This window comes from Lactuca virosa, chromosome 4 (genome assembly GCF_052849685.1).
Source record: "Lactuca virosa cultivar CGN04683 chromosome 4, Lactuca_virosa_CGN04683_v6, whole genome shotgun sequence".
In the NCBI taxonomy this organism is placed as follows: domain Eukaryota; kingdom Viridiplantae; phylum Streptophyta; class Magnoliopsida; order Asterales; family Asteraceae; genus Lactuca; species Lactuca virosa.
In genome coordinates this window covers 169,852,691-169,996,869 of record NC_136429.1, presented here as the reverse complement: position 1 = coordinate 169,996,869, position 144,179 = coordinate 169,852,691, and the positions used below count along the sequence as shown (strand labels likewise).

Below are 144,179 nucleotides of genomic sequence, written 5' to 3'. Positions count from 1 at the left end.
GATTCATTCAGGATTTCTCCAAGATTGCGGTACCTTTGACTCGCTTGACCAAGAAGAATGTGACATTTCGGTGGGGCCCGGATCAATAGTTGGCTTTCGAGACCTTGAGACAGAGGTTAGTTGAGGCCCCGATTTTAGCACTACCCGATGGGTTGGATGATATGGTGGTGTATTATGATGCGTCTATCACAGGGTTAGGTGTTGTTTTGATGCAGAGGGGGCATGTGATCGCGTATGCCTCACGCCATCTGAAGCCTCATGAGGCGAACTACCCCACTCATGACCTGGAATTGGGGGCAGTGGTGTTTGCCATAAAAATCTGGACGCATTACTTGTACGGAGTTTGGTGCACCATCTTTACTGACCACAAAATTTTGAAGTATTTGATGGACCAGCAGAACCTTAACATGCGACATAGGTGATGGTTGGATGTACTGAAAGATTACGATTGCGAGATCTTGTACCATCTAGGGAATGCCAACGTGGTGGCCGATGCTTTGAGCCGCAAGACGGCAAGTGCTCCGATCGGAAACGTTTGTTTTAGGATGATAGTGATCTCTCCATTGTTGGATATGATCAAGGAGGCTCAGGTGGAGGGTTTGAAGAAAGAGAACTGGAAGATAGAGCGGATTTGGGGTCAGATTCCCTTGTTTGTTCAGGATAGTCGAGGTCTTCTGACACAGTGTGGCCGGGTGTGGGTACCGGTATCCGGGGGTGTGAGGCAAAATATCTTGGAGGAGGCACACAAATCCAAGTTCTCTATTCACCCGGGGACCACGAAGATGTATAGGGATCTGAGGTTGAGTTACTAGTGGCCCTACATGAAGCGGGAGATTGCATGGTTCGTGGAGCGTGCTTGACCTGCAGGAAGGTCAAGGCCAAACATCAGAGGCCTCATGGCAAGGTTCAGCCGCTACACATTCCTATGTGGAAATGGGAAGAGATCACCATGAACTTCATCACGAAGTTACCAAGGACGGCGAGGGGTGTGGATGCCAAATGGGTTAGTATGGACAGGTTAAAGAAGAGTGCTCATTTTAATCCGATCTCCGAGAACATCTCTGCTGAGAAATTAGCAAATATTTATGTACGAGATGTGGTGGTCAGGCACGGGGTGCCAGTGTCGGTGGTCTCTGTCACACCCCCAAACCGGAACGGCGGAAACGTTTGGGGGCGGATGACTTCATGTACAGTATCACAACAATTGCATAATAATAATCAAAGTACAATAACCATGCATTGATAAAGTATAAGTTTTTACATGTGTTCAAATGATTGTATATTGACACCAAAATGTATAACAAAAGTTAAAAGACATGAGTTTATAATGCTTTGTCTTCTCAAAAACTAGTGGATGTACCTGTTTACCGATTTGCTGAGAATACAAGTAGTTTTGAAAAGAGTGTCAACAATTAAGTTGGTGAGTTCATAAGCATGTTTGTAACTGAAATCTGATATTTGTTCCTTGTAAATGTAAGTATGTTTTTTCCCAGAAAATCCTATATTTTTTGTTGTAATATGTTGTACTCAAATCATATAAATGTTTTTGTACTCTGAGATAGTAAAATGTAGTTTTAGTTCACATAAAACCATGAAAAGTATGTTTTCTCTATACTGGAATAGTGTTATGTACTTGTGTTTGTATGAAAACGGTGTAATTGTAAATATCTGATTTTACCAGCTGTACTTGTAAAATAGTGCATTATAGTTTTATTATTAAATAAAACTATGTGAAGTTGTTTACTTATTCATACATTAATCGTATTGTTCAATACCAAATTGTGAGTTATCATAACCATGTTTGATGACCTAAGATGGCCTGAACATGACGTTCTTAAGGCGTCACAATCGGTACGCCATTTGTCACCTCAGGCCTGGCGGCCTTGCTGTTTCAAGCAACTCAGGTGCGGGGTTGCCAGTCCCGTATAGATCTATACACAAGTGTCACGCTCTCCTTCCAGGAGACTCTGGTTATAATTTTAGGACTTGGTTGGTACTTAGATAAGTACGTGAAGTGTGTCTCACAAATGCTATATCGATGATTATGTGTAAAATAATGAAAAGTTACTTAGTAATAGATAAACTGTAAGTATATCTCATAAACTACATTCAATATAGTTTATATGTTTGTTATCCATAAGTTATTCTGAATATGTAAAGTAGTATATATGATCCATAAACTATACCTATTATAGTTTATATGTTTGTTTTCCATATTGTAATCTGACTATGAATAGAAACATGTAAGTTCCATAAACGATACCTATTATATTTTATATGTTTGTGTTTTATTGAAAAGTAAACCTTTGTATTGTTAATATTTCGATAAGTTTAAATTGATTTTAAACTTATATAAATATAATATTGAAAACATTTGGATATTAACATAAACTTTCTTGTGTTATACTTGTAGTTTCCCCCCCCCCCCTTAAAATAGTGAAAAGACTTTTAAAAATATAGGGGTATGAACTCACTTGATAAAGGTGGTGATTTGGACAACACTTCGCTTCTAGAAATGAATTTCCTTGACGAAACCGGTAGTTTTTGTTGAAAACCGGGCTTTGCGAGGGCCGAGTTTCAAGCTGAAAATACTCTTTTCTCAGAGACTTTGGGTGCTTCGGGGCTTTCTTCGGGTGTTAGGCAGGTTCCCGAGGCTTCGAGGGTTGTAGAATGGCTTAAGAAGGTGTAAAGTGTGAAAAAGTGTGTAAAGTAGCAACCAAAACCGGGAAGATTCGCACCCCTTATATAGTGGTCTGAGGTCTCGCAGCCAGGGACACGCGTCGGACCCTCAGAGGTGATACGTGGCACGCTTCGTACGTGCCACGGCTTGGAAAACGTGTCGGATCTCGGAGGCGGCCCGCTTCGGATGTGTCACAGCTAGTGACACGTGTCGGTCATGCGAAGGTGTAGGGCGACGTGGCTGATTCCGGTCCTAGCATATGCGAAGGACTTCAGATTTTGTGCCCCGAAATTCAAATATTCATAACTTTCGTATACGAGCTCCGTTTTTGACATTCTTTATATCCACACGTAGGTGAGACCGTACTCTACGCCTTTCGTTTAGACTCCGTTGGCTAATTTTTGACATTATTTTTAATATTATATTTTTAACAGGCCGGGACAGGAAAAGTCCGTTAAAAATTCATAACTTCTTCATCTAAAATCCGTTTTCGTCTGTCTCTTTACCGTTGAGCTACTATTGACGAGATCTTCGATTCTCGTTTAGGTTGTGTCGGCTAAAAATCGCTCAATCTATAATTCATTTGTCTCTTTACTGTTGTGTTGATTCTTAGAAAAATCATAACTTCCTCATACGAAGTCAGATTTGGATGTTTTTTATGCACACTCTCGTTTTAACGTATGCTACAACTTTTATTTAGATTGTTAATGCTAAAATGTATTTTATCGTAAATTCTCTTTTTACGTCACACAGCGTCGTGCCGGTTCTGTCGCGAAACTTCGATAGGTCATAACATCTTCGTTATAACTCGGATTTCAACGTTCTTTATATCTTCAGAATCCTTGTCACGACCACTACAAGTTTCTTCATAGATATCGAGTTTATCTAACATTTTATTTTTTACGATCATTTTTATCTTAATTTATTACATGTTTATAAATAATTAAATGCACATAATATTCAAATAATTTCTCTTTATTACTTTAAAACTAGTTACAATGGTTGACCTAGACTATTACATTGACTTGAAATATCGGGTTGTTACATTATCCTCCCATTAGAGGGAATTTCGGAATTTCGTCCCGAAATTGTTTCTAAAGTGGTACTCATGAACTAGGGAAAAGATGTGGATACTTTTGTTTCATCCGATCTTCCCGTTCCCAAGTGAATTCAGGTCCTCGCTTGGCATTCCAGCGAACCTTCACTATTGGTATATGACTTTGTTTTGTTCTTTTTATTTCCCTATCTGTGATTTCCACTGGTTCTTCTACGAAGTGTAGACTCTTGTTTAACTCAATTTCGTCAAGTGGAATTACAAGAGTCTCGTCAGACAGACACTTCTTGAGATTAGAGATGTGAAAAGTGGGATGAATGTTATTGAGTTCATGTGGTAGTTTGAGTTTGTAAGCAACCGGACCAATTCTAGCAATAATCTCGAATGGTCCAATGTACCTAGGATTTAGTTTTCCACTTTTGCCGAAACGTATCATTCCATTCCAGGGTGAGACCTTTAATAAGACGCGGTCACCAACCTGGAATTCCAAGGGTTTTCGTCGTTTGTCCGCATAACTCTTATGTCTGTCTCTAGAAGCTTTCAATCGTTCCCAAATTTTTACGATCTTTTCTCTGGTTTCTCGAATGATCTTGGGACCGGTTAGAGTGCTATAAGGTATTTGGTTCTTGGCTAGTTGCGTATCACCCACTTCAGCCCAACATAGAGGAGATCTGCACTTGCGGCCATAGAGGGCTTCAAATAGAGGAAGTTTGATGCTAGTGTGATAGTTATTGTTGTACGAGAATTCGACGAGCGGTAAATAGGTATCCCAAGCTTTACTAAAATCTATTACACAAGTTCTCAACATGTCTTCCAGCGTCTGAATGGTTCTCTCGCTTTGCCCATCAGTCTGGGGATGGTACAATGTACTCATGTCGAGTTTGGTTCCCAAGGACTTTTGCAGTGATTGCCAAAACCGCGAGGTAAATCTACTATATCTGTCAGAGATAATGGATATTGGCACACCATGCAATTGTACTATCTCTTTAATGTATGTCCTTGTTAACTTCTCCATCTTATCAGTTTCTTTTATTGGCAGGAAGTGTGCGGATTTGGTTAATCTGTCGACGATTACCCAAATCGTGTCATGACCACCCGTTGTCTTGGGAAACTTGGTTATGAAATCCATAGTTATCCGCTCCCACTTCCATTTGGGTATTTCTGGTTGTTGTAGGAAACCCGAAGGCTTCTGGCATTCTACCTCGACTTTTGCGGAAGTCAGGCACTTGCCTACATAGGTAGCAATTTCTGATTTCATGTTTGGCCATCAATAAAGTATCTTGAGGTCCAGGTACATCTTGTCTGAAACAGGATGAACGGAGTATCGAGTCTTGTGTGCTTCGTTCATGACAACGTCTCTGTACTCACCGAACTTTGCTGTCCAGATATGATTCATGAGATAACGGACTCCGTCACCCCTGACTTCTAAGTTTTTATCCCTTCCTCTTAAGGCTTCCCCCGCCACATTCTCGGGTTTCAAGGCTTCCAGCTGAGCCTCTTTGATCTGCGTAGACATGTGTGAATGGATGGTCATAGTTAATAACTTTACTCGGCTGCCCGAGTAATTTTTTCGACTAAGGGCATCTGCTACTACATTGGCATTTCCTGGATGATAGCGAATCTCGCATTCGTAATCGTTGATTAGGTTTACCCATCGTTGTTGCCTCATGTTAAGTTCTTTTTTATCGAATATGTGTTGGAGGAATTTTTGGTTCGTGAAGACGGAGCATTTTGTACCATAAAGGTAATGCCTCCAGATCTTTAGAGCAAAAACCACTGCTCCCAGTTCGAGGTCGTGCGTGGTATAGTTAACTTCGTGGTTCTTAAGCTGTCTCGAGGCATAGAATATGACCTTTCCTCGTTGCATAAGAACGCAGCCTAGCCCTTGCTTAGACGCATCGCAGTAAACAACAAAATCTTCCGTCCCTTCAGGGAGGGACAAGATCGGGGCGCTACACAGGGATTTCTTTAATGTTTGGAAAGAAGTATCTTGTTTCTCTTCCCATTTGAAGGTTACACCCTTTTGAGTCAAAGTGGTGAGTGGCTTTGCAATCTAGGAGAAGTTTTGAATGAACCTTCTGTAATAGCCAGTGAGGCCTAGAACTTGACGAATTTTTGTTTGATTTATTGGGGTCGCCCAGTTTTCGATAGCTTTGATTTTGGAGGGATGCACATGTATCCCTTCCTCGCTGACCATGTGACCTAGGAGATCCACCTTTCGAATCTAGAATTCGCACTTCAAGAACTTCGCATACAACTTCTCTGCCCTTAATGTTTCCAGGACTTATCGTAAGTGTTGGTTGTGCTCTTCCTTACTTCGGGAATAGACTAGTATATCGTCGATGAAAACTATTACGAATTTGTCTAAGTAAGGTCGACACACACTGGTCATCAGGTCCATGAACACTGTGGGTGCATTCGTTAAACCGAAGGGCATCACTACAAATTCATAGTGATCGTAGCGAGTTCAGAATTTGCTCTTAGGAATATCTTCCTCCTGGACTCATAGCTGATGGTATCCTGATCTTAGGTCGATCTTTGAGAAGAAACTTGCCTTGTAATTGGTCGAAGAGGTCATCGGTTCGAGGTAAAGGGTATCGGTTTTTGATAGTGATTTTATTTAATTCCTAGTAGTCTATGCACATGCGGAACGATCCATCCTTCTTCTTCACGAACAAGATTGGTGCTCCCCAAGGCGAGAAGCTTGGTCTGATGAATCCTTTGCTTAACAGTTCGTTTAGTTGACTGGATAGTTCCTGCATTTCTGCCGGTGATAAACGGTACATGGATTTGGCTACGGGGGTAGCTCCAGGAATCAAGTCGATTCTGAACTCGACTTGGCGTTCAGGAGGAACTCCTGGGAGATCTTCGGGGAATATATCGGGAAAGTTACAAAATTCGGGAATATCCTTGATATCTTTTACCTCTTCTTTCTTATCTACCACGTGAGCTAAGAAGGCACAGTATTCTTTGCGAAGATACTTTTGAGCCTTGACGCAAGAAATGATTTGAAGGTTCATGCCGGGTTTATCGCCATAAATGACGAGGGTTTCTCTACTTATCAGATTAAGACGAATAGCTTTTTTGTAACATAGGATATCAGCACGGTGAGGACTTAACCAATCCATGTTGATGATAACGTCGAAGATTTTTATTGAGACCGGCATAAGGTCAATTTGGAAGGAATAGTTGTTTAGAGTGAGGATACATCCTATGTATATGTCGTTAGTGCTCTCAGTCTTTCCGTTTTCCATTTCTATGGTAAATGTGTCTTTTAGTGATTAAGGATTTTGTTTAAGTAGGTGTTTAAATTTATGGGTCACGAAACTTTTCTCCGCACCACTATCGAAAAGAATGCATGCATATGGATTGTTGAGGAGAAACGTACCGGTAACCACAGTAGGATCTGCTATTGCTTCTTCCTGACCTATTGCCAATACTCTTCCCACACCACCATCATTATATGCTTTAGGACAATCTATCTTGAAGTGTCCTATTTCACCACACCCGTAACATGCCTGGCTTAGTCCAATGTCGGGGACTTGGGTGATTGGTTGTGTCGGCGCCTTAAAGAAACGGGCGGTGTGCCGCTTCCTGTTGCAGTTTATGCAATGCATTTCCCGACAAACTCCCATGTGATGGAAGTTACACTTCTTACACTTAGGAAGGGTTCCAGCATATCGATTCGGGGGTGCTGGAGTAGCAGAAACAGCGGTAGGAATGGAAGCAGGAACAGTAGCAGCGTGGACTGCCACAGTTTGTTGCTTTCTTTGCAGGCTTTTGAGATGACTTGCCCTTCCTTTTATTCCATAACTTCTTTTTATTGCCACCTTCTTTGGGTTATTCAGGAATGGTTGTCATGAAGCCTTGGCGAACTCCATGATCCATGGGCGTTTGTGCCAGATGCTTGGTACTGTCGAAAGTAAGTGGGATTGCAGCTATTGCGTTTCCTTGGATCTGAGGAGATAGTCCCCATATGTACCTTCCCACTTTCTTACTTTCCGGTGTGACCATCCCGGGACACAATATGACCAGGTCACTAAATCTGGCAGTGTATGCTGCAATGTCGTAGTCCTTCATCGTCAGAACCCAGAGCTCTTGCTCTAGCTTTTGCACTTCACCCCTCGGGCAGTATTCTGCCAGCATCAGAATCTTTAGGTCTTCCCAGTTCATGGCGTTGGCTATTGGGAGAGTCAACGATTTGACACAGCCGTTCAACCAAGAGAGGGCTCTATCCATGAATGTGCATGCTACAAGATTGACTTTGCTAGCTTCGGGGCATGCACAGATTTCAAACACTGATTCTGTCTTTTCGAACCAGCGTGTTAGAGCAATGACACCTCCGGTGCCATCAAAATACTTTGGTTTGGCATTCGTGAAATCTTTGTAGGAACACTCCCTTGGGTGTCTGTGGATTTCTCTGTGGTTAAAAGTGTTGGCACCATTACCCGCCCCAATGGCACCACTTGCGTTGATTTGTTTCATGGCGGCTGCCACGACGGCTGTTACTGCTTCTTGGAAAACAACGGAGTCAAACTGTGGAGGTGGTGGCGGTGGTGGAGTTAGTGGTGTGTTGTTAAAATGCATGTTTGATTTACGTGGCGGCATCTTTCTGAATAAGGTTTAAAGAGGAATTGATGGTAAGTCCTCTATAGTGGTTATGAGTCAGACGATATTAAACAAGATATATCTTAGTTCTAAACGCATCATATCCTGACTTTTGTAGTGTTCTATCATCGATTTACAATAGAAGTCTACTAAATAAGTAAACAATCGCAATTTCAATTTATGAAATTTATAGCAACACTTCTAATGAATTTGTATAGTGTGACTCATATTGGGTCCTCCTATAATCACATAGTGTTTACAAGTTGTATATAACCAAGATCGAATAGAACTTTGAATAAGTGATCCTACTCTAAGACCACAACCAATCAAGGAATAGGAAGTAAAGCGAAATCACAAATTCTAAGTCTATAAAATCTTAGTTATATACAACCCTAACGTATACACTTAAAAATTATAGATCTACCAGTAAGGGTCCTTTGTTTTCACATGATTGATTCTGGTAAGAAGGCCCTTCTCGACTATTAGTTTATATAACTATCGAGGCGTAAATATTGTTGTTCTAGTGCTATTGTACCATAAAATACTCCTATAGTATTTTAACTTTATGTTTGGTTCTAGAGTTCCTCTTTTATATAGAGTTGGTAAGTTTTAGACTTGTTGTAACACTATAAGCACTCCCAAACACATGTTGGTCATATCTCAAATAAATATAGTTGATCAGGCTATATTTATCCCATATATGATTACATAACTGTCTAGGTTTGATTGTAGTGTTCAACATCTAACTACTTCTGTTTTGTCCTTCTTGTGATATTGTCCTAGTATGTAAACATGTATGTATAATTTTATAAAAATATTGTTATATTTTAAAAGTATAACTCTTGGTCCGAGTGCTTTAGCCCCATTGTATTTATAGTTGTATATCTTTTATGGTTTGATATACTTAGTTCACTATAAACAATGCTCTGATACCAATCTGTCACACCCCCAAAGCAGAACGGCGGGAACGTTCGGGGGCGGATGACTTCATGTACAGTATCACAACATTTGCATAATAGTAATCAAAGTACAACAAACATGCTTTGATAAGTTTTAGATATGTGTTCAAATCATTGTATATTGACACCAAAATGTATAACAAAAGTTAAAAGACATGACTCTATAATACTCCGTCTTCTCAAAAACTCGTGGATGTACCTGTTTACCGATTTCCTGAGAATACAAGTAGTTTTGAAAAGAGTGTCAACAATTAAGTTGGTGAGTTCATAAGCATGTTTGTAACTGAAATATGATATTTGTTCCTTGTAAATGTAAGTATGTTTTTCCTAGAAAATCCTATATTTTCTGTTGTAATATGTTGCACTCAAATCATATTAATATTTTTGTACTTTGAGATAGTAAAATGTAGTTTTCATTCACATAAAACCATGAAAAGTATGTTTTATCTATACTGGAATAGTGTTTTGTACTTGTGTTTGTATGAAAACGGTGTAATTGTAAATATCTGATTTTACCAGCTGTACTTGTAAAATATTGCATTATAGTTTTATTATTAAATCGAACTATGTGAAGTTGTTTACTTATTCATACACTAATCGTATTGTTCAATACCAAATTGTGAGTTATCATAACCATGCTTGATGACCTAAGATGGACTGGACACGACGTTCTTCAGACGTCGCAATCGGTACAACATTTGTCACCTCAGGCCTGCCGGCCTAGCTGTTGCAAGCAGCTCATGTGCGGGATTGTCAGTCCCGTATAGATCTATGCACAAGTGTCACACTCTCCTTCAAGGAGACTCTGGTTATAATTTCAGGACTTGGTTGGTACTTAGATAAGTACGTGAAGTGTGTCTCACAAATGCTATATTAATGATTATGTGTAAAATAATGAAAAATTACTTTGTAATAGATATACTGTAAGTATATCTCATAAACTACATTCAATATAGTTTATATGTTTGTTATCCATAAGTTATTCTCAATATGTAAAGTAGTATATATGATCCATAAACTATACCTATTATAGTTTATATGTTTGTTTTCCGAATTGTATTCTGACTTTTAATAGTAACATGTAAGTTCCACAAACTATACCTATTATAGTTTATATGTTTGTGTTTTATTGAAAAGTAAACCTTTGTATTGTTAATAATTCGATAAGTTTAAATTGATTTTAAACTTATATAAATATAATATTGAAAACATTTGGATATTAACATAAACTTTCTTGTGTTATACTTGTAGTTTCCCCCATTAAAATATTGAAAAGACTTGTAAAAATATAGGGGTATGAACTCACTTGATAAAGGTGGTGATTTGGACAGCACTTCGCTTCTAGAAATGATTTTCCTTGATGAAACCGGGAGTTTTTGTTGAAAACCAGGCTTTGCGAGGGCCGAGTTTCATACCGAAAAGACTATTTTCTCGGGGACTTCGGGAGCTTCGGGGCTTTCTTCGGGTCTTAGGGAGGTTCCCGAGGCTTCGGGGGTTGTAGAATGGCTTAAGAAGGTATAAAGTGTGAAAAAATGTGTAAAGTAGCAACCAAAACCGGGAAGATTCACACCCCTTATATAGTGGTTCGAGGTCTCGCAGCCAGGGACATGCGTCAGACCCTAGGTGATACGGGGCTCGCTTCGGATGTGCCACGGCTTGGAACACGCGTCGGATCTCGGAGGTGTCTTGCTTCGGACGTGTCACGGCTAGTGACACGCAGCGATCATGCGAAGGTGTAGGGCGACGTGGTTGATTCCAGACCTAACATAGGTGAAGGGCTTCAGATTTTGTGCCCCGAACTTCAAAAATTCATAAATTTTGCATACGAGATCCTTTTCGACGTTCTTTGTATCAACGTGTAGGTGAGACCGTACTCTACGATTTTCGATTAGACTCCATCGGCTAATTTTAACTTTATTTTTAATATTATATTTTTAACAGGCCGGGACAGGAAAAGTCCATTAAAAATTCATAACATCTTCATCCGACATCCTCTTTCGTTTGTCTTTTTACTGTTGAGCTACTATTGACGAGAACTTCGATTCTCGTTTAGGTTATGTCGGCTAAAAAGCGCTCGATCTATAATTCGAATTTCGGGTTGTACACTGTTGTGCCGATTCTTAGAAAAATAATAACTTCCTCATACGAAGTCAGATTTGGATGTTCTTTTTATGCACGCTCTCGGTTTAATGTATGATACAACTTTTATTTAGATTGTTAAGGCTAAAATGTCTTTTATCGTAAATTCACTTTTTACGTCACACATCGTCGTGTCGGTTCTGTCGCGAAACTTCGATATGTCATAACTTCTTCGTTATAACTCGGATTTCAGCGTTCTTTATATCTACGAAATCTTTGTCACGACCACTACAAGTTCCTTCATAGATATCGAGTTTATCTAACATTTTATTTTTGATGGTCATTTTTATCTTAATTTATTACATCTTTATAAATAATTAAATGCACATAATATTCAAATAATTTCTCTTTATTACTTTAAAACTAGTTACAATGGTTGACCTAGACTATTACATTGACTTGAAATATCAGGTTGTTACAGTCTATGACCGGGATTTCCGTTTTACATCGAGGTTTTGGAGGAAGTTCCACGAAGAGTTGGGCACTTAGTTACATTTGAGCACTGCTTACCACCCCCAGACGGATGGCCAGAGCGAGAGAATGATCTAGACACTCGAGGATATACTTCGGGCATGCATGCTGGATTTCAGAGGGAGTTGGGATACATACCTCCCACTAGCAGAGTTTTCATATAACAATAGTTATCATGCTAGTATCGACCGAACCTCGTTAGAGATGTTGTATGGTCGGAGGTGTAGGACCCCAGTTTGTTGGGGTGAAGTTGGGTACCGAGTCATGGGAAGCACCGAGGTGGTGCTCAAGACTACCGATCTGATCCAGTAAGTGTGCGACAGACTGCGAGTCACGAAGAACCGTCAGAAAAGTTATGCTGATCGGCGTCACTCGGATCTCGATTTCCAGGTTGGAGACTTCGTTTTGCTGAAAGTGTCACTATGGAAGGGTGTCATTAGGTTTCGGAAGAGGGGCAAGTTAGGGCCCCGATATATTGGTCCGTTTAGGATTTCTTCCCGGGTAGGCAAGGTGGCTTACCGTTTGGATCTGTCGGATGAGCTTAGCCAGATTCACCACTCCTTCCATGTGTCTCAGCTTCGGAAGTGTGTCATAGACGAGGTCGCGATTATTTCTTTGGATGACGTTCTGTAACGCTCTGTTCAGAATTGACTCCTAGTTTGAGGCTGTGGCTCGAAGATCGGTCATTGCAAGGATTATGGCTCTTGGGAAGGTAATATCTAGGCCTATTTGGGTGCGGGTGATGTATTAGAAGAGATCCGGGTGTTCGTTCGTGTTTTCGAAGCCTAGAGGTATTTCGGTAAAGTGGCAGTTCGGGCTTTTGTGGAAAATGGATTTTTGTTCATAAGGTCTTAAGAAACGTTTGAGTTGTTATAAGTGTAGGGCTTCTCGTCACCTTTTCGTGGATATATGGATCGTCGGAATCAGGTTTATAACGAAGAAGTTATGGACTTCGGAAGTTTCGTGGTTTTCAGGCTTAGCCGAGTACACTGGCGTACACAAAGTGTACGCGGGGCGTACTAGCAAAGAAGGTACTACGATGGGTGTACCTTGGAGTATGTTGGGCATACTGAACAAGAGGGTCGCGAATGTTCCCCGGAGTATGTAAGGCCATGTGAGGTAGCCCATGGCATTCCTAGGTAAAGACCATGTGGGGTAGCCCATGGCATCCTTGCAGGTTTGTGTATGCATGGCTTATATGGTATGTGTAGCTTTATAGCTAATATGATATGTGTTATGTGGATTGTGTCGGGTATGCTCTGGGAAACTCACTAAGTTTCGTGCTTACAGGTTTTTTTTATGGTTTCAGGTATCATCGTTCTGGAAAGGAAGGGCTCGGATGATCGCAGTGCACACACCTATGATTTCCGCAATGATGATTTTGGGATAAACTCTGATAAATGTTTTACTTCTGGATGACTTGAATTGTCTGAGATAAATGATATCTATGTTTTAGCTATACTAAAAATGAATTTTTTACCCTCGATTTGGGTCGTTACAAGTTGGTATCAGAGCCTTGGTTTGAGGGATTCGGACATACTTTCGGGCATGTCTGAACTCAGACTGAGGATCTGTAAAGCTTTCAAAAGAAAAAAGTTTTAAGTAAAGAATTTCTAAGACAAGAAAGGGTGTAGTGCATGCGATCAGTCGAGCTCGAGTAAGTTTCCCCAAAATACCCACATTTGTTATCTATTATGATTTGATTATTAATCTGTGAATCACATGCTAGTTAGGGCTAGGGGAGATGCCTGTATATGTTGTATGAGCTGGTAGACTTGCATGTTAGTGCTGAGTAGTCAGCAATAGGTTAGCCTGATATGTGGTGCTTGTAGCCATGAGGATATTGGATGTCATGCTAGAATGAGAATGATAATTGGTATTTGTAACTGAAATGTGTATGTTTTGAAAATTGTATACAGTTAGGATCTTATGGCCTTTGAATAGCGGATTTGACTTTATTTCCTGTGGTCTTAGGGTAGAGTCTATTATTTGACAGTCTATTGGATCCTGTTCTGTGTATAATTTGCATGCATAAGGCAGCCGGCATCGAGGATTGATGTGGACAACATGGGTTGTGGTTTATGGGCTGAATGTTCTATGATAGTTCGTGGGTTGGGGATTACCCTATGGTAAGCCCAGGATGAGATTAGTGACATGAGTCACCTGATTGCGAATTGTATGTATAGGTAGAATTGTTTGTTTGGATTGTGTGGTTAGTTTTTCTTTGTCCGAATGTTGCTTGCTTGGTGCTTTGTGGGACTTCTAGCAATGCGAGCTAGCTACTAAGTGAATATGCTATGTCACATGTGGCACAGGTTGGATAATCTCAGAGTGATGGATTTGGCCCTATTGCGCAGCTCTTGTTTGAGTCTAACCGTTCTAGGATTGAGTCTTTTACTTGAAGGATTATCTGATCTCTTCTACATATGGCTATATTCATAAGGTAGCTAGTTGACATTACTGGCGAATCTTTCATCACTTGAGGACTGGGTAGGTTGGGAACCTAGGGGGAGCCTAGGAGGTGCTTTGGTGGATATTGTGCTGTTGTTTAGTAGACATTTGGTACATCATGGGAGTAGGTGATTTAGAGGATTCGGGATGATTCCGGAGGAAAGTAAGGATAGGTGTGGAAGGTAGTATTGGGCCCGTACTACTGAACGCACAGGATCCATACTTGAATCGGGAAAAGTATTGGAGAATCTAAGAAGCCTGGGAAGGAGAATTCTTGGTTATGATTGGACTGTGGGGATAGCTGCTATGCAGAATGAGGATGAGTACGCAAGGGAAGGACCAGGGTTTGGTCCCGGCTCCGGTGGTCATCCAGTTAGCGGAATGATTGCCATGATTTCGAGTTCGCCTTGGATCTCTTGTATCAGGCGGCAAGGGTTGATTGTGAGATTTATTGTGCTTTGGGATTTGAAACTATGTCTGGGAATAGTTTATAGCCGGTTTAGAGCAGAGGTTGCTCCAGCTTCTGTAGTTCAGCCGTTGATGTTTGAGCTGGCGAGTGTGTCAGGGTGCAAGACCCTGAATGATATGGATCTCAGAGCTGAGCACGGAAGATTGATTAGGAGTACCTTAAGGAGAGAGGTTCATGTCAGTTGAACTTATTAGAGGGTCTTGGGCGGAGACCCAAGAGTTTGGACCAGGATTTGAGAGGCCAGCAGGGTCGGATCCAATGCAACACTTCCAGAAAATGCACGACGGAGTTTCGTTCCAAGGGTTTGGATTGTCATTGGAATCAAAATGAAGTGTTTCATCATGTTCTCAGGGTGGTCTAGGTGACCCAGGAGGAGGTGGTCAGGATCCCTCCATATGTGTGTGGATATGCTATCTTCGGCCACTTCCGGTGGACATCGGGTATTTGTATCACTTGGGAATTGTGATAAGGCGGATCTCGGGTCGGTTTTCTGCTGTTTTCTGGGTTAGCAAGGGTTGTCAGATGCCATTCAGCATGTCGAGGAATCTTTGAGAGATCTTCACATGGATGTATCTCATGGAGTGGATTCCGCGTGCACCGTGATTGCTCCGAGTCGTTGTCGGAATCTGTTCAGTGATTTGGGTTGCTACAGGTGTAACAGGTTTGGTCACGTTTTCAGGGATTGCCCATAGGGAGCAAGTCGTTATATGTTGTGTTTAGGTGGACGATAAGGAGGTCGACTGTTTGACGATCAGGGAGGAGCGGTGAGTGCACCTGCTCCAGTCAATTTCAGAGTTGGTTCAAGGGCTTGAACGAGGGAGTTATGACTAGTTTTCAGTAGCCATAATATTTATGTTTGGAAGAGCCATCGGGATTGCCGAGGGAAGATAGAGAGTTGTCACTGAGGATTTGGTTAGACTATCCGTTCGTTGGACTCCGAGGTCTGAGCGTGATAGCGCCTTTGAGCATTTAAAGTAATTGATGTTGTTGGGATACAAGAAGTGTTAGCTGAATTTCAGGAAGTGTGTTGTTTGGACAGGGATATTTTTGGCGTGCTAGCTTTGGTAAGCACCGGCCGTCAGCAAGGTGAACATTGGAACGTAACGAGGATCGGGAATCCTTCAATTTTCGTGTGCCGAGCGGACTTAGTTGAATCTAAGTGGGGGAGAACCGTCCAGGTATCCAGGTTAGAAGCAAGGGTGAAAGTGATGTAAGACTACGGGGGAGCCGTAGCATTCACTAATGGTCAGTTAGGGTATAGTGTTGTAAGACTGCGGGGGAGCCGTAGCATTCACTAGCAGTAGATAGTGTTGTAAGACTACGGGGATGCCGTAGCGTTCACGGATTCTTTCTAATGATACAGACCAGGGTAGGCTAGTTCGCAAGGTTGTGGGGGAGCCACAGCTTAGTCAGCATCAGGACCAGGGGTGATTGACCGATCAGTTATCCGGGGGCGAGCCCGGATGGTTATGGGAATTCAGGATGGAATCGGTAGAGACTGTCGAGCCAAGGGTTGGATCTTGAGATACAGGATCATGTGGATGATTAGTGCATGTCTCAGTAGGGCTACGGCTGGGTAGCCCTGATTTTGGATCTCATAAGAACACGGTGGTTGGACCGGGTGCGAGACTGGTAGCTCAGGGAATCGACTAGGGTATTTATTAATCGGTCGAGTAAAGGAGCGGGAAGTCTTGGTACATTATGCAAATGCCGATTCGAGGATCTCTGGATAGAAGCAGAGTAATAATTCAGATTTGGATAGGGACCCGAATCGGAATTCGTGCAAGATTTTGTTTCAGTGAGATGGGTTGTGGGGCATCTATACGGTAAGGGCATCGAGGGCAGAATTTTAGGGTGATTAACGGGTTGGTTTGATGGTAGTTTAAGCCATTGTGATGTGTCTCGGGTGGCTCTATCTGTAATGGAGTCACGTCATGTCGGGAACAGGAAACGGTAGCTCGAAGTAGACCGGGTATGATTTAAGACTACAGTTATTCTGGTTGTATTCACCTTTTTGCGTCGGATTCAGTGGTGACAGGTTGTCAGCCTATCACGATCGGATGGATCAAACGGATTGAAGGAGTAGGTGTCTGGTGTTCCGGACAGTTGGCAAACAGGTTGGGACCAGGGAGGTCCCCGGTTGTCCTTCAGGAAAGCAGCCATGTAGCAGCAACGGGAGTAGGAACGACTTCAGCGATATGGGGTCTGTGTGTGGAATTGCTGGTTATTCGGTAGTTGCAGTTGATCGGTGAAGGGAGCCTCAAGGTATTGCGAGTGGGAAGTATTCTATCTTGACTATTTCTTCTGAAATTATTTCGATGATGATTCGATGTGTGCAGTCTGTCAGGGAGACAGACCATCTTGAGGCCTCATATTTCAGATGGAGCAGATGTGATCAGGTTGCAAGGAATTCGTTCATCTCCGGGTTCTAGAACACTATGAGTATTGATTTCAGTTGCTTTGGGTAGGCTACGGTATTCACGGGTTTGTGGCGGTGGTGCTCAGGTTGTCTGGTATGTCGGGGATGGTGATGCATGATTTCGAGGACGAAATCTAATTTAAGTGGGGGAGAGTTGTAACGCTCTGTTCCGAATTGACTCCTAGTCTGAGGTTGTGGCTCGAAGGTCAGTCATTGTAAGGATTATGGCTCTTGGGAAGGTAAGATCTAGGCCCATTTGGGTGCGGGTGATGTATTAGAAAGGATCCGGGTGTTCGGTTCGTGTTTTAGAAGCTTAGGGGTATTTCGGTAAAGTGGCAGTTCGGGCTTTTGTGGAAAATGGATTTTTGTTCGGAAGGTCTTAAGAAAGGTTTGAGTTATTAGAAATGTAGGGCTTCTCGTCACCTTTCCGTGGATATAAGGATCGTCGGAATCAGGCTTATAACGAAGAAGTTATGGCCTTCGGAAGTTTCGTGGTTTTCAGGCTTAGCCGAGTACACGGGGCGTACACAAAGTGTATGCGGGGAGTACTAGCGAAGAAGGTAGTACGCTGGGCGTACGTTGGAGTACGTTGGGTGTACCTTGGAGTACACTGGGCGTACTGACCAGGAGGGTCGCGAATGTTCCTCGGAGTACGATGGGCGTACCATATGTACGCTGATCGTACTCCATTCAGATCAGAACCCTATTTTAGGGTCTTGGACCCTATTTAATATGCTTATCTCATAACCTAACCCTAATATCTTCAGCCTCCACCCCTCTAAACCCTATAAATCTTCATATATCATCCATGGTGGCATTTTGAGCTTATGGAGTCCATTTTTGGGGTGTTTGATCCATTTTCAAGAAGAAGGAGTTTGATGCAAGGATGGGAGTCAAGAAGGAGCTTATGGATTTGGCTTTTAGGACTCATTCTCAGCTTGATGATGGTATAAAGCTTTGAACTTGACCATTCATCTCTTAGATCTACCATTTTTGGGTTTTAGTTCCTTTTTGGTCCCAAGGATGAAGCTTTATGGTTCAAATTCGATTCTTAGACTTGGGGTTGCCACCCTTGATGCTATTTGAGTCCCTAAGACAGAAATTTGTCATCTTGAATGCCTTAATGGGTTCAAGCATGAGTTAGGGTGACTTTTATGGAAGTATAATGCCATTTTTGGAGTTTGGGTTTGTTTGGGGCATGCAAAGTCACCAAGTCAGTGACTTTATGGGTTTAGACGTTATATATAGCTCAGATCTGTGTTTTGAACTTGTTGGATTAAGTATTAAGCACTTAATGGATTTTGTGCATTAGTTGTTTGTACGTTGGGCGTACTATGTAGTACGTTGCGCGTACAGCCCATTTGCCCAGTAAGCTAAGCGTACAGAAAAGGTACGTTGGGCGTACGCTCTCAGGAGGATTTGGGCCTTAGTGGACTTCGGACCTTTGGGCCCTAATTGTTTTGGGCCTGGATTTGCTGATTATTAGTCCTTAATGTATCTTTGGGCCGATATGGGAATGGTTGGGCCTATTGGGCCTCGTAGCCCATTATAGATATGGATTTCACATTTGTGGGCCTCGGTTTGGACCAATTCTTGGATTAGGTTGTTGTGGGCCTTCGTGGGCCAATTGGAGTCAGGATTATTGACTAAGGAGAATATTGGGCTTTAGTATAGGGTCCATTAGAAAGATCCGGGCCCAATTTGGAAAATTGGGCCATTGATGGTTTTATGGACATTATAATGATGGGCTTTTGTTTTGGGTTTGGGCCTTAGTTTTGGATCATATTGGGCCGGGGGTAAAATGGTCATTTTACCCCATGCATGGATTAAGGATTATTGTATGGGACCAAATTGCTAATTGGGTATATTGTTTGGTAGTGACAGATCGGGAAGCTAGCGGGGCAACAGATAAGGAATTCATGCGGGAAGCTTTTGCAGTGCGAGGTGAGTTTTCTCACCATACCAATAGGTCTAAGGCACCAAGGCCAACCCATTTTATGTTATGTGGTACACTAGCTGTAGTAGAGATATATGGTATGATAGTTAGCTTTATGCTAAGTGGTATTCTAGTGATTATATGATATGTGTTATGCTAGTTGTCTTTGTGATACTTGCATGGAACACCCCTGGGGGAGCCCGTGGCATTGGATGTAAGACCATGTGGGGTAGCCCATAACATTTCTAGGTAAAGACCATGTGGGGTATCCCATGGCATTGGATGTAAGAACATGTGTGGTAGCCCATGGCATTCGTAGGTAAAGACCATGTGGGGTAGCCCATGTCATTGGATGTAAGGCCATGTGAGGTAGCCCATGGCATTCCTAAGTAAAGACCATGTGGGGTAGCCCATGGCATCCTTGCAGGTTTGTGTATGCATGGCTTATGTGGTATGTGTAGCTTTATAGCTAATATGATATGTGTTATGTGGATTGTGTGGGGTATGCTCTGGGAAACTCACTAAGATTCATGCTTACAGGTTTGTTTATGGTTTCAGGTATCATCGTTCTGGAAAGGAAGGGCTCGAATTGATCGCAGTGCACACACCTATGATTTCCGCAATGAACGATTTTGGTATAAACTCTGATAAATGTTTTACTTCTGGATGACTTGAATTGTTTGAGATAAATTGTATCAATGTTTTAGCTTTACTAAAAATGAAATTTTACCCTTGATTTGGGTCGTTACACGTTCAGGTGGATAAGAGCTTGAACTACATTGACAGGCCCGTTGTGGTCTTGGATAAGAAAAATAAGGTTCTCCGTAACAAAGAGGTGAAGCTAGTGAAGGTACAATGGCAGCACCAGAAGGGCTCGGATTGCACATGGGAGTCGGGGGAGTAGATGAGAGAGCATTACCCAGATTTGTTTGCATCAACAGACTTCGAGGACAAAGTCTAGTTCAAGTGGGATAGATTTGTAACGCTTGATTCAGGTATCATGTATTTCTTAACACTTTAGGGTGATGGGCTAAAACTCGAAGAGTTAGGGAGCTCCAACTCGTCGTGTAGGAATCTATTCGGGAATAAGGGTCTACTCGACGAGTTGGAAGGCCCTAACTCGACGAGTAGACGCTGGAAAGGAAAACCCTAATTTTTAGGGTTTGCATCCTATTTAAAGACCTTAAGCCTCAGTGTTAGCCTCCTTTACCTCCCCCTTTGTCCAGAGAAACCCTAGATCGTGCTTTTCCTACCATTTTGAGTATGTGAGAGCTTAAGGAGTTCCTTTTTGGTGTTTATGTGAAGAAGCTTGAAGTGGTTGGTGCATAGCTGAAGGGAGAGGATGTAGATCCGGTGTTTACTCTGTTGTGGCAACCAATTTAGGGTATAAAGTCGATACCTTGGCCTTTTATTGCTTAGATATTCTCCTATGAAAGTTTATGGCCATTATTAACCTAGTTTGGGACCATTCTTGGATTTGAGCATGTTATGAAGATATGGCTTCAGATCTGGACATCTCACGGCCTTTGCGGACTTAAAGTTGCCCACTTTATCAAGTCTTGGACCTCCTTCATGCTGTAAGTCCCTTGATAAGGTTTCTTTGATTGTTTTAGCCCTTTGATGCCTTGCATGGATGTAAGGCTAGCAACTTTACGTGGTATCATAACCCTAAGGGACCGGATCTGTAGTTTGGGGCTTTAAATTCGACTGGAAGGGGTTGAATATGTTAAGAATGGGAAAAATTGACGAGTTGCCCTAAAAACTCGATGAGTTGGACCAGGTTTTCCCGCCTTCTGGTTACTGAGCGAACTCGGCGAGTCGATGAGATAACTCGACAAGTTGGTTAGGGTTTTTCCTGGTTTTCTGAACATTGAAGGAACTCGACGAGTTGCTAGATGCACTCGACGAGTTGGGTGAACATGGAATATTGACCTTGACTTTGACCATGGTTGAATAAGTTTGAATTTAAGGGTATTTTTGGTATTTCGGGATTTTGACAAAGTTAGTCACATGGTGGTTGTAGGCAGTTCATTTGGAGTTGTGAGTTGGGATTGGATATTTACCGGTTCAGCATTTCTTGAGAGGTGTGTCTCCTCACCATACCAATAGGTCGAAGGCACTAAGGCCGGCCCATTACATGATATGTGGATTGTTAGCTGATTATGTGTTATGTTGATATGACATTTGCATAGAAGACCCCCGGGGGATTCCAGTGGTAGTAGATTAAGAGCATGATGGGGGTTCCCATGGCATATGGTATAAGACCTTGGAGGGCTTCCATGGCATCCTAGTATATATGCATGTTTTGCTTGTATGATATTTCTTTGGTTAGCTAAGACCATGTGGGGGTTCCCATGGCAGATAGTGAAGACCATGCGGGGGTTCCCATGGCAGTTAGTGAATACCATGTGGGAGTTCCCATGGCCGTTAGTGAAGACCATGTGGGCGTTCCCATGGTAGTTAGTGAAGACCATGTGGGGGTTCCCATGGAAGATAGTTAAGACAATATGGGGGTTCCAATGGCACTCGGTATAAGACCTTGGAGGGTTTTCATGGCATCCTTATATGTTTGTATGCATGGATTATGTGGTTTATGTAGCTGATATAACTAATATGGATTATGTGATTATGTGGATTGTGTGGGGTATGCTTTGGGGAACTCACTAAGCATTAGCTTACAGTTTACAATTTGTTGGTTGTTTTAGGTACTTCAGAACCTAAGGGCAAGGGCCCGGCTTGATGGCGCGACATTCACTCTCTGGCATTTCATTTGGGACACTCTGATATTATGAATAAAATGTTTGATTTTGTGGATTTTGAAAACAATTGTGATTGGTATTTCATGTTTGTTGGAAATGATTTTGTTATTTTAAAAATGAAAATTTTTATTGGAAATTTGGGTCGTTACACGAACGAACCCCTCCGACCCCGAATTATCTCGCTCATAACTAGAAAAACATAATCACTGACCATTCACTGATGCTAATAACATTTCACTCGAAAACGAAGGCGACTCCCAGCACGAGTCTCAACCATTGATGCCAAAACAACGCGTACCTCACCTGCTGCTAAACAAAAATTACCATATTTGATCTATCCGAGATCTCTGGATTCCATGTTGACCTTCCATTAAACTGGGATGAAGAATCTTTGATCTTTTACTTAAACTGACAACCGTACACATGGTCGCACAACGAGACTCCATCCAAGACTGTAACTGATAAAGGCTACCATAGCCTACGTGTCACATGGATCCAACCTGCTGATAATTGAACTTCCCTATTCCTAACTTGATCTAACGCCCCAACCGTGCTAGTCACTACCAGGTCCCACCCTCATGAGTCATACATTTACTGATTCACGATACACTGTGACACTATTTAATCCACTTGAACGTTAAGATCATTGAACACACTGATCTTGCCAATATTCCATCACTGGCCTGGGAACTCACAACTGATACCACATGCCCTGAGCATGACCTCAAACGTCTGAATGATCTGCACCCGAAGGACGACATAACCAAACGGGCCTCGCCCTCAATCGGAAGCTATCCTAGACTAATCACCGCTACAACTCTAACAACCCTCATGCGTGAACACATAGCGGCTAAATAACAATAACGAGCCTAACTCAACCCGAACGACGGCTGTGATCCCCTCACAGTCTTAACACCATTCCTGCAACATCCAAACTCTTCTTAGCGGTTACTACGGGACAGCCCGTAGTCTTGCCAGACATCTACTATAGCCATGGGCCCAACTCATGAACTTACGAACTATCCACAATACCGAGCCAAAATCAACATGGTCCGAAAACCTAACCTACTAACCCCCCCCCCCAAACAGGCGTTCGGATCGTGTTTCGGACCCTAAAGCCTTCATTAGACAACCCTCAACCTGAACCTAGTCACGAACCCATAATGTGTCGCTACTGATGTTTCACGTCCTCGGACAAGATAACCTAAATCCTCAACATTTTCCTCCCTCATTACAACCGAACATTGAACATTATTTCTTGCATAAACCCCGACTCAGACCACAGCCAGAACTGGCTCTCCATTTTTCCTAGAATATGAAATTCAACATTAATTCACACTTCGAAATATTCTCATCGATTCTCCCCCACTTGGATCCAACTACACTCTGCCAACCCTATAACCAATGGATTTTCAAAGCATTCCACAACTGCAATAATCCACCACCACCATCCTGATCCTACAAGAATTAAGATTCCATGACCAAACAAACTGGAGTACACACACCCCAAAACCAGGTTAAACACTTCGCTACTCTTTCCGAAAAACAACCTCAACTGATGACAAGAGAACGAATAAACTCAGTATCAGAACATATAGTTTACCAATCCATCGAATCACTTGCTACTGGGAAAAACCCATGCGAACATGCATCTACACCTAGAAGTTGATAGATCACAAAATCCCATACCCTACTAACAATAGCGACTCACCCTATACTCGCGTTCTGGCCAATCCCTTATACATCTCAATGAACTATAAAAGATATAAAAGTACATACCAATTATTGTTATGGGCTCAGACACCTAATCCAAGAGTCTCCCACTTGGATAATTCTAATAACTATTATTGCAAGTACGACTCCAAAATCCCGACTAGCAATCGTAGCTCTTAAAAGTCGCTGTCAAACTTTGACCTAGTCAATGACACGTCAATTAGATAAGGGATCATATATTTCTCCATTCTAGATATCATATGGACATGAGACATGGATTATAATCATTCTCTCTGTCCATTTTTTGTCTCCCGATTTCCGATTTATGACAACTGGCTAATTGAACAAATCCAATCAGTCCAGGCTTGGCCAAGCGCTTCGGTTTGTCATCACTAAATCATCGAGGGGCCCACAAATATCGCTTTATCCCTCTAAGGGTAAAAGGAATGGACAAACTTCGACTCATATGCTTGCTATATTTACTCATCAAATCACACACAACAGTGAGTTTTATAACACCAAGTTACTGGTGCGTTTACGCATTATCAATGTGAAACCGATTTGTAAGCTACAACTCGCACATGTCTGTTTTAAGAATATTAGATATTATCGTCTCACAATCACTCGTGATAAAACCCATGAAGTGATTCAGATGAGCGTGGGTTTAGTCCAATACTCGAATCTTATTCCAAGAGTACTCATGAACACTGCAGCAAACTTGTGCTATGTCTAAAATACCTAGACAATCTACAGACCCATTCATGACAGTCTAGCTTCAATACCTACTTACAAAGTATGATCGGCTGTGGATGATTTGAATAACCTTGTTATTCGGGAAGTCAAAACATGCAAAGTGAAACACAAGAATAATCGAATCCAATATGGTCTCAAAACTTTTGAATATAAATAAAACACCTTTTATTTAATCACAATATTGATTACACATTATTCATTGTATAATGTTTCGATTAATCAACTTAATACTTGAATTAAAACAATAGTTATGCCATGCTCCAAGCATGCACACTACGTTTACCTATGGTCCTCTCTTTGTGAAATAGATCAATAGACAACATTTCAATGATGCTTCCAAATCCTTATCGTAAATGTAAGAATACCAAATTCTTGCCATTTGCTAAAATCTGTTAGATTCTAAACTTATATGCAATGATCCTCTTGTAATGACTATGCACAAAAGTCATAGAGACTTGGCAACAGACATTACAAAGTATTCCAATGGAGAGCAATTCCATGGAAACGAAGTCTCACATTCAAAGTAAATTCCTTTGAACATCCTTCTTGCATTAAGTTTTCTAATATTACAAAGATTTAAAGAGTAACTTCCACTCATGGAAACATTTCCATATTCCCATTTTGACTATCACTTCTGAACAAGAGTTGTCTCTTTTCATAAAATGTCAATATGGTCCTTCCAAAACTTACAATATACTTCCAACTGTCCATAAGCAACCAATCTTTGGTAAACCTAAGATTGTCGTCGACAATTACTTAACCATTTTAGTCATCTCTCGTTTAGTCCTTTGTCCTCTTAATGCCTTAGGCATTTGGAAAATTAGAAAAGATTAATATTATAGCATATGGAATCAATCCTATATCTGAAGCATATGGGATACGATACATAATGACATGTCCATATATAGAATTTCCAGTCTCTTGCTATAACATGTCCATATATAGAATTTCACATAAAGACATGATACTTTACCAGTCTCTTGCTATAACATGTCCATATATAGAATTTCCTTATGTCGAATCTTTTCAACATAATATTCATATATATCGTTGACTAAATTTGATTAAAATCTCAATCTAAGCTTTTAGATTTGAAATGAAGTATGAATTCCTCTCCCTTAATTATACCAAAACAACTTTTCAAACCCTGCGAATTGAAACTTTTGTTTTCTATAATTAACATTGCTAACTCGCAACACTTAACATAATAATTATGCTCCCACTAGCATAATAATTACATTCTTATTAGCATAAAACTTATGCTCACACTAGCTTTGACGTGTACCCAGAAATCAGCTGGACTTCTAGAAATCAATACTTATGGATTTTTTTACCAAAGTTCAGATTTCTGATACAAGATGCTTCGATAAGACTTTTATCTAGGCTCCTCAAACTTATACACCTTTCCTTAGATAGCTCACATGTGTGTCTAAAAAATTTTAGAACTTACAACAATAAGTCTCAAATTTTTAGACCTTTTCCCATTTCTCACAATTCGAACTATGAAGAGGGATGCCGTAATCATAATCGAATTTGAGAATGCAAATATCACAATTGCTAACTATTTAAAATCTACTTAGTGAAAGCGTTTCCTCACAATCATTTTCATGAATTGGAGAGAAACCTTATGACACTTAGATTTTATGGTGTATGTGTTTCTATCCATGTCAATTTGTCATAACCATAATCACAAGACAAGGTTAGTGACAAATCCAAACTCATATGGACTGAACCTGTTCAATCTTAATTTCTTGCCACCTGGCATCTCAAGGGCCTACCATTGCTTCCAAGTTGTTATGCAAACAGTTGAGAACTCATAGAACTCACATGCATAATCAACTTTAACTGGAATGGGCACAGAAACAAGAATATGCCAACACGATAGGTTACAAACCTCAAGTCGTGTGCTAGTAATTAACAGTAGGTTTATTCTTGATTAGTTCTTGAATCTTTTCAAGATCTTTAAGACTACCACTAACCTCTTGACATATAAGACTCTCTTTGTCAAGAAACATTACTTGACAAAAAAATATTCAAGAGTTAGTGCGGTCTCTTATCAAGACAAAACACTTCACACAATTGGTCTTAGTTGGTCTTTGTCTTATGCAAGACACCACAACTTACCAATTTCAAATGTATAGGAGTAAGAAACATTATACTCTACATTTGATAAGTGTTATAAACCTTCCTTAAGACCATATCACTGAAGTTACAATCTTGGAGTATGACTCTAAGACCTGATTTTGGAACGAAGTATGATTTATCTTCTTGATTTATTCATTTCAACAATTCACGATTCCTCTTCTTAGCCATACAAATACACTAAGATGTCCTTTAGAGGATCAATTTATAAGTGTTTAGTTACTTGGTATTTTAATTATACTTTTAATGAGAATTAATGTCCTATCCTACACGTTCGGCTAACGACGCTCCACCAGTCAAGGAAGCGGTGGTTGAGAGTGGACACCCATTAAACCACCATTTTATAGGCAGTAACCTTATACCCCATTATAGACCGGCTTCGTGAATGAGGCATACTAATGGTAAGACTGAATTTTTAACTTATACATATATAATTATTAAACTTTTAGTTTTATATAGTATAACAGTGTATTTTAAAATTTTAAAATACAAGATGGTTTAATCTATTAATAAATTATACTCTTAGTTTAATTAATCTTAAACCATGTCATTATGGAATTATTAATTCTCTTTTAATTAAACATTTTAATTAATTTAACAAACTCCATAAAGTGCAATTTGAAATATTCAAATACTTCAAGGTTCTAAATATAAAAATTTAGACTTAAATACTATTTAATTAATTTTTTTAATTTATGAACCCAAGAGTTACACCTTTTTAATTACAAGATTTTTTTTAATTTGAGACTTTTCAAATACCAAAACTTGAGGGCAAGTTTTGTAACTCTTGAAAAACCTTTGATTTCCATAACTTATGAGTTTAATGTGGTTTTTATGGAAAACCTTTTCATGTTCCATAACTTGAGGACAAGTTATGGAGGACTTTAAAGAACATTTAGATCAATATATTAACAAATAAAAAAATTATCATATGATTTTCATGTTCTAAATTAACTCATAAGGCAAGACAATTCATATCAACAATTTACAAGAAATTAACCTATCATATAAACTAATACAAATCTTGAAATTTTGACAATTATCTTTTAATTGGACAAGGATAATCACAACCATATATGAAAAAATAGATTTTATGATATAAAACAGTTTTTGATCATACAACTCGTCGAGCCCAACTATCGACTCGTCGATTTCAAGGCACAATTCATCCTACTCGTCGAGTCCAAGCATGTACTCGTCGAGTAGGTGCTGTCAGAACAGTTTTTCAGCTTTGGAAAAATAAGTCATGAATCAAATATAACAAAAAACAATCATAGGCTCTGATACCACTGTTGGGTTTTAGTATACTACAACATCCTATGGTGCACATACAACTCTAATTGCTTTGGATCTATGTTTTCTTTAATTATGTAACGCCGGTGCTTTAGGGCTAAGCATTAGTAGATGATGTAATAGTCTCGGTCAACTATTGTAACTCTTTTTGGAAGTAATAAAGATGAAATATTTGAGTATTATGTGAATTATGGGCTTATATATTTGTTTATAAAGAAATAATAAAAATAAGCGTCAAAAGTTAAGTTTTGAATAAACCTGATATCGATACATGAAGTGATAATGGTCGTGACAAGGATTCCGGACATATAAAGAACGCCGAAATCCGAGTTATAACGAAGGAGTTATGACATGTCGAAATTTCGCAACAGAACCGGCACGGCACCGGGAGACGTAAATAGTGAATTTACGATAGAGCAACTTTTAGCCTTAGCGATCTAAACGAAAGTTGTAGAATACGTTAAACCGAGGACGTGCATAAAAAGAACGCCCAAATATGACTTCGTATGAGGAAGTTATGATTTTTCGAAGTTTCGGCTTAACAGTATGCAGCCTGGAGTTCGAGTATTAGATTGAGCGGTTATTAGCCGACACAACCTAAACGAGAATCGAAGAAATCGTTAATAGTAGCGTAACGATACAAAGACAGACGAAGACGGACTAGGTTTCGTCGAAAGAAAGTAAATTAATAGAAGCGAAGCGCTATCTGAGTTCGGAATCACCACCTTAACAAGTGAGTGCATAGTTACTTTCATCTTACACATAGATATGAAGTATTTTATATAAATTACATGCTATGTGTGCATATTGTCTGAATAGTTGCCGTCTATGCTGGATGAAAGATTTTATACATGTTTTAAATGATTTAAACTGTATATGTATTTTATATCTACAAAATGTGTTGGGTGAAACATGGGTAGATATAATAGTTGGGTGATGAAATAAAATGATGAGAGGCCTTGATGTTTTAAAATGATCCAGTCATCTAGAGGAGTATAGATGACAACCACAAACTATTCTAGACAGTCTAGTGGAACGCTAGCAGGCTCGTAACCTCTAGGTGTTTATTTGAACTTAGTGTTCACCAGCAGTATTCCATCCCCCACATGGTTGCCTTATTTGACATAAATTGCTGAGGAATCCCCGAAGCAGTGTTGTCACCCCGATGAAAGTCCTTAAACTACGTCCCTTGTGTTAGATGTTTTAGGGACGTAAAGTGAGGATAACGGGAACGGGTAATCGGGTTTGTTTGGTTTGATAAAGTTAATAAACTTATTTATTGTGGGTTGAAAACCCTATGTGCTCACCAGGCTCCCAAGCCTGACCCACTCAGTTTCTTGTATTACAGGTAGTGACACTCGAGCATAGATGTGATGTTTAGATGAGGATTACAGATTATAGGCCTATAGATATGAATAAATGTTGTAAGGCTTATATTTTACTGTTTATGCTTTTGATCTGTATCGAACATGACATCCCGAGGTTTTGAATGAAATACATTTCTTCAGAAATGCTTTGATAAAGCTTTATCATATTTTATTTTGGGAACAAATTCCGCAACACTTTTATTTAAAATGTTACTCTGATTTTCAAACAAAGCATAAACAAAATCGGTCTTTTCTGGCCGTGAAAATGGGAATGTCGCAGTTGGTATCAGAGCATTAGTTTAAGCGAACTAGGAATTTGTAGGATTTGTAGACATAAACTTAGAATGCTAAGCGATGATTGTGAGATGAGTGTCTAGTATATTTTAGTCACAAGCACTAGTTTATTTTAGGAAAGATGCCTAAAATGCTATTATGTGCTATATGCTATTATTTGTTCGGATCTATGGTCTGTTGCTGACCGGATCTGGAAACCTTATGTGTTCAGGATTCTAAACGTACAACTACGGTATTTAAACTAACATGTAAACGTTTCGGAGAGATAAGGATGATTTAAACGTCTATCCTAAATAAATATCTAAATTCACCCTATTCAGTATATAGATCAAAATGGCGAGAACCCGCAGTGGAGCCGGGAATGCAAATGGGAACATGAATCAACCACCAGTGATTGAACAAATACATGTTGTAGCAGATGCTCCTGAGCCAATTATAAAGGTCGGAGTATAAGCCATGATACAGGCTATGTTGGCTGAACAACGGGAAGAGATGAGGCAGATGTTGCATGAAAATAGGGACGAACCTACTGTTGGATTAATGTCTAAGTCCATAACTATAATTGGTAAGACTTGACCCGACCCGGCATGGTCCATTTGTTGGCTGAACAACGGGATTTAACCACCAGTGATTGAACAAATACATGTTGTAGCAGATGCTCCTGAGCCAATTATAAAGGTCGGAGTACAAGCCATGATACAGGCTATGTTGGCTGAACAACGGGAAGAGATGAGGCAGATGTTGCATGAAAATAGGGACGAACCTACTGTTGGATTAATGTCTAAGTCCATAACTATAATTGGTAAGACTTGACCCGACCCGGCATGGTCCATTTGGGTTGCATGGCATCATGCATTTGGATAGACTATAATGAGAGAAATAACACTTAAGGTTGGTTAATATATTATAAGTTCTAATATATTAATAAGGTTATTTAATTAGTATTGATCAAGAATTAATTTGGAATTAATTAAGTGATCAAAAGGAGACTATTTAAATATATGGGTTGATTGTGTAAATCATTCATTGTTATATATGTGGGCTTGTGATCCAAGATTCCTTATGTTGGACTAAGTCCATGGGGTGACCCATGGATACTCCATGGAGGTTAAAATCCATGGAGCATAAAGAATGGGTAAAGTTATGAGTTACATGGTGTAACCCTAATAGCCACCATATAAAAGAATCCCATGGCTCAAGAAATCGTGCACTAATGTGTGAGTGTGAGGGCTAGACGATTTCAAGGAGTGTTCAAGTTTCTCTCAAGTTATTCCAAGTGTATTTGGTGTTGTGTGAACCATTTGAGGTGTCACACTTGGGGCACTAGGCACTCAAGCTTCATGAAGACATTCTACATCAAATAGGTATGTATTCTATCTTGTTATATTTATTATTTTGTATGCTAGATTAGGATAATAACTTGGATGTTCATAATTGTATGTATAATAGAGAAAACATAGATCCAAGGTATTTAGGGTTGCATGTACACTTAGGAGTGTTAGAATGCTCATAACCCAACAGTGGTATCAGAGCCTAGGCTTGTTTTCTTGTTATACTTGCAAAAGTAGCTGAAAAATCGAGTTGGATGCATATATTCGATTGTTTTGGCTGGAATTGGACTAGGAACATTACCCTAAGATATTTTTGGACTTATAAACTTGTTTTTGATGTGGTAATGTTCATGCTAATCCAATTTCTAAGATAATTGTCATAATTTCAAGATTTGTATTAGTTTGTATGTTCATGCTAATTTCTTGAAGATTGATGATTTGAATTATCTTGTTCTTATGAGGTTCTTAGATTAATAGAAAAGTTGTGTAAAATAGTTGTTTTCAATCCATTTTAATCTAAGAGTTGATTCCAAAGTGTGTTTTTGTAACTTGTCCTCAAGTTATATGAAAAGTCACATTTAAGAATCATAAAACTCATAAAAGTTGGCAAAGGTTACAAATGAAGAGTCTAGTTCTAATTAAATGGTTTTATGACTCCATAACTTGTCCTCAAGTTATGGAGGTTCAAGAGTCTCTTCATTAAATTAAAAAAAAAATGTAACCTTAATTAGTTCCATAAGTTACAATAAAAAAAAGTTATTTTTTTTATTAATTAGTTTAAAGTCTTCCATAACTTGTCCTCAAGTTATGGAACTTGAAGAGTTTTTTTTTTTTTTTTTTTTTTTTTTTTTTTTTTTTAATTAAAACTACTTTAAACTCATAAGTTATGGAATTAATTAGTTTTGAATAGTTTCAAAACTTGCCCTCAAGTTTTGGAATTTGAAAAGTTTTCACTTATGAATATTTTAATTCCCAGTTAGCCCTTATAATTTTAAAAGTTAAAATTCAACCCTTATACTTTATAATATTATAAGTTAATAATATTTATATATATGTATAAGAGTAAAGTCAGTCTTACCGTTAGTAGGCCTCATTCACGAATCCGGTCTATAAGTGGGGTATAAGGTTACTGCCTATAAAATGGCAGTTTAATGGGTGTCCACTCTCACCCACCGCTTCCTTGACTGGTGGAGGGTCGTTAGCCGAACGGGTAGGACAAGGACTATAATTATCCTTTCATTAAAAGTATTAATGATAAATACTAAGTAACTAAACTCTTATTAATACCCAATCTTAGTTACTTAGGAAAATGTGAATTTGGTGCTAACCCATGAAATTACACTTTGCACTTTGCTTAAGTCGTTAGTGGAGCGTGTGTGGTTAACCGGCACACTAACCTGGACTTAACAAGGTAGGCAAAGGGTAACTTAATATTTATCATAGTATCGGTGGAGCGTGTGTGGTTAACCGGCACACTGATTAAGGGGTAAATATTAAGGGTACCAAGTATATTTGCATGGTTATTCACACCTTGTTTTGTGATCCTCAGCATCCCAGTCACAAAACCTGAAGGGCACACTCGAGATTGAAACATGCCTTTGAACAGTTCAATGAATCTCAAAGATCTAGGACTTTCAAATCCAAATAAAACCTAATAAATTATTTCATTTTTCATGGTGGAAATTGGTGAATCGTCATTCACCTACCTTCAAATATTTTATAGCTTGGATTACGGCATCCCTCTTCTAAGTTATAAAATAGTTTGTTGGGTCCTAGCCTTAATATTTCATATTGGGTGTCATATTAAGGACTTTAAATCAACTATCTTGAATATCTCCCAAAAAGATGTCTGGTCTAGACATTTATGATCTTCCCAAACCTCTTGAAACAAGCTTTCCTAAATGAAGATGATGTCCCATGGATATCATACTTCTTTCACCTCCTCCAATTATTCTCCCTAACCCACAAGTTCCTAAAAAGTTTAAGGTCACTCAAGCCCTATTGGCAAGGCAAGGTATAGGTGTGATCACATCTTAGAGATGTAGTCACATATTGACAAGCCGGGAGAGTTGGGTGTCAAAGTCTTGAGAAAGTTGGTGGCTCAACTACTTTCTAAGTCACATAGTGAGTTCTTTTGGGAATCCTATGAAACAGACTAAGACAAGACCCTTAATGATCTTATCTATTTGCTAAGATCAACTTCCTAAAACGCTATGGACATTGACAATGATGACATTGGATATCCAGTAAAGCTCTCTCTTCCCAATGGAAAGGGATTGGCCATAGTCAACTCGGTTGACCCAATGGTAAAGAGAGAGGCGAAGTCTGAGATAGTCCCATTATCAAGGGTCCATAGGTAACTATTGCCAAAGGAAGGGGCATTGGTTACGAAGCTGCCAAATTTACCTAAGGATGTTAAAGTCAATAAGTTTGGCTCTACTTCAGGTAAAGTCCATTGTCTAACTCTATTAAGTACATGCTGATTCTGATCGCGAAGATGGATTTCAATCGCATGGTTTGGTGATCAGAATTTTCGGCTATTACTTAAGAGTTATGATATTTATATTGCTTAGGAATAGATAACAACAAGGTTTTCATATGGATTGTAAGGATAAGTTTTTCCGCAAAGTTTTAAAATAAAAGAAAAAGGTTTTGATTTTATTTATTTTAAGTATCCTTACAATGGCATTTGTGAAAAGTTGTTGCTTATAAGATTCCATTGATAGCAATATTGGAAAAATGGATTTGATTCTTTCGGTTGTGGTAGTGTCTAATATTACCAAATAAGGAAAGATTCTCATCACCCAAGGTTCAATTGGACTAAAACTTGGAATCATGCAAATTGTATAGTATGATGAATGAGAACTTTCAGCTTGGAAAATTAAGACTAATTCCTTATGTGAATAAGGAAAGGACTAAGGGATCGAGTACACATTCTTGTGCACTGGTCAAGTCCACCACAAAAGATCAAGAAGACTATTCGTCATGATTTACTTAAGTTCAGTAAATATGGTTATACTTATAAGTTTAAGTATAAGTCTGTAGCATTGGAGAAGTTTCAATGTGAGACAGAATGAATAAGAAGAATCAAAGTATGGCAGAAAGATAAAAGTTTCTCAAATCTGAAAAGATGGGAGAGTACTTTAGTATCATGTTTATGATCATCTTAATGATTAAGATACCATATCACAATTGGTCCTCTAAAGTCATCTCTTATGACTAAGAAGAGGAGTCATGAATTGTTGAAATGGTTAAATCAAAAAGATGAGTCATACTTCGTTCCAAAACAATTCTTAGAGTCATACTCCAAGATTGTAACTTGAGTGACATATCTTAAAGAGGGTTTGTTAACACTAGGCAAATGTAAGAGTAAAAGGTTATCTACTCTTGTACATTTGAAATTGGTAAGTTGTGATGTTTTGGATAAAACAGAGACCAACTTAGGCCAATTGTGTAAAGTGTTAGTCTTGATAAAGAATCTGCACTATCTCTTGAATATTTGACAAGGGAGTCTTATATGTCAAGAGGACAGTGGGAGTCTTAAAGCTCTTGAAAGTTTCAAGAGTTAATCAAGAATAAAACCTAAAGTCCTTCATTAGCACACGACTTGAGGTTTATAACCTATCGTGTTGAAATTTTTGTGCCTATTCAAGTTGGCTTTGCATAGGAGTTCTGAGAGTTCTCAATTGGTTGCACAACTACTTGGAAGCAATGGCAGACACCTGAGCTGCCAAATGGCAAGAATTTAAGATTGCACAAGTTTAATCAATATGAGTTTGGATTTGTCACTAACCTTGTCTTGTGATTATGGTTTTGACAAATTCACATGGATAAGAACACATACACTATTAAATCTAAGTGTCATAAGGTTTCTCTCCGATTCATGAAAATGATGGTGAGGAAACACTTTCACTAAGTAGATTTTAGCTAGATAGCAATTGTGATATTTGCATTCTCAAAGTCGTTAGTGGAGCGTGTGTGGTTTACCGGTACACTAACATGGACTTGTGAGAAGTGGCAAAGGTCTAAACAATTGAGACTATGATTACGACATCCCTTTTCATAGTTTTAAAATTGTTTAGACACACATGTGAGCTATCTAAGAGAGGTGTATGATTTTGATAAAGTTTTATCAAAACAATCTACTATCAGAAATCTGAACTTTGGTAAGAAAGTCAGCTGATTTCTGAGTACATGTGAAAGCTAGTGGGAGCATAAGTGTTATGCTAATAATCATCATGTTAGTGGGAGCATGATAATTATGACAAAGGTTGCAAGTTAGCAATGTTAATTATAGAAAACAAAAGTTTCAATTCATGAGGTTGCAGGGGTTGAAAAAGTTGTTTTGCTATAATTAAGGGAGAGGAAATTATACTTCATTTCAATTCTAAAAGCTTAGATTGAGATTTTAATCGTATTTAATCAAGGATATATATATGATTTCATGTTGGAATGGCTCAACATAAGGAAATTCTATATATGGGTCCATTATTTGCGTTCTAAAATTCGATTATGATTACGGCATCCCTTTTCATAATCTGAATTTTGAGAACTTGGCAAATTGAAATGGAAATATTATAGCAAAAGACTGGTTTAGTCTTTATTCACGTTCTAAAATTCGATTATGATTACGGCATCCCTTTTCATAATCTGAATTTTGAGAACTTGGCAAATTGAAATGGAAATATTATAGCAAAAGACTGGTTTAGTCTTTATGTGCGACATCATGAATCGTGTCCCATATGCTTCGGATATAGGATCGATTACATGTGCTATATTCATCCTTTCTAAAATTTTCCAAATGCCTGGGGCATTATGAAGGGAAAAGGTCTAGAATTGGATATGACTAAAATGATTAAGCAATTGTCGAGGACAATCTAAGGTTTACCAAAGATTGGTTGCTCAAGGACAGTTGGAAGTATAATGTTAATTCTGGAAGGACCATATTGACATAATCTGTAAGGAGGCAACTCTTGTTCAGAAGTGATAGTCAAAATGGAATATGGAAATGTTTCAAAGTTAGAAATTATTCAATCTGTGTGAGATTAGGAAACTTAATGAAAGAATGATGTTTCCAAGGAGCTGATCTCATTTGGAATGCTCTGTAATGATTGTTGTCAAGTCTTTCTGACTTTGTGCATAATCATTAAGAGGATCAATGCATATAAGTTTAGAATCTAACAGATTTCAGTAAATGACATGAATTTGGAATTCTTGCATTTGCAGTAAGGATTTGGGACTGTGAAAAGAGGATCATTGGAGTGATGTTCAATTGATCTATTTTACAAAGTAAAGATCATAGACAAACATAGTATGCATACTTGGTGTATGGCATGACTAGTGTTTAGAAAACATAGTGTACATGCTTGGAGCATGGGACAACTATTGTTTTAAATTCAAGTATAAAGTTGATAAAACCGAAACAATGAATAATGAGTAATCAGTATGGTGATAAATAAAAGTGTTTATTTATATTCATAGGGTTTGATACCATATTTGATTCATTTATTCTTGTGTTTCACTTTGCATGTTTTGACTTCCAGAATAACTAAGTCGCTCTTCCTGAATGATTAAGTTATTCAAACCATCCACAGTCGGTCATATGTTGGAAGTAGATATGAATCAAGACTGTCATGGGTTGGTTTGTAGAGGTCCAAGTTGGTGGACAAAGTGATGCTACAACACTCATGAGTGCCCATAAGTTCTGAGTATTGGATTCAACCCGCGCTCATTTGAATCACTTCATGGATTTTATCACGAGTGATGATGAGACGATAATATCTTATATTCTTCAAACCTAGAGATATGAGTTGTTACTATGAGTTGGTTATACATTGATTGCACGAAAACGCGTTGGTAACTCGATGTTATAAAACGTGCCTTTGTGTATGATTCAACAAGTAGTAGAACAAGCCATATGAGTCGAAGTTTATCCATTCCTTTTACCTTAGGGATAAAAGCGATATCTGTGGGCCCCTCGATGATTTAAAGATGATACATGTGAGTGCTTGGCCAAGCCAGGACTGATTTGATTTGTTCAATCAGTCAGTCATCATGAATCGGAAATCAGGAAACAACAAATAGACAGAGAGAATGATTGATAATCCATGTCTCAGTCCATATGATATCTAGAATGGAGGAATATATGATCCCTTATCTAATGGACAAGTCATTGACAAAGGTCAGAGTTCATCGACAAGGTCAGAGTTCGACAGAAGCTTTTGAGAGGTACGATTGTTGATCGGTTCCTGAAGTCATACGCAATAATAGTTTTAGACTTATCCAAGTGGGAGACTGTTGGATTAATGTCTAAGTCCATAACTATAATTGTTAAGACTTGAACCGACCCTGCATGGTCCATTTGGGTTGCATGGCATCATGCATTTGGATAGACTATAATGAGAGAAATAACACTTAAGGTTGGTTAATATATTATAAGTTCTATTATATTAATAAGGTTATTTAATTAGTATTGATCAAGAATTAATTTGGAATTAATTAAGTGATCAAAAGGAGACTAATTAAATATATGGGTTGATTGTGTAAATCATTCATTCTTATATATGTGGGCTTGTGATCCAAGATTCCTTATGTTGGACTAAGTCCATGGGGTGACCCATGGATACTCCATGGAGGTTAAAATCCATGGAGCATAAGGAATGGGTAAAGTTATGAGTTACATGGTGTAACCCTAATAGCCACCATATAAAAGAATCCCATGGCTCAAGAAATCGTGCACTAATGTGTGAGTGTGAGGGCTAGACGATTTCAAGGAGTGTTCAAGTTTCTCTCAAGTTATTCCAAGTGTATTTGGTGTTGTGTGAACCATTTGAGGTGTCACACTTGGGGCACTAGGCACTCAAGCTTCATGAAGACATTCTACATCAAAGAGGTATGTATTCTATCTTGTTATATTTATTATTTTGTATGCTAGATTAGGATAATACCTTGGATGTTCATAATTGTATGTATAATAGAGAAAACATAGATCCAAGGTATTTAGGGTTGCATGTACACTTAGGAGTGTTAGAATGCTCATAACCCAACAGCTACAATGCCAGTTGAACAGCCCGATTTGAACGATGGGCAGTCAGAAGGAGGGAACTACAGTTGGACCGTTGGTCAAGCCAACCCACCAATAGTTCGAGAAAACAACCAGGATGACAGAGTCGAGAGGAATGGATGCAAGTACAAGGATTTTCTGACTTGCAAGCCATCGACTTTCACTGGAAAGGAAGATCCGATCGGAGTCATGGATTAGATCTCGGAGATGGAGTTAGCTTTCATGATGTGTGGTTGCAGAGGCAAGTTGCAAACCACCTTTGCAGTACGTCAGTTCTAAGGAGGCGCTGTGCGCTGGTGGAATGCCCTAGGGAAGACTCTGAGCCCCTACAACTGACATGGTAGAGTTTTTGGTGCAGTTCAAATGCAAGTACTTCTCAGCCCAAAACCTGCTCGAGCTAGAGAACCAATTCCTGACCTTTAAGAAAGGAAGCATGTCAATTGATGAATACACCAACAACTTCACAGAGAAGATGGAGTTCGCCTTGCGCCTTGTTCCGGATGAGCTGACGAAAATCGACAAGTACGCAAAGGGACTTCCGTGGGAGTACGCAATGCCAGTGCGTTAGGCACCTACTCTGGAGGCAGCTATCTGGGCTACCAAGTCTGTGGAGGAGATAATTAAGGGAAGAGCTGCCAGCAAGGTTGAGGTTGGCGAGAATAGGAAGTTTGAAGGGTCTGCAAAGCCCAACAATAAGAAAATCAAGTCTAGTTCAAGAAAGTTTGGAGGAGGAAATGAAGCGAAGTGGTGCGAGAAGTGCAAGAAGAAGCACTTCGAGAAATGTAGCGACGAGGTGACCTGATTCAAGTGTGGGAAGACCGGGCATTACACCAATGAGTGCACCGCCAACAAAAGGGTGTGCTATGGATGTAACCAGGAAGGGCACATTGCGAAGGATTGCCTGAAGAAGAACGAGGCGACAAGGCCCAATGTCCCACCGAAGCCAAAGGTGAGAGCCTTCCATATGACGCTCAAGGCTGCGAAGGAGGCAGCAGATGTCGCTTCAGGTACCTTTCTTGTAAATGGTTTGCCTGCCAGTATACTATTTGATTCGGGAGTGAACTACTCCTTTGGATCGCATAAATTTGGTAGGAAACTAGCATTACCTATAGAAAAACGTGATAATTCCCTAGTTGTGGAAGTTGCCAGTGGCAAGTTCGTACCTGTTAGTGACCGTATTAAGAACATCGTCATCGACTTAAACGAAAATGAATTCCACGAAGAGTTGTTACACATAGAGTTGAACGGTTTTGACATCTTTCTGGTAATGTATTGGCTTAGTGCCAACGATGCCGAGATACTTTGCAGAAAGAAGATAGTAAGAGTAAACCCACCCGGAAAAGAGTCATTTATGGTGTACGGGGACAAACGCAGAGTGAATTCTGAAATCATCTCCCTGATGAAAGCCAGGAAATGTTTATCCAAGGGATTCACATCATATTTGGCATTCGTGATTGATGCAAAGAAGGAGAAAAATGAGGTGCAGAGTATACCAGTGGTGTGTAATTATCCGGAAGTCTTTCCCGAAGATCTTCCCGGATTACCACCTGATAGACAAGTAGAGTTCCGAATATACTTGTTACCAGGGAAAACACCAATAGCAAAAGCACTGTACCGACTAGCACCGGCGGAGATGAAGGAGCTCATGATGCAACTTCAGGAGTTGTTGGACAACAGTTTTATTAGACCTAGTTCATCACCTTGGGAGCTCCGGTGTTATTCGTGAAAAAGAAGGACGGAAGCATGAGAATGTGTATAGACTACAGAGAGCTGAACAAGGCAACGGTGAAGAACAAGTATCCATTGCCAATGATTGATGACCTATTCGATCATCTGCAAGGTTCGAGCTATTTCTCAAAGACCGACCTTAGGTCAGGATATCATCAGCTAAAGGTAAGAGAGTAGGATATTGAGAAGACTGCATTCAGAACAAGATATGGACACTACGAGTTCTTGGTTATGTCATTTGGACTAACCAATGCTCTAGCAGTGTTCATGGATTTGATGAACAAGTTTTGTAAAGCATTCCTCGATAAATCCGTGATAGTATTCATAGATGACATTCTGATTTACTCGAAAAGTCAAGAGGAGCATGGCAGACACTTGCGGGAAGTGTTAGAAGTATTGAAGAAGGAGAACTTGTATGCAAAGTTCTCCAAATGTTATTTTTGGATCCGAGAAGTCCAATTCTTGGGTCATGTGGTTAACCAAGAAGGGATAATGGTTGACCCAGCAAAGATCGAAGCTGTGATGAAGTGGGAACGACCGAAAAGTCCCATGGAGATTCGAAGCGTTCTGGGATTAGTCGGATATTACCGAAGATTTATCCAAGGCTTTTCTTCGATAGCTGCTCCATTGAAAGCTTTGACCAACAAAGGAGCTACGTATACATGGAGTGAGAAGCACGAAGAAGCATTTGAGAAGCTGAAGAAGAAGTTGTGTGAATAACCGATTCTTTCTCTACCCGATGGCGTTGAAGACTTCGCAGTGTATAGCGATGCGTCGGGAGTCGGGTTAGGATGTGTTCTAACTCAAAGAGAAAAGGTGATAGCATACACATCTTGACAATTGAAAGAGCATGAAAAGATCTACTCCACTCATGATCTGGAGTTGGCAGCGGTAGTATTTTCCTTAAAGATACATTATATCTATGCCACGAAGTGCAAACTTTTCACTGATCATAAGAGTCTCCAGTATCTCTTTAATCGGAAGGAATTGAATATGAGGCAACGACCCTGGCTAGAATTACTCAAGGACTACGACTGCGAGATACTTTACCACCCCGGTAAAGCGAATATCATCGCCGATGCTCTAAGTCGAAATGTCAATCTTGAAAGGAAAAGGCCAAGAGCGTTGAAGATAGAAGTTGTCTCGACAATTGTGGAAAGTATCAGGAAAGCTCAAGAAGAAGCTTCAGAGAAGAATGACCGAAAGGAAGAACGTTTGGGCAAAACGTTAGTGTTCGGTACAAACACTCAAGGACTGAAGGTATTCCACGATCGGATTTGGGTACCTAAGACGGGAGGAATAAGAGATCTTATGATGGAAGAAGCACACAAGACCATGTACTCGATTCATCCGGTAGCAGTAAAATGTATAGGGACCTAAAACCCTACTACTGGTGGCCGACGATGAATCTCGATGTTGCGAAGTATGTGGCCGAGTGTGTGACATGTGCGAGAGTTAAGGCGCAACATCAGAAACCGTATGGGAGTTTAGAACCTTTACCTGTACCCATGGGTAAATGGGAAGACATCACCATGGATTTTGTGACTAAACTGCCCAGGACGAAGAACGGTCATGATATGATTTGGGTGGTCGTGGATCGTTTCACTAAGAGTGCACACTTCAAAGTAGCCAACGAGAGGTGGTCTATGGATAAGCTTGTCACAACTAGCATTTTAGCTAGGAAATTATATTTCTGTGTAACCATTCAACTATTGTAAATCATATACTCTAAGTAAATCTCACTCAATGCTCATTTAGATTCATCAATTATGTTCATCAAAGAGTCTGAAGCCCTAAGAAACATGGTTTAAGTCCATATTGGACTAGGATTTCCTTATTGGGCCTAATGGACCAATAAGCATCCAATTCAACCATTTTGGGCTTGAAAACCCTATTTGGGGTCTAATTGGACCCACTTCCATAAAACTTAGCTTTTTGGGCCATTTTTGGGTCCAAAATAAATTAGCTTACCCTTAATGGGCCTGATTGGGCCATTAATGAATTAATTTGCCCTAATGGGCCATAAACTCCCTTTTCTTTCAAAATGGGCCGTGAGCTATCTAATGAGCCCAATGGGCCGAAAATTTCATGTTTAGGTTCCAAAAATCCTAACTAAATATTATTGGGCTCAAACTATTCCATTCCCACTCTTTGGCCTAAAGATCTCGGCCCAACATCAATTAAACAAAAAACATGTAATAAGAGTTGACATAGGAGGTGCCACCTCCATATTGTTCAACATATATCAATGCAAGGACTCTCATACTTCCATGCAAGTCACTTCACCAACTCTCTCCCCTATCTTCTTCTACGTTCGGCCGAGAGCCAAACACACACACACACACACACTCTTTCAAACACTTCCTCAATCACTCTCAAGCATTCTTCTTCTTCTTCCTCCAAAATCTCAAAATTTTACTTGTGTTCAAGAGGATTCTCACAAGAATATCCTCATTTCTTGGTAAGTTTTCACATATCCAAGCTATATAACTCCTTTCTCATGTTAGATCACTTCTCCTAAATATTTTGGTGATCATACTCTTAGAAAACCTCCATAAGCTCGAGAAATACAACAAAGGTGTGTTAGGACCAAAAATCTCTTCCCCTTCTTCTTCAAAAACCAAAACATCAAGCAAAGGTGAGTTCAAACCCTCTTGTTTTCGGTTTTTACATGATTTTTGGGGGATAATACAAGTAAAATGTGTAGATCTATGTGTTATATGTATGTCTTGTGTGATTTCTTACTTTATTTTGTAAAAATGTGTTAGATCTTAGTAAATCTCGACATCTTAAATAACATTGAGTTAAGATCCATGAACTAAGACACCTTATACATCATATTATCAAGTTAAAAGTGTTATATGTTTAAGATATAAAAATCTAAGGCAAAAACTTTGTTAAGGGTCAAAATTGTCAAGAAAACAAAAGATAAAGGTAAAAGTCGACATTTATATTTTTATAAGGATCAAACAGGTCCTACTTGTATAAAAATGGATTTTTATGATAAACATGCTTTCCAAAGGGCTAAAAATGCAATTTTTAGCTTAATGGGCCAAATATTTGGGCCTCACAGTTTTGGGCACAAACTTGCGAAAAAATCGAGGTTTTGGGATTAAAAATGTTTTTTTTTTTGAAAGAGCTTGGGATTAAAAATGTTATTTGACCAAAGATTGAATCATAAATGTAAATAAACCAAATTTAGGGGTAAAAATACATTTATTTCTAAATTGGACCAAAAATGCAACTTTTATCAAAATTGGGCCGAAAGTGTCAATTTTTCAAAACAAAGGGCTGAAAATGTAACTTTCTGCAAAACTGGACCATAAATGTAAAAATATAAATTTTTTGGATTAAATCCGTGAATTTCTAAACATTTGGGACGAAATTACAAATTTTTATAAATTATGGACTAAAGTGTTATTTTTACAAAACTTTGGGCCTTATTTGAAAATTTGAGGCTTATTGGTCAAGAACGTCGTTTTTACAAAAAAGGACTTTTTATATTCAATTCGGTAAACCTCGAACTAAAACAATCAACGAAAGAATGAGAAATAAACGGAGTACATCGATAACAATTTTATTGGGCCTAATATTCACGTACGTGGCCAATGGGCCTTAAGGGCCCATTGAAGTGCATATTGAGCCCAATATTTTCCATGACATGTTTTTTGGGCCTTTACGGTCCATTTACATGCCTATTGGGCCCAAATTACTCACTTACATGTTATTGGGCCTTTGTGACCCATTTACATGCTAATTGTGCTTGGACTGAAATTTACATGTATAGTAGATTGAAATTATACCTTTACATAACTATTGAACTTTCTATACTTATATATGTACCTTTGGATTTGATAACATACAACATACATGTAAACATTAAACATAGTACGAAAGGTTGAGAATCTAGCGAGGCGTGTCGATTGGCGCCTTTGAGTGTACAATCGTAGCTTGTAGTTATAATCAGAGTCTCCTGGAGGGAGAGCGAGAGTTTTGTGTATAGATCTATACGGGGTGACCCTCCACACCTTAGTTGTTCACTACAGCTAGACTAGGCCAGTCTAGGGCGACAAAACCTTGAGCAAATACCGGCATTTGGAAAAATGCCAAGACAGGCAACGTAGTCATTATCATGTATGGTTATAACGACTCATATAGAGATTCGATCCCAAATTTAACTTTTCGAAGATTAACCCTTCGATTGTGTCAATACAAAACAACTTATTAAACGATACAAGAACCACGACATTATAACAAGTCAGAAAATATCGGATTTTATGGGGAAATACAAATGTTCAATTATCACTTACTTTTGTTCAAGAGGATTCTCACAAGAATGTCATCATTTCTTGGTAAGTTTTTACATATCCAAGTTATATAACTCCTTTCTCATGTTAGATCACTTCTCCTAAACATTTTGGTGATCATACTCTTAGAAAACCTCCATACGCTCGAGATCTACAACAAAGGTGTGTTAGGACCAAAAATCTCTTGCACTTCTTCTTCAAAAACCAAAACATCAAGCAAAGGTGAGTTCATACCCCCTTGTTTTTGGTTTTTACATGATTTTTGGGGGAGAATACAAGTAAAATGTGTAGATCTATGTGTTATATGCATGTCTTGTGTGATTTCTTAGTTTATTTTGTAAAAATATGTTAGATCTTAGTAAATCTCGACATCTTAAATAACATTGAGTTAAGATCCATGAACTAAGACACCTTATACATCATATTATCAAGTTAAAAGTGTTATATGTTTAAGATATAAAAATCTAAGGCAAAAACTTTGTTAAGGGTCAAAATTGTCAAGAAAACAAAAGATAAAGGTAAAAGTCGACATTTATATTTTTATAAGGATCAAACAGGTCCTACTTGTATAAAAATGGATTTTTATGATAAACATGCTTTCCAAAGGGCCAAAAATGCAATTTTTAGCTTAATGGGCCAAATATTTGGGCCTCACAGTTTTGGGCACAAACTTGCGAAAAAATCGAGGTTTTGTGATTAAAAATGTTTTTTTTTTGAAAGAGCTTGGGATTAAAAATGTTATTTGACCAAAGATTGAATCATAAATGTAAATAAACCAAATTTAGGGGTAAAAATACATTTATTTCTAAATTGGACCAAAAATGCAACTTTTATCAAAATTGGGCCGAAAGTGTCAATTTTTCAAAACAAAGGGCTGAAAATGTAACTTTCTGCAAAACTGGACCATAAATGTAAAAATATAAATTTTTTGGATTAAATCCGTGAATTTCTAAACATTTGGGACGAAATTACAAATTTTTATAAATTATGGACTAAAGTGTTATTTTTACAAAACTTTGGGCCTTATTTGAAAATTTGAGGCTTATTGGTCAAGAACGTCGTTTTTACAAAAAAGGACTTTTTATATTCAATTCGGTAAACCTCGAACTAAAACAATCAACGAAAGAATGAGAAATAAACGGAGTACATCGATAACAATTTTATTGGGCCTAATATTCACGTACGTGGCCAATGGGCCTTAAGGGCCCATTGAAGTGCATATTGAGCCCAATATTTTCCATGACATGTTTTTTGGGCCTTTACGGTCCATTTACATGCCTATTGGGCCCAAATTACTCACTTACATGTTATTGGGCCTTTGTGACCCATTTACATGCTAATTGTGCTTGGACTGAAATTTACATGTATAGTAGATTGAAATTATACCTTTACATAACTATTGAACTTTGTATACTTATATATGTACCTTTGGATTTGATAACATACAACATACATGTAAACATTAAACATAGTACGAAATGTTGAGAATCTAGCGAGGCGTGTCGATTGGCGCCTTTGAGTGTACAATCGTAGCTTGTAGTTATAATCAGAGTCTCCTGGAGGGAGAGCGAGAGTTTTGTGTATAGATCTATACGGGGTGACCCTCCACACCTTAGTTGTTCACTACAGCTAGACTAGGCCAGTCTAGGGCGACAAAACCTTGAGCAAATACCGGCATTTGGAAAAATGCCAAGACAGGCAACCTAGTCATTATCATGTATGGTTATAACGACTCATATAGAGATTCAATCCCAAATTTAACTTTTCGAAGATTAACCCTTCGATTGTGTCAATACAAAACAACTTATTAAACGATACAAGAACCACGACATTATAACAAGTCAGAAAATATCGGATTTTATGGGGAAATACAAATGTTCAATTATCACTTACTTTTGTTCAAGAGGATTCTCACAAGAATGTCATCATTTCTTGATAAATTTTTACATATCCAAGTTATATAACTCCTTTCTCATGTTAGATCACTTCTCCTAAACATTTTGGTGATCATACTCTTAGAAAACCTCCATACGCTCGAGATCTACAACAAAGGTGTGTTAGGACCAAAAATCTCTTGCACTTCTTCTTCAAAAACCAAAACATCAAGCAAAGGTGAGTTCATACCCCCTTGTTTTTGGTTTTTACATGATTTTTGGGGGAGAATACAAGTAAAATGTGTAGATCTATGTGTTATATGCATGTCTTGTGTGATTTCTTACTTTATTTTGTAAAATGTGTTAGATCTTAGTAAATCTCGACATCTTAAATAACATTGAGTTAAGATCCATGAACTAAGACACCTTATACATCATATTATCATGTTAAAAGTGTTATATGTTTAAGATATAAAAATCTAAGGCAAAAACTTTGTTAAGGGTCAAAATTGTCAAGAAAACAAAAGATAAAGGTAAAAGTCGACATTTATATTTTTATAAGGATCAAACAGGTCCTACTTGTATAAAAATGGATTTTTATGATAAACATGCTTTCCAAAGGGCCAAAAATGCAATTTTTAGCTTAATGGGCCAAATATTTGGGCCTCACAGTTTTGGGCACAAACTTGCGAAAAAATCGAGGTTTTAGGATTAAAAATGTTTTTTTTTTGAAAGAGCTTGGGATTAAAAATGTTATTTGACCAAAGATTGAATCATAAATGTAAATAAACCAAATTTAGGGGTAAAAATACATTTATTTCTAAATTGGACCAAAAATGCAACTTTTATCAAAATTGGGCCGAAAGTGTCAATTTTTCAAAACAAAGGGCTGAAAATGTAACTTTCTGCAAAACTGGACCATAAATGTAAAAATATAAATTTTTTGGATTAAATCCGTGAATTTCTAAACATTTGGGACGAAATTACAAATTTTTATAAATTATGGACTAAAGTGTTATTTTTACAAAACTTTGGGCCTTATTTGAAAATTTGAGGCTTATTGGTCAAGAACGTCGTTTTTACAAAAAAGGACTTTTTATATTCAATTCGGTAAACCTCGAACTAAAACAATCAACGAAAGAATGAGAAATAAACGGAGTACATCGATAACAATTTTATTTGGCCTAATATTCACGTACGTGGCCCATTGAAGTGTATATTGAGCCCAATATTTTCCGTGACATGTTTGTTGGGCCTTTGCGGTCCATTTACATGCCTATTGGGCCCAAATTACCCACTTACATGTTATTGGGCCTTTGTGACCCATTTACATGCTAATTGGGCTTGGACTGAAACTTACATGTATAGTAGATTGAAATTATACCTTTACATAACTATTGAACTTTGTATACTTATATATGTACCTTTGGATTTGCTAACATACAACATACATGTAAACATTAAACATAGTACGAAAGGTTCAGAATCTAGCGAGACGTGTCGGTTGGCGCCTTTGAGTGTACAATCGTAGCTTGTAGTTATAATCAGAGTCTCGTGGAGGGAGAGTGAGAGTTTTGTGTATATATCTATACGGGGTGACCCCCCACACCTTAGCTGTTCGCTACAGCTAGACTAGGCCAGTCTAGGGCGACAAAACCTTGAGCAAATACCGGCATTTGGAAAAATGCCAAGACAGGCAACCTAGTCATTATCATGTATGGTTATAACGGCTCATATAGAGATTCAATCCCAAATTTAACTTTTCGAAGATTAACCCTTCGATTGTGTCAATACAAAACAACTTATTAAACGATACAAGAACCACGACATTATAACAAGTCAGAAAATATCGGATTTTGTGGGGAAATACAAATGTTCAATTATCACTTACTTTTGTTCAAGAGGATTCTCACAAGAATGTCATCATTTCTTGGTAAGTTTTTACATATCCAAGTTATATAACTCCTTTCTCATGTTAGATCACTTCTCCTAAACATTTTGGTGATCATACTCTTAGAAAACCTCCATACGCTCGAGATCTACAACAAAGGTGTGTTAGGACCAAAAATCTCTTCCACTTCTTCTTCAAAAACCAAAACATCAAGCAAAGGTGAGTTCATACCCCCTTGATTTTGGTTTTTACATGATTTTTGGGGGAGAATACAAGTAAAATGTGTAGATCTATGTGTTATATGCATGTCTTGTGTGATTTCTTAGTTTATTTTGTAAAAATGTGTTAGATCTTAGTAAATCTCGACATCTTAAATAACATTGAGTTAAGATCCATGAACTAAGACACCTTATACATCATATTATCAAGTTAAAAGTGTTATATGTGTAAGATATAAAAATCTAAGGCAAAAACTTTGTTAAGGGTCAAAATTGTCAAGAAAACAAAAGATAAAGGTAAAAAGCGACATTTATATTTTTATAAGGATCAAACAGGTCCTATTTGTATAAAAATGGATTTTTATGATAAACATGCTTTCCAAAGGGCCAAAAATGCATTTTTTAGCTTAATGGGCCAAATATTTGGGCCTCACAGTTTTGGGCCCAAACTTGCGAAAAAATGGAGGTTTTGGGATTAAAAATGTTTTTTTTTGAAAGAGCTTGGGATTAAAAATGTTATTTGACCAAAGTTTGAATCATAAATGTAAATAAACCAAATTTAGGGGTGAAAATAACATTTATTTCTAAATTGGACCAAAAATGCAATTTTTATCAAAATTGGGCCGAATGTGTCAATTTTTCAAAACAAAGGGCTGAAAATGTAACTTTCTGCAAAACTGGCCCATAAATGTAAAAATATAAATTTTTGGATTAAATCCGTGAATTTCTAAACATTTGGGACGAAATTACATTTTTTTATAAATTATGGACTAAAGTGTTATTTTTACAAAACTTTGGGCCTTAATTGAAATTTTGAGGCTTATTGGTCAAGAACGTCGTTTTTACAAAAAAAGACTTTTTTATATTCAATTCGGTAAACCTCGAACTAAAACAATCAACGAAATAATGAGAAATGAACGAAGTACATCGATAACAATTTTATTGGGCCTAATATTCACGTACGTGGCCAATGGGCCTTAAGGGCCCATTGAAGTGTATATTGAGCCCAATATTTTCCATGACATGTTTGTTGGGCCTTTGCGGTCCATTTACATGCCTACTGGGCCCAAATTACCCACTTACATGTTATTGGGCCTTTGTGACCCATTTACATGCTAATTGGGCTTGGACTGAAATTTACATGTGTAGTAGATTGAAATTATACATTTACCTAACTATTGAACTTTGTATACTTATATATGTACCTTTGGATTTGATAACATACAACATACATGTAAACATTAAACATAGTATGAAAGGTTGAGAATCTAGTGAGATGTGTCGGTTGGCACCTTTGAGTGTACAATCGTAGCTTGTAGTTATAATCAGAGTCTCCTGGAGGGAGAGCGAGAGTTTTGTGTATAGATCTATACGGGGTGACCCTCCACACCTTAGTTGTTCACTACAGCTAGACTAGGCCAGTCTAGGGCGACAAAACCTTGAGCAAATACCGGCATTTGGAAAAATGCCAAGACAGGCAACCTAGTTAATATCATGTATGGTTATAACAACTCATATAGAGATTCAATACCAAATTTAACTTTTCGAAGATTAACCCTTCGATTGTGTCGATACAAAACAACTTATTAAACGATACAAGAACCACGACATTATAACAAGTCAGAAAATATCGGATTTTGTGGGGAAATACAAATGTTCAATTATCACTTACTTGTGTTCAAGAGGATTCTCACAAGAATATCATCATTTCTTGGTAAGTTTTTACATATCCAAGCTATATAACTCCTTTCTCATGTTACATCACTTCTCTTAAACATTTTGGTGATCATACTCTTAGAAAACCTCCATAAGCTCGAGATCTACAACAAAGGTGTGTTAGGACCAAAAATCTCTTCCACTTCTTCTTCAAAAACCGAAACATCAAGCAAAGGTGAGTTCATACCCCCTTGTTTTCGGTTTTTACATGATTTTTGGGGGAGAATACAAGTAAAATGTGTAGATCTATGTGTTATATGCATGTCTTGTGTGATTTCTTAGTTTATTTTGTAAAAATGTGTTAGATCTTAGTAAATATCGACATCTTAAATAACATTGAGTTAAGATCCATGAACTAAGACACCTTATACATCATATTATCAAGTTAAAATTGTTATATGTGTAAGATATAAAAATCTAAGGCAAAAACTTTGTTAAGGGTCAAAATTTTCAAGAAAACAAAAGATAAAGGTAAAAATCGACATTTATATTTTTATAAGGATCAAACAGGTCCTACTTGTATAAAAATGGATTTTTATGGTAAACATGCTTTCCAAAGGGCCAAAAAAGCAATTTTTAGCTTAATGGGCCAAATATTTGGGCCTCACAGTTTTGGGCCCAAACTTGCGAAAAAATGGAGGTTTTGGGATTAAAAATGTTTTTTTTTGAAAGAGCTTGGGATTAAAAATGTTATTTGACCAAAGTTTGAATTATAAATGTAAATAAACCAAATTTAGGGGTGAAAATAACATTTATTTCTAAATTGGACCAAAAATGCAATTTTTATCAAAATTGGGTCGAAAGTGTCAATTTTTCAAAACAAAGGGCTGGAAATGTAACTTTCTCTAAAACTGGACCATAAATGTAAAAATATAAATTTTTGGATTAAATCCGTGAATTTCTAAACATTTGGGACGAAATTTCAATTTTTTATAAATTATGGACTAAAGTGTTATTTTTATAAAACTTTGGGCCTTAATTGAAATTTTGAGGCTTATTGGTCAAGAACGTCGTTTTTACAAAAAAGGACTTTTTATATTCAATTATGTAAACTTCGAACTAAAACAATCAACGACATAATGAGAAATGAATGAAGTACATCGATAACAATTTTATTGGGCCTAATATTCACGTACGTGGCCAATGGGCCTTAAGGGCCCATTGAAGTGTATATTGAGCCCAATATTTTCCATGACATGTTTGTTGGGCCTTTGCGGTCCATTTACATGCCTATTGGGCCCAAATTACCTACTTACATGTTATTGGGCCTTTGTGACCCATTTACATGCTAATTGGGCTTGGACTGAAATTTACATGTGTAGTATATTGAAATTATACCTTTACATAACTATTGAACTTTGTATACTTATATATGTACCTTTGGATTTGATAACATATACATGTAAACATTAAGCATAGTACGGAAGGTTGAGAATCTAGTGAGACGTGTCGGTTGGCACCTTTGAGTGTACAATCGTAGCTTGTAGTTATAATTAGAGTCTCCTGGAAGGAGAGCGAGAGTTTTGTGTATAGATCTATACGGGGTGACCCCCCACACCTTAGTTGTTCGCTACAGCTAGACTAGGCCAGTCTAGGGCGACAAAACCTTGAGCAAATACCGACATTTGGAAAAATGCCAAGACAGGCAACCTAGTCATTATCATGTATGGTTATAACGGCTCATATAGAGATTCAATACCAAATTTAACTTTTCGAAGATTAACCCTTCGATTGTGTCAATACAAAAGAACTTATTAAACGATACAAGAACCACGACATTATAACAACTCAGAAAATATCGGATTTTCTGGGGAAATACAAATGTTCAATTATCACTTACTTACAATACAAAGAAATCTAAAGTACTTTTATATACGTCACCACTGTGAAATTCACACATGCATTTATACTTCATTTCCACATCATTTTCAAACATTTTACAGAAAATATCGGATTTTCTGTGTTTTTACGAAAGATACAAAGACTTTTGCTCAAACATACTTATGAACTCACCAACATTATATATGTTGACCGTTTTCAAAATAACTTGTATTCACAGGTAATCGTTAGGCTGGAAGATTTCAAGTATGTATGGTTTCATTTTATGTAACATCACTCATCGTACTTTTAATAGTTTGAACCTATGTATTTATAACAATGTACTTGATGTGAACAATGATGGTTGTTATATGTAATGATGGTAATTAATGTGTTACGTTTCATGAGTATTCATTGTAATGATAATTCAATTGTTAGTCACACGGGCCCCCGGACGTTTCCGCCGTTTGGTTCGGGGATGTGACAGGTTGGTATCAGAGCAATGTTTATAGTGAAGTAGCATATCTAACCATACATGATATGCAACTATAAACACAATGGGACTAAATAACTCTGAACAAAAATAAAAATTTCACACTTATGTGCGCATACTAGGATAATAATCTAACAACATCTAATAAAAACTTTTGGAGGAAATTGAACACTATGATTAAACCTGGGCAGTTATGTAGTCATATTAGGGATAAATATAGCCTGATCAACTATATTTATTCAGAATATGATCAACATGTGATCGGGAGTAATCATAGCGCGAAATGAACCCAAAAGCCTACCTCACTCTCCAATAACTCTAGGGAACCCAAAACTTGAATAACTAAAAACATACTATAGGGATAATCAAAACGTGATTTATTTACGCACTCTCGTGCAATCAGTATGGCTAGTTTCCACCACCCTGGAGATCCCTACTTTCCCAATCAGGGAAATAATAGATGGCTAGAGGAATCCGACGAGGAACCTGAAGAGCACCCTGAGGAAGAAGAAATTGAAGAGGAACCTGCGGAACCCGTGGCAGACGACGGTGAAGAGGAGTCGGGCGACGAAAGAGATGATGATTCGGACGTAGAGTCCGAAGTCATCCACCCACCATACCCACTGAGGGTGTCGGCTCACCGAATGGGCCCGGGTGGCCCTACACCTCCCTGGGGTATCGAAATTTGGAGGTGGAGCAGGAAACAGGGACAACGACCCCCGTTTGGCATGACACGTGAGTTCTATGACTTGAGGGAGGGAGGACCGGTTGATCGGGCACTTCCGGTCGTGGTGAGGCGATTGAGGGATACTGGCGATCTGGCCCAGAGCACCGCCGATCAGATGCACCATATGCGGACTAGGGTTGAGGGGCAGGATCAGCAGGAAGAATGCTGACAATGGGTCAGTGAGAAGCAGTATAGGACCCAGCAGTTGTCACTGGTACGTTCCTACTTAACAATTCATATGCATGCATATTATTTGATGGTGGGGCGGAGCGAAGCTTCGTTAGTAATAAATTCAAATACTTGCTAAATCAACAACCCCAGAAGCTCAACGCAGCCTTTACGGTGGATCCATGAACTAAGACACCTTATACATCATATTATCAAGTTAAAAGTGTTATATGTTTAAGATATAAAAATCTAAGGCAAAAACTTTGTTAAGGGTCAAAATTGTCAAGAAAACAAAAGATAAGGGTAAAAAACGACATTTATGTTTTTATAACGATCAAACAGGTCTTACTTGTATAAAAAATGGATTTTTATGATAAACATGCTTTCCAAATGGCCAAAAATGCATTTTTTTAGCTTAATGGGCCAAATATTTGGGCCTCACGGTTTTGGGCCCAAACTTGCAAAAAAATGGTGGTTTTGGGAATAAAAATGTTATTTGACCAAAGTTTGAATCATAAATGTAAATAAACCAAATTTAGGGGTGAAAATAACATTTATTTCTAAATTGGACCAAAAATGCAATTTTTATCAAAATTGGGCCGAAAGTGTCAATTTTTCAAAACAAAGGGCTAAAAATGTAACTTTCTGCAAACCTGGACCATAAATGTAAAAATATAAATTTTTGGATTAAATCCGTGAATTTCTAAACATTTGGGACGAAATTACAAATTTTTATAAATTATGGACTAAAGTGTTATTTTTACAAAACTTTGGGCCTTAATTGAAAATTTGAGGCTTATTGGTCAAGAACGTCATTTTTACAAAAGTGGACTTTTTATATTCAATTCGGTAAACCTCGAACTAAAACAATCAACGAAATAATGAGAAATGAAGGAAGTACATCGATAACAATTTTATTGGGCCTAATATTCACGTACGTGGCCAATGGGCCTTAAGAGCCCATTGAAGTGTATGTTGAGCCCAATATTTTCCATGACATGTTTATTGGGCCTTGCGACCAACTTACATGTTGATTTGGGCCTGAGTTAGGGGTCACATGTTTGTTGGGCCTTTGCGGTCCATTTACATGCTTATTGGGCCCAAATTACCCACTTACATGTTATTGGGCCTTTGTGACCCATTTACATGCTAATTGGGCTTGGACTGAAATTTACATGTGTAGTAGATTGAAATTATACCTTTACATAACTATTGAACTTCGTATACTTATATATGTACCTTTGGATTTGATAACATATACATGTAAACATTAAACATAGTACGAAAGGTTGAGAATCTAGTGAGACGTGTCGGTTGGCACCTTTGAGTGTACAATCGTAGCTTGTAGTTATAATCAGAGTCTCCTGGAGGAAGAGCGAGAGTTTTGTGTATAGATCTATACGGGGTGACTCCCCACGCCTTAGTTGTTCGCTACAGCTAGACTAGGCCAGTCTAGGGCGACAAAACCTTGAGCAAATACCGACATTTGGAAAAATGCCAAGACAGGCAACCTAGTCATTATCATGTATGGTTATAACGGCTCATATAGAGATTCAATACCAAATTTAACTTTTCGAAGATTAACCCTTCGATTGTGTCAATACAAAAGAACTTATTAAACGATACAAGAACCACGACATTATAACAACTCAGAAAATATCGGATTTTCTGGGGAAATACAAATGTTCAATTATCACTTACTTACAATACAAAGAAATCTAAAGTACTTTTATATACGTCACCACTGTGAAATTCACACATGCATTTATACTTCATTTCCACATCATTTTCAAACATTTTACAGAAAATATCGGATTTTCTGGGTTTTTACGAAAGATACAAAGACTTTTGCTCAAACATACTTATGAACTCACCAACATTATATATGTTGACCGTTTTCAAAATAACTTGTATTCACAGGTAATCGTTAAGCTGGAAGATTTCAAGTATGTATGGTTTCATTTTATGTAACATCACTCATCGTACTTTTAATAGTTTGAACCTATGTATTTATAACAATGTACTTGATGTGAACAATGATGGTTGTTATATGTAATGATGGTAATGAATGTGTTACGTTTCATGAGTATTTATTGTAATGATAATTCAATTGTTAGTCACACGAGCCCCGGACGTTTCCGCCGTCTGGTTCGGGGCGTGACAAAGCTCGCAAATGCTTACGTGAAGGAGGTAGTAAGACTTCATGGTGTCCTCTTACGATTGTATCGGATCGTGATAGTCGTTTCACGTCAAGATTCTGGAGAAGTCTACAAGAGGAATTGGGTACGAAGTTGTGTTTGAGTACAGCTTACCATCCGCAGATTGATGGCCAGAGCGAAAGAACGATTCAAACACTAGAAGATATGCTGAGAGCATGTACCCTGGAGTTCTAAGGGAACTGGGACGAGCACTTACCTCTGGTAGAATTTTCATACAACAATAGTTTCCACTCGAGCATAAAGATGGGACCTTATCAAGCTTTGTATGGACAGAAGTGTCGTACACCATCTTGTTGGCTTGAGGCTGGAGAAAAATAGTTTATGGGACCCGAGATAGTTCATGAGACTGCTGAAAAGTTAAAAGTAATCAGGGAGAGGATGTTAGCAGCTCAGGATCGTCAAAAGAGCTATGCTGATAAGAAGAGACGACCGATGACATTCGAAGTTGGAGATTCCGTTTTGCTTATAAGATTTGGGAAACGAGGAAAGTTGAGTCCAAGGTTTATTGGACCGTTCAAAGTTCTTCAGAGAATTGGGAACCAAGCTTACAAGCTCGAATTACCAAAAGAACTAGATGGTATTCATAACACCTTCCATGTGTGTTATCTGAGGAAGTTCACGGGAGAAGTTCCCGACATAATTCCAATCTCAGAGTTAAGAATGGATGAGAATAAGAGGCTAATCGAAGAGCCCGAGGCAATTGTTGACCGTAAGACTAAGAAGTTACGACGCAAGACGGTCGATTTAGTGCTAGTCCGTTGGAAACATTCGAATGGGCTTAATCTCACCTGGGAAACAGAGAGTGACATGATGAGTCGCTATCCGCATCTGTTTGCTGATGCATGATTCCGGGACGGAATCATCCTAAGGGGGAGAGAATTGTTGTAACATCCCGTTTAAAATAGAATAACTAATGATGAACCCGGAACCCCGAGAAGTAATTTTAATATTATTATTTTATATTATTATAGCCCAAAATCAAATAATAATTAGAAAGGTGTTGGTTTCGGGAAGTCAAATGACAAGAATTGAATCTGCGGGGGTTAAAGTGTAATTTTGAGATTTATTTTGAAAAGAATTTCAGAAGTCAGGGTGTGCTTGGTAAAATATGGACTTATGATGAAAGGATTTTGGATGGCTGGGGTTAAAAGGGTAAAATATGGGCTGACTTTGAAAGAAAAGGTGAATGGAGGGACCATTTGTGACATTATGGCAATATGTTTCATTGTCGGCTATATATATAAAGCTAACGAAACCCTAACCCTAACTAACCCTCTACAGCCGTCACCCTCCTTATACCTCCCATACCCCAGCCGCCACCACCATGTGAGAATCCCTCAACAGCCGTTGCATCATCCGAAGCCGGTCACCACCTTTTGTCGTTCGCTGCCCCGTTGTCGAGGCCACAAACCACCAGAGGAGCGCCGGAATATCCAGCGCTATCGCTCCAGGCCGCCAATGAGGCTGTGAACCACGGAGATCGACGAACTCTGCTGCCGCTGAGCGGTCAATGTGCAGTGGTCTTCCCCACTTCTTTCTGCCGCTGGACGGTCGCCATATTCATCACTCCGGGCGGCTGTTGCGGCTGGCGTCATCCGCTGACTGCCTTGCGCCACCACGGTAGTGGCTGAGATCGGGATGCACTTCAGTGCGGAGCTCTCGGCGAGTACGTGTTCGTGTGGACATGTGTGCTTGGAAAAGACTCAAGGAACTCGCCACCACCGGCAGGTGGTGGCTGTCGTCACAACCGCTCCTGTTGCCGCCTTTCCGTGTCGCTGCCGCCACCAGGTGGGTGGCTGGAGTTGCTTTGTGAGCAGATAGGGTGTGTGTGTTTTGGGTTTGGTCGGAAAACGTAAAGAAAGGCTACCACCACCGTGAGGTGGTGGCTGCCACCATGTGCCACCGCCGGCCACCACTAGGGTGGCTGTGTGTATAATTTTATTGTTGTATGTGTAGCTTAGTGTGTGTTATTGTGATTGCATTGTAAACTGTAACAAAATGGAATAATGAAAAGAAAAACCCCAAAACCACCACCGTAGGGTGGTGGTTGCCGCCTCCTGCCGTCACCGGCCGCTGTGTTGGGTGACGGTGTGTCATGTTTGGTTTGTGACTCGTTTGGATGTTGGACAAAGAGACTACTAAACCCTAATGGGCCTAATAGAACCCCAATGGGCCCAATGAAGCCCTAAGTGACCTAAAAGCCCAACCAAATTGATTAATGGGCTAATATTGGGTAGAAAACCCTAATTAGGGTTTGGAAAACCCTAATGGCTTAAAACCTTAATTTTGGGAATTGATTGGGACGCGCGGGAATTATTTAATAAAGTTAAAATATTAATTAATAATCAATTGGAAAATTAACCTAAGTCAATATCGGACTTAATGGATTAAGTCCTTAATGGGTTAAGTAAGAAACACTTAACCCTAATCATCATTTCATGTGAAAACACTAATTTTGGGATTGTGGGCTTGGACTTATCGGGACCCATATTTGGGCCTTTGGAATGGAATTGTGTATTAAGCCCAAGCACACCATATGACTTATTTAGTAAAGTGAGGGATTTAATTGATTAAGTCCTTAATGGGTTAAGTGAGAAACACTTAACCCTAATTGTCATTTTATGTGAAACCCTAATTTCACATGGGCCTTGAGTTGGGCCTTCCTAGTGGGTTTTGGTGATTGGACTACTGATGGGTTGTCCAAGAACAAGTGAATGGACCAAAATAAGTAGATGGGCTTTAGGATAAGGCCCATGTGAGGACTTGGGCCCAATTCGGAGGATTGGGCCATAATTGAGACTTTATGATTATGTGATAATGGGCCATGGGAATTGGATTGGAATAATCAAATGGACCTTAAGGAAGACCATGTAGAGGTCTGGGCCCAATTTGGAAAATTGGGCCATATGTTGGGCTTTGGCCCATTATTTGACTTTTGGGCTTTTGTAGTGTGAGTTGGACCTTGGGCTTGAACCCAATTATTAATTGGGGTATTGTTTGATGTTGACAGTTCGGGAATCTGTCAACCAGCAGCTGGAGTTGTATCTGCGGGACTTCAGCAGTGCCAGGTGAGTTATCCCCACTATACTTAAGGGTCTAAGGCACCAAGGCCGGTCCTTTGGATTGTTATAAGGTTATGTTATGCTAGTATGATCTGTTAGATCGGTATCCTAGAGGGTAGGATAATATTATACGATATGTGGTATGATCTGTTAGATCGGCATCCTGGTAGATGGGATGGTGTTATGTGCTATGTGGTATGATCCGTTAGATCAAGGATTGTCTATAGACTGTTATGTGATTTTTGTTATATGTGCATATGTTGTTTGGCGGTTGAGGCTTATATGCTTTGTGCGGAAGCCAATAGACCTGGGCATTCCAACCTGTTGGTTGTGGGCCGTGAGTATTCCATCCTGAGGATGATTGGACTCATAGTATGTGGGCATTCCAACCTGTTGGTTGTGGGCCTGGGGTATTCCAACCTGATGGTTGATTGGACCCATAGTGTGTTGGCAATCCAACCTGTTGGTTGTGGGCCTAGGGTATTCCAACCTGATAGTTGATCGGACCCGTAGTGTGTTGGCATTCCAACCTGTTGATTGAGGGCCTGGGGTATTCCAACCCGATGGTTGACTGGACCCATAGTATGCTGTTTATGATTATATGTGTATTGTTGTGGGTATGGGTATTTTGGGAGAACTCACTAAGCTTTTTGGCTTACAGTTTCAGTTTATTGTTTCAGGTACATCAGGGGATTGTGGCAAGGCAAAGGGGTGATCGTACAACTCCTCACTTTTGATGACTTTGTTTCTAGGATACTCTGATATGCTACTTTTTGAAAACAATTTTTGTAATGGTTAATGGCTTTGGAAATGTTTTAAAAGTTTTAAATTGGCTTGAATTTTTTATGGGTGTTACAATTGTAACGCCCGTGTTTTAGGGCTAAGCATTAGTAGATGATGTAATAGTCTAGGTCAACTATTGTAACTCCTTTTGGAAGTAATAAAGATGAAATATTTGAGTATTATGTGAATTATGTGCTTATATATTTGTTTATAAAGAAATAATAAAAATAAGTGTCAAAATTTAAGTTTTGAATAAACCCGTTATCGATACATGAAGTGATAGTGGTCGTGACAAGGATTTCGGACATATAAAGAACGCCGAAATCCGAGTTATAACGAAGGAGTTATGACCTGTCGGAGTTTCGCGACAGAATTGACACGTCACCGGGAGACGTAAATAGTGAATTTACGATAGAGCGACTTTTAGCATTAGCGATCTAAATGAAAGTTGTAGAATACGTTAAACCGAGAGCGTACATAAAAATAACGCCCAAATCTGACTTCGTATGAGGACGTTATGATTTTTCGAAGTTTTGGCTTAGCAGTATGCAGCCTGGAGTTCGAGTATTAGATAGAGTAGTTATTAGTCGACACAACCTAAACTAGAATCGAAGATCTCATTAATAGTATCGTAACGATAAAAAGATAGACGAAAACGGACGTCGGATGAAGAAAATTATTAATTTTTAACGGACCAATCATGTCCCGGCCTGTTAAAAATAAAACTTTAAGAATAAAGTCAAAATTAGCCGACGGAGTCTAAACCAAAGTTATAGAGTACGATCCCACCTACACGTGGAGTTATGTTTTTTTTAAGTTGAGACTCGTATATGCGAAGCTGATGACGTGGCCGCATCACAGTCGTCCCTTGTTGCCCCCGCTTCGCTTCGAATGGGTGACATGTCGCACCTTCGACGCCCAGCGTCCGAGGATGCCCCGCGTCTGAACTTGGTTACGCCCAACGAACACCTCTTCCACGGACCAGAGCAAGCTACGTCCCCCCAGCCCTTATCCGACGCGTGTTGTACGGAGCGAGGACTACGCCCTGCATAGGGCCTCGGTACGCCCAGCGTAGGACCGCAAATCGGCCTATAAATAGGTTGCGAAGGTAGCCTCTTTTCTTCACCAATTTACTCTCCATTTCTCTCTCTACTTTCTCTCACTACCCCCTAACCCCCTCCTAAGCCTAGGTAAACCCCCTAGCACCCGAAGGAAGCCCTGAGGCTCCCGAAGCCCTAAGAAAAAGAGCCTTTCGGTTCGGAAACGCTGCCCGAGTGAAGCCCGGTTTTTTTATAAAAACCGGCTGTAAGTGAGCTACGCCTACACCATTTTAAATATAGCTTTTATTTAAATATAATATCATTATTATGAACCTATAAATAAGATTTATCAGTGATTCAAAGTCGTTATACTGATTGATCTACTTACGGGAATGATGTCCAGGCTGTGATTTAGTGAGGTGTTTAAAGTGGGATTTCCAAATAGTATACTTCGTATACCAAACGGACCCTACCTCCGATATGATCCTACCTGGTTGTTCCTTACTTGATAGATCATGAAGTAGACTCTGGTTAATGATGAATCTAGAGTAATAATTAGTCGCAACGAATATTAGACTAAAATCTAATGGTAATGATACTAGGTTTCGTTGAAAGAAAGTAAATTAATAGAAGCGAAGCGCTGTCTGAGTTCGGAATCACCACCTTAACAAGTATGTGCATAGTTACTTTCATCTTACACATAGATATGAAGTATTTTATATAAATTATGTGCTATGTGTGCATATTGTCTGAATACTTGCCGTCTATGCTGGATGAAATATTTTATACATGTTTTAAATGATTTAAACTGTATATGTATTTTATATCTACAAAATGTGTTGGGTAAAACACGGGTAGATATAATAGTTGGGTGTGATGAAATAAAATGATGATATGTCTCGATGTTTTAAGATGATCCAGTCATCTAGCGGAGTATAGATGACAACCACGATCTATTCTAGACCGTCTAGTGGAACGCTAGCAGGCTCGTAACCTGTAGGTGTTTCTTTGAACTTAGTGTTCACCAGTAGTACTCCATCCCCCACATGGTTGCCTTATTTGACATAAATTGTTGAGGAATCACATAAGCAGTGTTGTCACCCCGATGAAAGTCGTTAAACTAGGTCCCTTGTGTTAGATGTTTTAGGGACGTAAAGTGGAGATAACGGGAACGAGTAATCGGGTTTGTTTGGTTTGATAAAGTTAATAAACTTATTTATTGTGGGTTGAAAACCCTATGTGCTCACCAGGCTCCCAAGCCTGACCCACTCAGTTTCTTGTATTACAGGTAGTGACACTCGAGCATAGATGTGATGTTTGGATGAGGGATTACGGATTATAGGCCTGTAGATATGAATAAATGTTGTCAGGCTTATATTGTACTGTTTATGCTTTTGATCTGTATCGAACATGATATCCCGAGGTTTTTAATGAAATACATTTCTTCAGAAATGCTTTGATAAATCATTAACATATTTTATTTTGGGAACAAATTCCGCAACACTTTTATTTAAAATGTTACTCCGATTTTCAAACAAAGCATAAACAAAATCGGTCTTTTATGGCCGTGAAAATGGGGATGTCACAAATTATACATGCAATATTTTTTCCAAAGCATGAAACCTACAACTAGCATACAATTGACATAAACAACATAAAAATGAGTTATAGGATTACCCCTTTGTTGTAGCTTGTAGATTTGGCCATTAAGAACTTAGCACCCCAAATGTGATGCCTCAAACCGTTTACAACACACCTTGGACAAAGGAGCACTTGAGAGAGAGCTTCTATGCACACAAAATCAGTTATGGAACTCCAAGAACACTAGGGTCACCGATTTTAGCTATGGGGTGTTCTATATATAGTCTAAGAGCCATGGTAAAACCCTAATCCATACCCTTGGGCTTATTATCCATGATCCATGATTCAAGTGGGCTAACTCTTTATGGATTCATCCATAAACTTAGTCCATCATATATCATAAGCCCAAACTATATATATATATATATATATATATATATATATATATATATATATATATATATATATAACTAATTTACAGAATTAGTCCCTATTAATTTAATTAGTCTCTTTTGATCACTAAATTAATTCCAAATTAATTCTTGATCAATACTAATTAAATTATATGATTTCATATTAATATATTAGAGCTTATAATATATTAATAAATCATAACTAACCTCTTCTCAAAAGTCCATCCTATCAAATTGTCCTGGTGATAGGCAACCCGAAATAGACCATGCTACTCTTAGGTCAAGTACATACCAATTATAGTTATGGGCTTAGACACCTAATCCAACAAAAGAAACTCTGATTCTTAGGTAGAAACTTAACTAAACCGAAAATAATGTCTCGCACACACAATCACATGATTATAAGCATATATAATAAAAGCATGAAGGAAGTGAATATGATACATACCTGCAACAACATCTGATGAAACTCGACTCTCCTTGACTTGCAGCTGAAATGCTCGGCTCCTCACCATTAGAGCGTCCAACCTGTCCTCGTGACCATGGATAATCCTCAGAGTAGCTGGAGCAGGTGCCCTCACCACTACACTCGTCAACCTCGGACAATCGGCGTTCTTGTGGCCCACCTGGTTGTAGTGAAAACAACTCGGACTCGAATCCTGAGGACAATCCCTACTAAAACGACCAGCCTGACCGCAACTGAAGCATCCCATTCCTTTCTCACAACAGCTCCCCTCTTGAGTCCTCCTACATTTGGCACAACTGCCCCGACCCTGATGGCCTCCCGATCGCAAATCCTGATTCTTAGGCCTCTCCTCCTTTCCCACTGCGGTCTGAACCTGCTCCGTCTCGCGCTCCGTCTGAAGTTGCAGCTCAATCTCCTACTCCCAGGATCTGGCAATCATATCATCCAAAGTCTTGAAGCTCTACAGGCTCACAAACTCCCGAATATCATCGTGCAACATATAATGGTACCTCGTCGTCTTCATCTCCTCATCCATATTTTACTGCAGAACCAGCAAATCCCTCTCCCTGAACTTGGCGGTGATGTCCACCACGGTCTTCATCGTCTGGAGAAAGTCTTAACACTTCCTCGTGAAATATTGCACCTCAATGGCTGGTGAAAACTCTACCCTAAATCTCATCACAAAATATGTCCAAGACAAGGTCGCCACAGCCTCAGATCCCAAGGAGTGACCAACCTCCTCCCACCAGCTACAGGCTCAATCCCTCAGAGGGCAAGATGCAAATCCCACCTTCGTGTTGGGTTTTATTTCAAAAATAGTTTCGTAAAATAGAAAAATATGGCAATGGAAGACTTAAAATTTTGAACATAACATAACATTTTATACCCACCAAGGATCTCCTTGCAAGTTATAGAAAGATTAAACACCAACCATAGAAAGGATGAAGAAATAACAACCTTTGTTGTTCTTTGGATCCTCTTGGGAGGCTTGGAAGTTGATGAAGAATGTGGAACCTTTGAGACACCAACAGTGACTCAACTTGATGTAGATGCTAGTCCATAAACTCTTAAACCCTTAACTTTTAATTCATAACCAATATGAACTTAAAGAGGGCATGTAAAAGAAAGTAATCTCTAAGTCTTCAAAGCAAAACTAGAGAGAATGAGATAAGAAGAACAATTTTCGGCCATTAAGCATTAAGCATGTAAGAATGAGTGCAAGCCTCATCTTTTATATGCATAAAGTCGTTTTATGGACCATAAGTCCTTAACACTTTAAGACAATCATTTCTCCTAAAGCCTACTTGTCTCCCCATGCTTTGAACACATGCCATAATTTCCTTTAAAATAATCAAAAGCACATAACATGCTTCCTATAAGAATGTTTCAGATTTTATATATAAAAGAAGTCAAACTTTTATAAAAAAACTCACAAGCCTTTTATAAGTTATAAAGTTTGATTTTTGGCTAAAAGACAAAAGTCTTTCTAGTCCAAAATAATGTACATGACTTATAAATGATACCATATGATATATTATGTTACTCGCTAACAAAAATTATTATTTTCATGAAATAAATAATTTCCAATTTAATTATAAGGGTTTTATTGAATATTTATTAAAATCAATTTCTAATAAATAATCAATTATATCAAGTTGTTGCTAGTGTGACCCATTAGTATCATATGTTAATTACCAATATCACTTTAATATGACTCTTGAGCATACTAGACCTTTCCATTCGATCATTTAGGGCAAAAACTAGTCTATCGAGAATTCTGCATGTCAGCAATCCACCATATACTCCTAATAGGGTCCTTCTTCCCAAAGAACTTTGGGGATCTACAAGCCTTGAACTTCCGAAAAGATAGAGTTCAAGGCCCACTCTCACCAATAGAAATCTCTGCATGAAAACCCCAAGCCACTCATATAGTAGCTCAATGATCCCCTCCTTCATGGTACCAAACATCACAGGAGTCGCATTCAAAATACCGCGAGCAATATCAGACAAAACGATCTCGTGAATCCTCTCATCAATCAGCTCAACACCAGAGCCTGAACCTAAACCATAACCTCCTCCATAAGTGCTCATCACCATTCTGAAAAGCAACCACAAAAATTATTAGAACATACCCAAATAATTCTTCATTCTACATGATTTCTAGAATCTCCATGACCTTCCTTGATTCGAGTACAGATCATGTGCTTTAAGTAGTACGGGCCTAATACTATCTTCCACACATACATATACTTTCGTTATGAATCATCTCGGATAATGTGAGTCACCTTATCATATTGATATTCCCCATTCCAGCTAAACAGCGCACAACTCACACTAAAGCACTTCTTAGGCTATCCTAGTATCCTCCACTTAACCCTTCCATCAGTTGCTGAAAAACTCCAACTAATGTCAGCTAACTACTTGATGAATACAGTTACATGCGGCAAAACTTAAATAATCTTCCGATTTAAAGACTCAACCCTACAAAGGTTGGACTTAGAAAATATATGTGCATTAGGACCAAATCAATCACTCTAAGATTATTTAATCTTCACAACATGTAACTTAACATATTCATTTAATAGTTAACTCACATCATTATATGTCCTACATAGCATAAAACAAGTAGCATTCGAACAGTAGAACTCTACAGACCACAAAACATCAAAAGGCATCCTTCCTAATAGGCTTTCTAGCATGCAACGTTGAAGATATCCTTATGCTAACTTCTAGCATGCAAAGCATATAACATAACTGATGGGTTTTGAGCAATACATCAATCCTATCGTGTACATGTAAACCCTAATGCTTGGATCTAGTTTTTCTAATTGTACATGCAATAACCTTCCAAGACTTGTAAACCCTAAATCTAGCATACCAATTTCGAATACAGCATATGAAATTAGGGTTTAAATCTTACATTGATTGTTATGTAGCAATAACAATCACAAACCTTCTTGATCTTGAATTCTGAAAGCCTAGTGCCCCAAGTGTTGCACCTCTAATGGACTCAAAAACACCACTAGAAATAAGGATGAACAAGAAAGAGAGAGAGAGAGAGAAAAAAGAGGCACAAAAACGTCCAAGATCTTCTAAGAATGTTTAGCTTCATTTTTGGGAGCCTTAAGGGTCCTTATATAGTTGAGGCTTCTAGGGTTATTAACTTGGAAACCCTAATCCAGTTGCTTAGTCCTTAAGCAGCCCAAATATCCTTCAAGAAGGCCCCTTGGATGATTTCTATATGCACTCTCATATAGAATTCGTCCATTGCTTTCTTATGGATCCTAAGCCCAACGTTTTAACTATCTTATAATTACAGTATCAGTCCCCTTTATTTAATTAATCTCTTTTGACCACAAAACTAATTCTAAATTAATTCTCGATCAATATTAATTAAACAATATGATTTCTCTTTTAATATATTATTCACATAATATATTAATAAATCATAATTAATCCTCTTTCTCCTTAATTCATCCTATCAGTTGCTATGGTGAAGCAACCCAAAAGGACCATGCTCATAATCGGGTCAAGTACATACCAAAATAGTTATGGGCTTAGACACCTAATCCAACAGTTTCCCACTTGGATAAGTCTAATAACTATTTTGCAAGTACGACTTCAGAACCTGATTACCAATCGTAGCTTTCAAAAGCCGTTGTCAACTCTGATCTTATCAGTAACGCGTCCTTTAGATAATGGATCATATATTCCTCCATTCTCAAGATATCGAATAGAAATAATACATGGACTTTAATCTTTCTCTCAGTCTAAGTGTTGTTTCCCGATTTCCGATTTATGACGACTGACTAATTGAACAAATCAAATCAGTCATGGCTTGGCCAAGTGCTTTAGGGTGTCATCAATAAATCATCGAGGGGCCCACGTATATCGCTTTTATCCCTCTTAGGGTAAAAGGAACGGATAAACTTCGACTCAAATGCTCGCTTGTACTTACTAGTCAAATCACACACAACAATATGTTTTATAACACCAAGTTACTGGTGCGTTTACATATTATCAATGTGCAACCGACTTGTAAATTACAACTCACATGTCTCGGTTTCAAGAATATAAGATATTATTGTCTCAATAATCACCCGTGATAAAATCCATGAAGTGATTCAAGTGAGCGTGGGTTTAATCCAATACTTTAATCTTATTACAGGAGCACTCATGAATTCTGCAGCAAACTTGTGCTATGTCTAAACACCTTAGACAATCTACAGACGGATTCATGATACTGTTACCTCATACCTACTTCCAACATATGACTGACTGTGGATGTTTGAATAACCTAGTTATTCTGGAAGTCAAAACATGCAAAGTGAAACACAAGAATAATAATAATCATATATGGTCCCAAACTCTTGAGTATAAATAAAACACCTTTTATTTAATCACCATATTGATTACTCATTATTCATTGTATAATGTTTTGGATAATCAACTTATTACTTGAATTATAACTACAGTTGTCCCATGCTCCAAGCATGCACACTATGTTTACTTATGGTCCATACTTTGTGAAATATATCAATTGAACACATTTCCAACGATACTCATTTCACAACTCCTAATCCTTATCATAAGTGTAAGAATACCAAATTCTTTCCACTATTAGAATATGTTAGATTCTAACATTTTATGCAACAATCCTTTCGTAATGTCACAGCACCAAAGCCACCAAGACTTTGCCAATGATATTACAAAGTGCTCAATTGGAGATAGTTACAAGGCAATTCCATAGATATGAAGTCTCACATTCAAAGTACATTCCTTTGAACATCCTTCTTGCATAAAAGTTTCTAATCTAGACATAGATTCTTGATATCCAACTCCCTTTTATGAAAACATTTCCATATTTTCCATATGACAACTCATTCTAAATAGAGTCCTATATATCCTAATAATTTCAATATGGTTCATCCATTACTATACTTCCAACTTCCCACAAGGAGCAACCCTTAGCGATCCTTCGATTGTCCTCGATAGTTGTTTAATTATTTTAGTCATTTCCGATTCTAGTCCTTTTTCCCTCTTAATGCCCCAGACATTTAGAACATTTAGAACGGTCGAATATTACAGCATATGCAATCAATGCTATACAAGAAGCGTATGGGAGACGATTCATGAAAAACGTGATACTTTACCAGTTTCTTGCTATAATATTGTCATATACAGAATTCCCTTATGTTGAATATTTTCAACATAACATCCATATATAGCAAAACAACTTTTCAACCTCTGCAACTTTGCGAGATGAAACTTTTGTTTTCTATAATTAATATTTCTAACTCGCAATACTTAACATAATAATCATGCTCCCACTGACATGATCATTATATCCTTACCAGCATAAAACTTATGCTCCCACTCGCTTTGACATGTATCCAGAAAACAGCTGAACTTCTAGAAAATAATAATACTTATTGAATTTCTTAACGAAAGTTCATATTTCTGATACGAGATGCTTTGATGGGCCTTTATCTAAGCTTCTCAAACTCATACACCTTTCCTTAGATAGCTTATATGTGTGTCTAAACAATTTCAACACTTATAGCAATAAGTCTTAAATGTTTAAACTAATTGCGAAATCTCACAATTCGAACGATGAAGAGGGATGTCGTATTCATAATCGAATTTGAGAATGCAAATATCACAATTTCTATCTTCTTAAAATCTCTCTTAGTGAAATCGTTTCCTCACAATCATTTTCATGAAAATGGAGAGAAACCTTATGACACTTAGATTTAATGGTGTATGTGTTCCTATCCATGTGAATTTGTCATAACCATAATCACAAGACAATTTTTGTGACAAATCCAACTCATATGGATAGAACTAGTTCATCCTTAATTTCTTTCCATCAAGGGTCCCACAATTGCTTCCATGTCTTTGAGCAGCTCACCCCTACCTATCAATGTACTTTCCATTGATAAGGGTGCCTTGCCTCTATGCAATCAATTGAGAACTCACATGCATAGTTTACTTAAATTGGAATGGCATAGAAACAAAATTATGTCAACACGATAGGTTGCAAACCTCAAGTCGTGTGCTAGTGATTAATAATACGTCTACTCTTGATTAATTCTTGAAACTTTTTCAAGATCATTAAGACTCCCACTGACCTCTTGACATATAAGATTCTCTTGTCAAGAAACATTCTTTGACAAAAAAAATATTCAAGGGTTAGTGCGGGTTCCTATCAAGACAAACACTTTACACAATCGGTCATAGTTGGTCTTTGTCTTATCCAAGATATCACAACTTACCAATTTTAAATGTGCAGAAATAAGAAAACTTTTCCTATTCCATATTTGATAAGTGTTATAAACCTACTTAAGGCTATGTCACTCAAGTCACAATCTTGGAGTATGACTCTAAGACTCGATATTGTAACGAAGTATGATTCACCTTTTGATTTAACCATTTTAACAATTCATGATTCCTCTACTTAGCCATACTAGTGCACTAAGTTGTCCTTGGAGGATCAATTGTGATATGATTTCATAATCATTCAGACGATCATAAAACATGATACAAAAGTACGCTCCCTTCTTCTCAGATTGGAGAAACCTTTTATCTTTCTGCCTTACTGATTCTTCTTATTCGTTCTGCCATACATTGAAACTTTTCAATGATTCAGAATTACACTTAATCTTGTAAGTATAACCATATTTACTAAACTTTTAGCAAAACATGACGAATAGTCTCATTGTTTTTTGTGGTGGACTTGACCAGTGCACAACATTGTGTACCAGACCCTCCAGTCTTTCACTTGACTCACATTCTTATGTGAACAAGGAATTGGTCTTAATTTTCCAAATACGAAGGTTTTCATTCATCACACAATACAAGTTGTATGATTCCAAGTTTCTGTCCAATTGAGACTTGGGCGATGAGAATCTTTCCTTATTTGGTAATTTCTGACACTACCACAAATAACATAACTAAGAATCACATCCATTTCAATATTGCTAATTATAGAAACAAAACAAACATCAATTTTCACAAATAACATTGCAAGAATAAATAAATAAGACAAAACTCAAAATTTCATTTATTTATAAAACGCGGAAAAACTTGTCCTTACAAGGCAATTCAAATGAAAACTATGTTATTACATATTCCTAAGCAATCTATCATAACTCTCTTAGTGGCAGCGCAAAAATCCGATCATCAAACCATGCGATCGAAATCCATTTCTTCATGATCAGACTCAGCTCACTTTTCCTTTAAGCTTCCTTTCTTTTCTTCAATCCTACAAAACATCAAAATGTAATCTTATCACATCATGTATTAAGAATATACAAATAGGAACTTAATAGAGTTTGATAGTGGATTTTACCTGAAGTAGAGTCATATACCTTGACTCTTCCATCTTCGCGATCTCTCAGGTAAATCTGGCAGCTTCGCATCCAATGTCCCTTCTCTTGGCAATAGAAACAAGTGGACTCTTTTGGAATGGTAGACGGGACAATCTCAGAAGTAGCCTTTTTCTTTACCATCCGGTCAAATGGTTTGACCTTGGCCGATCCCTTTCCATTTAGAAGAGAAGACTTTTCTGGACTTCCAATGTTGCCATTATCAATGTCCATGGAAGTTTGAGAAGTTGATCTACCAGTCATATTTGCTTTACTAGTGCACCAAATCATTGCTGATTCAGCAGCAATAAGCAAATAAGTCAAATCAATGAGGGTTACGTCGTGGTACATTATATAGTACTCTCTAATGAACTCACTATATGAGTCAGGAAGTGATTGAAGAACTCAGTCAACAACCAACTTCCTTGAGACATTGACACCCAACATCCTCAACCTGTCAATGTGTGACTTCATCTCCAAGACGTGTGCACACACAGACTTTCCATCTTCGTGTCTTTTTGCCAATAGGGCTTGAGTGATCTTGAACTTTTCAAGTCTTCGAACACGTGGGTCAAGGAGAACAATTGGAGGAGGAGGAGGAAGTGACGTTCCACTTAACCGCAAAGAAGAGATTGATCTTTCACCTTGATTGTTAAGTGAACTTCCACCCACATTAGGAAAGCTTTTCCCAAAGGATTCAGGAAGACCATAGTTGTCAGATCTAGACATCTACAAAGGGAGAAAACTCAAGTTAGTTGATTAAGTCCTTAATAAAACACCCAAATGAGATATTAAGGCTAGGACCCAACACAATATTCCCCAACTCGGAAGAGGGATGCCGTAATCCAGTTGCAGAATATTTGAAGGTAGGTAAATGACGATTTACCAATTTCCACCATGAAAACGAAAATGAACATTAAATTTTAGATGAATTGAAACTCCTAGATCTTTTGAGATTCATTGAAATTTTCAATGGCATGTTTAATCTTGATTATGCCCTTCATGTTTGTGACTAGGATGCCGAGGATCACAAACAAGGTCTGGATAACCATGCAAATTAGATTGGTACTTTCGAACATGTCTATCACCTAATCAATGTGTCGGTTAACCACACATGCTCCATTGATCTATGATAATCTACGAGCTACCCATTCCCATCCTTCATTGGTCCCATATTAGTGTGCCTGTTAACCACACACGCTCCACTAACAACCAACATGGTGCAATGTGCAATTTCATGGATTAGCACCAACTCCACATTTTTCCTAAAGTAACTAAGATTTCGGAATTTATAAAAGTGTTTAGTTACTTCGTATTTCATTATACTTATAATGGAAATTTGTGTCCTATCCTACCCGTTCGGCTAACGACCCTCCATTAGTCAAGGGTGCGGTGGGTAAGAGTGGATACCCAATGGCGGTCATTTTACAGGCCGCTTCCTTAAACACCCCTTATAGACCAGCTTCGTGAATGAGGCATACTAACGGTAAGACTGACTCTTTACTTATACATATATAATATATTAGACTTTTAATTTTATATATAGTAGAAGGGTGTATTTTACACTTTTAAAATACTAAGTGGTTTAAACTATTAATAAATTAGACTTTTAATTTTATTAATCTTAAACCATATTATTATGGATTTATTAATTATCTCTTTTAATTAAACATTTAATTAATTTAATAAAACCATAAGGGTGTAATTTGAACTTTTCAAAACACTAGGGTTCTGAATTTAATATTTCAAAATTAATGCCTTTTAATTAAATTATAAATTCCAAAACTTGAGGGAAAATTTTGAAACTTTTCAAAATATTTTTTAGATCAAATTTGAAAAATAATTAAATATCATACAATTAATAATTATCACATAATTTCACCTAATCTATTTTTCATACAAGATAATTCAAATCAAAATACAAATAATTAATCTTTACCTTATAAAACCAGTACTTATCTTAAATTGACAATTACCCATTAATTTGATTAGGATATCAATTACCATAATTGAAAAATCTGATTTTTATTTGGAAAAACAATTTATGGTAATTATCCAAGGCAAATTAAGGCAAAATTTTCGAAATCCTGCTATCAGACTGAGCTCACGTCCTAAGTCTAGTTCAATTACGAAAAATGAAAATTTCCAGCTTTGAAAAACTTAACCTTTGCATCATACAACAGAAAAACTACCCTAGGCTATGATACTACTGATGAGTTTTGAGCAATACATCAATCCTATGGTATACATGCAAACCCTAATGCTTGGATCTAGTTTTTCTAATTGTACATGCAATAATCTTCCAAGACTTGTAAACCCTAAATCTAGCATACCAATTTCGAATACAACATATGTAATTAGGGTTTAGATCTTACCTTGATTGTTATGTAGCAATAACAATCACAAACCTTCTTGATCTTGAATTCTGAAAGCCTAGTACCCCAAGTGTTGCACCTCTAATGGAGTCACAAACACCACTAGCAATAAGGATGAACAAGAGAGAGAGAGAGAGAGAAAGAGAGCGAGAGAGAGAGAGAGAGAAGAGGCACAAAAGCGTCCAAGATCTTCTAAGAATGCTTAGCTTCGTTTTTGGGAGCCTTAAGGGTCCTTATATAGTTGATGCTTCTAGGGTTATCAACTTGGAAACCCTAATCCAATTGCTTAGTCCTTAAGCAGCCCAAAGATCCTTCCAGAAGGCCCCTTGGACGATTTCTATATGGACTCTCATGTATAATTCGTCAATTGCTTCCTTATGGATCCTAAGCCCAACTTTGTAACTATCTTATAATTACAGTATCAGTCCCCTTTATTTAATTAATCTCTTTTGACCACAAAACTAATTCTAAATTAATTCTTGATCAATATTAATTAAACAATATGATTTCTCTTTTAATATATTATTCACATAACATATCAATAAATCATAATTAATCCTCTTTCTCCTTAATGCATCCTATCAGTTGCTATGGTGAAGACAACCCAAAAGGACGATGCTCATAATCGGGTCAAGTACATACCAAAATAGTTATGGGCTTAGACACCTAATCCAACAATAACAACATGTATGGGTATTCTAGGAATCACTTACTTGAGCTCGGTTGATTGCACGCATCGCACCCCATTCTTTATAAAAATCTTTTAAGAAAATTTATTTTCTTTTAAAAACATTACCAATTACTCCGTTTGAGTTTAGAAACACCCGTGGGTGTGCCCAGATCCCTCAAAACAAGGATCTTATACCAACTTGTAACGTCCCAAAAATAGTAGTAAAATTTTTATTTTTAAAACATTAAATCCGTGCAACCATTTGTTTAAAATTAATCAGAGTAAAATGTATTTTTTTTCTAAGTCGGGGCCTTCCCTTTCGAACTGGAAGTACCTAAAAATGTTTAAACAACAAACCATTAGTACAAAGCTTAGTGAGTTCCCCAAAACACCACATATCATACATATCAACGTACTCAACCAGCACATTGGGCACAGCCCCACATATCAATAGGCCCAACCCCACATATCAATCGGCCCAACCCAACATACAAATAAGCCTAACCCAATATATCAATAGGCCCAACCCAACAAGCAAACGGGCCCAGCCCAACATACATACTAATGGGACCAACCCAACATACAATTCAAGAGTCACAAAGAAAGCTAGCATCCTACAAAGTATAGTGATACGAAATCAGCTAAACAACAACTCAATTCTATGCAACCGGTGCTACAACACATCTATCAAAACATACAAGGTCCAACCTTAGCCTATACCCTAAATCCAACAATTTGGCCAAAAGACAACCATAGTAAAAAGTCAACGGTCAAAGTCCGAGTCAACAACCAATAATACGAACAACTAAACCTCACGTCGTGAGAAGACACTCAACCCGATTCCAAACTCGGTCATGTACCAAAACAACCAACTCAGTTATTGAAAGCTCAAAAACATCGTCACGTCATGGAAACCTCCATCGTCATGTTGTGAGAACCTCTATGTCACGTCATGACCATAGTTTGAGGCAATAACTTAATGGTTTTAGTCCTTAATTCATTAACTCTTCAACTCCAACTTTCCAGAAAGCTTTAAGGGACTCCAGAGGTTCATTAAAATAACAACTTTACGTACATGCATGCTCGATGCATGTTCTCTATCCAATTTAGGTCAAAAGGCAAGAAATTAACCTAAAACTCATGCACGGTTCAAAATCCACAATCAATCCTTAGATCCATAAGATATGATGCTCTAATGACTCCGGAGGACCATAAAGTTGCCAACTTTATTCAACCTTTTCACTCAAATCAAAACCATGACTCAAAAGGACCAAAAAGAAATTAGATCTAAGAGAATAAACGAAAAAGGGAGAAGCTTGATTCATTACAAATGGTCCAGAATGTGATAATAAATATGAGAAGATGTTGCTTGTTATATCATTGCATCAATTCTCCTTCTACTTCCTTCAAAGAGCACCAAAACCACCAAAAATCAGCCAAAACCACCAAGAAGGATTAAGTTTAAGGTTTTCTGAGGTTTGAGGGTGATGAAGGTTGATAATGAACCCTAAATTTAAGCTAATGGGGCTTAAATACGAAGGAAACCCTAAAAGATCAGAGGCATGGGCTGCAGCCTTCCTCACGACGTGACCACACTCTTGTCACGTCGTGACATGTTTCCCGGATATGCGTTTCTCCTTTGACTTGTCATGTCGTGACCACCCTATGGTCACATCTTGACACTCAATTTTCCCCAAAAAACATGCTTTGGACTCCTTAATGCCCAAAGCCGATCCATTCAGGAAAACGAGTGTTGCATAATATAACTCTCTCGTCGTACCGGTAAGCTAGAGCTAGAGTGTAAAATGAGAAATATGTGGTTGAGGTTGAGTCTCAGTATCTAATTTTTTTTCAGAATCTCATTGAAACCTACCTACCTATAGTGGAGACGTAGGAATTCTACTGTAGTTGCACCTTACACTAGTAGTTGTACATATTTGTTTTAATGGGTGCATCTTAATAGAAATAAATACAATACGACAAAAATTCAATTGGTCTCCCAATATCCCCAGGAGACACCTAAATCCGTCGTTGGCTATATATATATATATATATATATATATATATATATATATATATATATATATATATATATATATATATATATATATATATATATATACAGATAGAGAAGTTCAATTGAGAAAATAAAAAAAGTTGAAGAAATAGGGGAATCATTCTCAACCAATCATTTAGTTTTGCCGCAAAACCCTCCACCGTATCGGCGGAAAGAGAAAGAAATACAAGTGTGTTTTCAAACAAAACATGTTTCCTTAAACTATGTTAATCATTACCTTAATATATACAAAAACATAGTTCTTTTTTTTTGCTAATTTTTAAAGAGTTATTTTTATCGAAAAACAATTTTAAATATATCAAAATTTATAATTTTTTATTCTCTTTAAATAGACATCGTTATTCACATAGTTTTAAGATCAAATAAAAAATTTATTTTTTATAGCTTCAACTCTCTTTATTCATAAGTGAATAAAAATATATCAAATTTTTATTACAGTTCATTCGTTATTCACTTATGAATAAAAAGTATGCTTAATTTTTTTGATAGTTTAATTACCATTCATATATTAATATAACATGTAATAAACTTTTTAATGTTTAGATTAGCTCTCCACACATGTTATATTCACATATGTATTAAACATGTATTAGCTCTCTTCACAAGTTATATTCATATATGAATAACACATTTATCAAAATTTTGTTACAGCGCATTTTTTATTCATATATGAGTAAGTAGTTCGAATTTTCAAAACATTTCGTCTTTTATTAACATACTACTTATTTATATATGAATAACAAATAAGTTGTAACAAAAATCTAATAAATGTTTATTTATATATGAATATAACATATAAGGCGAGCTAATACACATTTTATTCATATATGAATAAAACGTATTACGAAAGATGTTGTAAAAAATATATTTTAGGCAAAAAAAAATTTATTACGTGTTAGATTCATATATGCATTATATTAAAACTGTATTAAAAATTTAAGCATATGTTTTATTTATAAGTGAATAATGAATGTACTGTAATAAAAATCTGATACATTTTTGTTTATTTATGAATAACGAAATATTTTATTTTATCTTAACACTATATCAATATGGATTTTTATTTATAGAGAACAAAAGTATTATGAATTTTGATATATATTTAAAAAAAAATTCGAGAAATATAGTTTCTAAAAAATTAAAAAACAAAAAAAATGTTATATATATATATATATATATATATATATATATATATATATATATATATATATATATATATATAGGGACGGGTTCAATAGAGAACCAATATGGGTGGAGGAACCAAGGAACCTATTAAGATGGTTGGATCAAAATATTAACAGTCATTGGATTTGAGATGTAAAAGTATGAAAAACAATAGTGTGCAGCTGATTATAACCAAACACGTAACTTAAGGGGGCATTGTCGTCAAACTAAAACTTTTTAACTCTCACTGTTAATTAACGTCGTTAGTTCATCAGTTTCAATTCAGTGAAATCGATTTTACCCTCTCATTGAAAGCGATCTTTTACTCCACCGACGACATCGATTTCAAACGAATCTCCGGCGACGATTCAGTCAATATCCACAGTGAATCTTCCCGAAAAGTTCGTCAAAATGAATCTAGAAGGTATATTTGACTACTATTCACTTTCGATTATCTCATTTAATCAACTTTCAACATTATATTTTTTCAATTGATAAATTTCAAAACGACAAATCTAAACTATCTGTTACATTATGTATTCGATGAATCTGTTAATACACTATTTTATTAACAAAATCGTTTTAGACTGATTTGAAACCCTCGTCGGATGATGAACTTTTAATAATTTGTATACATAACGAAAACCTAATGAATATCTATATTACAAACTGAAATTTCCTAAAACTTTGTGAATTTAACTCGAATCTGAGTTTATTAAGTAAATCGAAACCCTAATTTCATGAACTTTTGAGAATTCGTATAATTACCAAAAACCTAATGATATAAATTTCTTCAAATTGATACAGAAATCATGAATATCTAAATTACAAACCGTAATTTCCTAAAAACTTTGTGAATCTAAGTGGTTTCCGAATTTATTCATTAAACTGAAAAACTAACTTCACATTTTGAATTCACAGTGTGCTTTGTGATTTACATTTGATTATTTTGAAAGGATTCAATGTTTCTGAGTATTATATTATTTGACAATTCACAAAGTGAATCATGATTATATATCAATTTAACATATCATTTATTCAAATTGTGAATTCACAGGGTGATTTATCATTTACATTTGATTTTTTCATCTTGTGAAATTCACATTGTGCATCTATGTTTAATTCATATTGTATCTCTTATTGTGCTTCTCATTGTAAATTTATAAAGAGTTGCATTGGTAATGTTTTGATTCAAACTGAATTCACAATGTGAATAAATAATAACTTTCATACCATGAAATTGATGTTTGAAATAATTTGTTCATCAAAAACAGGAAATGAAGAAAAGATTAATGAAAAAAGGATAATAAGAAAAGAATGAAATTGACAAGAAGTCTAAAAGATGTTCTACCTTCAACTACAAGTGAAAAAATTGAAGATATTCAAGATAAAAAAAGGTTAGAACATTTGCATTCAGATTAAAATAACTAATTATCTAATCATATACTACACACTTATTAAAAAAAACTAATTCACAATGTGAATCTTGGATGTGTATCTCACATTCAAACAAAATGTGAATCTCTTAAAAACATTTTTTTGGCAAGTTGATCAACACTTTTGTTTGTATTTGACTATGCACAATGTAATTGTAAAAATTCACCATGTGTATGTGTACATCACTTGGTGAACCTCAAACTCTTTTGCTGTTAAATGCATAAATTCACAATGTTCTAAAAGAATGAAATTGACAAGAAGTCTAAAAGATGTTCTACCTTCAACTACAAGTCAAAAAATTGAAGATATTCAAGATAAAAAAAAGGTTAGAACATTTGCATTCAGATTAAAATAACTAATTATCTAATCATATACTACACACTTATTAAAAAAAACTAATTCACAATGTGAATCTTGGATGTGTATCTCACATTCAAACAGATTCACAATGTGAATCTCTTAAAAACAATTTTTTTTGCAAGTTGATCAACACTTTTGTTTGTATTTGACTATGCACAATGTAATTGTAAAAATTCATCATGTGTATGTGTACATCACTTGGTGAACCTCAAACTCTTTTGCTGTTAAATGCATAAATTCACAATGTGAATCTTGGATGTGTATCTCACATTCACACAGATTCACAATGTGAATCTGTTAAAAAAATGTTTTTTTTCTTTTGCAAGTTGATCAACACTTTTGTTTGTATTTGACTATGCACAATGTAATTATAAAAATTCACCATCTGTATGTGTACATCACTTGGTGAACCTCAAACTCTTTTGCTGTTAAATGCATAAATTCACAATATGAATCTTGGATGTGTATCTCACATTCACACAGATTCACAATGTGAATCTGTTAAAAAAATGTTTTTTTTCTTTTGCAAGTTGATCAACACTTTTGTTTGTATTTGACTATGCACAATGTAATTGTAAAAATTCACCATGTGTATGTGTACATCACTTGGTGAACCTCAAACTCTTTTGCTATTAAATGCATAAATTCACAATGTGAATCTTGGATGTGTATCTCACATTCAAACAGATTCACAATGTGAAATTCTTAAAAAGATATTTGTTTTTGAAAGTTGATCAACACTTTTGTTTGTATTTGACTATGCACAATGTAATTGTAAAAATTCACCATGTGTATATGTACATCATTTGGTGAAACTCAAACACTTTTGCTGTTAAATGCATAAATTCACAATGTTAATCTTGGATGTGTATGTCACATTCAAACAGATTCACAATGTGAATCTCTTAAAAACATTTTTTTTTTGCAAGTTGATCAAAACTTTTGTTTGTATTTGACTATGCACAATGTAATTGTAAAAATTCACCATGTGTATGTGTACATCATTTGGTTAAACTCGAACACTTTTTCTGTTAAATGCATAAATTCACAATGTGAATCTTGGATGTGTATCTCACATTCACACAGATTCACAATGTGAATCTGTTAAAAAAAAAAAATTTTTGCAAGGTGATCAACACTTTTGTTTGTATTCAGTATGCACAAAGTAATTGTAAAAATTCACAATGTGTATGTATATATCGTTTGGTGAACCTCAAACTCTTTTGCTGTTAAATGCATAAATTCACAATGTGAATCTTGGATGTGTATCTCACATTCAAACAGATTCACAATGTGAATCTCTTAAAAACATATTTTTTTTGCAAGTTGATCAACACTTTTGTTTGTCTTTCACTATGCTCAATGTAATTGTAAAAATTCACCATGTGTATGTGTACATCATTTGGTGAACCTCAAACTCTTTTGTTGTTAAATGCATAAATTCACAATATGAATCTTGAATATAGCTCATAGCCTAACAGATTCACAATGTGAATTTCTAAAAAGTATTTGCAATTTGATCATCACATGTTCAATTTTATATTGTTTGACATGTATTAATACTACTTATATTTTTGACATTCATATTAAAAATTTCACATTATGTAGTTGAAGGTTCAAAAAAATATACCAAAAACACAGCAAGGAGAACCGTGGTGGAAATAGTTAATAAGTTAAGAAAAAATGAAGATGAAAAGACTATTGAAGAAAATGTTGAAAAAGAAAAAAGTTTAGAAGCTGATGAGATTCAAGAAAAGCAAAAAAAAATGATGAAGCAAGATGAATCTGTTTTGAAGACACTTGAAAAGAAAACAACTCAAGGTTAGTATTTATAAAATTATAATTTACTTTAATATATAAAATCAATTATCTTTAATTTTTTTTAAATGAACAGAAATCAGACAGAGTCCAAGATTACATAAAACAAAAACGAAAAAGTCGATGAAGCAAGAAAAATTTGTTTTCAAGACACCTGAAAAGAAAACAACTCAAGGTTAGTATTTATAAATTATAATTAAATTTGGTATTATAAAATTAATTCTTTATAAATTTGTTAAAACATGAACAGAAATCAGACAGAGTCCAAGACTTAAAATGATTGAATACAAAAAATCTGTGACTCCTATTAAAGTTGAAGATAGCCTTGTAAAGAAAGAATCTGATGAAAAAATAACAGGTTTGTTTATTACTATTCACATGTTTAATTTACAAAGTTATAAACAAATTCACATGTTTATTTTATGTATTATATTATATTTTGCAAAACAAATTCACATGTGAATTTCTTGTATTGTTAGTTATTTTATATTATATATGTTATATTATGAGAAGCTTATGAAAATTATTGACTAACAGGAAAAAGAAAAACAAAAACAAAGACTCTGGAAGTAGTCAAAGAAAAAAAGGCAAAAGTGCCAATAAATCCAAATGACAGAGTATCTTTGAGAACAAGAATGAGCCCAAAGAAGTTTTATGATATTGTTAAATCTATAAACAAAGAACAGAGAAAAGCTGTCAGAGAAATGGGATTGGGATCTTTGCTGAGAATTGCAACCAATGGAATTTCTGGGAAATTGGCACGTTTTGTTGTGAATTCATTCAATCCATCAGATATGAAAATCCATCTACCTAATGCAAAGATAGACATAACACCAGAACTTGTTCATGATTTGCTTGGAATTCCTCTAGGTGGAAAAGATATATATAACACTGATCAATGTGAAGGAAAAGAATTAATGGACTGGAAGCAACAATACAATTTCAAGGCTATGAGACCATCAGATGTTGAAGAGAAAATTAAAGAATCATCAGATTCAGGGATTATTTTCAGAACAAACTTTGTATTATTGTTTGTTAATACCATTTGTGAACAGAATAAGCCTGGAACTTGTAAGACAACAGTATTGCCACATTTGTTAGGCAAAACACCTATGAGAGAAATTGACTGGTGTGGTTTTATAACCAATTGCTTGAAAATGTGAAAGACGACATGGGATGAAACCGATAGAGGAAACTACTATTGTGGGCCACTTCTTGTATTATTGGTAAGGAAAATTCTTATAATTAACACTTTTATTTATATTATTATAAGAAAACTAATTAATCATAATTTTGTTTACATAAACAGCTAGCTTATTTGGAGTTTATGAGAAATGATAAGAATGAAAAAAGACAAATACATGCACTACATTTTTGGGATTATGAAATGATGGTGAAAAGGGAAAAAGCTGAGTTAAAGAGTGGTGACTTTGGAACTTTGGAATGGAATGATGATGTTATAGAGAATGATGAAAAATCTGACACCGATGAAAATGAAGATATGAAACTCGATGTAAGTTAATAATCTATATAATTAAAAAAATTGAAGTTAAATTACAGATATATGTTATAAAATTGTAGTTAAAATGAAATTCATAAAGTGATTCACATTGTGAATATAAAAGTGTATTTTATTACTTTCTCTATAATAAATTCACAAAGTGAATATGTAATTTATTAAAATGCATTAAAAATGTGATACCTCATCAATGCATTCATATTCTGAAACTGTAATTTATTATAGAAAAAAGTTAAAAAAAATCATTTTCTTTGATATTTTTTATCTCATTTCGCAGGAATTGGTATTCAAAGCGAAAAAGGATTACAAAAAACTAGTGAATGATAAAATGAAGTTTGGAAAGTTAATTGAGTTTTCAACAACAAAATTCACAGAAAGCGATGAGTTGAAAGATATGAAGAAAGTCTTTGAACAATAATTCATTTATAAAACTCAAAATGAAGATGATGCAAAAGGTGACAGGGATGAAGATGAAAAAAAAAGCAAAGAGAATTTGAATGAACATGAAATAAAGAATCAAACAATCATGGTAACACCAGGAAATTTGTACAATGATCCAATAGTGCATGAGATTGCTGATTCTATTCAATGTATTTTAAATTTTGATAACTATGATGATTTTGAAAATGTAAAAAGTTTTAGAGAACAAAAAATAGATGATAAAAAAAAGAAAAAAAATACTAGAAAATCATCAATGCCTAGTTTTTCACTTGGACTTGGTCTTTGTCTAACACAAGAGTTTCAGGAAGGAGATGAAAGCAGTGAAGATGAACACATGAAGAAACAAATAAAAGATGAAAAACTTGATGAAGGAGAAAGTTATGATTCAGAAGAAACAGAATGTGACAATAATATCTTGGGAATTAAAGATGATGAAGACAAAAAAAGAGAAGTAGGAAAAAGATTAAAAAAACCATCACTAAAGCTATCTTCCCCTTATAATAAAAAACAGGTATGTGCATCAAAATTTGTAGATCCAGATGAAGTAAAAGTATCAGATAGAATTTTTTCCAGAATTGGTAATAGCAGGTAATAATTCATGTTATCTTTTATTTAAATACAATAGTATATAAAATACAAATACAAATTAATTTTCTATTAACTGCTTTTTTGTTTTATTTGATTACAAATTAAGTGAGAAGGTATTTCAGACTAAGAGAGGGTATGTGCTTGGAAGAGGAATGATTGAAACAATGCAGGCAGGATTATGGGTACATGCACATGTCATTGATGCTTGGACTGATATTTTGAACTATGAAGAAAAGCTTAAATCAAATTCTACACTGAATCGGTATTTCTTTGATACATCAATTGTGGTAAGTTAATTAAAAAAATATATATCATGATAATGTTAATAATATAATAAATACAATTTTCAATAGTTCTGAATAAGTAATAAAATTCACACAGTGAATCCCATTATAATTCACAGTGTGAATAATTTTAAATTTAAAATTTAACTTATTGTGAATTTAACAATTTACTTTTTAAAGATTGATGTATATTTAAATTTTTTTCCAAAGACAGTTCATATTTGATAAAAATATCCCTTTCAATCAAAGATTTGATAAATTTGAGTCAAATATCAAAGATGCAATGAAAAAGGACAAAGAATTTCTGACATTTGAAAAAGTTCACTTGGTAATAAACTGTTCTTTTTGTTGAATATATTACATATTTTCAACAAAGTTTAACAATTTAAATTATTAAACAGGTGTTTTTACCAGTTCATCAAAAAAATCACTTTTACATCATCTGCATAAACTTAAAGGAACCAGCGGTTGATGTCATTGAAAATAGGAATTCAGTTGCAAAGTTTTCTAGAGCTTATCGTGATGCACCTAATGAATTGGTAAGAATATTAAATTTAGATTATAAATATAAGTATTAATAGACTGATAATCTAAATAAAATAATAACTATAGAAAATGACAATTTCTTTTTTGCAGAAAATACTTTTTAGTAGGTACTTGATGAGGGTCAATCACAAATCAGCTTTAACTTTGGAGGGTGTTGAACCAAAAAGGGTGAACATGAATTGGCGCACGAGGGATAATCATGTTGACTGTGGAGTTTTTTGCATGCGTCATATGGAGACATATATGGGAGATAAAACAGTAAATTGGACATGTGGATTGCCAAAATAATCAAAACAACAACAAAGTGTGTTAAATGATTTACGCATTAAGTATTTGACAAAGATACTATTGAGTGACAGAAACACACACATGTCAAAAATCATTGCACAAACAACTAAGTTTGCAAAAAAGACTAATGAAGAAATAAAAGATTTGCTCGACAAGGGATGGGAAAAAAGGGGAGAAAGGATATAGTACTTCAAGGATTGGAAAAAGAAGTGTAAAACTTAAAACTTAGTTTTCTATTCATTATTAGTATAAGTTTAGATGCACTTTAATTTCTTTAAGAACATATACATGCTTGTTATGTTACAATTTGATGTTAGTTTCTATATCAAATATAATGAACTTTACTAAATACTTAAAAGATGTTTATATTTTCATGTGAATGTCTACATGTATGTTATACAATTACATGTTTTATTAAAAATATGATATTGGCGTGTGGGTGGGGGGAAGTGATTATATTTCTACTCTGAATAAAGAATTGAAAGTAGATTGTCATTTCATATATTTACTTCATTTCTTTTGGTCTAAATGATTAAATGTTAATGTAATAACAATACAATATATGTAGAAAATTTACATTGTTTATATGTTAACCTTGTGAAAATTTTATATGTAAGATTAACTATGTGAATTACAGTACATATTATAACATGTATATTTTATATGTGAGGTTCACAATGTGAATTATGGTACATATAGATCATTAAAACAATTAATAGTTGAGATTCACAATGTGAATTAAATTACATTAAGACAATCTTTAACATGAAAATTTTATATATGAGATTATCAATGATAATTAATATACATAAATTAAATCATTAGAATGAAATTTTTATTAGAAAATATTCAAAAAACTAACAATAAAAAAATATCTTTAACCAAAAACAATAAATTTGAAAAAAATATATTCTATTATTAGAAATAAACTCTAAAACAATGAATATCAAAATTAACATCAATATTTCAACATTTCTATCCATTGAATGATCATTAGAAAAATCAAATCTTATTTTAGTCGTCTTAAAAAGAAAAAATTAGAAACACTCAGCCTTCTGTAACCTCAGATTCTAAATCAGACTTCTTAAACCTCAAAATGCAACTCCTAGCATTGTGATTTGGTTTATGACATAAACTGCACAGCCTAGTACCCTTTTTAGATTTCTCAATCACTTTCTCTCTAGTGCTCTTGACTCTTTTACCACTGGCCCATCCCTTGTTTCTGATCCCCTCTGGATTATGAATGTTGATAACATCAGGTACTGCAGCTCCAATAATTTTTTCAATGTGAACTGATCTACTCGAATATGCCCTTGATGAGGTACATAAAGGAATACCACTATCAACCTCCTGAAGTTGCTTTATATATTTAGCCAACTCATCCTCATTATTTGCTATCTTGTTAATGGACAAACGAAGAATAGCATATGCATCTTGAATCAAACATTCATTTTTACTGCCTTTATGAGGATATGAGTACTCTTTTCTCAACAATCCATCAGCTATGATATCTTTTCCCCATCTCCTCAAAATGAAATTTGATGGAATTTCATCATACTCTTTCATATTTAATATGAAAAACATATGACGACATAACAATCCTTCCTGGACAAAAAGCATGCAGCTACAACTGATGCTAATGCTATCACCCCTTCTACTAAATACAACCTACAAAATTATCATTAATAAACAAATTAATATGTGAATAAGAAATTCTATCTCATACCATTCGATAAAAATTATACAAATTAACATCAATTCACATTATTAATCAACAGGACATTAGAAATCATAATACTATAATATAAATATGTACTTCAAATCAAATTCACAAAAACAAAACATATTTCATACTAATCTAATGAAAAGTACAAACCAATTTATAACTCTATAAAAATTCACACTATTAATTAGCAAAACATCCTACATTCACAGTGTGAATTTTGAAACTACATTTTATATTTAATAAACTGTATTAGGACAAAGAGACATACCTTGTAACGAGTATTAGGACAATGAGAAGGAAAACTATTTCGATAAAAGTCAGCAGATTCTTCATCCTCATTCACATTTTTATCAATCAACTTTTTTTTCTTCTTATCTCTCAAAACATAAACTTCACTTTCATCTTCAATAACTACTGATTCTTGAACACAATAAAACACGGATTTATATAACTCTTTCTGAATGTCCAACAAAATATTATGTGTATAAATTTCCGATGCATGCTTTTCAATAGCCAAATGAGTCCTTAGCTTGGGGGTAGTAGTTGTGGACTGATAATCTAATAAAGATTGATGATGCCTTTGCTTCTCCATTGCACTATCAAACGACATCATGAACTTCACCAAATTTGATTTATGATGCAAAAAATGTGAGAAAGCATTATTCAGACTCTCTGATCTTGAAGTAGTTCACATCAAACCAGAAAGTTCAAGATCTCTCATAAAAGCTGGAATCCATAAATCCCTTATTTTAAAAACAGATCTTAACCAGTCATTTTCTTTTAGATGAAACTTATCTAACATTGTTGACCACGAACTTTCAAAATCTTGTGGAGAACATTGAAGATTCCACATAATATCAAAAAATGTCTTCTGGAAGTCCGGATGGTTATAAACATCGATAGGAATCTAAAAAAAAGAAACACATAAGAATCATTACATATGTTGAATATTTGATGTAATTCATATTAACATAACATTTGGTTCACATTATGAATTCACAGTGTGATTTATGATTTAGATTTGTTCCTTTTGATTATATGAAAATTTACATTGTGAATTCACTATATGCTTTATGATCTATATGGTTATAAACATATATAGGAATCAAGAAACAAAAAATATACCTTTTCCTCAAGTTTTTGAGTGATGTGCCACATGCATAGTCTATGCTTCGATTCAGGAAAAACAAAATTAACAGCTTTCTTCATTGATGAATCCTGATCTGTTACAATCATCATGGGAGGCTTGACAAATGCTTTACGAAACACTTCAAGCAACCACACATATGCATCTGCTGTCTCACGAGCTAGTAAACCAGCAGCAAAAGTAACACAACGCTTGTGGTAGTCAACTCCAGTAAAAAGAACAAATACTATAGAATACCTGAATTTTTTTTATAGGTATTATTAAAAAGAACAAATACCATAAAAAGAACAAATAAGGATTAGGAATTACTTGTTTGTTTGATAAGTAACATCAAAAGATAGTACATCTCCAAATTCCTTATAGTTGGCTTTCGAAGTATCATCAGTCCAAAAAAGCCCAGTAAGATGATCATCAACATCTTTTTGAACCTCAAATGAAAAATTAGAGAAACACAATTTTCTGTTTGTCAATATATCCACAACCATTTGGGAATCTTTGACACCAATTTTACAATTCAAATCTCTATGAAAATTTTTAAAGTCAACTGCAGTCCCTCCCCTAGAATCAAAGCCACCCTTCATACTACTCACCAAGTTATAAGCTTTTGAAGCACCAATGTTACAAGTACCAACCTTATGTATAAAGGATTCATCAAGAAAATCCATTGTCCTATTAATCCTTAATAAGTGCAACTGATCTTGAGCAACAAGTTCATGGTTGTGATCTTCAACAAACACATAAATGTAGAACATTAAAGAACATCGGAGATTTTTGAACTTTGAAACAGCAGGGCATCCGTTCTTCTTAGAAGAAGTTCTCCTTCTCTTAACATCTGAAAATTTCACATTAACATTTTCATTCTTGAATGACTCCGTGAAACCAGATCTACTACATGTCGAATATCTAATACGAATTGTGCCATCATTGTATCTTTTTTGACTTGACATATTCACATCAAAACCACATTCTTGACCATAAGTCTTGTAAAAGTCAAGACCAATGTCTAATGAATCAAACAACAATCCTTTGAAAGGCTTCTTATGTTTCAACTTATCATAAGGAACAAGCTTAAAACTTTCAGTATTGTAGAGCTCAATAACGAGAATTACTGCTATTTGAATGATCAATATTCATACTTGAAGATGATTGATCATGAACTGCAAAACCAAACAAAACATCTATTTCATTACATTATATATAAAATGTGAAATTTATATTAAGAAAAAAAACTTACGTGATTGTTCATTAATAATTGAATGCAAATCTGAAGAAGAATTACTGTTATTTGAATGATCAATATTCATATTTGAAGATGACTGATCATGAACTGCAAAACCAAAAAAAAAACATATATTTTATTACATTATATAGAAAATGTGATTTTTATATTAAGAAAAAAAACTTACGTGATTGTTCATTAATAGTTGAATGCAAATCTGAACAAGAATTCAAAGAACTCATAATGAATCGTCGGTAACCTGGAGTTTATATACAGATTAGAAATTTAGAATTGATAATTATACAAAAAAGGAAACAAATAAACAAGATAATCACAAAACTTTAAAATATATGCACAAGATAAGATAAGATTCTCAAAATCACTAAAAGTTTGGAAAAAACTTAAATGTCAGAAGATGCACAAGATATAATTGATTATCTAAATGTCGAATATGCATTACAGACGAATGATTACAAAAACGGTCGAATGAAAAACAGTAACATCAAACGCAAATTCAACATACGACATAAAAATAGCAAATTAACAATAAAAACATAACAATTTGAAGATTAAACGATCAACAGAATTTGACAATAGACGATTACAATAACAATAAAAATAAGTTGATAAACAATGCATCGGAATTGACCTAATAATCATAAACGAAAGATGAATAGATATTAAAAATACCTGATTATTAGCTGAAATCTGAAGAAACTATTAGTAAATTGGATGAAAAAGGTTGATTTCGAAGAACAGCCGAGATTTTGGATCGATCGATGAAGGACAGTGACAGAAGACGCTAACGGAGACAAACAACAACATTAGATTAGACGCTGAACTTACCAAAATGCCCCTCCGTGTTTTTTTTGGTTAATTAAGGATTAATGGCCAAGATTAAAAGAAAATAGATGGTTAAGATGGGTTCCTTGGTTCTTTGATCCATATTGGTTCTCTATTGAACTTTTCCCTATATATATATATATATATATATATATATATATATATATATATATATATATATATATATATATATATATATATATATATATATTAAGATAATGAGTAGAATAGTTTAATGAAAGATGTTTTGTTTCAAAACACTCGTGTATCATTTGTTTATTTTTGTCGGTACGACCAAGTGTTTTACTGTAAAATAAATGTGTGGCTAAGATTGATTACCTCATTCTCAACATTTTATTTTTCTCAATTGAATATATATATATATATATATATATATATATATATATATATATATATATATATATATATATATATATATATATATATATATTGTTTTATTTAACCAATAATGTGGATGAAACACTAAAAATCTCTATGATACGGGATCGCATTATTCGGAAATATCAATGTTATTTTCATATGTATCATTTTCAATTTAATAATAATGTTAGGTACTTCCAAGCTATAGATAATTGTATATATATTTGGTCCTTCTCGCCATCATTGTTGTTACTTCACCATCTACATATGTCATATGTATCAATGTATGTATTTCTTTTGATTCAAACAGCCAATAATGAAGATATACAAAGATGAATCGTTCGGTTGGTATAACATGGAGTCGCCGTGATGTAGGATCTTGTCTTTCTAAAGAGGATTCGATGTTGTAAGATGCATAAAGGTGAAGCATTGTATCCCCTCGATTAATGTTTGTTGAGAAAGTGCAAGATCGTTTTAAGGGTTTTTAAGAGATATGAATTTTTGAATTATTGGAAGTTGCATGGTGTTTTGTATGTGATGGTTGGATTTTTATCTTTAAATGAGATTTTAATATTTTAGGACGTTCTTCTAGTGTAGGAATATTGTCCTTACTTTAATTCCTTGACCATTAACATCAAATATCCAATCATTTATTTGTTTAGCATCCTATATCCTAACAAATCAAACGTCTTTTTAATCATTATATTGTTAAGCTTACTGATTAATTGATAATTAGATATTTTGTTATAATAATAGACTATATTTCCATGTCATACAAAAGCCATAACAATAATTGACAATTATATTTCAAAGTCAACGATTTAGCAAACAAAATAGTGTAAAATACGAAATTCTATGATATTAGTAATATTTTGGTGCCGTTTCACTCAACTATTTCACAATTATATTTGATTTTAAAATATGTTAACAAAACTTATTGGGAAATTTAGTAAACTAACGATTATAAATGACTAATTTAATAAAAATAGTTAAATATTTTCAAATTTGGTGAAATAACCATCATCCATGGATGAAGATAGAAAAGTAGATTTCTAATTTCTAATTGTAACTAAATCTTCAATTTTTGTTTGCATTTGTAGCGAATAAATTGAAGCAAAATAGCTATTAAAGAATATCTTTAGTTTACTAGAGACATCCACATATTATTTTAGCTCGGTGGAAATAAAATCATTTTCTTTAGGACCCTCTCAAATAGAAATAAAGAATGAAGTAACTAGAAAGATTGTTAGAATTGCCTTCTTAGCCATAGAAGATGCTTTTTGATCAATAGCTACATAAATGCATATTACATTTTTGCCTTGTTGATTTAGAATTGTATATGTTGCTACTGGAAACGACTGCTAATACCCCGTAGGCTGAGGAGCAAAAGGAGGAATCCGCCCGAGGAGGGGCTCGCGTCTGATTAGCTAGTTGGTGAGGTAATAGCTACCAAGGCGATGATCAGTAGCTGGTCCGAGAGGATGATCAGCCACACTGGGACTGAGACACGGCCCAGACTCCTACGGGAGGCAACAGTGGGGAATTTAAGGGTATCCTGGACAACTAATATTCACTATGGACTGACGTTGTAGATAATGATTCAATTCCATAACCTATGGCAATACATTGACATGGTCAGTTCTAAGAAACGTAGTCAAAATTGTATATATATATATATATATATATATATATATATATATATATATATATATATATATATATATAGCACTAACAGTAAGGATTGTATATCGTATCCCGAAGACACATTTCAAACACTCATTCTCAAAAACAAATACTAGATTTTTCTTCACTATATAACATGTATTCCATTATTTTTTTTACTTACAACCAAAATCCATAATTGTGTTGTTTTATAACTACTTCACGATGAGTTTCTCAGACAGCGATCACGAAGAAAGTTTTGACAACTTGTCTGTTTAGATGCACAACTTTGGGAAGATAAACCACCATACTTACACCAACAATAAAACTGATGCTATGGATCGTTTCCAACTCTATATTGTGGCTATTGGATGCATCGTAAAATATTTTTTTTTCCAAATTTTAATTGTTTATTTAAATTTTCTAATGTTACAACGAATTGTTTTATTTTGCCAAAAAAATGTCCAAGTTCATACATTCATAGATTTCTTGTTTCCTGTAATCTTTATATGTAGTGTCTACATAAGAGAGGACTACCTAAAGACAATGTTCATAGCGGTTGATATGGACAGAAACAACTAGACCTTGCCTATAGCGTTTTGTCTGGGTGTAACCGTCGACTCTTGTACTTGGTTGCTAATGAGGTTGAAAGAAGCTCTCAAGGACATTAGGGAAGTATCATTAATAAGAAATATGGACGATGTTAAAACTTCTTCCCTAGGTCAGGTATCCAACGATTCTTATCATCGATATTGTCGTAAGAGTTTGGCATTGGTTGTGCGCTCAAGAGTTGGTCAAAGTAGAACATTTTAACCTTTGTTCTGGCGTACATGTAAGTCATATACTATGTCTAATTTTGAAGAAATATTTGGTGGCTACCCTCGACCGCATGTGAGTAGCTTTCTAACATTGATCATGCGAAATGGGCAAGACTCTATTTCCCTAACATCCATTGGAATTTACTCGAAATTGATATTCCAGAATTCAACCAAATATTATCGGTTCATGAATGCAATATACCAACAATCACCATTAATTATGGAATCCATAAGTACATTCAATGAATTTTTATTTAACTCGGTGACATTAGAGGTAAAATACTATAAAAATAATGAAATACTATTTAGTTGTAAATTGACCAAAATCATAATGTTTATTTTCAGGGAGCTTTACTGGTGTACTCACCACGTATGCAGAGATGGTGCTTCAGAGAAGAATACACAAGTATGTTCGGTGGCATGTAAGAAAGACGCCATCTGATATGTCGTATGACGTTTTTCAAGTTTTTGATTTTAGAAAAACTTGCATTGTAGATTTGAACCTTCGAACATATACATGTAGGAAATGGCACAATCGTGGTATATCGTGCGGTCATTTTCATGTGGCAAGATGTTGGGGTAGACATGTTCTACAAATTATGAGTGATAGCTAGATTATTATATTCCCTTTTAGTTTTTGAAAGGTACCCATTCTCTCTATGAGAAGAGAGGGAGTGGTCATTTGTTTTGAGTGCACCAAACATGTAGTCCATTAGATAGAGTGAGTGGATGGAGTCTCTCCCCATCCAAGAGGACTTGTATTGTCATATGTTACCCTTTCTTTCTAGTAAATCATCAGATTACTCATCTCTTTATGTTCTTCATATGTTTGTAATCATTAATTATCAAGATCTTATGATTCCGCACAAGCCAATCGTTTAAACGAGAACCTACACAACACGTTATTAAACCTTCACATAGTTTTAGCATGTGGTTCATGTGTAGTGGAGGTCTAATGTGTATCGAGTTACATACCAAAGGAAATATGTGTTTCCTCTCCCCTATTTCTAAGTGAAAAGTATTAAACCCAATGATGGTAGTTTTAATCCCTATGTAATTGAATAATTTATTTTTAATTACAATTAATTATGTTTGGATATTCATTTGGAATTGGATTTCGATTTGAAATGAAAAAAAAAAGAAAATTATTATTTCCCTATTATTGTTACATATTACAAATAACAAAAAAAAAAAGATAATTCAGAAATACAGTACATCTTTTAAATTATTCCAATCATCTTTGTATGCAAATTTGACCCCATCATTTATGATTCTTTATTACTCTCTAGCATCTTGCAAAATTACTTCTTCATCTTCATGTGACATCTGGTTTCAGTAAGTTTCTTATTTCAGAATGGCGAACTTGAATTTTGTCAAGAGAAGGTCTCGGGATTCAAAGGATAAATTTTGGACCTTATTAGATGATGATAATGTTGGTTAAGTGATTTAGCCCTAGATTGTGTATTGGAGCCAAAAAGAGGTAAATTGGAAAAAGTGATATTTTAGACTTTTTGTGTGTATTAATGAATTAAATTCTGCAGGAGTTAAGTTAAAAGCAATTATATAGGATTGTGGGGCTTGTCAACACCTTCACCTGCATATAAAGATCACTGAAAACGAGTTTAAAACGAAGAAGTTATGATTGTTCGAAGCCGAAAACTGAAAATCTATGGAATTACACTAAAAGCATGAAGCGCTTCTTAAATGGGAACAGATCGCTTCCGACCTAGTGGATTGCTCGTTTTTCTTGGGCCTTTTGGACTATTTAAAGGCCATTAACCCCTTGGTTTTTTCATTTCTCATTCTCCATCATCCATAGAACATTCCTTTAGAGAAACACTAGCTTCCCCTGAGTGTAATAAGCTTGTTCTCTCTCCTTGAACCAGTTTTTGGTGCCTATTTGTGTATTTTAGTGAAGTTTGAAGATGAAGAAGATTTTTTGGTTACATGGATGGTGGTTTCAAGTGTAGATCCAATTTCGGACCATTATGAGTATAAGGTTCCAAACTTGCTCTTTGATTCATGAGATCTTGCTATTACTTGTTTCATGGACTTTTTGTCCCTTTTTAGTGGTGATTTTGGAGTTGAGATGACTCCAACACCTTTTAGGCTACAAAGATCATTATACGGACCATTTGGACTTGGAAAGTTGGTATATTGTGCATGTTTGTTAAGCCATGCAAGTTGCGTTGACATTTGAGGTCATTTTTTAGTTTAAAATTTAGATCTAGTTGGATGAGAGTGTCTTAATGGATGAAGTTGGAAACTTCATTTATTAATACACTGTTAAGGTTCAAATCTAGAAGTTTGCAGGATTGACTTAACGGATTAAGTTATTTTACATTATGCAATTGTTCTAGGCGCAATGCATTTTAGGGGTTGTCAGATATACGTATGTTCTAAGTCTGAAATCTTCAGTATTTTGTCATATAGTGGGTGTTGGGCGTCTGATGAGGCGTGGATCACCTGTTTGACCAGAGTTTGACTTTTTGACTAAGTTTGACTTTAGGTCAAACTTTAGGGTTTTAGATTATAGACCGAGGTTTGACCTTTTGATTATTGTTTAGGTGTTGTGTAGTACCAACCTTCACATTTCCTGCTAGTTATTGTGACTGTCTGCTTTATCTGTTAGGTGAGTTTTCTCACGATGCCATGTAAGACACATGGTGCTAGTGTATGTTTATTGTCTTTGTGACTCATACTTATATGCAGTGTTGTAAAACTCGCCGAGTTGGCCGATTACTCCTCCGAGTACTCGCTACTCGGCCCTTTACCGAGGCGAGTTGCAAAATCCCGAGTACTCCTCGACCGACCCCTTACTGAACTGAGAAATGTTGTAAAACCCGGTCAACTCGGTTATTAATATGTATAATATAATTAACTAATTATTATTTAACACACACATGTGATTATTAATATATATATATATATATATATATATATATATATATATATATATATATATATATATATATATATATATATATATATATATATATATATATATATATATATATCTTAAATTTTCAGTAATTATTCACGAAGTGAGACCATTTTGTGTTTTTCAGTTTTTGTGTATTCACATGTATCTAATTTCGTTATATATTTCAATCAACTTATGATTTTAATATATATAATCTCCCTAAAAATATTTCTACATGAATTACCGAATCCAAGTACTCCCTGAGTACTCCCTATTACTCGTTACTCGGTAGTCGATCGAGCAGGTACCGAGTAACGAGTTCTACATCCTTGCTTATATGTTTGTGTAACACCTTGTTTTCACTTTACTATAAATGTTACTATAAACTCTTGTTTATAAAATTCAAAGTAGAAATATATTATTTTTTTAGCTAAAGCAATCATTACGAAAGTTGTTGTAGTCGTGATGACGATTTTGTAGGAAAAAAGAATGCTTATATCTGACTTTGTACGAGGAAGTTATGATTTTTCGAAGTTTTAGTGTGACACACTACAACAGTGTGCGACACAGAAATCAAAATTAAAATCGGTTGATTGTTAGCCAGCGAAGTCTAAATGGAAGTTGTAATCTTTATAGACTATTAAATTTAAAATAAAATGAAAATTAGCCGACAGAGTTTAAATGAAAGTTGTATTACTCGTCGATAACTACGTGTGGATATAAAGAACGTCAAAAACCAAGCTTGTATGTGAAAGATACGATTTTTAGAAGATTGAGAATTTTACGTTACAAATTGTGGCACATCACCCTTGCTACCTACCTATAGAAGGAACGTTCCTTGGTCGTTGGCGTGACGTGCCTCCCCTACATAAAGTCTATAAATAGCAGCCAAACTCATTCCATTTCCTCACAATTAACAATCCAATTCCCTCTAAGAAATCCCTACTTCCAAGTTCGAATTTTCTAGTTCCTTGGAGTGTTTTAGCGGAGCTCTGAGGCATCATAGAGCCCGATAAATAGAAGCTTTCTGGTCAAAGTTGTGCCACCAACTTTCCCGCTTTTCGCTAGAAATTTCCTTAAGTTAAGATGCGCTCACTCGGTTTAAATGTGACTTATATCTATAGTCATAGTCGTTATTATGAATCTATAAATAAGATTTATCAGTGATTCCGATCATAATATTGATTAATATACTGACGGGAATTATGTCTAGGCTAGATTTAATGATATTTTAAAGTGGATTTTCCAAACAGTATAATTTGTATGCCAAACGAATCCTACCTCCAATATGATTGATAGATGCCATTTTATGCATTATTTTGGTTAATTTTTATTAGCATTTTCCATCATATTTTATGTTATTTCATATGCATTAGCTTAAAGAATGTTTATCTCAAGTCATTGTTTAGAATTCTCGTACTGCTCATGTTTTTATGTTGTTTTTAGATAATTCGAGTGGAACAGTACTTTGGAGAAGCTTTGGATGCGTTTAAGGGAGCATTGGAGTTAACTTGAGCTTGGAACTTATGAAGGGTTCTAATGAATGCTTGGAATTTGTTTTGTTCAATAAAAATTCGATCGAATTGATCTTACGAAGATAGATTGCTACATTCTAAAGCTTAAAGGATGTTGCTGGTAACTTTGACCCCCTGTCAGTATTTTGAACATATCTCATGACTCGTAACTCCGTTTGACGAGATTCAAAATGTTCCGGAAACTAGAAAAAATTACGAACGAATCTTTTGTTTGTGAAAAAATCAAAAAACAAAAAAATTCAATCGAATTTTGCCTTAAGGTTCGATCGAATTAACACTTCGCAGTTTAGAAAGTCTTGAAAATCAAAAAATGCAAATTTTGATCAAAACCTAAAAAATTCGATCGTGTGCCCCAAACCTTCGATCGAATTTTTTGGCTCGAAGACTCTGTGTCGCATATATAGGACGCGTCTCTGATCATATTAAAGGTTAGCGGATTCCTGAAGCTCCAGACAACGGAAAAGATGATTTCTGAGGCGATTTTTCTCTGTTTTAGTGATTTCTAAAGACCTGAAGACTGTGGATCATGTTCTATGTTTATTTTAGTAAGATTTAGTAGTTTAATGTTTATCTTTACTAGTTTTTATTAGATTTCAGTCATGTATGGCTAAACCCTAGTTTTCAGTTCTCCATTAGACTAGCACTATTCATGTGACCAGTTATCAGATTTAGTTTTCATTGTATGCTTTTATCTAGTTGTTTTAGTTTTGAGCTTAATGAATGTTTGATTTTTAATTCTTGTTAGTCTGATCACCTAGCTAGTGTTTAATCATTCCAGTTAATTAGTTAATAAAATCTGTAATTGTTCTTGTCAACTGGTAATAAGTAACAAATATCAGATTGGTTCCATGTTGGGATTTAACTATGATATAGACTGAAATTTCATATCTTTACGCTTCCGAGCTTGTGAGAATTATTGGGTATTTCTTGGAATTTTACACATATCTTAATGCAACTTTTCTGATCTTAATTAAGAGCTTGTTTAATTAGACAGTAAAAAGTTAGGGTTAACTAAAGAGCTTGTTTTGGTTAATTTAAATAGGTAAAAAAGATTATAATAGATATTGTTAGTTATTCTCAGTACCAACTTAGATAGAACGCATTATAAATGACCAGATATAGACTGATTGCATGATTAGGAAATTCGCAGCAGAGTTGAATTCGTTTTTATTACTGATTTCATTTAGTTAATATCACTGCAATTTTAGTTTTTTAGTTAATAATAAAAACCCCCTTTTATTATTTTTTGTTTTAAAGACTAGTATATGCCTTACACAAAAATACATTGAACATTAGGTTGTTTCCCTGAGGATTCGACCATGCTTCCTTGTGTTATCCATTAGTGCAACCAAGCAGTGAAAATATATTTGCTTAAATCGTACACGACAACGGTTTAACAATGATCTTACCTCGTTTTTCCTTATCGGCTAGAACTTTAAGTATTCATTAGGATTAGTGAAATATCTAGCTTTTATTACCATATTGTCATAAATATTAATAAGTTATAGTATTATAGGTTAATACTTGTTAGACGCATTACCCACCAGTTGGATACCTGATAATCGTCGAAGTAATTATCCAAGTGAGTTTTCTCAATATACTAAATACTTCAGTATGTAGCCTCTGTATGTTTGGATGTAGTTGAACCGTAGTATGCTATTAGGCAAATAAACTAGTCTAGTTAGTTGTATGTTGTGTTTGATTGTTTTTCTGTCTGTCTGTTACATATGTGTGTTGATATATTATGTGGGGATTTGAGGGCGCACCAAATTCGTGCTAAAGGATAATAGACTCGTACGGACCATATTTATGCTGAAGGATAAAGAAGCGGACCAGCTATATGCTGAAGACCAAAGGAACGGTCCAGCTTTATGTTGAAGGTCATTTTGTGTATGTATTGTGGTATATGGTATTTTGGGGAAGTCACTAAGCTTCATGCTTATCAAATTGATTACAAATGATTACATGTACTTCTTCAGATCGTGAGAAGGGCAACACTTGACTATATACACACATTATGTCTTCCGCATAATTTAACTATACTCTGATTCAAATGAAATACTGCCAAATAAAAATGAATTATTTTTATGAAAAATCGGGGCGTTACAATTTGTTTATTTGTAGGTTGGGTGGGGCCCATTATCTAGACAGGGTCCAATTATGTGGGATAGGGCCCGTTATCTAGACTGAGTCCATTATTCAAGGAGAGGCCCTTTAATTTGTAATGATTGTGGTATCATGGGAAGCTTACTAAGCTTTAATATTACATTTTTATGTTTAAATTGTTTTAGGTTGTTCTGGTTGCAAGGGGAAGGCATAACTTGATTGTATTACATCCATTGGAGATTTCCATACTTAATGACTTTTATGTTTATACTCTAATCAATCTGTGAAACAAATGAATTTATTTAGTTCTTTGAAGTTAGATTTGGAACAAATGATTTTATTAATAAATGTAAATTTTAATATGAAAATCGGGACGTTACACTTCATTCAATAATTCATTGTCTATATTGTGATAAATTTTGTTATAGATCTTCACATTTGTTCCTATATCCTTAAACTTAGATTTAACTTCTTATTTTTTCGATACGGTCCACAAGATAACTTATAGCGAAAAATATTTTTCAAGTGGGCCCAAAGTGATCCATACATTAAATGTGGGAGACCGATGACAAAAATCTCATCCTCAATGATAATCCAAGATCAAACGAGCGCGATCTCTTCTTCTGAAGTCCATGGAAGAGGTTGATTTGTTTCCATTTTTAGTTCTATAATTAAATTTCATCTAACTCTTATTTATAGTGGTTAAAGACTATTTAAGACGCTCCACTAAAACTATTCCGGACTGACAGTCTGGATTCCAAACTAATATTCTGGATTCTGGACTGATATCCGGTCACAAATTCCGGGAAGTACATCATTCTATTATTATGCATCCACCATCCATCAGAAATGGTTGTAAATGAAGTGCATGATCAAACTAATTTCTTGAGAATGAGTTCATATGAATTTGGTGTTTGGCATAGTAAAGAAGAATATTGTTATCTTTTTTCGGATATTAACCCTGAAGGCCCGAATTTTCCATTCCTAGATAAAATGCTTGAGGACTTTTTCTAAGTGAAGATCAATGTTGAAGAAGCTATCCTGTGGGACTATGAGAAAACTTGGATACTCAATCAATTTTAAGATGATATATCATTAAAGTTAAATGAAAGAGAAAAAATAGGTTGCTAAAACTCGGGGAAAAAATCAAACATATTGAGAAGTAGATTCGAGATGCAAATGCGGAGATTGATAGGCTTCAGGAAAAATGGGACCGTCTTACAAATGTTGTTAGAATTAGAGGAGTTTTTATCGACCACGAACAAAATATGTATCCCTTTTAAATTACAAATTTGTGGAAACAAATTTTAATATGTAATCACTTTTGTAAGGTTCATTTACCTAATGCAAATGAAAAGTGTTTCCCTTAATGACAAGCATATCATTTCTTTGACATATTTAATTTTGAAATGACATTACATTATTTTAAATTAGAGTTTAATTCCTAGATAAATAGGAACTTAGATATGGTGCAACCTAGCAGTGTCTACAAAATTTTCAAACAATTCCATGTAGATCTCAATTAGGCGGAACACATTATCAGACATTTTCAATGGTTCTTTTATAGTTGGTCATATCCTATGTGCTTCTTCAATGATTTCCATTATGTTCACAAACCGACGTATATGTTCAGACATTGTAATGAGGAACATTTTCATATTATACAATGCTAGGTTTCTATGCTCCTCGACTACAGTAGGTGGTAATGAGATTTTCAATATTACCATTCGAACGTTGAAAATATCGAATCATCTCTAAAGAAGTTGTATCAAAAATACCATGTTGGTCATTCATAAGGCATAACAGTTCATATTCTATTGGTAGCGCATCCCCATCACTCAAAATGTCAATAGGCTACATCACAACGATAAAAGTTCCCCATAAGTCGGGGTCCTCTAAATGCCCGTCACTTCTGAAGTTATTAATATCTTCAATCTGAACACACATAGGTACTTGCCAGAGAACTAGTATTGAACTGAACCGCATCAAGATCATGTCATGGATCGCTATCATGAATGATACTTGATTAAAAGGTACTATCTTTGTATCCTTAACACCTGAGATACATAATGGGACTTCAGTGTAAGGAGTATTGTGCTTTGATATGGTCAAACGTTGGTCCTTAACTGGGTAGTTATAAAAGCCATTTTCAGGTATGGTATGAAATATGCAAGAGGCTTATGTAGTCAAGATGGGATTTGTTCCTCTTATGTGTTGAGACTTAGACATCTAAGGCGCCTTACCAAAAGTTGAACACCAAATGAGATTGCCTGCAATCCATATCTCATGTTTAACATGATGTGTCTGACAGAGGGATAACTGATAAACATACCTTATAAACCAATTGTATCTTGGGACTTTTTGGGAATTGGGCGCTGATAGAATCGCACAAAGTTGTATGTCGATGGGGGGCAGTGAAATGTTGCTAGACGTTCACCACTGTCTATATCAGTCTAATATCAATAGTGCGCAAGTAGGTGAGGAAATATCTAGTATGCTCGAGAATCATATTAAAGTGATATTTCTAATTAACATATGATACTAATGGGTCAAATTAACAACAACTTGATACAATTGATTATTTATTAGAAATTGGTTTTAATAAATATTCAATAAACTCTTATAATTAAATTGGAAATTGTTTATTTCTTGGAAATTATAATTTTCATTAGCAAGTAACATTATATATTATTCATATTGTATGAATCAATAAGTCATGCACAACATTTTCGACTAGATAAATTATTTTTTATTTTACCGAAAAGTTAAAGTTTATATTTTAAAAACTTGGTTATAAAATATAAAATGTTTTTGTCTTCTTTTGGTTTCTTATTTTTGAAAATTAAGATACACAAGATGGAGTGGTCTTTTGACTAGTTTATTCAAAAGCATAACATGGTCTTATACTTATTTAATGTAACGTAATGAGAAGCATGGGGAACCATCTAGCTATTAGGTGGATGGGTGCTTAGTGGTTAAAGAGCCATTAATATTGTGTATGATTTATACATGAGAGCGAGGCTTTCATTCTCTTGTCTTAACACATGCAAAAATTCGAAATTTGTTCTCTTAATCTCACCCTCTCTATTTTTGTTAAGAAAACATGAAGATTACTTGCTTTTATACTCTCTTGAAGTTCATACTTTGGTTATGAGCTTCAAACTTAAGAGTTAAGAGTTATAGACTAGAATCTACATCAATTTGGCTTCTTGTTGGTGTCTCTAAAGTTCATCATTCGTCATCAACTTCCAAGCCTCTCAAGAGGATCCAAAGAACTACAAAGGTTGTTATTTGTTCTTCTTCTTCTTTGGTTGTGTTTGTTTTCTTTCCAAACATTGCAAGAAGATCATTGGTTGGTTATAAACTTGTTTTATGTTATTCAAATCATCAAGTGTTCCGTTGCTAAATATCATGTTTTTTAAACTAGTTTTTGAATAAAAACCCGACAATTGGTATCAAGAGCCACATTGCAAGTTTGGTTAGATTTTTTTAATTTTAGAAATCTTAGTTTTTGGAGAATATGGATAACTTGGTTTTGTATAAAAACAAGTTCATACATATTTTCTATGAGAACTTTATAATTGTTATTTTTTGTGACAAAAGTTTTCCTGCATCTTTTGTCATTTAAAGTTATCTTAGAAACACAAAGGTTGTTTAATGTGTATGTTGATATGTATGATGTGCATAAACTAGCCAAAAACAATTGTGTTTGTTGTATTGTTGTGTTTGTTGTTTTTATTATAAAAAATGGTTGTAACAATTTATTTATTCATATGGTATGTAATAAATTAAATAGGTTAGTTTTCTTGGTTTACTTTTGTAAATAATAGATTAGTTGTTAGAAATAATTTATTTGTATAAAAATATAACAAGAAATGAAGTTGGAGCCATTTTTTGAAGAGCAAAGTGCAATTTTCACAAGTATAAGGTGAGCAGGATTTTCAGTGACAGTTTGCAAACTGTCGCTAAATGATGCTGTTGTTGTCGTTGGCAGATTTCTCGAAGGGCTGTTGAGCATTTGCGACACTTTCTGCAAGCAATGAGTGTTTTTTCAAGTGGGAGCTTCTACAACAACATTACAAGAAGAATTTTGGTCCTTTAAAATGTCCCTTTAGGAATGGACTTGTCATTTTTTGTGTTGGTTCACAAAAAAAAATGTCATTAGTTGGTTATGGTTATGCACATATATTTTTATGCATGTTTTTGTTGTTTATTTTATGCAATTAGTATGTGTGGTTGATAAATTAGTTTTTCACATGCTAAAATAATTTTTAGACAAAATAAACATCACATGGAGTTTGATTTTCAAAATTTATAATGTGTACATAAGATGTAACAAGTTATTGGTTTAAAATAAAATCCGGTTTTATAAAACGTTAATAACGTCAAATTGTGAAATACTCAAATATAATTTTTAAAATGGTGATTTTTATAACTTATAGAAACTCCAAATATATAAGTAATAAAAAGAAGTCTTATTAAAGATATAAAAAGGTTCAAATGCACTCAAACTTAATACCAGCTATTAAATTTTTAATCGTGTTAAAATTGTATAAAAACTAGTTTTTTATATAGAACCTTTAAAAGTGATATTCTTTTGAAAATTGGTACCATGGTTTATTATATGCATGTAATAACCATGATATCATAGGTTTTTAAAAATAGAATTATAAAACATATAAAAGACCCTTTTACGAACCTCAAATCTATGACATTCTTTTTGAAGAGCACTCACACATCTTTTGTATTCACTAGTGGGATAAAGGATACTTAACCGCTTAGTGTTATCTTTTGATGCTCGGGGTGTCTTCACGATTTCTAACCAAGTTAAAGGCCGATTACATAAGTTTTTCAAATTGGATGATTTGATCGGAAATATTTTGTGATAAAGGATACCTAAGCAAGAGTGTTCCGGAGTATAGATGTGATCAAACATGTCTAATTAAATTTGTTATTAGCGATCCCATAAATCTAGAAATTATATAGTAAGATGTAATTGATAATCGATATCTACTGGGTTGAATTCAAATGGATGGGATAAAGGATACCTAACCATTCATTTTTTTGCATCTTGGATCCTAGACTTTGATAATTAATGTTTTTGGACACTAAAAGTGTATTAATTATTAAAGAACCTAAATATTGAAAATACTAAATGAACTTTGTTAGAATTTTGTAGGTAAATAATCCATTGTCATTACCATGAATTGTTATTTTCTTTAATGACTTAATGAAAGAATAACATTCACTAGATACAACTTCAATGAATAGGTTCATGTCTTAAGAGACAATCTCGCGAGAGATATGAAATTGTATACAATTAAAGGTCCTAGTCCTAAACTATTTTCTTTGAGTAATAAACCTGAACATGATACCTAGTAAAGGCATCATTATGATGCTAAAGATGTTTCTAACATAAAACTTGGAATAGTCAAAGCCCAAAAGAGTCACCTTGTGTGATCTAGGAGGCCCATGTTTTATGGAATGAACACCTTTAAGCCCAATAAATCCAATAAGGCACACATAGATGGATCTTGTTTCTTTTATGGAGAAACTGGAACCTGGAAGAGGATCTGCTCCTCTTATCTAGAAAGAAAGTCTGGAAGAGACTAGTACTTCAGGTATCTACTAGATAGAACTCATACTTTTCGTATAACACTTAGGTACTTGGTACTTAAATGTTAATCTAATATTTTTGAATGGCTTGCAGATATTTACTGAAGAGTAATTAGTTGAGCACAATCAAGTTGGAACTACACTCTCGGAGTTTAGTTTATTAATTATGCTAGGAACATAATGTAATTTTATTATAAAACAATGTTTGTTTTTGAACAATGTACGTTTTAATTTAGCTTGCCAAAATATGTCTCAGTTATTTTAATTTATGAATGATTGACTGTTTACTTATATCGTTTTTCATAATGATCACCTTCATATTCAGAAATGATTAAAATTCTTTTTATGAGACTAGCTCTCTTAATAGGAATTATAAAGTAAATATCAATGTTTTATAAATAACAAATTCTGTATGCAAAATACTTTTGATTTAAACTTGTTTTAAATTAAACTCATCTTTGACATTTTTATCTTTATTATATAAATGACATTCACATATTCTAACTTCAAGAAAAGGCTCCTTGAAGGAAAATAATGTAGTTTATATGACATATGTAAATCTTATTCATATATAAAAGATTCCTAATGATATAGTCACTAAGTAGTAGAGAAAATAATAATTAAGGAACTATACAATATGGTGCATGACTTCCTTTCTAATGAATGTCTAAAATTAAGCATAAGATACCAAAATCAACTTTATTAACAGCTATAGTAGTTATAATTATATTTTACATGGTAAAACATAATTGTGAAATCTTTTTTTGAAGGTCTAAAATATAAAGTTGAAATATAAACCGGTGAAGACTATCTAAAGCCTTGATGATAATGAAGGATGGATTAAATCTTACTTAGTATGATTTACTTTCTAATCGGTAGAAATGTCTTCTTTTTATTTCCTTGGGATAACACCTAGAACACTATCAATTGTACCATGAGTACAAATACCAACTAACAAGTAGATAGAACATTTTCTTCATAAGATTTTGTGTGGAAAGGCTTCATCCCTATCTTATTAAATGTTTTATGGATTTAAAGCCTATGTTAGACTAAAGCTTTTAAACCTAAAATCTACTTAATACATATTTGTATATAATACTCTAAATGTGGGTTAGATTATTATAAGGAAACCCACCAAGAATATGTTTTTCTTATTCCTCTGATAGCCGAGTAATCAGAAAGCAAGTTTCTAATGAGAAAGCAAGTGGGAGGTACATGGAACTTGAAGAAGCTCAAGAACCATTACCTGATGTAGTAATAGTTGGCACTAGTTTTAACAAGGGATTGTTAAACTTGAATAATAGCTATTCATAAACACAAATTGTTCACTTTAGTGTTATCAATCATCTATGACTTGATAAATGTGAAATCTCTCATTGATGAGCTTTTATTGATGGTTTCTAGCAAATCCATCAAATACCAAGATACTATGTCAGATCTCAAATCTGATAAATGACTTAGTGTCATGAAAATGAGATGTAATCCATGTATGATAATTGAGTATGGTCTTGATTGAACTTTCTCCTTATAGCAAGGTTAGAAAGAGTAAGTGATTCTTCTAGAAAGAATACATTACATGGATAACTACACACATTTAAAGCAAGACTTGTTATAAACAAATTTTGGCATACTCATGTCATTGACTATGGTCCTTATCATAATCATGACATTGACTATGATCAAACCTTTTTCACAGGTAGCTATGATTAAATCAACAAGGATATTTTTTACTAAAAATTCATATTCTCAATATGAAATATAGCCAACAGATTTCAAGAAAGACCGCTTTTCTTAATAGACATCTACTAGTAGATATCTATACATATTAGCCTAGAGGTTTTCTTAGTCAATGTTAACCTAACAAAATGTGTAAAGCTTGAGATCCACTTATGGATATAAAGCAAACATCTCAATGTTGCAATCATCATTTTAATATGAAACCACAAGGTATGCTTTTATATCAAAATGAATGGAACATGTGTTTTTACTAAGAACTAGTGGGAGCACAGTGGCATTCCTAGTCTTATATGAATGAGACATACTTAATCATGATAAATTATATCCTGACCATGCCAAGCCTTTTCACCTTGACTTGGAATGTGTTTCTAAAATGAGAGACATAGGAAGGACAAGATACATTCTTGGAATGTAAAATCTAAAAAGATAGATAAAATGAATGTTAAACATTTTATATACATATGAATATTTTGACAATATCTTGAAAGAGATCAAGATAGAAGATTCCTTTGGTGGAACCTTAACATTTTCACATGGCACTAATTTTGAGCCAGCCTCAAAAGGACCTAGCTCATAGGTTTGAACTAGCTGAAATGATTTATATTTGATTTTTTTGGAAAATGAATCCATCATTTATGACATATTATGCATAACACTTGATATATGATCATGCTATGAGCATATCATAATATACAAATTTAATACATGGTTTAGTCACTAGATGACTATAGGGAAATTCTAAGAGTTCTTTGGAAGAACTAAGAGAATGTATATGAGACATATAGTTTAGAATAAAATCTTCATGTAAAGAGCTAGATAAGATTCTAATTCTAAACAAATGTATATAGTTATGAATTACAATTGGATTATGACTTCATTGAGGGATGAAGAGTACGTTTAGATGGAATGAGGTCCAAGCAAAACAAAATTACATAATACACTAGAAAATAAGAATATACACTATTTTAGAAGTTGAAATCTAATATGATTGTATGAATGAGTTCATTGAAAATCTATGTTGATCTCGGCCATTCAAGCATCACATAGAAATATTTGTGACTTCAAGGGTATACTTAATCGAGCAAAGAGACTCTACGTCACGAAAGAAAACCAATCATATACTCCAACATATTTAACTATACCTAGAGTCAAGTCAAATACGGAGATGATAGTATTCATAAAATTCACACAAATTAATTCTTGTCGAAACCAATGATAAAGTCCTTTTTCTTAGCTAAGTATGAATGGTCACACTTCAACCATAAGACTTTAATATTCTAGAAATGGGATTTTGATTTGGATTCGGTATCTGGATATTGGAACATTGTAACAACAACTATTATATAATGTTTTGATATATTGGGATATGATCATAGCATCAATACTTGTTGTGTTCTATATTAACATGTTTAATCCTTGAATAATCTTATTATTATAAAGGTTCATAGTTGATTATAATTGTGGGAGCAATTATAAAGGAAGAATAATGAATTGGAATGGTTGACTTTCACCGGATGAAGGTAGGCAATGGGTTGTAACCAAGTTTCATAGGTACTTGTCAGATAACTAGTGTTGAACCGACCCGAATCAAGATCATCTATTGGATTGCTATCATTAATGATACTTGATTAAAGGGTACTATCTTTGTATCCTTAACACATGAGATACATAGTGGGACTTAATTGTAGTGAGTACTATGCTTTGATATGGTCAAATGCTGGTCCTCAACTGGGCAATTAAAAAAGCCATTTTCAGGTATGGTATGAAGTATGCAAGAGGCTTATGTAGTCAAGATGGGATTTGTTCCTCTTATGTGTTGAGATTTAGACATCTAAGTCGCCTTACCAAAAGTTGAAAACCAAATGAAATTGATTGTGATCCGTATCTCATGTTTAATATGATATATGTGACAAATGGATAACTGATAAACATACCTTATACACCAATTGTAGCTTGGGACGTTTTAGGAATTGGGCGTTGATAGAATGGCACATAATCGTATGTTGACGGGGGCAATGAAATGTTGCTAGACGTTCACCGTTGTCTATATCATTCTAATATGAATCTTGTGCAAGTGGGAGATTGAAAGATCTAGTAGCTCAAGAATTATATTAAAGTGATATTTCTAATTAACATATGATACTAATGGGTCACAGTAAAAGCAACTTGATACAATTGATTATTTATTAGAAGTTGGTTTTAATAAATATTCAATAAACTCTTATAATTTAATTGGAAATTATTTATTTCTAGGAAATAATAATTTTCATTAGCAACTAACATTATATATAATTCATATGTGATGAATTAATAAGTCATACACAACATTTCAGACTAGATAAATTCTTTTGTCTTTTACCAAAAACTTAAAGTTTATATTTTATAAACTTGGTTTATAAGTATAAAAGGTTTTTTCTTCTTTTGGTTTCTTATTTTTGAAAATTAAGACACAAAAGGTGGAGTGGTTTTCTGACTAGTTTATTCAAAAGAAGAACATGGTCTTATAATTATTTAATGTAAAGTAATGAGAAGCATGGGGAACCATCTATCTAGTAGGTGCATGGGTGCTTAATGGTTAAAGACACATAAATATTGTGTATGTTATATACATGAGAGTGAGGCTTTCATTCTCTTGTCTAAACATATGCAAAAATTCGAAATTTGTTCTCTTCATCTCACTCTCTCTAGTTTTGTTAAGAACGCATGCTGATTACTTGCTTTTATACTCTCTTGAAGTTCATACTTTTGTTATGAACTTCAAGCTTAAGAGTTAAGAGTTTTAGACTAGCATCTACATCAAGTTGGCTTCTTGTTAGTGTCTCTAAAGTTCATCATTCTTCATCAACTTTCAAGCCTCCCAAGAGGATCCAAAGAACTACAAAGGTTGTTAGTTGTTCTTCTTCTTCTTTGGTTGTGTTTGTTTTCTTTCTAAACTTTGCATGAAGATCCTTGGTGGGTTATAAACTTGTTTTATGTATTCAAATCATCAAGTCTTCCGTTGCTAAATATTATGTTTTTGAAACTAGTTGTTGAATAAAAACCCAACACTCATTTAGGCGGAACACATTATTTGGCATTTGCAATGATTCTTCTATTGTTGCTCATGTCATATGTGCTTCTTCAATGATGTCCATTATGTTCACAAACCATCGTATATCTTTAGACATTGGAATGAGGAAAATTTTAATATTATAGAATGCTAGGTTTCTATACTCCTCGGCTACAACAAGCGGTAATGTGATTTTCATTATTACCATTCGAACGTTGAAATTCTCAAATAATCTCTAAAGCAAGTGTATCAAAAATACCATGTTGGTCATCCGTAAGGCATAGCAGTTCATATTATACTGGTAGCGAATCACCATCACTCGAAGTGTCAATAGGTATCATCATAATGATAAAAGTTCCCCACAAGTCAGGATCCTCTAAACGTCCCTCACTTCTAAAGCCATTAACATCTTCAATCTAAACACACATCAAAATAGGTTAGACAATGTAATGTCAAGTGAGTTACCTGATGGTTATTTATTATGAGTAAGAGATAGAAATCTATATACTCAAATCAAACCTCCAAAATAGTTTAAAAAATCATTACAACTCTTGATTTAAAATCAATGTGAAATAAGATAATACGTTTTAAATGGAAAAACATGGTATGAAATCAATGTGAGATGTAATTCATACTACTAATCCAGCCCATTTCAATCTCAATAACTCCAATCTCACATAAAAATGGTGGTGGACACTTGAGGGTACTCCCTTCAAATTGCTAGAGAATATTGGACTCCCATCTGTATAAATCTCTAGGAAAAGGGTACTCCCCTTTTCATTGTCTGGATAAGTGGGACTCCCATCCTCTATCTAAGAACTAGGTAGCCATATCCCTATTCCCACACAAGGGGTAACTAACCCTCATGTGCACTTGAGGATTATCTAGAAATCTACTCATAACAACTCAACATGAAATGGATGTAAAGGACTATGTCATCTTATAATTCTTAGGGTTCTTCATACTAGATGTGGTACTCTTGTTTGCTCGGATTTGCAAGAATTAAAGGATAGTAGAAGACTAAAGCATGTCGAGCTAAACATGATCATGGGAAATGGAGGAATTGCGCCTGTTACAAGGATCACGGAATACAAGCTCAAGGTTAATAATAGTGTTTCATTTAGATTATTTAATTGTTTCTACTTGCCAAAAATACAACGAAACATTATTTCGTTTCATGCATTGTACAAGGATGGTTTTCATTGTTCATTTGATAATAATAATAATGGTGACATTTTGGTTTAGAAAAATGTTTCTTTTATTTTCAAATCTACTCCTTGCAATGGTGTGTATGAAAGTGTTGTTTATGTAGGCAAATCTATTATCAAATGTTAAATGTTGGTTCTTCCAATAGTGTATTGGATAAATCATGCTTGTGGAATTTTCGTCTTGGGCATGTAAACAGAAACACATCGCTAATCTCTAAAAGGATGGGATCTTGGAGTCATTTGACCAAGATTTGATTGATGTGTGCATGTCTTCTTAGTTAGAAATATGAAAAAAAAACACCTTTCACAAGAAATTATGAATGAGGCGAATATCTGTTGGACTTAATCCACACTGACGTATGTCAACTATTAAAATCCATCAAAAGGCTTGGTGAACGTTAATTTGTGACTTTTACTAATGAATTTACTAGATATGGCTATATCTATTTAAATAAGCAGAAGTTGGAAACTTTTAAAATGTTCAAAGAATTCCAAAAGGAAGTTGAAAACCAATTGGGCAAGAAGATCAAGATGCTCCAATCTGATAGGGTGGAGAATACACGAGTCTTGAATTTATAGATCATCTAAAGGATTTTGGGATTTTCTCACAATTTTTTCCTCCTGGAATGCCGCAGATAAATGGTGTTGCCGAGAGAAGAAATTAAATGCTACTTGATGTGGTTCGATCCATGATAACTCGAGCTATGCTTCCAATAAGTTTATGGGGTTACGCCCTAGAGACAGTCGCTAATATATTAAACCTCCTGAAAACCAAGAAGGTTGCTAAGACACTTTCCTACATGTGGAATGGAAAACCTCATAGTCTTGCACATTTTATTATATGGGGTTGTGAAGCTTTCGTTCATCGTGAGGCTAATGATAAACTAGAATCTATAGTGGAAACGTGTTACTTTGTGTAACACCAATCAAAATAGGTCAATAGACAATCACATGTGATTATGCTAATCATGTAATGTGATTTTGTTAAACTAGTAATGTGATAAACGTACTATGTAGTTCATGATAAATCCTAATACAAATATGAACTTTTTTTTATGATACAACTCAAAGTATACGTCCAGACGATTCCAAAAATATAGAGAATGTCTGAATCTGACTTCGCATGAAGAAGTTATGATAAACCGAACACTATAAATCTCTATAATAAGAGGAATTTAAAATAGACTTAGAATTAGATATTGGAGTCTAAAAGAAAGTTGTAGTACTTGTAAATACCTACGCGTGCATATAAATAACGTCAAAAATGGAGTTCGTATGAGCAAGTTACGACCTTCCGAAGATTCAGCTGTCACAAAGCCTAATGTGACTGAGCTTACGACATGAGTACAGAAACTCACGACGTGAGGAGTCATTTTGCCACATTTCGGATCTAGAAGGTGCGTGGCGAGGCTACGAAGGGATAAGTTCTAAGCTCACGACGTGAGCAAGAATATCTCACGACGTGAGGAGTCACATGGCCACCTTCCGAAGCTAGGGATGAAAATGGCAAGTCTACGGGCTGACCAGCCATGGCTCACGATGTGAGACTATATGGCTCACGACGTGAGAGGCTAAAAATATTCCTATAAATAGCAGGTCTGATCTTGACACTTCCTTAGACCATTTCCCTTTCTCCTCTCTCATTTGCTGAAGCCCTCTTGCATCCCGAGCCCCGACGACCTCGTACCGCTGACCCTTTCTGCTTAGATTACATAAAATCACGCTACTAGGGTGAGTTTCACGGCCCCACTTTATAATATTTTCGGGGGGGAAACGCATGCTAAATATTGTATATATGTTACTGTTATGTCTATATGATGGTATAGTAGTATCAACGTAAATAATTATATTAACCGGGATATTGTTGTTCTAAATATAATATTTTGAATATATACAACTATTATCAACTTGTTAGCATGTTATTATACTAATGTAGATCTTGAGTTATACTTAGGATTCTATATATATGTTGTGTGCGATATAGTTCCGAAGTTATATTTGGAAGTTCTATATGTTAATTTATAAAGTATGTTGCTATTATTGGTTTTATGTCAAGATAAAACTTGGTATGCTATATGTTGTTATTGTTATTTTTATGACAAGATAAAACTTGGTATGTTATGTGTTGTTGTTGTTATTGGTTTTATGTCAATATAAAACCTGGTTTTACTTCAAGTTATAGCTGTTATACTGCGTAAATGTTATGAAGTTAGGAGTAATGTTTAAAAGCATAGTCTAGTAACATAGGGTTTTAGACATGAAAATGATTTTGTTGTTAAAGCTATAGGAAGCCGTCGAAGTCTACATGAGTAATTGTATTGATCAACTAAGATTGGAGATCTTAGCGGAAATCGTCTGAACTGTAACCGTTAATCCCGTGTGAGCGAGGAAGTCGTGTGTAATTAGTATACAGGTTGACCACCCCACTTGTGATTGTTAGCTACAGTCAACCATAAGCGAGTGACGAACTATCCTTTTACTTGTTATTGTTCCGGCGTCGATGAAGCATGCGGTATTGTTTCTCATGGTAAATCATGAGTGTGTTGTTTCTCATGGTAAATCATGAGTGTGTTTTATCAGAGGTATTATGTCTTAGCAGCAGTTACAAGCTCATGGTAGCAAATTGTTAGAAACATTATACTTTGTCGTATACAAGTATTAAAGTTAAGTATAAGTTTCCCCCTACTTAGACACTAGGTTCAAGGAACGTTTAGGTATAACACTTATTTGATAAGTAAACTATTATACCTAATATATATACTAAATGTTGGAACGTCAAAATGAGACTTTCAAAAACTAAACTTTTGAACTTAGGAAAAGTATTATTTTCATATGGAGTCAAAACCTATGAACTCACCAACTTTATGTTAACGTATTTTAAAATGCATGTGTTTTCAGGAACTTGAAAAGCTGGTATGTATTCGAACAGGAGAAGTTTTACTATTACCTTTCTGTTCATTAAAAAGTATGCCATAGTCAGATATGATGTAATAAGTACTAGGAAAACAGTAATGTAACTTTCAATAATCAATAAAGGTATGTATTTTCTTTAGTACTATTCAGTGTATGTTATATAACTGTGATACGAAGAATGATGTTACAGCACCCGGTGTTTCCGCCGACGGCTGGGGGTGAGACAGAATTGGTATCAGAGCTATTAACTATAGTGAACTAGTACTTTCTTAGGAAAGCACGTCTATAGTTTAGGGCTTACTGTATTAGGTTTAGGTATATCCCTTAGCCTACAATAAAAAGTATTATTAATTATTCTACTGAAGGACTACTTACGGGAGCGGTGACAGGATAGACATGTCCATTTGGGTTGTTGGATTCCAGAACGGCTATATGCTAAAATGATCCTGCCCTTTCGACTGTCCTGACTGGCCGGAGCCTTATCAGATAGACCTGAAGTAACAAACAATAGTTAAAGCGTGAATACAATAAATAAGAATATAGAGTCATATATAAAGACTCAGACCCGCTATGAGAATACACCTTAATACCCGGAATGTTTTTGATCTCAAGGATTTAGATCAAATATTCCAACCAAAGTTTATATGTGCGTAGATCCTATCACAACTAGGTGTAGGTGCGCAACTACATTTTATTATGATCAAATCATATGAACTATTTAATTTGGGAGTAATATTTGATAGACTAAACTCTTGGTGATCCAAAATGTATAGGAATTCGACATGCAACATTCACGAGAATGGATAATCATCGAGGATAGGGATGAAGAAGAGGAAGTTTCATTCCCCATGATGGTAGGCGATCCTTACTACCCTACAAATCCGACCACCTTTCATCCAATACCTTCTTACGATGGAGCACCTTTACTTTCCAACGAATGGGAAGAGAGTGAACCAATGGAAGAGAGCGAACCAATGGAGGAGACAGAATCGGTGGCATCATCTTTACCACCAATGAACACTCTTTACCGTCAAGTTCCAGGAGGAGCAAAGATGAAACGCATGACACGTAAATCCATACCAATATGGCAAAAGATTAAGAAGAATCAGAAGGCGACATCTTCAGGAAGTCATAGAGTTCAAGATGAACCTGCACGGATCGCACAAACCGTTGATAGGTGGGTGGCAGAAGAAAGAGCTGCTAAGATGTATGAGTGTAACATCCATAAAATTTACGCCAAATTTAAATTTTAAAATCATAAATAGAAGTCAAATAGTATCGTTTACAAAAAATGTTTCCAAATCAATATCCATCAGAGTGTCCCAAAAATATAACATAAGGATGAGGAGCGGTACGGTCACGCCTTCTCCTTGCCATGATATCCTGAAGTACCTGAAACCATAAACTGAAAAATGTAAGCCTGAGGGCTTAGTGAGCTATCCCCAAAATACCAATACCACACTGACAATGCTATATCAGTAACAATCAATCAATCAACATGCATACTGGCCATCGGCCTGACTGGACCGCCCTACTGGGCCTACAGTCTATCTGAATCTATCCCGAGCATTCGACATGACTGGTCCGCCTCGTGGGCCTGCAGTCTCCCCGGACTGCTCATAGGGTATGTTGGCCTTCATCACAAAGCAGGACAGCCTCAACCCAACCAACAAGCAAATAACCATGTGCGCATAACTATCATATACTGGCATATACAAACATCAAACATATCTATCACACTGATCATCAATCATAGAATCCTCTCGTAACTAGAGTACCGACCTAGCAGGTCACTAACATACCAATCCTTACGGATCATAAGAGCATAACATACTATCTACCTTGATTCCGATCTAGCAGATCATAACCACATGTAGCATACCATAGCAATAACAACTAAAGGGCCGGCCTTGGTGCCGTAGACCCTATCGATATAGTGAGGATAACTCACCTTGCAAATGTCGACTCGGAAGATAAACCCCAACTCTCGGATCACTTGACACAGGCTGCACCACCTATGATCATAGTACAATATACTCATAAGTCCTTAACCTTATAAGGTACTCCATAACCCACCAGTCAACCCCTGGTCAAAGTCAAAATCCTCAGTCAAGGTCAACAGTCCATGTTGACCCCAACTTGCCGAGTACCCTCGGCTACTCGCCGAGTTCCTTGAAGCACAATCCAACTCGCCGAGTCATCGGGGTGACTCGTCGAGTTGCTTCGATTCTCGTTCAAACTTTAAGGCCAACCGTCGAGTTCCCTCCTTGCAACTCGACGGGTACACACGCATACATATCCTAGGGAAAACTCATCCGACTCGCCGAGTTGTTCTTCAACTCGCCGAGTCTTATGGTAATCTTCATCGGACTCGCTGAGTTGTTCATCCAACTCATCGAGTCTACGCCCATCTTCATGTGACTCGCCGAGTCAACCTTGCGACTCGCCGAGTCCATTCAGTCCTTTTTCCATACAGACTTGTTTTGAGACATGCAGCGGCTCCAAATCACAGATCCAAGCTTCTAGGGCATGCTTATCACGTAAAGTTGTAAACTTTACGTGCATGGATGGCTATAAAGGCTCTAAATGCCTATTTTAAGTTCTTAATGGAACTTCATGCTCAAGAGGGACCTTAATCATGACCAAAACTGAAACTTTATGCTTATAGAATCCAAGGAGGGTCCAGATCTGAAGTTACAACCTCAGATCTAGCCCATAACTCATCTTTCCAACTTAATATCTCACCAAAAACCCTAAAACTCAACCAATAGAAGAGATTCACAAGGAAAAAGGCGATTTGGTTACCTCCAGAAGATGATAACTGAGATAAGAGTTGATTCCCACACTCTACTTGCTCCAATCTCCTTCTCCTCTAAGCCTTCTCCCTCCAAGGATCCTCTCTTCAAGTTTCAAACACACGATGGGCACACACACACACGTATTAGGGTTTTAAAGGGCTCTCAAAGACTGCAAAGAGGCCAAAGGAGGCTGAGGTTCCTTTAAATAGAGGTGCAAACCCCGGGAATTAGGGTTTCATCTGCCAACTCCTACTCGCCGAGTCCCAATATGGACTCGTCGAGTAGGTCACTTAACACACGATCCCACCCCACTGCTACTCGACGAGTAGGTCAACCAACTCGTCGAGTAGAGCTTAACCCAATAAATCTGATTTAACCAATACCTGAGAATCGGGGCGTTACAACTCTCCCCCACTTGAACTAGACTTCGCCCCCGAAGTCCGTTGGGATAAACAATGTCGGGTAATGCTCACGCATCTCCGCCTCCGGCTCCCATGTCCACTCGGATCCTCTCCGATGTTCCCACTGTACCTTTACTAAAGGTATTTCCTTGTTCCGTAGAATCTTCTTCTTCCTTTCCAAAATAGCCACAGGCCTCTCCACATAGTTCAGGCACTCATCGACCTGAATGTCATCCAACGATACTACTGCCTCTTGGTCCATAATGTATTTTCACAATTGCGAAACATGAAATGTGATGTGGATCCGGCTAAGCTCCTCCGGAAGTTCTAGCCTATAAGCCACCCTGCCAACCCTGGCAACAATCCTGAACGGCCCAATGTAACGGGGACCCAATTTTCCCCTCTTCTTGAAGCGGATCACTCCCTTCCAGGGTGAGACCTTCAGAAGAACCATGTCACCCACCTGAAATTCCAGCTCAGATCGGCGTCGGTCGGCATAACTTTTCTGCCGACTCTGAGCGGTCTGCAGTCGCTGTCTAATCTGCTGTATCATCTCGGTAGTTTGCAGAACTACCTCTGTTCGACCCATCACCCTGTGCCCAACCTCGCCCCAGCAGACTGGGGTCCTACACTTCCGCCCATACAACAGCTCGAAAGGCGGGGCACCAATACTGGAATGATAGCTGTTGTTGTAGGCGAACTCTAGAAGCGGTAGGTGGGAATCCCAACTCCCACCGAAATCAATGACGTACGCCCTCAACATATCCTCGAGGATCTGGATGGTCCACTCACTCTGTCCATCAGTCTACGGATGAAACGCCGTACTAAAATGCAGTCTTGTACCCAGTTCCTCGTGGAACTTCTGCCAAAAACGGGAAGTAAATCGGACATCCCGATCGGAAATAATGGAAACTGGAACCCCATGGCGAGAGACAATCTCGCGGACGTACAGGTCGGCCAAGTTCTCTGCCGACGAACTCTCCCGTATGGCTAGGAAATGGGCACTCTTGGTCAATCGATCCACGATGACCCATGTAGCATCGTACCCCTTTGCCGTCTTTGGCAACTTCGTGATGAAATCCATCGCGATCTGTTCCTATTTCCACATGGGAATCTCCAGAGGCTGCAGCTTACCATGTGGCCTCTGATGCTCGGCCTTGACCATCCTGCGGGTCAAGCACCTCTCAACAAACCAAGAGATATCTCGCTTCATGCCAGGCCACCAATAACCCGAACTCAAATCACGGTACATCTTGGTGGCTCCCGGGTGAATAGAAAAGCGAGACTTATGAGCCTCCTCCATCACTGTCTGCCGGACCCCTCCAGACATCGGAACCCAAACCCGACCGTAGAGGGTCAACAATCTGCGGCTATCCTGAACAAACCGGGCGCTTTCGCCCTTAATCTTCTCAAACTTCCATTTCTCTGGTCTCATACCCTCAATCTGAGCATCCCTGACCAAACCCACCAGCGGGGAATCCACCGCTATCCTCATACACCTGGCTGGGGTCGAGGGCCCAGCTGACTTGTGGCTCAAAGCATCCGCAACCACGTTTGCTTTACCAGGATGGTAAAGGATCTCGCAATCATAGTCCTTGACCACATCCAGCCACCTGCGCTGCCTCATGTTCAGGTTCGGCTGATCCATGATGTGTCTCAAACTCTTGTGATCCGTGTATATAGTGCAACGGACCCCGTACAGATAGTGCCTCCACATCTTGAGAGCGAAGACCACCGCTCCCAACTCAAGATCGTGTGTGGGGTATCTCGTCTCATGCGGCTTCAACTGCCTCGACGCATAGGCTATCACTCGTCCCCTCTGCATGAGGACTGCCCCTAAGCCTGTGATGGACGCATCACAAAATACCACAAAAATCCTCAACTCCCTCGGGGAGTGTCAACACCGGCGCCTCGCATAAACATCGACGAAGTGTCTCAAATGCCCTCTGCTGCTCAGGGCCCCATCGGAAATCCACCCCCTTCCTCGTTAGACGAGTGAGGGGTACGATAATCTTGGAGAAATCACGAATGAATCTCCGATAATACCCTGCTAAACCCAAGAAACTCCAGATGTCTGAGGGAGATCTCGGAGTCTCCCACTGCATAACCGCCTCCGCCTTGGCCGGATCGACCAAAATCCCCTCCTGGTTAACGAGATGTCCGAGGAACTGAACCTCTCGCAACCAAAACTCACACTTCGAGAACTTGGCATACAACCGTTCTCGCCGCAGAACCTCCAGCAGCTCCCTGAGATGCTCCTCATGCTGCTCTCTGGTCATGGAATATACCAAGATATCATCTATGAACACAATGACCGAGCGATCGAGCATCGGTCTACATACTCGGTTCATCAGATCCATGAACACCGCTGGCGCGTTGGTGAGCCCAAACGGCATCACCACGAACTCGTAATGACTATAACGAGTCCGAAACGCGGTCTTCTCCACGTCTTCCTCCCTCACCCTGACCTGGTGGTATCCTGATCTCAAATCAATCTTGGAAAACCAAGATGCACCCTGCAACTGATCGAAAAGATCATCTATCCTCGGAAGCGGATAACGGTTCTTCACCGTTAACATGTTCAGCTCCCTATAGTCAATGCACATTCTGTGCGAACTGTCCTTCTTCCTGAGGAAAGGGATCGGTGCTCCCCAGGGTGAACTACTCGGACGAATAAACTGCTTACCCAGCAGCTCCTGCAACTGAGATGATAGCTCCTGCATCTCCGGCGGTGCCAAACGGTACGGTGCCTTGGCGATAGGGGTCGCACCTGGCACTAGATCAATCCTGAACTCAACCTGCCTCATCGGAGGCACTCCGGGTAACTCCTCCGGAAACACATAAGCAAACTCTCTAACCACCGGGACCTCTAACCCGCGTATCTACCACATACGCCAAATAACCGGCACACCCGTGCTGAATATACTGTCGAGCCCTGGCTGCCGAACAAAACCCTGATCCCGAACTGGTGCCCTCACCATATACTACCAGTTCTCCCCCACTTGGGGTTCGAACCACCAACCGTTGTCCCTCACCGTCGATCAAGGCGCCAAAACGGCTAAGCCAATCCATCCATACAATCACGCATACATTCCCCATGGGGATAGGAATCAAATCTATCGGGAAGGACACCCCGAAAATCTCCAACTCGCATCCCCGGTAGACCGAAGAAGCAGAAACCCCGTGCTCGTTGGCGATCGAAACTCGCAACGGACACTCAAGATCATCTATCGGCACACTAAACCCTCTAGAGAAGGTTTGAGATACAAACGACCGACTCACCCCCGAGTCAAATAATACCAAAGAAGGCAAAGAATTCACTAAAAACGTACCTAACCACCGGTACAATCAATAAGCATAGCACCAATACAATAACTGAGACAGAGAATAGAAACGTACCAGCAACCACATCCTGTGCTGCCTTGGCCTCCTCGGCCGTGAGCTGGAAGGCGCGAACCTGAGCCTTCGGAGGCTCCACCTTGACTGGCCTCCCATCTCCAATCCTCACAGTAGCTGGCGCGGAACCCTGGGCCGACTTGGCGGCGAGCTGCGGACAGTTGGTCTTCACATGACCAACCTGATGACAATGGTAACAAATCCTCATCTCCGCGGGAGGGGCGGACTGACGGCAGTCCCTGGCATAGGGCCCCTCCTTGCCACATTTTTGGCACCCACCTCCTGCTCTACAAGCTCCCGAATGAACCCTGCCACACCTTCCACAAGTGCGGCTCTGCTGACCCCCAGACCGTGTATCAGCGGTCTTAGACCGCTTAGGCGCCGGCTGAGGCTGTGCTGGTGCCTGACGCTGCTCCTTCAACTGCAGCTCTATCTCCAACTCACGCCGCCTCGCGGCTTCCTGTAGATCCAGGAGGGTCTCACAACGCTGTGTAGCCACAAACTGCCGTATATCCGTCTTGAGCATACTCAGATAACGATTCATCTGAGACTGCTCTGACACAAACTCCGGGCAAAACATAGCCCTCTCAGTGAACATCCGGGTAATCTCCATCACAGACTCCCCATCCTGTCTCAATGTCAAAAACTCATGAGCAAGCCGCTCCCGTTCCACGCGCGGAACGTAGCGGGTGCGAAACATATCCCGAAACTGCTCCCAAGTAACAGCAGCCCGCTGATCATCAGAATATGAACTTGTCGTCAATCTCCACCAGTCCTTTGCCCCGAGCCTAAGCAGGTTCAGAGCACACCTGACCTTCTGGTCAGCAGGACATGAGCACGTGAAGAAACAGCCCTCCACGTCAGACAACCACCGCATAGCTCTGATCGCATCCTGAGTACCATCAAATGTCAGGGGCTTCGTATTATCGATGTCTCGGTACTGAAAAGCCCTGTCGAATCCTCCTCCAACCCCTGCCGCAGTTACAGCCGAAGTGGCTGCAGCGGCTGCTGTCTCTGCCAGAGATGCATATCGCTCATCAAAATACTCAACCATCGCGGTCTTGATCGACCCAAACATCTCTAGTAGCTGCGCTCGGAAAGCCGCAGCGACCTCATCGTGCAGAATCTCCCGGATCCTGGCATCCAGCTCCTCATTCCCCATCTGAACCACGGGCTCAGGTGCTACCGGCACCTCTGACCCTCCGTCCCCCGACCCTGACCCTGATCTGGATCCCGATCCTGATCCGGACCCAGCAGCAAAACCTCTCGTCACGACCATACTGAAAGGTACATTCAAGACATCAGATAAACAACATAATATCGGAAGACCAAAACCCACAAATCCTAGGGGTTGTGACTTCCTTGCTATGCGTATGGGTCCTGTGCTTTCAGTAGTACGGGCCCATACTACCTTCCACACCTACCCATATTTATCTCAAGTATCACCACAACGCCCTAATACTATACTCAACATAATGTGCGCTCAACCCTCACTACTAGGGAACATCGCCTATCTCCCAACTGATCCCACAGCTCTGCACAACTCACGCCTCCATGGAACTTCCATCAGCCCTGCAGCGCTAGTGTATGCTAGCCGCACATAACGCTGGACCCGATAGACTTTCGAATATCCAATCCTACCCTAAGGTCGAATCAGACATTCTCAGGCTATAAGATCTTAACTATACACAGCCGTGATGCATATACTAAACATCTACAGTTATGATGTCAATTCCATATACAAGAAACCCTAGGCTAATAGGTATCATATAATCAGGCAAATCTATCATGCGATTTCCGAAGATCCCTAGCCTAGCACTAGCATGTTGTTCTAACATATCAGAATATCAAATAACTGTATGGTATTTTGGGGTTTACTTACAGGCTCCGGCTGATCGTAACCTCTGCATCCTCCATCCTTTATTATGAAAACCATTTTTAAAACTTTCTTTCCAAAAATCCCCTTGATTTGAGACTGTATTCACACGAGTGTTCCTCCAATTCCCTCAAACCAAGGCTCTGATACCAACTTGTAACATCCATAAATTTTACGCTAAATTTAAACTTTTAAAATCATAAATAGAAGTCAAATAGTATCGTTTACAAAAAATGTTTCCAAATCAATATCCATCAGAGTGTCCCAAAAATATAACATAAGGATGAGGAGCGGTACGGTCATGCCTTCGCCTTGCCATAATCTCCTGAAGTACTTGAAACCATAAACTGAAAAATGTAAGCCTGAGGGCTTAGTGAGCTATCCCCAAAATACCAATACCACACTGACAATGCTATATCAGTAACAATCAATCAATCAACATGCATACCGGCCATCGGCCTGACTGGACCGCCCTACTGGGCCTACAGTCTATCTGAATCTATCCCGAGCATTCGACATGACTGGTCCGCCTCGTGGGCCTGCAGTCTCCCCGGACTGCTCATAGGGTATGTTGGCCTTCATCACAAAGCAGGACCGCCTCAACCCAACCAACAAGCAAATAACCATGTGCGCATAACTATCATATACTGGCATATACAAACATCAAACATATATATCACACTGATCATCAATCATAGAATCCTCTCGTAACTAGAGTACCGACCTAGCAGGTCACTAACATACCAATCCTTACGGATCATAAGAGCATAACATACTATCTACCTTGATTCCGATCTAGCAGATCATAACCACATGTAGCATACCATAGCAATAACAACTAAAGGGCCGGCTTTGGTGCCGTAGACCCTATCGATATAGTGAGGATAACTCACCTTGCAAATGTCGACTCGGAAGATAAACCCCAACTCTCGGATCACTTGACACAGGCTCCACCACCTATGATCATAGTACAATATACTCATAAGTCCTTAACCTTATAAGGTACTCCATAACCCACCAGTCAACCCCTGGTCAAAGTCAAAGTCCTCAGTCAAGGTCAACAGTCCATGTTGACCCCAACTCGCAGAGTACCCTCGGCTTCTCGCCGAGTACCTTCGGCTACTCGTCGAGTTCCTTGAAGCACAATCCAACTCGCCGAGTCATCGGGGTGACTCGTCGAGTTGCTTCGATTCTCGTTTAAACTTTAAGGCCACCCGTCGAGTTCCCTCCCTGCAACTCGACGGGTACACACGCATACGTATCCTAGGGAAAACTCATCCGACTCGCCGAGTTGTTCTTCAACTCGCCGAGTCTTATGGTAATCTTCACCGGACTCGCCGAGTTGTTCATCCAACTCGTCGAGTCCACGGCCATCTTCATGTGACTCGCCGAGTCAACCTTGCGACTCGCCGAGTCCATTCAGTCCTTTTTCCATACAGACTTGTTGTAAGCCATGCAGCAGCTCCAAATCACAGATCCAAGCTTCTAGGGCATGCTTATCACGTAAAGTTGTAAACTTTACGTGCATGCATGGCTATAAAGGCTGTAAATGCCTATTTTAAGGTCTTAATGGAACTTCATGCTCAAGAGGGACCTTAATCATGACCAAAACTGAAACTTTATGCTTATAGAATCCAAGGAGGGTCCAGATCTGAAGTTACAACCTCAGATCTAGCCCATAACTCATCTTTCCAACTTAATATCTCACCAAAAACCCTAAAACTCAACCAATGGAAGATATTCACAAGGAAAAAGGCGATTTGGTTACCTCCAGAAGATGATAATTGAGATAAGAGTTGATTCCCACAATCTACTTGCTCCAATCTCCTTCTCCTCTAAGCCTTCTCCCTCCAAGGATCCTCTCTTCAAGCTTCAAACACACGATGGGCACACACACACGTATTAGGGTTTTAAGGGGCTCTCAAAGACTGCAAAGAGGCCAAAGGAGGCTGAGGTTCCTTTAAATAGAGGTGCAAACCCCGGGAATTAGGGTTTCATCTGCCAGCTCCTACTCGCCGAGTCCCAATATGGACTCGTCGAGTAGGTCACTTGACACGCGATCCCACCCCGCTGCTACTCGACGAGTAGGTCAACCAACTGGTCGAGTAGAGCGTAACCCAATAAATCTGATTTAAACAATACCTGAGAATCGGGGCGTTAGAATGAGACTGGTCAATCATCTCGACCACATCCCCCACATTCTTCCGAAGTTAACACTTTATCTCAATTGTTTGAGAAAAGTGTGAAAATTGAAGATAAGATGGAAATTGTCGAAGGAAGGGCTACTCATCTCTCCGGAGGAGTACGAAGGCTAGAAGGACAAAGGACGCGAGATCAGGAATCGGTGATGGATGTCCATCATCGTAAAATTTTTGCTTATAATGACATGATTACTCACGATGCAAGGATTGCAGAGTTAGAGCTCTACAATCAAATCTAAAGGAATGAAGAACGCACAGGAAGTCTTGAGCAGAGAACTCAAGCACTAGAGGAGCAAGTGGTTAATGTCACTGACGTGCTAGGTCATCACCTAGGTTACTGGTAGATAAGCTAAAACTAGTGGTGGTGTGAATAGAGAAATCAGACTAGTTAAGGCAAGAAGAGTAAAGTTTATAGCAAGGATGTAGAAAACCTTGCAAATTTTGCAATGTGTATAGAAACTTTTCTCATATAAGCCTAAATAAACTGATGTAACCGCTGGTAATAATATGAAACATATATTACAATAATCATTGTGTTATCCATTATGTTTTACACTTTGAAGAATAATTGAAGTATTTAGTACTCGTGTATTAAATGACTAACAAAAATCATAAAATTCTTATTATTTATAATAGGAACTAAAACAAAATGCCTAGAAGGGGTAGTGCTCGGCTAAACCCTAACCAACGATCAGCACCACAACAACAACCACCACAACAAAACCCCCCAATAAGTACATCAGAACTTGAAGAAATCATAGCTCAAAGAATTGTTGCAGCTCTATCTAATGTCACAAGAGGTGGAGTTAGAAATGAAGGCAATGTAGGGACCGCTAGAACGTGTACCTACAAAGACTTTATGAATTGTAGGCCAAAGAGCTTTCATGGAAATGAAGGGGTTGTTAATTTGACCAGATGGATTGAAAAGACAGAATCCGTCTTTCAAATAAGCTTCTGTCCAGACGATTGTAAAGTACGATTTGCAGCATGTACTTTCGCTGATGAGGCACTTACATGGTGGAACAGCCATGTGAATACAATGAGAATTGATACTGCAAATTCCATGAAATGGGAAGAGCTAAATATGATGCTAGTAGAGGAGTATTGTCCTAGGGAGGAAATACATAAGCTAGAACAAGAATTGTGGACCCTAACCATGAAGGGTTCAGAGATAAAAGCTTATACCGCTAGATTTAATGATCTTGCAGTAATGTGTCCAGCACTTGTAACCTCTGAATATAAGAAAATTGAGCGATATATTTGGGTTTAGCATCGCAAATCAAAGGCATGGTGATCACATCAAAGCCTATAACCTATGACAGCACCAATAGAATAGCTCATCAACTAACCCTCACAGAGATCTAAGGAACAGTAGTGGTCTCAAAGGCTGAGTCTCCCAAATCTGGAACAAACAAGCGCAAGTTTAATGGGAGGAATCCCAGACAATCATCTGATAAAAGACAAGTGGAAAACAATTATGCAGCCACGACGGCAGTAACCACTCAACCAAAGTCTGCATGGTGCAATCGGTGCAACCGTCATCACCCATGTGACTGTTTTGTTTGCACGAATTGCAAGAAGAAAGGGCATACTGCTAGTTACTACAGGAGCGCAACACCTGCAACAGTCAATCATCAAACAAATACTGGAACAGGAGGTGGCGAAGGAAGAAAGTGGTTTGAGTGTGGCGAGGTTGGACACATCAAGAGAGAATGTCCAAAGTTAAGGAGTCAAGGAGGCATAGGGCATGGCAGGGCGTTTGTGATCGGAAGCAGGGAGGCTATCCAGGACCCTTTAGTCGTATCTGGTACGTTTCTCATAGATAATCAATATGCTACCATACTCTTCGACTCTGGAGCAGATAAAAGTTTTATAACTCCGACGTTTAGAAAATTGTTAAGTCATGAGTCTAGCAAATTAAAAGAAATCTATGAAGTAGAAATCGCTAACGGTCAAACCGAGAAAACACATGAAATCCTAGAAAACTGTCTGTTAACTCTTAATAACTACCTTTTTCACGTCAACCTCATGCCAATGCCTATCGGTAGTTTTGATGTCATAGTTGGCATGGATTGGTTATCTTCACACCACACCGAAATTTTATGTTATGAGAAAGCTATACGACTACCCTTACCAAAAGGCGAAGCCTTGATTATCTATGGTGATAAATCTGGGAAGAACCTCAAAGTCATATCTTGTACCAAGGCCCAAAAATATCTACATAAGAAATGTAGTGCATTCTTAGCCAACATTGTAGATAAGAAGAGAAAGACAAAAGAAATCAAGGACATACCTCAAGTATGTGATTTCCCTGACGTGTTTCCTGAAGATCTACCTGGAATACCTCCCGTCCGACATGTCGAGTTTCGAATCGACTTAATTCCAGGAGCAGCACCAGTAGCGAAATCTCCTTATCAGTTGGCTCCATCCGGAATGCAAGAATTGGCTAGCCAACTACAAGAACTTCTTGACAAAGGCTTTATCCGACCAAGTTTTTCACCTTGGGGAGCACCAATCTTGTTTATCAAGAAGAAGGACGGATCCTTTCGAATGTGTATTGATTATCGGGAATTGAATAAGCTAACGATCAAGAATTGTTACTCGCTTCCAAGAATTGATGATCTATTCGATCAACTGCAAGGATCCAGCTACTACTCAAAGATAGATCTCAGATCAGGATACCATCAACTCAGAGTACAAGAAGATGATATTCCAGAAACAGCGTTTAGAACTCGTTATGGTCATTATGAGTTCTTAGTTATGTCTTTTGGATTGACCAATGCCCCAGCAGTGTTTATGGATCTTATGAATCGTGTTTGCAAACCATACTTGGATAAATTCGTGATCGTATTTCTCGATGATATATTGATATATTCACGATCCAAGGAAGAACATAGTCAACACTTACAAATAATCTTGGAGCTACTGAGAAAAGAAAAGTTGTATGCCAAATTCTCCAAATGTGAGTTTTGGATTAGAGAAGTACAATTTTTAGGTCATGTATTAGCAACGAAGGAATTCATGTTGACCCATCCAAAGTTGAAGCAATTAGGAATTGGGAAGCACCAAAGACGCCAACAGAAGTGCGTCAATTCCTAGGAATTGCTGGCTATTACCGCATATTCATAGAGAATTTCTCCAAAATAACCAAGCCGCTTACAACACTAACCCAAAAGGATACGAAGTTCAACTGGGAAGACAAACAAGAAGCTGCTTTTCAGAAACTGAAGCAAATGTTGTGTAGTGCACCAATCCTATCCCTTCCAGATGGGACAGAAGATTTCGTCGTATACTGCGACGCATCAAATCAAGGATTGGGATGTGTGTTGATGCAAAGAGGAACAATTATCGGCTATGCATCACTACAACTTAAGGTGCATGAGAATAATTACACTGCCCATGATCTTGAATTGGGAGCTGTAGTTTTTGCACTAAAAATCTGGAGACATTACTTATACGTTACTAAGTGTATTATTTGTACCAACCACGAGAGTCTCCAGCACATCTTCAACCAAAAAGATCTTAATTTGAGACAACGAAGATGGGTCGAATTGTTGAAGGATTACGAATGTGATATTCGTTATCATCCCGGAAAGGCAAATGTGGTAGCAGATGCCTTGAGCCGGAACGAATATATTAAACCCCGTCGGGTACGCGCATTAACTATAACTATCCATTCTAACTTTACCGCACAAATTAGAGAAGCTCAACTTGAGGCTCTAAAAGAAGAAACCATCAAGAACGAAGCTTTGCGAGGAATGGAAAAGCAACTTATACAAAAAGATGATGGAACACGACACTTTATGCACTGAATTTGGACGCCTAATGTCACACCCCCGAACTAGACGGCGGAAACGTCCGAGGGCTCGTGTGACTTAAATTGAAATATCATCACAATGAATATAAATGAAACATAACATAAGCATCACCATGCATTAATACATTACAACCGTCTTTGTTCACATGAAGTACATTGTTTACATTACATAATCCAAAACATAAATTGTTTATCGATTGACATCACACAAAAGACGTTTCAGAAACACGCTTGATAATTCTTCATTCTAACGGTTACCTGAGAACACAAGTTATTTTGAAAACGGTCAACATATATAATGTTGGTGAGTTCATAAGCAGGTTTGATGTAAAAATGTTTTGTATTGTTTGTAAAACCCAGAAAATCCGATATTTTCTGTAACAAAAACTGTTTAAGAAAAAGGTGTGATGATCCATAAGTATACGTGTATATAATTTCAAAACATGTATAAGTGAAATGCCTTTCATAATTGTTCCTTGTATCATAATTGTTGTAATTAGGAGTGAAAAATGTCGTTCCCCGGAAAACCCGATGTTTTCCGATTTAAATAGTATGATAGTTTTGTATTATTGTATAATCACTTTGCATTGTCGCAGCGTATGAATATGATTTCCCATGATTACTTAGATGGTAATGGATCTCTATGTGAGTCGTTATAACCATGCATAATAATGAATAAATCGCCTGTCTTGGCAGTTTATCCAATGCCGGTTTTGAATTAAGATTTTGTCACCCTAGACTGGCCGAGTCTAACTATAAGGAATAGGTCAGGTGTGGGGGAGTCACCCCCGTATAGATCTATACACAAACTCTCGCTTTCCTTCCAGGATACTCTGATTATAACTATAGGCTACGGCCGACACTTATTGGTGTCACCCGTTATTTCTCACTAAATCCCAACGAAATTGAATAACCTTGTTTTACAACCCAAATGAAGTTTACGTGAATGTGAAGTAAGCCTAACAGACATGAAAGAGGACAACGATGGTCCACTAATTATGTATGTTATTGTGGACTGTCGAGTATGCTACAGACACATTATAGCCCATTAAGCATATTATTATTGTTTAGGGTCTTGTTAGCAATGCAAATGGACCATTAAGGCCCAATAGCATGTTAAAGCTGATAAAGGCCCACTAGGTATGTAATTGGGTCACCGGAAGCCCAATAAACATGTGTGAATATATTGGGCCCAATAATTATGATATTGGGCCACAAAGATCCAATAGCACGAACAGAAGATTTTTGAGCCCAATCATTGAATCATTTATAGTTTATCGATTTTAAGTTCATAGTGTAGGTATTTGTTGTAAGCTAAATATTTATTCGAAATGTTAAAATACTTTGACGTTTGATTTATAACGAAGCTTTGGTTATATATATATATATATATATATATATATATATATATATATATATATATATATATATATATATATATATTTGTTTTTTTTAAAAACCATGCGTTATAAACTTGATATTTTTATCCCAATAATTTAATATTTTCCTATTTGGCCCAAAAATATTTATTTTGACCGTTCCAGCCCCTTTATCTATAAAAATGGCACTTTTAGTCCCTTTTTATGAAAATTTACATTTTTGGTCCTTAAATCATTCTTCTTGACATTTTCGACCCAAACTTTATTTAAATCATAATTTCAGCCCAAAAGTATTGTATTTGTCATTTCCAGTCCTTAATTGTAAAAAGTTTACACTTTTGGCCCATATTCCGTAAGTTTTACAATTTTGACCCCAAAATAAAAAACTTTGCATTTTTAGTCGAATTTTTGCATCAAAGTCATTTTCAGCCTCTAAAATAGTTTATTCACGTTTTAGACTCATATTTTGATAAATTTACTATTTCAGCCCCCAAAACTCTTCATTTTTCGCAACTTTGGGCCCAAAAACCCGTGAGGCCCAAATGTAAGCCCAATAAGCTATAATTTATGTTTTTGACCCCTAGAAAATTGTTATTTTCATAAAAGTCAGATTTTTATGTAAATAATACTATTTTATCCTTATAAAACCGAAAATATCATATTTTACCCAAATCTTTATTATTTTTGCAAAAATGACACTTATAAGGATTTTTTACTTTGTTTTCACTTCTTAAGCCTAAAGACTCTTAGATCTTTGAAGTATGTTGTTTATTATGTTATTTGTTTATGTATCCTTCACACTTTAGCCATAGATTTTAAGATATAGCAAATAATATCATATTTTCACAACATAAACCAAAGAAATCACATATAATAAGCATACACACATAGATCAACACATAGTACTTGTATTCTCCCACCGAAAACAAGTAAAAACCGAAAACAAGGGGGTATGAACTCACCTTGGGTTTGTTGTTTTGGTTTTGAAGCAAAGAGGAAGGAGGTTTGTATGGTTTTTCGGCCCTAGAAGGAGGTTTGTATGGTTTTTCGGCACTAGCAAGCTCCTTGAAGAGACTTCGAATTTGAAAAGTTTTAGGGAGTATGATCAAGAATTTAAGGTGGTAAGAAGAGTGATTAAGTGTAGAAAGAAAGTATGTTTGCAAGATCTTACCACTAGTATGTCACTTGAAGTGATTTTTGGATGAAAACCTTCTTGAAGCTCTTATGATTCTCAAAAATTTGGAGGAAGGAAGAAGATGTTCTTGAGAGAGTTTGAAGAGAAATTTTGAAGATGGTGGTGTGGTTGTCATTCTCGGCCGAGAAGAAGAAGAAGAGAGGAGAAAAGGAGTGAAATGACATGCATGGAAATCCACCATGTAATAAGGAGGTGGCTAACTCTCCTTAATTATCCTAATTTCCTTTTAATTCTTTTTATTCTTCCCCCTTTTTTTTTACTTGGGCCGAAATGGGCCTAGTGAAAGAAGGTATGGATTTAATTTGGCCCATTTCTAGCCTATGTTCGAAACTATGAGGTTCATGGAGAAGGTTTTCGGCCCATTAGGCTCCTTTGGATGGTTCACCGCCCAATTAGCATAAGAGAATGGGTTTTATGGCCGATTAAAGCTAATTAGGTTAGTTATGGCCCAATAAGGTTAATTAGGCTAGTTATGCCCCAATAAGGCTTATTGGAGTAGTTTATTCCTATTGAGGCCCAATATGGCCCAAAATGTCAAATCTTATGAAGGTGGGTTGAATTAGAGCCCAATTAAGGGTTCTAAGGCCAAATTAGTCAAATTGGAGGATTATTGGTCCATTAGGCCCAATAAGAAAATCATAGTCCATATTGGACTTAAACCGGGATTTTTAGGGTTTCCAATCCTTTGTTGACTATTTGAAGTGTTTGTATAGAGTGTTTGATGGAATTTTGTTGTCATTGAATAAACATCATGCATACTTTCAAGTTTTAGTTACAAATGTTATCCTTGTTAATGTTTACAAAAGCATTAGAATTTCCTGGTTGTGACATCATCCCCTCGTTAGAGGGAATTTCATCTCGAAATTCTTTTTGAAGCTAGATTTGAGAATGCGAGAATAAGTGAGGGTACTTTTGTTTCATTTGGTCTTCGCGTTCCCATGTGAATTTCGGTCCACGGTTTGCGTTCCATCGAACCTTCACAATCGGAATGCGACTTTGCTTAGTACGCTTCACTTCCCTGTCCATGATTTCAACTGGTTCCTCGGTGAACAGGAGATTCTCGTTGATTTCGATTTCTTCCAATGGGGTGACAAGAGTTTCGTCGGATAAGCACTTTTTCAGATTGGAAACATGGAACACGGGGTGTACGCTGCTGAGCTCAACAGGTAGCTGCAGCCTATAGGCCACTGGACCGATTCGGGCAAGAATCTCGAATGGCCCAATGTATCGTGGGTTTAATTTTCCCCGTTTCCCGAAATGAATCACCCCTTTCCAGGGAGAGACCTTTAACAACACCCGATCCCCAACTTGAAATTCCAAGGGATTTCGTCGTTTATCAGCATAGCTCTTTTGTCGGTCTCGTGATGCTTGAAGTCGAGCTCTGATTTGAACTATCTTCTCTGTCGTTTCACGTATGATTTCTGGCCCTGTTAAAGCATTGTTTGGTGTCTGTCCTCTTGCTAGCTGAGTGTCACCTACCTCAGCACAACACAACGGTGATCTACATTTACGACCATATAATGCTTCGAAGGGAGCGACTTTAATGCTCGCGTGATAACTGTTATTGTACGAAAATTCAATCAAAGGTAAGTGGGTATCCCACGACCTTCCGAAGTCTATCACACATGCTCGAAGCATATCTTCAAGCGTTTGAATGGTTCGCTCACTTTGACCATCCGTCTGTGGGTGGTAAGCAGTGCTCATGTCGAGTTGTGTTCCCATAGCCTTTTGAAGTGATTGCCAAAAACGTGAAGTGAATCTACTATCTCGATCTGATATGATAGATATTGGCACTCCATGGAGTCTCACAATTTCCTTAATGTAGATTCTCGTCAATCGTTCCATCTTGTAAGATTCCTTTATTGGCAGGAAAAGGGCGGATTTTGTCAACCTATCGACTATCAACCATATAGCATCCAATCCTTCAGTTAACTTGGGTAATTTGGTCATAAAGTCCATGGTAATCCTTTTCCATTTCCACTCAGGTATTACCAGTTGTTGTAATAGTCGCGAGGGCTTTTGATATTCTACCTTCACTTTAGCGCAAGTGAGGCACTTGCTAACGTAAGTGGCAATTTCTGCCTTCATGTTAGGCCACCAATAATATTGTTTGATATCCAGGTATATTTTATCTGAACCCGGATGGATGGAGTATCGTGTCTTATGAGCCTCATTCATGACTACCTCTCTGAATCCCCCAAGTTTAGGGACCCAAATTCAGTTCATGAAATAATATGTTCCATTCTCCTTGACTTCGAAATTCTTTTCCATTCCACGTAACGCTTCGCTTGTTATGTTTTCTGTCTTCATGGCATCAGACTGAGCTTCTTTGATTTGCGAGAATAGATGGGATTGAATGGTTATCGAAAGAGTTTTCACACGACGATTCGAGTATTCTTTCCGAATCAAGGCATCAACTACCACGTTAGCCTTGCCTGGGTGGTACTTGATTTCACACTCATAATCGTTTAGCAGCTCAACCCTTCTTCGTTGCCTCATGTTTAACTCCTTTTGATTTAATATGTGTTGGAGGCTTTTGTGGTCAGTAAAAATGGTGCACTTTGTACCATAAAGGTAGTGCCTCCAAATCTTTAAATCAAAGACCAGAGCTCCCAATTCGAGATCATGGGTGGTATAATTCACCTCATGTGTCTTTAGTTGTCAGGATGCATAAGCTATCACCTTCCCACGCTGCATGAGTACACAGCCTAAACCCTGGTTTGATGCATCGCAGTATACTACGAGGTCCTCAGTTGCCTCTGGTAATGATAGTACTGGTGCACTACAGAGAGCTCGTTTCAGATTTCGGAAGGCAACCTCCTGCTTTTCTGTCCATTCGAATGGTACGCCCTTTTGTGTAAGCATCGTAAGAGGCTTGGCTGTTCTGGAGAAGTTCTGGATGAATCTTCTATAATAGCCTGCGAGACCCAGAAATTGGCGAATTTATGTGGGTGTCGTCGCGACTGCCCATCCTTCAATGGCTTTAACCTTGCATGGTCCACATGTATCCCTTCTTAGTTGACAACATGACCTAAAAAGTTTACGCTACGGATCTAGAACTCACACTTAGTGAGTTTTGCGTACAACTTTTCGGTTCGCAGGGTTTCCAAGATTTTTCGGAGATGTCGACCATGTTCCTCTTCGCTTCGAGAATAGATCAGGATATCGTCGATGAAAACGATGACAAAGTTTTCGAGGAATGGTCAGAAAAATCGATTCATCAGGTCCATAAATGAGGCAGGGGCATTCATTAGACTAAAGGGAATTACAATTAATTCATAATGTCCATAGCGAGTTCGGAAAGCGGTTTTGGGGATATCCTCCTCCCAGACCTTGAGCTGATGATAGCCAGATCGCAGATCTATCTTAGAGAAGTAATTTGCTCCTTGAAGTTGGTCGACCAGATCGTCGATTCGTGGAAGTAGGTAGCGATTTTTGATAGTGAGCTTATTCAGCTCTCTATAGTCGATGCACATCCTAAAGGATCCGTCCTTCTTTTTAACAAAAAGGACCGGAGCTCCCCAAGGCGAGAAGCTGGGTCGGATGAATCCTTTGTTCAAGAGTTCGCTGAGTTGGCTTGACAATTCTTCCATCTCCGCAGGAGGCAACCTATAGGGCGATTTGGCGATGGGTGTAGCTCCTGGTACAAGGTCGATTCGGAACTCGACTTGTCTTTCTGGGGGTATCCCTAGAAGATCTTCAGGAAAGATGTCAGGGAAATCGCAAGCCATTGGGATGTCTTGAATATTAACCACTTCCTTGGATTTATCCACGATGTGAGCCAGAAACACAAAGTCTCTCTTTTTTGTAGACACTTTTGTGCCTTAATACTTGAGATGAGACGAAGGTTCGTACTGGGTTTGTCTCCGTATATGATTAGGGTTTCGTGGTTAGGGATATGAAGGCGAACTGCCTTCTCGTGACACATAATTTCAGTATGATGGGGGCTCAACCAATCCATGCCGATAATCACATCAAAACTCCTACTAGTTACATGCATCAAGTTTATTTGAAATGTGTGGTGATTTAAGGTTAGGGTACATCCTACATAGATTTCCCCAGCTGATTCTGTTTTCCCATTAGCCATTTCCACCGTAAAGGTTTCATTAAGCTTCTAGGGTTGTTGTTTTAGCAAATGTTTGAATTTATTACTAACAAAACTCCGCTCTGCCCTGGTATCAAACATGATGCATGCATATGTGTTGTTAAGGAGAAACGTACCAGTGACAACAGCGGGATCCTGAACCGCTTCTCCTTGACCCATGGTCAGCACTCTCCCTGCTCCTCCATTCCCTTGGTTGTTGACATTGGGGCAGTTTCAACGAAAATGCCCAGTCCTTCCACATCCATAACATGTATGGCTAGCCCCAACGTTGTTGTCGTTGTTGTTGTTGTTGTTGTTGTTGTTGTTGTTGTTGTTGTTGTTGTTGTTGCGGTTGTTGTTGTTGTTTCCCTGTTGCTGGTTCTGGGGAGGATAGGTCCTACAGTATTTTGCCGTGTGACCCTTTCGGTTGCAACTGGTACAACGCATCTCCCTGCATTCACCGTTGTGATGGAGATTGCACTTGTTGCACTTTGGTAGATTTCCGAAATACTACTTAGGGGCACTTGGGGTGGATGAGGCTGGAGCATGTGGTGTGGAGGGAACTTGGGTGGTTGCAGCATGAACTGTCACTGTTTGTTGTTTCTTTGACGACTCTGAGCCTTGTCGTCCCTTCCTTTTGTTATTCTTTCCCTTCTTGTTGTCGTTCTCCTTCTTGTTTTCTGTTTATCCTGCTTTTTCGCTCTTCTTGTTGTTGTGGTCGTACAACTTCTTGGCCAACCTCTTGGCACTGTCAACGGTTTTAGGATTTGCGGCTATCACGTTTCCTTGAATTGGGGAGGTTAATCCCCAGATGAATCGTTCGATTTTCTTCCCTTCCGAAGTAATCATGCCAGGGCACAACAGAGACAGTTCACTAAACCTTGATATGTAGGCATCGATGTCGGAGGTTTGGACGGTGAGATTCCATAACTCTTGCTCCATTTTCTGAACCTCGCCACACGGGCAGTATTCAACCATTAGCATTTCCTTCAATTCCGTCCATGGCATGGCATTAGCCACCGGAAGAGTCATAGCCTCCACATATCTATTCCACCAGGTGAGGGCTTGATCAACAAAGGTACATGCTGCAAACTTCACCTTGAATTCCTCAGGGCATCCACATATCTCGAACACCGATTCCTCCTTTTCAATCCATCTTTTCAGGGTTATCACTCCCCCTGTGCCATTAAAGGTTCATGGTTTGGCGTTGGTGAAATCTTTGTAAGAGCATGTCTTGGTAGGTCCTTGGTTCATCCCGTTGTTTGAACTTCCGGCCCCCTGTCTATTGCCTCCACCATTGTTTCCATTATGGATTTGCGCCAGTGTTGCTGTGACTGAAGTAGATACAGCTGCTTGAAATGCAACTGAGTTGATTTCTGGTGGCGACGGTGGTTGATTATGTCTGTGGTTTGGTCTCTGCGACATCTTTCTGTTATGGAACGGAAAGATGTTGAGTACGTATTGTATTTAAGTTGAGAATTCTGTGAACCGATTGTGCATCTAAGTGATTCCATATATTTAAACCAAACAATAAGAATATAAAACACATAGCAGATAACAACATCACGATAAAACACATAATATTTTCCACTAATAATATCCGTACTTTGATACATGAAAATTTGCCCGATAGGGCATACATAAGGGTACAAAGTTCGGCAGCATAACGACTCTATGAGTAGTGTAATCACTTAAACATGGAGTCGGTAGTACATAACATGGTAAGCATAAGAGAACATAACACTAGTATGGGGTCTACTGATTCTAAACACACTAGGAGGTGTCTAACGGTGGTAGTGAGGTCATATCCCAAAATGTTCTGCCAATAACTGAGCCATCTCGGTCATTTCCCCGATGACCTCATCCCTTTCCTGCTCAGCTTGTACGGCTCGTGCCTCCATGGCAAATAGTTGTTGCCGAAGTGTGGCAGCCTCTGCTTCCGGAGAACGATCCTCACCCACAGGATTTCCTGGTGGGGCAGGGTGGTCCTGGTGTGTCTCGTCGGTAGGTGGTTTGACGGGGGCTTCGTCTGTGTCTCTCTCCTCTTCCATGTTGTCATCGGTCCCCTCAAACTCGTAGTCCGTATCAGTATACTCGTCGGGCCCAATGCCGTGTGCTGCCCCTTGTCCTTCCTCGGGGTCGTCTTTAATCATTCTGTGGGCCACCAGGGCCTGGTGAAACTGTATGCCTTGCTGTTCCACCTCCATGGTGACTGTGATGAGGAATACGTAAGGAGGGTATATAAATAAACCATTATTATTCCTAAGATATTTTAGTTGTTATAGAAATTGGTTTGATGTTCTCATCTTGGTTATCAAAAGGGTATGCATTAGGTTTACTGACTATCGCAATTGCTCCAGGGCATGTGATAGTTGTATTCTGAAGGAAATGTAGTTGATCAGGCTACATTCATCCCTAATACAACTGTGAACAGTCCTGGGTTAACCGAGATATCAGGATTTTCCCAATGTCTTATTTGAATTATTATTATGTTTATTTTTCTAAGTCGCACAAGTAAGAGTGTTTATTATTATATTTTATTTGTTTTGTTCAGAGTTATTTAGTCCCTCTTTGGGTTTATAGTAGCATATCAATGTGTATTTAGATATGTCAGTTCACTATAAACAGAGCTCTGATACCAACCTGTCACACCCCCAAACCAGACGGAGGAAACGTCCGAGGGCTCGTGTGACTTAAATTGAAATATCATCACAATGAATATACATGAAACATAACATAAGCATAACCATGCATTAATACATTACAACCGTCATTGTTCACATCAAGTACATTGTTTACATTACATAATCCAAAACATAAATTGTTTATCGATTGACATCACACAAAAGACGTTTCAGAAACACGCTTGATAATTCTTCATTCTAACGGTTACCTGAGAACACAAGTTATTTTGAAAACGGTCAACATATTTAATGTTGGTGAGTTCATAAGCAGGTTTGATGTAAAAATGTTTTGTATTGTTTGTAAAACCCAGAAAATCTGATATTTTCTGTAACAAAAACTGTTTACGAAAAAGGTGTGATGATCCATAAGTATACGTGTATATAATTTCAAAACATGTATAAGTGAAATGCCTTTCATAATTGTTCCTTGTATCATAATTGTTGTAATTAGGAGTGAAAAATGTCGTTCCCCGAAAAACCCGATGTTTTCCGATTTAAATAGTATGATAGTTTTGTATTATTGTATAATCACTTTGCATTGTCGCAGCGTATGAATATGATTTCCCATGATTACTTAGATGGTAACTGATCTCTATGTGAGTCGTTATAACCATGCATAATAATGACTAAATCGCCTGTCTTGCCATTTTATCCAATGCCGGTTTTGAATTAAGATTTTGTCACCCTAGACTGGCCGAGTTTAACTGTAGCGAACAGCTCAGGTGTGGGGGAGTCACCCCCATATAGATCTATACACAAACTCTCGCTCTCCCTCCAGGATACTCTGATTATAACTACAGGCTATGGCCGACACTTATTGGTGTCACCCGTTATTTCTCACTAAATCCCAACGAAATTGAATAACCTTGTTTTACAACCCGAATGAATTTTACGTGAATGTGAAGTAAGCCTAACAGACATGAAAGAGGACAACGATGGTCCACTAATTATGTATGTTATTGTGGACTGTCGAGTATGCTACGGATACGTTATAGCCCATTAAGCATATTATGAATGTTTAGGGTCTTATCACTAAGGCCCAATAGCATGTTAAAGCTGATAAAGGCCCATTGGGTATGTAATTGGGTCACCGGAAGCCCAATAAACACGTGTGAATATATTGGGCCCAATAATCATGATATTGGGCCACAAAGATCCAATAGCACGAACATAAGATTTTTTAGCCCAATCATTGAATCATTTATAGTTTATCGATTTTAAGTTCGTAGTGTATGTATTTGTTGTAAGCTAAATGTTTATTCGAAGTGTTAAAATACTTTGACGTTTGATTTATAACGAATCTTTGGTTATATATATATATATATATATATATATATATATATATATATATATATATATATATATATATATATATATATATATATATTTGTTTTTTAAAAAAATCATGCGTTATAAACTTGATATTTTTAACCTTATAATTTAATATTTGCCTATTTGGCCCAAAAATATTTATTTTGACCGTTCCAGCCCCTTTATCTATAAAAATGGCACTTTTAGTCCCTTTTTATGAAAATTGACATTTTTGGTCCTTAAATCATTCTTCTTGACATTTTCGACCCAAACTTTATTTAAATCATAATTTCAGCCCAAAACTATTGTATTTGTCATTTTCAGTCCTTCATTGTAAAAAGTTTACACTTTTGGCCCATATTCCGTAAGTTTTACAATTTTGACCCCAAAATCAAAAACTTTGCATTTTTACTCGAATTTTTGCATCAAAGTCATTTTCAGCCTCTAAAATAGTTTATTCACGTTTTAGACTCATATTTTGATAAATTTACTATTTCAGCCCCCAAAACTCTTCATTTTACGCAACTTTGGGCCCAAAAACCCGTGAGGCCCAAATGTAAGCCCAATAAGCTATAACTTATGTTTTTGACCCCTAGAAAATTGTTATTTTCATAAAAGTCAGATTTTTATGTAAATAATACTATTTTATCCTTATAAAACCGAAAATATCATATTTTACCCAAATCTTTATTATTTTTGCAAAAATGACACTTATAAGGATTTTATACTTTGTTTTCACTTCTTAAGCCTAAAGACTCTTAGATCTTTGAAGTATGTTGTTTATTATTTTATTTGTTTATGTATCCTTCACACTTTAGCCATAGATTTTAAGATATAGCAAATAATATCATATTTTCACAACATAAACCAAAGAAATCACATATAACAAGCATACACACATAGATCAACACATAGTACTTGTATTCTCCCCCAGAACACAAGTAAAAAACGAAAACAAGGGGGTATGAACTCACCTTGGGTTTGTTGTTTTGGTTTTGAAGCAAAGATGAAGGAGGTTTGTATGGTTTTTCGGCCCTAGCAAGCTCCTTGAAGAGACCTTCGAATTTGAAAAGTTCTAGGGTGTATGATCAAGAATTTAAGGTGGTAAGAAGAGTGATTAAGTGTAGAAAGAAAGTATGTTTGCAAGATCTTACCACTAGTATGTCACTTGAAGTGATTTTTGGATGAAAACCTTATTGAAGCTCTTATGATTCTCGAAAATTTAGAGGAAGGAAGAAGATGTTATTGAAAGAGTTTGAAGAAAATTTTTGAAGATGGTGGTGTGGTTGTGATCCTCGACCGAGAAGAAGAAGAAGAGAGGAGATAAGGAGTGAAATGACATGCATGGAAATCCACCATGTAATAAGGAGGTGGCTAACACTCCTTAATTCTCCTAATTTCCTTTTAATTATTTTTATTCTTCCCTTTTTTTTTACTTGGGCCGAAATGGGCCTAGTGAAAGAAGGTATGGATTTAATTTGGCCCACTTCTAGCCTATGTTCGAAACTATGAGGTTCATGGAGAAGGTTTTCGGCCCATTGGGCTCCTTTGGATGGTTCACGGCCCAATTAGCATAAGAGAATGGGTTTTATAGACCATTAAAGCTAATTAGGTTAGTTATGGCCCAATAAGGTTAATTAGGCTAGTTATGGCCCAATAAGGCTTATTGGAGTAGTTTATTCCATTTTAGGCCCAATATGGCCCAAAATGTCAAATCTTATGAAGGTGGGTTGAATTAGAGCCCAATTAAGGGTTCTAAGCCCAAATTAGTCAAATTGGAGGCTTATTGGTCCATTAGGCCCAATAAGAAAATCCTAATCCATATTGGACTTAAACCGGGATTTTTAGGGTTTCCAATCCTTTGTTGACTATTTGAAGTGTTTGTATAGAGTTATTGATGGAATTTTGGTGTCATTGAATAAACATCATGCATAATTTCAAGTTTTAGTTACAAATGTTATCCTTGTTAATGTTTACAAAAGCATTAGAATTTCCTGGTTGTGACGCCTAAGTTCGGTGGAGTCAGGGACTTGGTCTTAGAAGAAGCCCACAAGTCCAGATATTCTGTGCATCCAGGCTCTGACAAAATGTAGTTAGATTTAAAAGTAGATTATTGGTGGCCAAACATGAAGGCAGAAATTGCTACTTATGTGAGCGAATGCTTGACTTGTTCTAGAGTAAAGGCAGAACATCAAAAGCCTTCAGGTTTACTTCAACAACCTGAAATACCTGAATGGAAATGGGAGCATATATCAATGGACTTCATCACTAAGTTACCTAAAACTCCTAGTGGGTTCGACACTCTTTGGGTAATAGTCGATAGATTGACTAAGTCCGCCCATTTCTTACCAATTAAGGAGAACGACAAGATGGAGAAGCTGACTAGAGTTTATCTTAAGGAAATTGTCATATTGCATGGAGTTCCAAATTCTATTATTTCTGACCGAGATAGTAGATTCACTTTACGATTTTGGCAATCTCTACAAAAATCCTTAGGAACACGTCTAGAGATGAGTACAACTTACTATCCACAGACTGATGGTCAGAGTGAGAGAACCATTCAGACTTTAGAAGATATGCTCTGAGCCTGTGTAATAGACTTTGGAAATGTGTGGGATACTCATTTACTGTTAATTGAGTTTTCCTACAACAATAGTCATCACACCAGCATGAAGGCTGCACCGTTTGAGGCTCTTTATGGGCGAAAATGTCGTTCCCCAATATGTTGGGCAGAAGTTGGAGATACGCAGATGGCCAGAGAACGTACAGACGATACCTTACGTACTGGACCAGAAATAATCCATGAGACAACTGAAAAGATCGTGCAAATTAAGGATCGATTAAAGGTTGCACGTGATCGTCAAAAGAGTTATGCTGGCGTTAGACGTAAGCCTTTAGAATTCCAAGTTGGAGATAAAGTAATGTTGAAGCTCTCTCCTTGGAAAGGGGTAATTCGATTCAAGCATTGAGGCAAACTAAACCCACGGTATATAGGACCTTTTGAAATTCTATCAAGAATTGGCTCTGTCGCATACCAACTCAAGTTTCCTCAAGAACTAAGTAATATGCACGATGTTTTTCACATTTCAAATCTCAAAAGATGTCTATCCAATGACACTCTTGTTATACCTCTCGAAGAGATACAAGCCAATATGAAACTCAACTTTGTAGAAGAACCTGTTGAGATCATGGATCGAGAAGTGAAACGATTAAAGCAAAGTCGTATTCCCATAGTGAAAGTTTGATGGAACTCTTTACGAGGACCTGAATTTACTTGGGAACGTGAATATCAGATGAAAGAAAAATACCCCCAACTGTTTGACAAAACCCCATCCATAAAATAAATTTTGGGACAAAATTATTCTAACGGGGGGAGAATGTAACACCGGTCAAAATAGGTCAATAGACAATCACATGTGATTATGCTAATCATGTAATGTGATTTTGTTAAACTAGTAATGTAATAAACGTACTATGTAGTTTATGATAAATTCTAATACAAATATGAACTTTCATTATGATACAACTCAAAGTATACGTCCAGACGATTCCAAAAATATAGAGAATGTCTGAATCTGACTTCGCATGAAGAAGTTATGATAAACTGAACACTATAAATCTCTATAATAAGAAGAATTTAAAATAGACTTAGAATTAGCTATTGGAGTCTAAAAGAGAGTTGTAGTACTTGTAAATACCTACACGTGCATATAAAGAACGTCAAAAATGGACTTCGTATGAGAAAGTTATGACCTTCTGAAGCTTCAGCTGTCAGAAACCCTAATCTGACTGAGCTCACGACGTGAGCACAGAAACTCATGATGTGAGGAGTCATTTTGCCACATTTCGGATCTAGAAGGAGCGTGACGAGGCTACAAAGGGATAAGTTCTAAGCTCACGACGTGATCAAGGATATCTCACGACGTGAGGAGTCACATGGCCACCTTCCGAAGCTAGGGACGCAAATGGCATATCTACGGGGTGACCAGCCATGGCTCACGACGTGAGACTATATAGCTCACGACGTGAGAGGCCAAAAATCTTCCTATAAATACCAGGTCTGACCTTGACACTTCCTTACACCATTTCCCTTTATCCTCTCTCATTTGCTGAAGCCCTCTTGCATCCCGAGCCCCGACGACCTTGTACCGCTGACCGTTTCTGCTTAGATTACATAAAATCACGCTACTAGGCTGAGTTTCACGGCCCCACTTTCTAATGTTTTCGGGGGAAAACTCATGCTAAATATTGTATATACGTTACTGTTATGTCTAGATGATGGTATATTAGTATCAACGTAAATAATTATATTAACCGGGATATAGTTGTTCTAAATATAATATTTTTAATATATACAACTATTATCAACTTGTTAGCATGTTATTATACTAATGTAGATCTTGAGTTATACTTAGGATTCTATATATATGTTGTGTGTGATATAGTTCCAAAGTTATCTTCGGAAGTTCAATATGTTAATTTATAAAGTATGTTGCTATTATTGGTTTTATGTCAAGATAAAACTTGGTATGCTATATGTTGTTATTGTTAGTTTTATGACAAGATAAAACTTGGAATGTTATATGTTGTTCCTGTTATTGGTTTTATGTCAAGATAAAACCTGGTTTTACTTCAAGTTATAGCTGTTATACTGCCTAAATGTTATGAAGTTAGGAGTAATGTTTAAAAGCATAGTCTAGTAACTTAGGGTTTTAGACATGAAAATACTTTTGTTGTTAGAGCTATAGGAAGCCGTCGAAGTCTACATGAGTAGTTGTATTCATCAACTAAGATTGGGGATCTTAGTGGAAATCCTCTGAACTGTAACCATTAATCCCGTGTGAGCGATGATGTCGTGTATAATTAGTATACGGGTTGACCACCCACTTGTGATTGTTAGCTACAGTCAACCATAAGCGAGTGACGAACTATCCTTTTACTTGTTATTGTTCCGGCGTCGATGAAGCGTGCGGTATTGTTTCTCATGGTAAATCATGAGTGTGTTGTTTCTCATGGTAAATCATGAGTGTGTTTTATCAGAGGTATTATGCCATAGCAGCGGTTATAGGCTCATGGTAGCAAATTGTTAGAAACATTATACATTGTCGTATACAAGTATTAATGTTAAGTATAAGTTTCTCCCTACTTATACCCTAGGTTCAAGGAACGTTTAGGTATAACACTTATTTGATAAGTAAACTATTATACCTAATATATATACTAAATGTTGGAACGTTAAAATGATACTTTCAAAAACTAAACTTTTGAACTTAGGAATAGTATTATTTTCATATGGAGCCAAAACCTGTGAACTCACCAACTTTATGTTGACGTATTTTAAAATGCATGTGTTTTCAGGAACTTGAAAAGCTGGTATGTATTCGAACAGGAGAAATTTTACTATTACCTTTTTGTTCATTAAAAAGTATGCCATAGTCGGATATTATGTAATAAGTACTAGGAAAACAATAATGTAACTTTCAATCATCAATAAAGGTATGTATTTTATTTAGTATTATTCAGTGTATGTTATATAACTGTGATACAAAGAATGATGTTACACCACCCAGTGTTTCCGCCGACGGCTGGGGGTGTGACACTTTGTAGGCTATCCTCAAAAGTCTTTTGGGTACTTATTATACAATGCTTCCGAGAACAAACTTTTTGCACCTCGAAGGGGATTTTTCCTTGAAAGGGAGCTCATATCGAATGAAGCTAGTGGGGTCCTAATATATCTTGAAGAAATTCAAGAGGCAAATGAAGAAGGACCTATAATTAAAACTAACACTCAACCCAAGTTTGATCAACCTGTTGAGAAAACTGACATAATTCCAACTCCTACGCTTTGAATGTATAATAGAGTTCGTCTTCCACCAGATACATGCTAATCAATAACTGTACATTGGCTAGTATGGATTAACCATCAACCTATAAGAAAGAGATGGAAGGCACCGAAGCTGCGCATTGGAAGGACAGTACAAAAATGAAATTTAATTCATGTATGACAAGAAAGTTTGGAATTTGGTTGATGCTACACATGGCATTAAAATTGTTGGGTGCAAATGGATCTTCAAGAAGAAGACCAACATGGATGGGAATCTCGACACGATTAAAGCTAGATTAAATCTATCAAAATATTACTTGTCAAATCTGCGATCATTAATTATGAAATATGGAAATAGATGCGAAGATTGCTTTCCTTAATTGGAAATTGATATAGGATGTCTATATGACACAACCTAAAGGCTTCATTAATCCAAAATATCCTAATAGATTGTGCATGCTTGAGAGGTCCATTTATGCATTCGAACAAGCATAAAGAAGTTGGAATCTTTAATTTCATGAAAAGGTCAAGGCATTTGGATTTTATAGAAGTGAGGATGAGTCTGGAATATATGTCAAAGACAATGGGAGTAATGTAGTATTTCTAGTATTGTATGTTGATGACATACCCTTTATAGGAAACAACATTCCAATGTTGCAAAGTCTGAAGAATTGGGATGTGAAGTGTTTCATTTTGATGGTCCTACGAGATACAATTTATATATTAGGCATAAGGATCTACAGAGATAGATCGAAACGTTTAATTAGACTTTGCCAAAGTACATACTTCGATAAACTTTGGAAAATATTCAAAATGCAATATTCTATGAAAGGATATATACCCAGGCAACATGGAATAATATTGAGCAAAGATCAATCGCCCATAACTGAAGAAGAAATGGAAAGCATGAGTCGAGTTTGACATGCTTCTACCATAGGATTGGTCATGTATTCCATGACATGTGTTGGGTTTTTATTCAAAAATAGTCTAA

At 36.9% G+C, this 144,179-nt stretch overlaps 2 protein-coding genes and 1 pseudogene across 2 annotated transcripts; 1 reads left to right on the top strand and 2 right to left on the bottom strand.

Moving 5' to 3' along the window:
- Positions 1-84,386: 84,386 nt before the first annotated feature.
- Positions 84,387-85,675, bottom strand: LOC145105345 (protein FAR1-RELATED SEQUENCE 9-like). Its single transcript, XM_079042464.1, has 2 exons — positions 85,334-85,675; positions 84,387-85,007 (listed from the first exon to the last, which is right to left on the bottom strand). The coding sequence occupies exons 1-2, from the start codon at positions 85,673-85,675 to the stop codon at positions 84,387-84,389; spliced, it is 963 nt and encodes a 320-aa protein (XP_078898590.1).
- A 78-nt stretch (positions 85,676-85,753) lies between these two features.
- On the bottom strand, positions 85,754-134,794 carry LOC145105344 (protein FAR1-RELATED SEQUENCE 5-like). The gene is made up of 6 exons (XM_079042463.1): positions 134,659-134,794; positions 87,619-87,690; positions 87,447-87,539; positions 86,522-87,323; positions 86,191-86,449; positions 85,754-85,972 (listed from the first exon to the last, which is right to left on the bottom strand). The coding sequence occupies exons 1-6, from the start codon at positions 134,792-134,794 to the stop codon at positions 85,754-85,756; spliced, it is 1,581 nt and encodes a 526-aa protein (XP_078898589.1).
- On the top strand, positions 90,015-90,187 carry LOC145110572 (18S ribosomal RNA; annotated as a pseudogene).
- Positions 134,795-144,179: the final 9,385 nt, after the last annotated feature.

Coding starts and splice junctions, on each gene's coding strand:
- LOC145105344 (XM_079042463.1), bottom strand. CDS start 134,794: ATGTCGCAGAGACCAAACCACAGACATAATCAACCACCGTCGCCACCA. Junction 87,540..87,618: donor AACTATTAATGAACAATCAC/GTAAGTTTTTTT, acceptor TTGGTTTTGCAG/TTCATGATCAGTCATCTTCA. Junction 86,450..86,521: donor GTTACTTATCAAACAAACAA/GTAATTCCTAAT, acceptor AAAAAAATTCAG/GTATTCTATAGTATTTGTTC.
- LOC145105345 (XM_079042464.1), bottom strand. CDS start 85,675: ATGTCGTTTGATAGTGCAATGGAGAAGCAAAGGCATCATCAATCTTTA. Junction 85,008..85,333: donor GTCCTAATACTCGTTACAAG/GTATGTCTCTTT, acceptor ATAATTTTGTAG/GTTGTATTTAGTAGAAGGGG.